This window comes from Triticum aestivum, chromosome 3D (genome assembly GCF_018294505.1).
Source record: "Triticum aestivum cultivar Chinese Spring chromosome 3D, IWGSC CS RefSeq v2.1, whole genome shotgun sequence".
Lineage (NCBI taxonomy): Eukaryota > Viridiplantae > Streptophyta > Magnoliopsida > Poales > Poaceae > Triticum > Triticum aestivum.
Genome location: NC_057802.1, coordinates 520813511 through 520957689, shown reverse-complemented (window position 1 = coordinate 520957689; position 144179 = coordinate 520813511). Strand labels below are relative to the sequence as shown.

Here is a 144179-nt window from a genome sequence, read left to right as displayed (position 1 = left end):
TGGGTGATTCGTAAGGGCTGAAGAGAAGCACTGGAGCCTCCAGCACAGTTCGCAAGCTGTGGGCCAAAAACCCGAGAGTGATGGTCGCTGTATCGCCTACCAAGGCATTGTGTGACTTTTTAGCTTTGTATCTCTCAACATGGCATGATTTGTAAAATTGAATATCAAATTCAATCATTTGCGGGAGACGAAAAATATAAATACCTGCTGAAATAATATTTCCATTATCATTGCTAAGTGTTTGTATTTTCCCCTTATCTGATAATGTGGTTGACTTTGAAGAACACAATATGGTAGTTTGAAGAACACAATAAGACTCCTCACTAGTACAGAACATGCCATCTCTAGCAGCTCAAAAAACCCATTAATGGCGGTTTACCCAACTGCCAGACCTAGGGGTCAGTGATAGGTCAGTCCATCAGAGGCAGTTGACCAAACTGCTTGAAATAGGACAATATGTGAGCACTCCAGTTTATTGTTCTTATTCAGTAAAGCTCATGGTGCTTGTGTTAATGCTAATACTGTACTAGGAGTAGAAATTACAGTAAAAATGTATGTACCGCAAATCCAGTTAGTATCTTATTCAATGCTCAACTGGAAGAGACAACAAAATTTAACCATGTCAAATAATGATTCTGCTGGTCTAAACAAATATCCTCTGTAGTAGTGACAGGTCGTCATTCTTATCCCAATTTGACCCTTTAGCATTTCTACTTGCTGGCCCAAACAGTAGTGACAGATAACAGATTGAGAAGCACATTGACCATATTATTGCCCCCAATAAGCAGCCAAAACAGTCATCCATGCTTGAGCATAGAAAAAAGAAAAGTTGAACTTCCAGTGCAAGCAAACCCAGAGCCCAGAAAATACAACCCAAGCAGGTGAGCATAGAAAAGAGAAGCGTTGAGTGTCAAGTATGGTGTCAGCATTGTCTACCTAATCTGATTTCTGCAGATTCAAGGTATGGAGTTTAGACCTGCTCCAAGCAAAGCCTCTATCTCCAAACAGGTGGTGGATATGAATCAAGGTCCTTGAATATTCAAGGACTCGTCGAAACAATATGCTCACAACTCCGGTTTCCAGGTATATTCTTTTGTTCTCTTGACTAAGTAGGGGTGAAACAGTCTGGATTATTTCTCCAGTGCATTAATTCATTCATATGCTTGGTCTTCAATTTTTTGGCTGCTTGATGTATACTCCCTAAGTCCCAAAATAAGTGTCTCAACCATAGTACAACTTTGTACTAAAGTTAGTACAAAATTGAGACACTTATTTTGGGACGGAGGGAGTATGTATTAGTTCTGCAGTTGCTTGTGAACAATCGCAATTCCAGAAGTTATTTCTCCATACGCACTAACGAAAAACCAAGTGTGCAGTCGGCGTAAATAGAGAACACTAAATATTACTACTACACAACAAAATGCTGCATCGGTGCTGCTCTAGAATGTCTATTTCATTGGATTCCATCTTGGACAATTTAACCAGATAAAAATAACAAGTCTGCTAATTAAAAATTGTTGCCTCTGCTAGTGACAGGCTGCTTGTACTATATGCTGATCAGAATTTGACCCAAGCATGCATGTCTTTCCATGAACGTTTTAAGCTTTTGAAAATCCAACCTTCCAACTCAGGCGGTTTAACTGTTGATTGAACCCATTGCTTTACTAATCTGGTTCTTGCAGATTAAGGACTCTACCTAGCTTTCCTCCAAGAGCAAAGCCATGGCCTCCACGCAGATGGTGCATATGAATCAAGGACAAGGGGAAACAAGCTATGCTCGCAATTCCGGTATTCAGGTACCTTCTCCCATCTCGATTAATTCATCAATCTATGCTAACCTGTTATTCGACACTTGCTTTCTCAATACTATGTCATCAAGACTTTGTTCATAATATAGCCTTTCATTGCTGAGACTGAATAGAATTATTGGTCCTGCTAGTTAAGAAGCATACCATTTAGCTAAAAGATTATTAGACAAGATTTTCTAAAGAGTTGGAACTCTATCGCAGAACGCTCTGCAGAACAGGATGAAGCCCCTGATAGAAGCAGCCATCGCTGAGTTATGCAGCAGCACTAACACCTTGTTCCCCGAAAAAATGCTGATCGCGGACTTGGGCTGCTCCTCTGGACCAAACGCACTAGCACTGGTATCGATTGCCGTCGAGGCCATCCACAGCCACTGCCTTCAGTTACAGCAGCCACCACCGGAAGTGTGTGTGCTCCTAAATGACCTGCCTGACAACGACTTCAACACGGTGGTGAAGAGCCTGGTCACACTCCATCAAAGCAACGAGCCTGCTGTTGTGACGGTTGGGATCATGCCGGGGTCGTTTTATGAGAGGCTCTTCACTAGTGGCTCCATGCATCTTTTCTGCTCGTTGAACAGCCTGAATTGGCTCTCAAAGGTGCGAGTTTGATACTGCTCGATGGATCGATCCATTTCCATTAAGTCGTCATTTCTGTAAGCAAAATCTTATCCTTACAGGCTCCTGAAGATCTAACGAAGAACTGGATTCCGGCGTACGATGTTGATGAGCATGCTAGGCGTGAAAGGTTCCCTGTGGTTCTTGAGGCTTATGCACAACAATTCAGGAAAGATTTCACATTTTTTTAGAGCTGAGAGCCAAAGAACTAGTTCCAGGAGGCCTGTTGGTTGTTTGCCTTGCAGGGAGGCGTTCTGATGACCGTGCTTCGAAATTCTCCCACATGTGGGAAATCTTTGCTCAGATTCTAGGTGTCATGGCCTCAGAGGTACATTTCTTTACTGTTTTTCCTGTAGCTATTATCTCGGTTTCTACTGAACGCGCCTATTTGAAGTCTCGGTCTCGTGCCATGATTGGCAGGGCGTGATTGACAAAGCAAAGTATGATTCGTTCTACGTGCCTGTCTATGGACCTTGTGACGAAGAGCTGCGGGAGATCATCCAAGCAGAGGGCTCCTTTTCGATCACTGAGATGCGGGCGCACGACTTCACACGCGGTCGGGACGCCAGTCTCATCACTGCAGGCTGGTATGCGAACCAGATGAGAGCCGCGTTTGAGCCGATAGTCGTGCATCATTTCGAAGATGTGATGGATGAATTTGTGAGGACCGCGGAGCGGCGCTGGAGCATGGAGGGAAGCTTGCAGGACGAGGTTGCCAGATACCCTCGGGCTCAGCTTGTCGCCTCGCTCACCAAGAAAGCATGATGATCACTTGGCCATATCGCTCGTCGAGGGAGATCATATTTGATGAGACTGAAACATTGCCCTCTCGTTTCTAGGGGAAAATGCATGTCAAATTCACTATGTAATAAAGCACATCCCTTTTGTGTCATGTCCGTTTTCAATAAGATCTGCAATGAGATTGACTAGCAACAGCAGCACCCGCCGGCCAGTTTGGGGCTCTCTGGAGCACGATGCTGGCAGGGCTCGGATCGCCGGCCAAACAGCACGACGCTTCACATCTTCTCCTTGCTGCTATTTGCACAGTATGTATGTTTGTTTCTGGTCGCTTGACACGTTTAGTTGGAGAAGCACGCGCGTACGTGCTCATACGGCAATGAGGAGGAGGAAAAGTCGGTTTTTTTGTGTGTGGAAATGAAGGCGTACCCCGGCCTCTGCATCATAATGATGCATGCAGTTATTTTATTAAAAAATCCGCGAAGTACCACAAAGTCAAAAAAGTATTACAGCTCGCAAGCGGAGCGAATCAAAAGGATAAAAGGAAAATACATGCTGACAATCATAACCGGTACGGCAATATGAAGGATAAGCTTCCTAGACTCCTATCCTGTTATGCGACCGCCACCCGAATCGGTTGAATATAGCCCGTACTACCATCTCCCACTGGTTGCACCCAGTAACCAAAGGCTCCCTCGAGTCCATAGGAGTGAGTAAGGACCATATACGGATCCATGCTGTAGTTCTGAAGATGACATGCAAGAAAGTTAAATTGTATTGTCTGTTAAAAATAAAATCATTCCTACAGTTTCATATAGCCCGTGCACATATTCCAATCCGAATACGAGCCGCAGTAGTATGTTCAACTCCAGCTAACCACGTTCCAAACAACGACTCAATGTCAACTGAAGAGTTAATATTGAAGGCTATATGAATCGTTCTCCAAAGCAATTTGGCGAGTGGACATTCAAGAAATAAATGTTGTATTGTTTCATCATTGTGTTTTCATTGTGTTTTCGTTCTAGAAAGGAGTTCACTACAGGCTGCAACAAAACTTACCATCCACAACGTAATGGCAGTGAAAATGTGCGAAAAAAAATCAAGGGTGAAATGTTCCTTTACGCAATTTCAATTTCATGCTTAGTTGCACAATTTTCTCCCGCAAAGGAAAACTGCACCATAAGTCAAAAATTTCAACAGCAACAAGAAAAACTGCCCGAGAACCTGGAACTTCTAATTTTATCCGGAAGTACTTCACACACGATTTTTTTACTGAACGACACTAGAAGATGGGTTGGGCTTGGATGGTGGGATAGTGGGTGTCGTCTGTCGTGTGTAATTCGTGTGGTAAGTGTCGTGCAGGTAGCAGTGCTCAATTTTATTTTACCGTTTATTTACTTTCTGGGTCTTTTTCTCACCGTTTCTAGTCTTTTCGATGGTCCAAGAGCCAGGAAGATGATAGAAGGATCCCTCTGCTTCACATGCGTTTGTTGCACGCATTTGTCACTTGCCACGAAGAAGCACTGGATGCAACAGTACAACGTACTAAAGGCCATAGTGGCCTAAACGTGCTAAATGACTTGTGTGGATAGCACTTGTAGGCCTTTCCCACTACTAACACGTTTTTAGCATTGTCATGCTAATTCTTCGTTATTGCAGCTATAAAATCTTGGGGTGAGGTTTAGTTCTGCTCCAACAAACAATGGCCTCCAAGCAGATGGTACATATGAATCAGGGACAAGGGGAAACAAGCTATGCTCGCAACTCTAGTATTCAGGTACCTTCTTCTCATATCTTGATTGTCTCGCAAGTTATGGTTATATGGCCTGACGTTGACGACCGACTTCTCGAAACTATCTCATCAACAACTTACATAAATTTAGATTTTTTTTATCGGTTCATAATAATTTGGGTATTGGTATTTGAAAGAACAAACTAGAAAGTTTATATGCACGTTGTTTAGCTAAAATAATAAACTAGATTTTCTTAGTTATGGGTGCTTGCATCAATCGATGTAGTGCTGAGGATGTCCTCCGTTTCGAGGAAAAGGGATTTCCTTAACAAGTGCAAGTACATTGCAGACAGCTGAGCAGAAGAGGATGAAACCCCTAATTGAAGCGGCCATCGCTGAATTATGCAGTAGCACTAGCACCTTGGTGCCCGGTAAGATGGTGATCGCGGACATGGGCTGCTCCACTGGCCCAAACGCGCTCACACTTGTATCAATTGCCATCAAGGCGGTCCAAGATCATTGTTTTCAGGTCTAACGACCACCACCGGAAGTGTGTTTGCTCCTCAATGATCTCCCTAACAACGACTTCAACACGGTGGTCAAGAGCCTAGTCATGCTCCGTCAAAGCAACGAGCATGTCGTCGTGACTGGTATCACACCGGGGTCATTTTACGAGCGCCTCTATACTAGTGACTCTTTGCATCTTGTCTGCTCTTCAAACAGTTTGCATTGGCTCTCAAAGGTTTGAGTGTGATACTGCTTGATCGATCAATCCATTACATTATACTAGTCGACTCTCTAAGCAAAAAATTATCTATGCAGGCTCCTGAAGATCTATTCAGGAATCTCATCCCAGCATACGACATGGACAAGGATGCTAGGCGTCAAAGACACCGTTTAGTGCTTGAGGCTTATGCAAAACAGTTTAGAAAAGATTTCACAAATTTCCTGAAGCTGAGAGCCAAAGAATTGGTCTCAAAAGGCCGAATGGTTGTTTCCCTAGTAGTGAGGCGTTCTGATGTAACCGCCACCAAATTCTCTTACCTTTCAAGGACTATATCTCAGATTCTAAGTGTCATGGTCTCAGAGGTATATTTCTTCATATATTATAATTCATCATTTTATCTTTTGCAATTGAGCGCAAACATTTGACCTCATGTTTTTATGGTATTCTTAATAGGGTGTGATCGACAAAGAAAAGTTCGATTCTTTTTATGTGCCAGTGTATGAACCTTCTAGTAAAGAGGTGAGAGAGACCATTGAAGAAGAGGGCTCCTTTTCAATCAAGGAGATGCAAGTGCATGACCCTACAACCGATATGAACAATGCTCTCAGCACCCCAAGCAAGTTCGTCAACCTCTTGAGAGCTTTATGTGAGCCGATATTAGTCCAACATTTTGGAGATGTCATGTATGAATTTGTGAGCGCCGCGGAGCGTCACTGGAGCCTGGAGGGCAACTTGTTAGGTCCTTATGCTATGTTGGCCATATCCCTTGCAAAGGCATGATGGTCATGTACATCAAGGATATGTCCACATTAAGTTACATCATAGTTGATGAGATTGAACTGTAACTTTATTTGAGGCAACAATGTATGGATACTTCGTAATGCAAACTACATCCTGTGGTGTGTTGTGAAGGTATTCATGGATGCACAAAATGAACTATCATTAATCTCTACTATTAAAGGGGAGTTGATCCTTGTATGCTTGCCTTCGCCGCCATCCGCTCTCCTCCGCCCCACGCCCACGTCATGCATTAACTCAATCAAATGAGATCTTACCAAACCTAACCAAATGAAAACTTTCCTCGCCTTCCTCTATCCATACCCGAATCAAATTAAACCTTACAAAGTCTTACATAAAGCAAATTTTACCTTTGCTTTTCCCTACCCATACTCAAATCAAATAAAATCCTACCAAAATCAGGAATATGGCGAGCGTAAGATTTATGTCGAACATGATTGATGTTGAACCATTAGAATATGTATACTCTCGTTGAAACGCACGTGTAATTATCTAGTATTGATTAGCCGAACACTCTTGTCCATGAACTTGCTCAGCTAGCTAAGCCTACGGAACATTGTATTATGGTGTATGCAAATTTAGTGTGAGGTTTGTGTTATGTATCTATTTTAGTAATATCTGCAATGAGACCGAAATAAATGAAGATCAAAGTATTATCGACATAAGTATTATACATGACAATTACATGAAATCCCAACTTATTGCATTTATTTAGTGAAGTTCTTTACCACATGGTGAGATCTAGAAATTCATAGAATACAGATTAAGCGCAACCGCATGGAGGGTGCACTCCACAAGGGCATGTACAGGTTGTTTCAAGAGCCATGTGTATCGCTCCATGAAGTGTCCCTCCCTATCAGAATTTTAGTGGAAGTTTGGCTTTTCAGCCCTCTTTTTTTGTTCATTTTCTAGAGGTGGTGAATAGGTGATTATCGGTTTGTTATCAATTCACTGATTTTAGGGAAATTGCTGGTGTGTAAAGATTATCCAAAATGAAACTATGTGATTGAACTTATATGGCAAGGCAAGCTAGCAAAAGCAAATTTAACAAGCTAGGTTTATCTCTAAACAAGCAAGTAAACTAGTAAAGGCACACATATAAATAACCAAAGGGAGCATACAGACAATGAGCTTATGCATGGAGTTCAAATCCTTGAGGCGGCAGTGAGGATTCTACTTTCTTCTTGTTGAAAAAACTTAGTCACAAAGACCTATCCTCTCTCCTTCAGCTTTTGACACAATGTCCAAGCTCAACTACCGGCGGTTGATCTTGAGGTGATTTCCAAATCCATACAGTTCCTAGAGCAAATCCAAAACCTTATATGCTCCCAGGTGACTCCAACCATCTCAGAGTTCCCATAACATCATTAATAACAAGCTCAATGAAGATCTCAAACGGGATTTCAATTTTCAAGTTTGCCTCGATTGGATCTTGATTCTCGAATCTCACTTCTCCTCACAAAGATTGAAGCTTTGTGGGCCTGGAAGGGCACTACAATTGTCACGTCCCTAGCCTTGCTATGCACTTGGACTAGCTTGGTTGTTGCATCATGTCTATTTTTATTTGAAACTTGAAATGGGGATGTTCAAACCCTAGCACCAAATGGAATTCAACTAGGTTCAGTCCAAAATCTTTTTCAAAGAACCCAAAATGCCCTTTGAAAATGTTCACGATTTCTGATAAAGGTGAAAACCTCTGCCAAAAATGATGAATATATTTATAGGACATTCTGGATCTTTGAATTAACTCATATCGTATTCGAATTGGAGCATTTAAATCCTATAAATATTTTTAAATGCTCTAATAATTCTGAAACTAGTTGTGGGTTTTTGGAAATAATCCAAACACCGCCCACAATTATTTTCAGGATTTTACAAAATGGATGAGTATTTTTACTAATTCAAAACAGAATAAAAGAAATAGAAAACTGAAACAAAAGGAAAAGAGAGCTTACCTGTAACTTACCTGGACCTACTTGCCTGTGCAGCCCACTTGGCAGCCCAGCCAACTGGCCCAGCCCACCAGGAGCCCCACCGTCTTCAACCTCTGCCAGTAGGCAGAGGCATGACAACGCGCGCGTGCCCGAGCTCCACCTCCTGCTCCCACCTCCTGCTTCCCCCCCGCGCTGTCTTCGCGCCACAGGAACGGCCTCGACCCCCTCTGCCTCTTCCCTCACTCTGGAGCTCTCTCCCTCTCCTCTAGCTCCCTCCCCGCAGTACCACCGAACACGTCGTCGCCGCCATTTGCTGCTGCCGCGGCCACCGCCACTGCCTCGCCTTGCCAACGTGTCCAAGGGGTCTGCCTCGACGTCCTCGACCTAATCGCCAAGTCAAGCATCGTCGGACGCCCTGCATCACCGGCTACCTCGTCGTCTTCTTCCTTCGGCCGCCGAGATCGCCGACGACCTTGCGCCCTCTCCGACGCCTCCCCGAGCCAGCTGAGCATCTCCTCGCATCCGCCGTGAGCTCCTCCCCCTAACCCCCTTCTCGTTTGCCTCGTTTGCATGCCGTAGCCGCCATCTCTCCTATGACCGAACGTGCCGCCGCCTGCGCTCGTCGCCGGTGACGCTCCGGTGACCATTTGGTCTTGGGCGTGCGTCCAACATGCTCACCGCCGTGCGTAGAGCCTCCCTAGCACCTCGTTGCGCTCGTTTGCGCACCGCAGCACCGATCCCGCGAACACCCGAACGCCGGCCGCCGCATCCGTGCTCGCTGCCATCGACTCAGGCCACCCCAGCTCCAGCCGCTACCTCCATTCGATGCGGCACACTCCCAGGAGCACGTAGGAGCAAACCACGCATCAAATGGTGCTCCGTGGATGATTTCCGAAGCCCTCTGCCATCTCGGATCTCACCGGCGGCTTAACGCCGACGGGTTTGACCCCGCTAACAGGATTTGACCGCCCTGGGTCACTGACGCGTGGGGCCAGCCCTGTTAACTAAACCAGTTTAGGTTTAAATTAAATTAGGATTAGCCACAGTCACTGACACATGGGACACACTGGTCAGGTTTGACCTGGACCGCCCCGTTGACCTGCTGATATCACAGTGACGCAGTGCTGATGCAGTTAAGATTAGGATTAGCCACAGTCATTTTCTGGATTAAAAATAATCGAGGAAATTCCAGAAAAAGGCCTAAACTTCAATAAATCATAGAAAATAATCTATAGCTCAGAATGAAAAGATTTATATATGAAAAATGATCAGAAAAATCCAATATATCCATCTGTACCATTTTCATGCATGTTTGAGCAAGCTAAATTCACTGTTTAGGATGAAACACGATTAGGACAAATTTGATAATAGATTTGGAGTTGGAATTTGATCTAGCTTTGAATTTCACTTCAATCAAAATGACTTTTTGTTCCATTAGACCAAATCACAGCATATTGCCATGTCATGATCATGAATCATATTGTAGCATTGCATTGATTGTGTTCTTTCTCTGTTTGCCGATATTTGTCCCCTCTCAGTGGACGTAGTTCCGACGATGAGATCAATGACACCGATGAAGAACTATACTATCTTCAGAAGTGCCAGGCAAGCAAAACCCCCTTGTTCAATCCGATACAATCCCACTCTCTCGCTCTTTCTCTCTTTTGCCGCATTAGGACAACAATGTTTCAACTGTTACATGCTGCGGTAGTTGAACCCCTTTCCTCTGCATGACCTATCATTGCCACAGTAAATAGATGAAACCCACTAGCATGAGTAGGAGTTGTTTGAGCCCTGATGTGCCTACTCATTCATGTGTGTTGTCATGTCTGCTACTACTTAGAGTTGAGTCAGGTCTGATTCATCGAGGATGAATTGGAATGTGGTGAACATGTCCTACTGTTGAGAGCTAAGTGTGTGAACATGATTTGGTAAAGGTAGCGGTGAGAGGCCATGTAGGAGTACATGGTGGGTTGTCTCATTGAAACCGTCCTCAGGAACTGAGTTCTGTGTTTGTGATCCATGAACAACTACTACCACACGTTGGGCCCTAAAATATGACCCCGCTCGACTTATTAACCCCCTGTCCTCTGTCCAGGAGTTGCAAGTAGTTTCTGGTGTTTGTAGTATGCTGGAGGCCGTGCACAGCGCTGACCCGAGGGGTGGGCTGTGATGCGGTAGGCACGTGGCTCGGTGTACCGAGTCGCCCGTTTGGTGCCTCGGGAACCCAGCACACATCGTTCGGGGCCGTAGTGGAAACCTCGGCCGGACTCCCATGCGGATGGAACCTGAATAGGCGATAAACCTGGACTAGGGACTTGGGTGGTTAGTCAGGTCATGGTCCACACCCACGTCGGCTTTCGCTTGAAGTCTGCCGAGCACATGTCGTGTGCAGACGCTAAGTGGTGGAAACATGTGTGAAGAAGTACACCCCTGCAGGGTTATAAATGATCTATTCGAATAGCCGCGTCCGCGATGAAGGACTTCTGGGTTACCTGTACAGTTCATAGACAAGTGAAAAGTGGATACTCTAAAATGCGCAAGATAAGCGTGAGTGCTATGGATGGCGTTCTCGTAGGGAGACGGGAGCGGATCCATAGTGGTGTATTGATTTGGTGAATATGTGGACTTGTGTGCGCCACCTCAAAAGAGTTACTTGCAGTCGTAGTTCAGGATAGCCACCGAGTCAATGCTGGCTTGTTGCAGTCAAACTCCACCACCCCTTTGTTGATACTGATGCATATGTAGCTAGTTCTGATGTAAGTCTTGCTGGGTACATTTGTACTCACGTTTGCTCAATTTATGTTTTTGCAGAGAGACTTCAGTCTCACTAGTAGTTCCGCGTGGACTTCGACGTTTAGCTTGTTACCTAAGCTACAATCTTGTGCCCTTGGCAGGGTCTTGTAGATAGTCAGGCTTCTCAGCCTTTTGCATTTGTAGTTGTCTGTACTCAGACAAGTTAAGCTTCCGCATGTGCTTATTGCTTGTATGACTTTAATGCTGGGTCATGAGACCCATGTTTGTAATGTATGACTCCTCAGAGCCTAATGAATAAATACTTTGAGTTGTAGAGTTTTGTTGTGATGCCATGTTGTATTTGCACATATCAAGAATATTGTGTGTATGATTTGAAATGCTTGGTATGTGTGGGATCCGACAACCTAGTTGTTTATTCTTGGTAGCCTCTCTTACCGGGAAATGTCTCCTAGTGCTTCCACTGAGCCATGTTAGCTTGCTACTGCTCCGGAACACTTAGGCTGGCCGGCATGTGTCCTTGTTCGTTCCTGTGTCTGTCCCTTCGGGGAAATGTCACGCGGTGTCTACCGGAGTCCTGTTAGCCTGCTACAGCCCGGATTCTCCGGAGTCCTGTTAGCCCAACTGCTACAGCCTGGATTCACTCGCTGATGACCGACAAGTTCCTTGCTGGGTCATGTATGCCTGTCCCTGTAAGTTAGTGCCACCTTGGGTTTACGACTAGTCATGTCGGCCTGGGTTCTCTGTCATATGGATGCTATCGACACTGTCATATACGTGAGCTAAAAGGCATAAACGGTCCCGGGCCAGTTAAGGTGGCACCCGTGGGGATACCGTGCGTGAGGCCGCAAAGTGATATGATGTGTTACATGCTAGATCGGTGTGACTTAGGATCAGGGTGCTGACAGCTTTGGTATCAGAGCCTTACTGCGTGTAGGATTACCAAGACAAACTGGTCGAAGTCGAGTCTAGAAATGCTTTAGTTATATAAGGGAATTGATTGTGGAAGGGAACGTAAGGCTCTTTTACTCCTTTACCTTATGCCCTTCTGATCTGAGTCATCCTCTTCTCTTCTACGGGGATTAAGAACTAGGCTTCTCATCTTCTATCAGGATCACGTGTTGCTAATCTGTAGACTTATATGAATGTTGGTTTCAAGCCTCAGTTCAGTTCCTACTACTTCTGTGTGTTGACAGTTGATCTCAGAACCTTGACATTGTGATGTTAAGTGGTTATGCCACCATTTTGCAGGATTTCTTAAATCTTTTTGAGCATTTACAACCATTATGCTGTCCGAGTTATCCCAGGTTTCTAAATAGTCTGATGCATTTGCAAATCCCTTCTTTCCGTTCCCGATGTTTCTTTGGGCCAGTTTAACCACACTAATCGGTGAGTTGAGGTACTCTGTTGCCTCGACATATATGTTGGAGCTATTATTATGACCCTTGGTGTCTTAGAGAACCACTCAGTAATCTAGCAATGCTTTGTATCCCCAGTGTGATGATTCTGGCCATTATTCTCGAAAGCATCCCGTGATGCCATTTAGTTAGTAGGCATTCTATTTCTGGGTTCTTGAGCCCAAGATTCACTCTACTTATCTCGTGTTGGTAGTGTTTGATAGTTCCTTTAGGATATTAGTAACCTTTGTGATAGTCCTCGAGGTCCGTGGTATTTCCTTCTTCCAAATACCATGGACTGCTTATGGCAGAAGTTCTTTTGAACGCAAAAGATCACAATAAGAGTGCTCTTGATGAGTTCTCAATTCTATATTGTGAATCTGCCAGTCCTACCTTTCTGCATGGGTTATCCGGAAGAAATATGTTGAAATATTTTGACATACTAATCTATGCATCCACAACTTAGATAATCATATGTTCTTTGAGTTGTCCCTCTTCAGTTATATTCCGACCTTCACCTATCAATTGATAGTCAGGAGTAGTTGTGCATTCGTGTTATCGATGCCTATTATTCTTATGGTCCGTCGGTCCGTTCTATTCCAGAATGACTAGGAGAAACAAACTCCAGTACCTTATCCTTTTCTAGGATTGGATCAAAGTAGTTGTATTCCGCAGATCAAATGCCAAACCACCTTTTGTTCTGTTCTACCTTGGAGTATTACCCTATTTACGTCAAGAATATCATAAGAATTGCACCATCTCTTACGAATTCTTGATGCAGTGATACTTCTCACCATCATCATTCATTCCTCGGTCCTCATGTTGTTGTAACCGGAATGCCGACAAGTGAATTGTGATGTGTGAAATCAATACTCCGAGCAACTCGTTGCTTGGTAGTAAATGGACAATATTCTCATTCTTAGCATGTTGGTTATTGAATCATCATTCTAAGATAGATTGTGCTACCTAGTCCTTATTTCTGGTGCACTCTTCGATCAATGAGTTAGGATTATTCAATCCCTTGCTTATTTGATCATATCGTCTTGCTTTGAAATGCAAGATTGTTCTCGAGCTTAGTAACATATCGATGGTTCGTGATGTTCCGAATATCTTCTCGGAAGTATTACCAGGTTGTCACCTGACCGCTATGTTGAGTTCGTGATCATGTTGGTTTTCCTCCAAACCACCCATTCTCCAAGATTCTGTGTTGGATACCCTAAACTAGTCGGTTGAGCTAAACAACAACTTGGGGAGTTGGAAGATAAAGCTTTATCTGACTTAGTTCATTCCAAAGGTATATCTTTTTGTGTGTGTGTGTGTGTGTGTGTGTGTTGAAGAAAGATGATATCTCCATCGATTGGTCCTCGTGATCAGTTGTTGGATCTATTGCCTTGTCAAAACTTTGACTTGAGTATGGGCTATCGTCAAGTCAAATCAGAACCAACGATGTTCATAATGTTGTCTTACTCGTGGTTGATCCCTCAAGCATACACCATTACATCTTTTGGTCTGACCAATGCTATCACCCTGTTCACATAATTGTGGAAATTCCAGTTATATAGAAATCCCAATGACTTGTTGTTGAGCCCATCAGCAGCATTTTATCTCGTCCATGATTCATGTTGAACCTTAAATAGTGTTGGAAATGTTTTAAACATTGCCTTCGTGCTCCATTCATGAGGTATATGTTTTGGTGAAAGAAGTGACTTCCTCTAAGTTCACGTGCATTTGCTGCAAGTTGCCGCCGTGAATTCGAGAAAGCTTGTTTTGCTTCCTTTGGAACCATCCCAAGTTGGTCATGCATGTGCGAAGTATTCTTTGGTTTGGTAGATTAATTACCTCCATTCCATATGTATTCCGTAGCACACCAAGCGACTGATTGATTTGTTCAAGGAGAAGAAGTTCCTTCTTAAGAGCTAATCCGGACTTATGTAAGGACTTCTATATCCTCTTTGATGGTTCCCCACCTGAACTCGGTAGAGTTTTATTGTAAGACTACTCTGTGGTCATGCTTGTCTTGGACAACATGTTCACATGTGTGTAGCAGAACCAGCTCATGCTTTGGAGCTTGCTATCGTAGTTCATTCCCCGAGAATCTCGCAATGCCATCTCGTCGATTTGTGTTGCAAACTTTCATTTTTCTTACTAGACTTGATGAGTCTGGAACATCATGTTACCAACCAGATCTGAATCTCAGGCAAATATGATGGTTGGAACTTTTCCAAGATCTATTGTGTAGGTCCCGACAAGGTTGATGTTCTAGCCGACACACCTAGCTGGAAGATCTATCATTGTAGCATCTTGATCGAGCAAGTTGACTGTCTTCTCCATGAGGATTTCGAGTGACTTATTATAGAAGTTGTTCCTTATGGATCCTTTGTATTCCGAAGTCCGACCTTTACTTGATGGCTATGTTGATGCTTTTAAGCATGATCGTGGTAACCAGTACATCAAGGAGAACATTAGAAGCGGAGTGCTAAATGTCTCTCGGTCGATCATCTAGGTTTTGTTCCTTGGCATTGCTAAGGTAAAATCTGAGAAAGTGTTGTCCTCTTTTGTATCTGCATCCTCTATCATGATTCATCAGTGTAGTATGATGTGTTGCCACGATCCTCGGCACGGATGTTGGTAAAACCTTGATGAATATGGAAATGCTCAAGTTCTTGAAAGCACGCTCAGTCACTAGGTTATATCCTTGGTATCAACTGGAATGTGCCTTCCATTTGCCGAGTTGTTCTATAACCATAGTTTCCTTTCCAAATTGAGTATGCCATTCTTTCGAATTCTTTCAAACAATCATTTGTAAATTGCCTTAGGCTGGTATGAAGAGTTTCAATGATCTATGGATCAAAAGTAATTCTTTTTGCCACTTAAGGGAACAGTCCAACGAGTCACCTCTTCTAAGGTGCCCCGTTATGGAATCACGGCAATTATCTCCTCGCTACTTTGAAACCATGCACCATCTTACTCAAGCGTGGAATTGTTGCCTAAAAAATTGAACCCTTGTCATCTGCTTCTTTCCATTGCCCATGATGTGTGTTTTGTGTCTCAGCTCAAGAGATGTTTCAACGTCTCATTCTGTGAGTTGATCGTGAGTTGCTCGATCTTCGAGAAGATTGATTCTTCTAGAGTTTTCCCTTTCTTCTCGTTGTCATGTTGGATGGGTTCTCAGAGCAAGACGTCGAGACAAAGATGATGAACAAATCAACGTTCTTATGAAGTGCAACCTGGCTCGTGAAGGTTGTGTTGGCTTTGTGTCCCCTTTGTCTTCTTACCTCACGTCTTGAATCTCGGGACGAGATTCTTGTTTAGTGGGGGTGAGTTGTCACGTCCCTATCCTTGCTATGCACTTGGACTAGCTTGGTTGTTGCATCATGTCTATTTTTATTTGAAACTTGAAATGGGGATGTTCAAACCCTAGCACCAAATGGAATTCAACTAGGTTCAATCCAAAATCTTTTTCAAAGAACCCAAAATGCCCTTTGAAAATGTTCATGATTTCTGATAAAGGTTAAAACCTCTGCCAAAAATGATGAATATATTTCTAGGACATTCTGGATCTTCGAATTAACTCATATCGTATTCGAATTGGAGCATTTAAATCCTATAAATATTTTTAAATGCTCTAATAATTCTGAAACTAGTTGTGGGTTGTTGGAAATAATCCAAACACTGCCCACAATTACTTTCAGGATTTTACAAAATGGATTAGTATTTTTACTAATTCAGAAAAGAATAAAAGAAATAGAAAACTGAAACAAAAGGAAAAGAGAGCTTACCTGTAACTTACCTGGACCTACCTGCCTGTGCAGCCCACTTGGCAGCCCAGCCTACCAGGAGCCCCACCGTCTTCAACCTCTGCCAGTAGGCAGAGGCGTGTCGACGCGCGCGCGCCCGAGCTCCACCTCCTGCTTCCCCCTCGCGCTGTCTCCGCGCCACAGGAACGGCCTCGACCCCCTCTGCCTCTCCCCTCACTCTGGAGCTCTCTCCCTCTCCTCTAGCTCCCTCCCCGCAGCACCATCGAACACGCCGTCGCCGCCGCTTGCTGCTGCCGCGGCCACCGCCACCGCCACTGTCTCGCCTCGCCGACATGTCCAAGGGGTCCGCCTCGACGTCCTCGACCTACTCGCCAAGTCAAGCATCGTCGGACGCCCTGCATCGCCGGCTACCTCGTCGTCTTCTTCCTTCGGCCGCCGAGATTGCCGACGACCTTGCGCCCTCTCCGACGCATCCCCGAGCCCGCTAAGAATCTCCTCGCATCCACCGTGAGCTCCTCCCCCTAACCCCCTCTCCTTTGCCTCGTTTGCATGCCGTAGCCGCCATCTCGCCTGTGACCGAACGCGCCGCCGCCTGCGCTCGTCGCCGGTGACGCTCCGGTGACCATTTGGTCCCGGGCGTGCGTCCAACATGCTCACCGCCGCGCGTAGAGCCTCCCTAGCGCCTCGCTGCGCTCGTTTGCACACCGCAGCACCGGTCCCGCGAACACTCGAATGCCGGCCGCATTCGTGCTCGCCGCCGTCGACTCAGGCCACCCCAGCTCCAGCCGCTACCTCCATTCGATGCAGCTCACTCCCAGGAGCACGTAGGAGCAAACCACGCATCAAATGGTGCTCTGTGGACGATTTCCGAAGCCCTCTGCCGTCTCAGACCTCGCCGGCGGTTTGACCCCGCTGACCGGATTTGACTGCCCTGGGTCACTGACGCGTGGGGCCAACCCTGTTAACTAAACCAGTTTAGGTTTAAATTAAATTAGGATTAGCCACAGTAACTGACACATGGGACCCACCGGCCAGGTTTGACCTGGACCGCCCCGTTGACCTGCTGACATCACAGTGACGCAGTACTGACGCAGTTAATCATTTTCTGGATTAAAAATAATCCAGGAAATTCCAGAAAAAGGCCTAAACTTTAATAAATCATAGAAAATAATCTATAGCTCAAAATGAAAAGATTTATATATGAAAAATGATCAGAAAAATCCAATCTATCCATCTGTACAATTTTCATGCATGATTGAGCAAGTTAACCTCACTGTTTAGGATGAAACATGATTAGGACAAATTTGACAATGGATTTGGAGTTGGAATTTGATCTAGCTTTGAATTCCACTTCTATCAAAATGACTTTCTGTTGCATTAGCCCAAATCACAGCATATTGCCATGACATGATCATGCATCATATTGTTGCATTGCATTGATTGTGTTCTTTCTTTGTTTGCCGGTATTTGTCCCTTCTCAGTGGACGTAGTTTCGACGATGAGATCGATGACACCGATGAAGAACTATACTATCTTCAGAAGTGCCAGGCAAGAAAAACCCCCTTGTTCATTCCGATACAATCCCACTCTCTCGCTCTTGCTCTCTTTTGCTGCATTAGGAAAACAACGTTTCAACTGTTACATGCTGCGATAGTTGAACCCCTTTCCTGTGCATGACTTGTCATTGCCACAGTAAATAGATGAAACCCACTAGCATGAGTAGGAGTTGTTTGAGCCCTGATGTGCCTACTCATTCATGCTTGTTGTCATGCCTACTACTGTAGGGTAACACAACAGAAAACAAAAAATTTCCGACCTACGCACCAGCCCAGGACCACTATGGAGACTGCATACATGGTTTGATCTTTTTCGTTACCGACTCGTAGCGCAGCGGGAAGTAGAGTCGATGACGATCGGCGGTGCAGATCCCCGCAACTAGGATTTACAACCTCCCAACCGCGAGGATGTATACCCTCATCTGCTCCTCAGACAACCCTCCGGGAGGCGGTCGAACAGCCCCCCCCCCCCGGACGGTGTCGCGGACAGCCCTTCGGGAGGACCTTCGAAACTCGAACGGTCACTCGGACAGCCCTTCGGGAGGACCTTCGAAACTCGGACAGTCACACAGACAGCCCTTCGGGAGGCACTCACGAACTAAGACCGAAACTACGATCTCTCTACAGAGTTGCACACATACGGTGTCATCTATCCGGTAGGGCTTCGCCGTCCAGAAATAGTTCCTGCCGGAACCCAGACAGCCTTACGACTCTACGAAACTCTTTTCGTGGGAGGGAGAGAAGAAGCCAAATAATGCATGGCATGTGTATGAGAGCAAGGGATGAGTGTGGAGGGCTGCCCCTCCACCTCTATTTATAGGAAATCCCAAGGGGGTAGGGTAGTTTCACAAAAAACCCAAAATGCACATGAATGAAGTCCTTCCACAAGGACCTAGGAGTGAAACCAATGAACAAGAGGGTCCCCAATGGGGGATACCCCATGTGGCCGGCCACACCCCCATGAGGGGCCCAAAAAATGGCTCCTATCCATCCATGTCATCCCCAAGATCTTTTGGAGCAAAGCCCCAAAAGGTGGCTTTCCATAAAGTAACCATAAAGCTGATTTTCACTATTCACGATGACATTTTTCAGCGTCTGATCGAACTGAAAATATTTATGTGGGCTAAGAACATTTCCAGTACCCACTAAAATGATTTTCAACGCATTCCTAAACAATTCCGGTTTTAGTGATTTTCATCTGCGAAACGCATCTGAAGTGGCTCCGGCAGCTCCGGAGCATTTCCGGTTTTTATCTCAAAATTTTCCAAAAAGCTTCCAGAATGATTCTGGCATCCTCCAAGAATTATCAGGCATGTTCCGAAACCAATTTTACTTAATGGTGTATCCCGAAACAACTTTTTGGTATCATCGAAACTTATCCGATGACCTCTCTCTGCGGTACGATTTCGCTGTACGAAACTTTTCGGTGTCCGAAACTTTTTCGGTGATTTTCTCTCAGTCCCTGTCTAGTATTCAGCAGATAGATGACCCTTAAGCGTGTGACCCTATAGGTTCGGTGAAGTATAGACATGACCCGGAACCCCTTCCGATCAATGATCAACATCGGAGCCGTGGACACCCATATTGACCCCTATACCCACACGAATAAATATTCGAGTGAACCTCCAGTTGTCGTGTGCTATTCCCGTTGCTTCGCGATATGTTACAAATACCCGAGGTGAGACATGTTGGCATTCCCGTGGATCAACAACTTGTCCACTATGCTAGTTACCTCGTTACCGGTTTTGTTCTCTTTTCTCGTTTCCGTGTTCCGGCATCCCAGTGATCAAATCACACTATGTCTGGCCAGACGATGATGGATACCGTAATACCGAGAGGGCCCGAGAATATCTCTCCATCGTCGGAGGAGCAAATCCCAATCTTGAGCTATCAAGTTACTTGACACACTTTTCCATGAACCCGTAAGCCGGCGTAATAGCCACCCATTTACGGATGACGTTTAACAAACCCCAAAGTTCATGAAGCAAGCATGAAGAAACTCGATACTCTCATGGTCTAAGGAATCATGCAAGCGTTAACCATCTCTGTGTTATGCACCATTAACTTGTGACGAATGAATCTCTTAGCATAACATCAATCCGGGTCGATTCAACACAAATGTTCTCTTAACATTGTGCCCTCAAAATTGCTGGCATAGACATGCCCATGATCAGGAAAACAGAACCATCATGCAACACTTGAGCTAGTCTTAGAGGCCAGACTAGGAATACTTCTTACCGTTTATTATTCCACACGTGCATATGAGTCTTCCTCCGAGCCTCGTGGATATTGCAGACTCGAGAATCATTGCAGTTATAGCATGGAACATAAACATAATTATGAACTCAGAGATAAATAATATCATTTATTATTGCCTCTAGGGCATATATCCTACAGCTACTGCTTAGAGTTGAGTCAGGTCTGATTCATCGGGATGAATTGGAATGTGGTGAGCATGTCCTACTGTTGAGAGCTAAGTGTGTGAACGATTTGGTAAAGGTAGCGGTGAGATGCCATGTAGGAGTACATGGTGGGTTGTCTCATTGAAACCGTCCTTAGGAACTGAGTTCTGTGTTTGTGATCCATGAACAACTACTACCACACGTTGGGCCCTTAAATATGACCCCGCTCGACTTATTAACCCCCCTGTCCTCTGTCCAGGAGTTGCAAGTAGTTTCTTGTGTTTGTAGTATCCTAAGAGGTCGTGCGCAGCGCTGACCCGAGGGGTCGGCTGTGATGTAGTAGGCACGTGGCCCGGTGTACCGAGTCTCCCGTTTGGTGCCTGGGGAACCCTGCACACATCGTTCCGGGCCGTAGTGGAAACCTCGGCCGGACTCCCTGCGGATGGAACCTGAATAGGCGATAAACCTGGACTAGGGACTTGTGAGGTTAGTCAGGTCGTGGTCTACACCCACGTCGACTTTCGCTTGAAGTCCGCCGAGCACATGTCGTGTGCAGACGCTAAGTGGTGGTAACATGTGTGAAGAAGTACACCCCTGCAGGGTTATAAATGATCTATTCAAATAGCCGTGTCCGCGGTGAAGGACTTCTGGGTTGCCTGTACAGTTCATAGACAAGTGAAAGTGGATACTCTAAAATGCGCAAGATAAGCATGAGTGCTATGGATGGTGTTCTCGTAGGGAGACGGGAGCGGATCCATAGTGGTGTATTGATTTGGTGAATATGTGGACAAGTGTGCGCCACCTCAAAAGAGTTACTTGCAGTCGTAGTTCAGGATAGCCACCGAGTTAAAGCTGGCTTGCTGCAGTCAAACTCCACCACCCCTTTGTTGATACTAATGCATATGTAGCTAGTTTTGATGTAAGTCTTGCTGGGTACATTTGTACTCACGTTTGCTCAATTTATGTTTTTGCAGAGAGACTTTAGTCTCACTAGTAGTTCCGCGTGGACTTCGACGTTTAGCTTGTTACCTCAACTACGATCTTGTGCCCTCGACAGGGTCTTGTAGATAGTCAGGCTTCTCAGCCTTTTTCATTTGTAGTTGTCTGTACTCAGACAAGTTAAGCTTCCGCATGTGCTTATTGCTTCTATGACTTGAATGCTGGGTCATGAGACCCATGTTTGTAATGTATGACTCCTCTGAGCCTAATGAATAAATACTTTGAGTTGTAGAGTTTTGTTATGATGCCATGTTGTATTTGCACATATCGAGCATATTGTGTGTATGATTTGAAATGCTTGGTATGTGTGGGATCCGACAACCTAGTTGTTTATTCTTGGTAGCCTCTCTTACCGGGAAATGTTTCCTAGTGCTTCCACTGAGCCATGGTAGCTTGCTAATGCTCCGGAACACTTAGGCTGGCCTGCATGTGTCCTTCTTCGTTCCTGTGTCTGTCCCTTCGGAGAAATGTCACGCGGTGTCTACCGGGGTCCTGTTAGCCTGCTACAGCTCGGATTCTTCAGAGTCCTGTTAGTCCAGCTGCTACAGCCCGGATTCACTCGCTGATGAACGGCACGTTCGTTGCTGGGTCATGTATGCATGTCCCTATAAGTTAGTGCCACCTTGGGTTTACGAATAGTCATGTCGGCCCGGGTTCTCTGTCATATGGATGCTAGCGACACTGTCATATACGTGAGCCAAAAGGCGCAAACGTTCCCGGGCCAGCTAAGGTGGCTGTAACGCCCCGGACACACCCGCCGGTGGTCGTTACTCCTAGCGGGATCTAGACTGGCCCCACAAATCAATACTAGTCTTTTCTGCGCACTTTGTCCTCACTCGTGCGCACCCGAGAGCAACTTCCCGGTCGGTCACCCATCCTGAAATTACTCCAAGCTGAGCACGCTTAACTTTGGAGTTCTGTCTGAATGGGCTCTCGGAAAATAAGGAATTCCTTATTGATATGAGTAGTCTATCATCCCTAATAAGCCAGGCTATCACAGTGGCACCTGTGGGGATACCGTGCGTGAGGCCGCAAAGTGATATGATGTGTTAATGCTAGATCTGTGTGACTTAGGATCGGAGTCCTGACAACAATGTTGATAATGAAAATAGACAATATATTTGTGTGCAGGGCACCATTATTTTCATTTCAATTTTGTGTGCAGGGCACCATTAGTTTCATTTCAATATATTTGTATCCCACATGATGGGCCGAGAAGGCCATTGTTGGCTTGATCTTGATAGTGGTAGGAAGTCTGGCTTGCCACAGCCCACCTGGTTCCGTTTAGCTAACAAGATAGGCTCAAAATAAAAGCTAACCCGGTAATAGACAATATATATCTCTGGATGGAAATGTAGAGAGGGGGCAGATAGATAAATAAAGCTTTATGATCCAACTTCTGGTAAAGATTAAGTAAGATAACTGATTTGCATCACCCAAACAATTAGTAATAGAAAATTTTGCCATATTATCAATCAAAAGTACTTGAAACTAAAATAACAAAAGAAAGTTTGTCTCTTACTCTCTCCCTCGTTTGACGACATTGAACTGTGACTTTATTTGAGGCAACAATTTTCTGGTAGTGTATGGGGAAAATATCTCTTACTCTCTCCCTCGGTTTTAGTAAGGTCACTATGTTTTTTGTCCAACATTGACTTATAATTTTGGTGAATATTAAATGGGTTATATGTCATAAAAAATATGTCATCGAAAAGTTCTTTGAAATGTCGCTCACTCTGGCTACCGCCATGACACCATGGTCAACAACATTTAGCATCAAGTAGCAGCTAGCGCTTATAGTTCAGTAGAGGAGGTACATGTATCTATTAAAGAGCTCAAGGACATATTGGATGGCCTACCGTGTGGAGAAGGCGTACCCGATTAGCGGTGGCCACTCCCCTTTTATAAACTACCATGAAAACCAACAGTCATTTAACTGTGCCACAGGCTTCGTCACTTCCCGATATAATCGCGACGTTATGTGCAAGTGGGGGAATTGAAATCATTGATCATATCCCTTAAAGGACGGGCACGATCTCCACCTCGATGGGATGTGCCAATAGGGGCGCCACCTCAAATCGCGAATCGAGCTTTCTCAACGGTTCGATGTTTATGAACACGTGTGACCCTTCGCCCAAAAATTGTCAGGCAAGGGCACTATTCACACTTGGGCGGTTGGCCTTCGAGGCTAATCGACATCTGCAGTTCGGATTCCGTACATTACCCAGTTAGCACATGGCCGAACTCTAGCTTAGCAGCTCTGGGAACCTGGCTAAAGGAGGTGGTGCCGAACATGAAGAAGGAGAGGAACTCACCCCGCAAGCCGGAGACATCGGGTATATCAAGATCTCAAGACGCGATGAATCACCGGCGTTGGAGGCTAGTTCGGGGGCTACTGAGGGAGTCCTGGATTAGGGGGTCCTCGGCCTGCCGGCCTATCCCTCGTGGGCTGGACAGCTGGGCCGCATTACCAGTGCTAAGAGGCCGAACTATGAGGAGACTCCGTATCCGGACAGGAAGCCTTGGTGTGTCCTCCAAGTCAAGATAAGAAGAATCGGCATGTTTATCCTTTCCTTGTAACTAGCCATGTGTATAACCCTAGTTCCCCTGGTGTCTATATAAACTAGAGGGTTTAGTTCGTAGAAGCTAGAGCAACAACCATCATCCTACTCGCCTAGGGTTTAGTTCATCTGATCTCGTGGTAGATCGACTCTGTAATCCTCATATACACTTCAATATAATCAAGCAGGACATAGGGTTTTACCTCTTAAAGAGGGCCTGAACCTCCATTGATCCAAGATCCACAACTCGGGACCCCCTACCCGAGATTTGCCGGTTTTGACACCGACGGCTAGCTAGCCACACACCTCACCCTGCATGCCTGCACAGGCGGTAAGATTGATGGCATGTTGACCAATAGATGGTTATGATCACCTTCAAAGTGGATTACCTCCCATCGCCCATCCTTCAACTTCACCACCATCTCTCATTTCTGTTTTTTATTTCTTACGATCACTCCCACCTTCATCAAAGATGGGCTCATCATCCATTTCTTTGTCATCACCAACACTTTTGGTATCTCGTATAGGATCTAGCACATGGGCAATCTCTGCTCCCCCATCATCAACTTTTGGCTTCCTAAACTTGTTGCAAACAAACTATTATTTTCCAACTTGCCGGTAAAAGTAGATCGCCTCAAACGTGTTCATCTTGACGGAGAATGCAATTCTTAGGGCATAGGAGTTGTAATGCTCCCAAGCACCTTGCAAACTGTTAAATCCCAAACCCACATACGACTCCCTTGGTTGGGACCAAGCCTCATCATCTTCGTCACCATGTGCACCACCGCCAACATCACCTACTTCGGGTTCAGTCTCGGAAGGTCCAGCAATAGCTCTCGAGGTGTCTATGTCAATTAGAGTATAGCTCTATGGCTGCACGGAAACAATTATAGGAATAGTGATTCGACGGGCCGTAGTAGCGTCCGATGACTGCCCTACAACACCATCATCATCTATAGATATCCCTGCGAGGATCCGGCTGTGTGCAACACACAAGCTGCACATAATATACACCATCGACAAGGAGAGCTTCCGATGTTACATCGTGTGACAGCTCACTTAGGTCGTGAGGAAGCTTGTTGAGATCAATCATTTTTCTCTCTCTCCACCTGCATATACAACAGAGGAAGTGGAACGAACACACCAATCAGTAGTGAATTTGCAACTAATAACACAAAAACAAATTTGGAAAGCACCTTTTATTATCAAGCTAAACCATCAAAGCTAATTTCTGTCAGTTGCACAGATGGACACACAAGTTGCACAATGCAGCACAAGTTGCATAAACTCCAACTTTGGTCAAGCTTTACTATTGTAGATGTTGATAATTTTTTCTACAAAATTTATCAAACTTTACAAAGTTTGACTTCGGTCAAATCTTATATGCAGACTAAAAAAAAACGGATGAAGTACATATGGTCCAATTAGCTCGAAAAGTACAAAAGATACACGTTTATTACAACTACACAAGCACAGTGAAAGTTGTGGCTGGTCCGCCTGAAATTGAAGTGACTGTAATTTTTTAGTTTCCGAAGAAACTGGTGCTTCTGCAACTGGACATGCGGAAGTCGAGCACCTGTTTCTCCAGGTCGAACACCAGCAGGTTGTTCTCCAGCTGCTTCCCGCCGATCACCACCGCCGGCTCGCCGTCCACCGGCATGCCGCCGGGCCCCACCGGCAGGATCGCCAGGCACGTCGCCCCGTCCACCTGCACCATGTAGTTGTCGTTGAACAGCGTCCAGTTCCCCGTGGCGCCGCCGCCCAGCTCCAGGTTGATGCGCGGCACGTCGCGGCTCACCGGCCGCTTCAGCGTCGTCGGGAACCCGCCCTTGTAGCACAGCTCGAACGGCTTCGGCGCCGGCACCACCCGCTTCACCGTGCTCGTCGGATTCTTCCCCCTGCACGTACGCCATTTTCGGCAGCCATCCATCAGCGAGCTTAGTACTCCTACTTGCCAGTGATGGCGACGTGGTTCACGATGAAAGGATGAGTACCTAGTAATGGCGGCGTCGAACGCCTTGGCGAACGCGCGGAACACGTCGGGACGCATGATCATGTACGGCGTGGCGGTGCTCAGCACGACGCCGCCGCGGCCGGTGGCGGCGTCGAGGTCGAGCGCGCCGCGGAGCAGGGCCGCTGGAGCGTCGACCTCGTGCCACGACACGGAGATGCCTTTGACAGGGATGTAGTAGCCGGCAGCGTTCACCGGGTTGGTGAGGAGCGGGGTGAAGTACGGGTCCGGAGGCACGTCGCCGTAGCCCAAGGTCGCGAAGTCGGGGAGGCACAGGGCGAACTTACCTCCGAAGCCGCGCTGGGCGGCGAGCTGCGACGGCAGCGAGAGCGGGCGCCGGGAGAACCCCGCGACGCCGGTGGCGCCCGCGGGGAGCGACCTCAGCAGGCTACGGCGAACGACTCTTCCGGAAGAAGCTCCATGGCGCCGTCGGTGGTCTTGGCCGACATGACGAAGCTCGTGAGGCCGCCGGTGGAGCAGTCGCGGGTGACCGGGTTGCAGGCGCAGGCGCATCCCGACCCCGGCTCCACGTGCGGGCCGCGGCGTGGGCACTGCTGGCTGGCCGCGCCGCCGCACGGACCGGACTGGCATGCCACAGTGGTGTGCGATGACGACGACGGTGGGGGTGGGCACGTCGACCAGACGAGCGGCCGGTGAGGTCGAGGAGGAGCGGCGACTTGTCGGCCTTGATGGTGATGGTGTATAGAGATGTGATGGGGTCCTTGGCGAGCTTGGTGACCAGTGGTTTGTGCGGGGTTTGCTCGCCGCTCGCCAACGTGCATGACAGCAGCAGGACGAGCGACGAGACGATGACACGATGGAACACATGCTTCTTGGGAGTAGTGTCGAAAAGTTCGGCTCGGGCAGACATTTTCTGCACTCGATCTATGATGGATTGGGATTTGGGAAGAGGATGCATACTCTGGCTACACGATCTGAGTGTATTTATACTACTTCTCAAGCTCGTAAAACTACTCGATCTGAATGTCAAATTTGCACGGCTAGTTGTTCTTGTTTTCGGATACCGAGGAGTTGACAGTTCCGTCAAGTAAATATTTTTAAACCTAGGCTAGATCTTAAGATTTTTAAACCTAGGATGTTTAGACTTCACACATTTTCTTGGATTTTTTTTTTTTTGGGATTTTTCGGCAGTATGAGGTCCTTCGAAACTGTTAGATCGAAGGCTTTGCCTTTTTTTTTTCAGGCATACCACCACTATCACGGTGATGATTTATCTAGGATACCAGTGGAAGTTATGCTTCTCTCTGTCTTTCTGGAAATTACTTCGACTCGCAATGGTGAAACCAGATGAGATTGAGACAGCAAGCGTACAACCAAACCGGTGTATGTATGTCTGGAACTGTGCAAAGCATAAGAAACTCATACAACCGGTCGCCGCATGTCAATACCACGCGCGGTTCCGAACCAAATCTAGCGTGGCTTTCTTCCCTGGCGCGTAAGCATAACCACGCCCAATCATGGATGTGTCGTTGCATATTCAGGTTAATTTCCATTCTACACCAACCTGCTGTGCTGTATGAGTTTTGACTTTTGAGTGATCTTTTTATCCAGAGAGTTCAGACTTCATGCATGATCAAGATCCCTACCTCAAGTTGTTGTCGTCGCAAGATGAGGTCGTACGTGGTCCTTCCATTATACATCTCACAAATTAGCATGGGCATATATGCCTACAAAGATTAGACTAAAATGTATAGGAAACTGACACAAGAATAAAATATTATACTTCATGCATCGATGGCACATGCATGCACGCGTGACTAGCCAGCTACTCCTTCTGTCCGGGTTTATTGGGACGTGAGCCTCGTCCTTTTTATTAGGCCCACTAAGAACATCTTCAACAGGTGCTAGGAATAAGCCGCAGGCTGAAAAAACCGCATTATTGCACGCGCGGGGCCGATACGCCCGCTCCATCGGGCGCACAATAATTGCTCGTGTGATAAAATTGATTCAGCGCACGGAGAAAATGGCATCGTGCGTGGTGTATTTGCTGCGCCCGCTGGATAGCGACAACTCGCGCGCAACTTCGCCAACCGCTAGACATGAGAGACCTCCAGGCGCTGGCGCCGTCGCCTGCACCTTCTCCATTCGCTCCGGTGACCCGTCAGCGCTTCCCCGCCTATCCCCGCTCGCCACCGCTGCTTCCTCCACCTCCTCTCCTTATCAGAGAAACATGCATCATGGTTGGCTATTTTTCGCTTCAAATTCCACGCACTTCATGTTATTCCCTAAGAGCAAGTATAATAGGGTGACGTAACATTATTAGAAAATACCTTATAGATAGATGCTTAGAAATAGCGCGATATAGCAAGCATGCACTGTTGCTATTTAGCAGGAGCGCGGGCCCAAAAACGGCGCTACAAGTATACGTTAGTTGCGGCGTGGGCCCGGTAGGCCGCGCTACTACCAGGTGGCCCCCACTATGTCCCCTGGGGCTGGCCACAATAGTAGCACAGGCCACGGAACACGCGCTACCGATAACTATGTAGCAGTAGCGCGGTTTTTAGTACCGACGCCTGGCAGGTGTTCGGTCAAATGCCATTGAGATTATTTTCAAACGCTATGTCGTTTTTTAGAGTACAAAGGATGGCGAGCTACTCATGGAGGATGAGATGTTGTGCGATACCGTAAGCTTTGCTTCCTTTTGCTCAACTTGTTGATTGATTCATTGACTTAATGTGTGGGTTTGGATTGTTGTGATATCCAAAAGACAATGTGCAGTTACACGCTTCTGACGTCAGAAGCCTCACTCGGAGGTCGCAGCGTGCTACCAGTAATTACTAACACTGCTGTAGTACATTCACGTCTTTGAGTTCTCTGTGCTCAATTATCTCTCATTACCAGCGTCATACCATTTGGGCCGGCAATGGCGCGAAGAGGTTGCACCGGCACACCGGGCACGTCGAGTGCTGCTGGAGCCACGGGTCGACGCACTGCTAGTGGAACATGTGCAGGCACACCGGCAGCCGCTTCACTGTGTCCCCCTTCTCCACCTCTCCGAGGCAGACCGCGCACTTCGACCCGCCGGCGCCCTCCGGCTGCTCGTACGCCAGGATGTCATACGCCGGCGCCACCCGCGCGCCACCATGCACCGGCTGCTCCCGGGCCAGCACGGGCATGTGACTCGGTGTCTGGTCCAGCGGCAGAGCGCTGCCGCCGCCGCCGTCGCTTCCGCGCCGTAGCCCGGCGCTAGCACCGGACGGAAGGCAGAGAAGTCGGCCCGCGCCACGGAGTGCCCCGGGGACGGAGGCCAGGCACCGACGCACCGCCGGCAGCGAGACGGTGAAGCAGCACAAGAGCGTGCACGCACCGGCGATGAAGGTGACCCAGATAATGAGTACGAACGAGAACGCGACGATGGAGCCCATGCTGTTGGGCCTGCGCACCTGGTCGATGAAAATGCTGACCATCACGGCCGTGCTGTAGATGCTGGTGATGTAGACCACGGGCAGCGCGAACGCGAGGATGAAGCAATCCATGGACATGGCCTCTCGTGTATTAAACTCTTGATTTGACCGTAGAACTGGCTGCTAGCTAATTAAGCCACTCTGAGGAATTTCGAAGTCATCGCGGGCTTAATAATCGCCTCGTGAAGTCTTCATCGCCCGTGTTCTCCCCCGTCCCGTCCCTCGCGTCGCCCGAGCCGGGCGACTCGGGGGAACTCTGGCCGCCGCCGCCGGCCGACCCCCCACCTCCCGTCCACCCCCGCGTCGCCGCCGCCGGAGGGCCGGCCGGCAAAGCCGCGCCGGGCCCCGGAATGGCGGCGGCGAGGCTGTTTTTCTCTTCCCCATCTCCCCACACCTTCCCCCTCCGCCCCTCCCCCCAGATCCAGCCCCTGGCAGCGCCGGCGGCCTCCACCTGCGGCGGCGACAGCCTCTCCGGTGGTCTCTCTGCCGGCACGATCTCGCGCGCGGGTGGGTAGATCCTTTGGATCGGTGTAGGCTAGTGATTCCGGTGAACCTACCTTCTGCTTGTCCAGACGAGGAACTCCGGGTGCCGGCCATGGTGACGGTGGCCGGTGATGGCAGAGAGTGGATGGCGGCGGTGGTGGAACTTCTCGTGAGCACCACGCTAACCCTAGATCGGTAGGGAATATCGGTGGGGTTTGTGGCAGCGGTGAACCTCATATCGCGTGTCCCGGCCCCCACCTCTGTTAATATAGCGCGGGTCACAGGGGCCCATCAACCATAGTGGGTTGTGCGCCCCCGATCAGGGCGCGGATCTGAGGGCCCGGTGGGCCGTTGGGCCCACGCGGTGGAGATCGACCTAACATTCTCCCCCTTGATCTCAACTTTACTTTTAACCTTATACTTTCTAGTTTATTTGTTTTATCATATATTGGTACATAGAGCATGTTTCATCGTCACAGCTTAATTGCCGATAGAATCATACAGCTACAACATACGTTTTGTTCAGAAACAAATTTTGTTCCTTTTGGGCCTATCCAGGAATCATAAGGCTTTCCCTTAAACCCATGCCGGCTAAGTGTTCCTTGAACACATTGGGTGGTAAGCCTTTCGTCAGCGGATCCGCAAGCATATCCTTTGTCCTTATATGCTCGAGACTTATAGTTTGATCCTGGATTTTATCTTTCACAACATAATACCTTATCTCTATTGTTTTGGCAGCATTACTCGACTTGTTGTTGTGAACGTAAAATACTGCGGGCTGGTTGTCACAGTACATCTTTAGTGTTTTGTGAATACAATCTACCACTTTCAAGTCGGGTACAAATTTCTTTAGCCATATCGCCTGCCCCGTGGCTTCGAAGCATGCTATGAATTCTGCATACATCGTGGATGATGCAACTATCGACTGTTTGGAGCTTTTCCACGAAATAGCTCCCCCAGTGAGGGTGAATACGTATCCAGACGTGGATTTTCTATCATCTTTGTCCCCCGCAAAATCTGCGTCTGAATACCCTTTTATCTCTAGGGAATCGCTTCTCCTGTATATTAGCATGTAGTCCTTCGTGCCTTACGCATAACGCAATGCTTTCTTTACCATCTTCCAGTGCTCTATGCCTGGATTCTCTTGATATTTACAGAGTACCCCGGTGATAAAGGCTAAGTCAGGGCGAGTGCACACTTGTGCATACTGTAAGCTGCCAACTGCCGAAGCATATGGTACTGCTTTCATTTGATCGATCTCGTACTGGTTCTTGGGACAGAATTTCCCAAAACTATCGCCCTTAACTATAGGAGCAGGTGTGGCTTTACTCGCATGCATATTATACTTTTTAAGAACCTTTTCTAAATATGCTTTCTGCGATAGTCCTAAGACTCCATTGTTCCTATCTCAGTGAATTTCTATGCCCAAAACATATGATGCTTCACCAAGATCTGTTATGTCAAAATTTGAGGATAAGAACTTCTTTGTTTCTTGTAGTAGACTAACATCACTGCTAGCAAGCAGGATATCATCCACATACAAGATTAGGAAAATATATTTCCCATTTTTTAAACTTTGCATAAATGCAGTTATCCTCAATATTTTCTTTAAATCCAAAACTTTTAATCGTTTGATTAAACTTTAGATACCACTGTCTAGAGGCTTGCTTTAATCCATAAATGGATTTCTTCAGGCGGCATCCCATATTTTCCTTGCCTTCCATGATAAAATCCTTGGGTTGTTTCATGTAGACATTTTCTTCTAAATCCCCGTTGAGAAATGTCGTCTTTACATCCATTTGATGTAACTCTAAATCAAAATGAGCAACTAATGCCACTATGATTCTGAAGGAATCCTTACATGAGACTGGGGAAAAAGTCTCATTGTAGTCTATCCCTTCTCTTTGAGTAAATCCTTTTGCCACGAGTCGTGCTTTATACTTTTCTACATTCCCTTTTAGAGTCATACTTAATTTTGTAGACCCATTTACAGCCTACATCCACTTCGATTTCATCTCGTCTTCCATTGCCTTCATCCACTTCGATGAATGAGGGCTTCTCATGGCTTCTTCATATGAGGTGGGATCTTTTTCCATATGAACCATTTCTGTGTTATAAACTTTAAAGTCAGTAGAAACAGCTGACTTTCTTGGTCTTGTAGACCTTCTAAGGGCCTCACTTTTTGGCACATTCTGTGCCTCAACTTCTAGCACTTCTTCTAAAATTTGCTGCTACACCTCCCTTTCATGCTCAACAGCGGGTTCAGTCGGCTCCTGACGAACAAGTTCCGGGTCTACTCCCATAGTTGTCATGGGTGGAGTTGCAACTGGTAGTGAGAAAAATGGCTCCTGAATCATCGGATTAGGTGCATGCACCCTCTTCTCCTCAAGATCAATTTTCCGAGCTACCAAGCTCCCCCTCATCATTTCGTCCTCTAAGAAGACTGCATGTCTGTTTCTACAAACTTTGTACATCTGTCTGGGCAGTAGAAACGAAAACCCTTTGATCTGTCTGTATAGCCAATGAAGTGGCAGCTCACTGTTTTGGGATCTAACTTTGCAATGTTTGGAGTAAACATTTTGGCCTCAGCAGGGCACCCCCACACCCTGAAGTGTTATTGGGAGGGCACCCTTCCTGTCCATAGCTCGTACGGTGTTTTGGGCACCGACTTGCTTGGTACTCTATTGAGAATGTGAATGGCGGTTTTAAGCGCCTCGATCCATAATCCCAACGACAAAGTTGGAATAACTCATCATGTTGCACACCATATCCATAAGTGTACGGTTGCGCCTTTCAGCTACTCCATTCTTTTCTCCCAGAGTGGGATACATTAAAAGCACATGAGTTATCATATCTTTCTCTTGTCAGAATTTCTCCCGCCATACGGGATTTTTGACATAATATTATGTCAGCTTTACCCCGTTACGCAGGTATTTTCCCAAACTTTTCCCGCCATGCAGGTTTTATCATAATCATCTTTTCCCGCCATGCGGGTAATTCCCTGTAAGGGAACATAAATGTCAGAATTGGCTCTTTTGACTGCATATTCAATCATCAAATTTAGGAATAAATCCGAATGCTCTTTGACACACATGCTTGATCCGACGTTGGTCAAATTAAGCACACATGTTGTTTGTTTGTTTCATCTCAAATCATGTTGACTGAAAAATCTTCTTCATAGAGAGTACATGAAAGACCTTCATCAATCAAGACTCTCAATGATCTATCTCTTTTCTTTTTATGCCATTCTTTAGAGAGAACATACTCCCTCGCGTTATGACCTTTCTTAGTCATCTTTCGGGTCACAAGTACCCAGCCATTCGCTTTCACGAATGAAAGCATGGAAAACTTTTAGTCTGAGAAAACATAGCCAATAATCAACAATAATGGGCATAAAAATAACCCTACGTTGGTCTGGTTAAAAAATGCACATTAAACTTTTGAAACTTTCTTTTATATTCTAAATCACCGTTGTGGCAGAATTAGAATAAACATCATCCTTCTACATTAATTCCATATCACCGTTGGGCGGAAATGGAAATAATGCATATAACTCATAAACAATGTGATGATAGTATTTCTATTAAATAACTTTGCTAAGAATTAATCATCATCATCAACTTTATTGCAGCGGGAACAAGAAATATACATTTCTCTAGTTCAAGAGCATTTCTTGATCTTTATCCGTTCTCTAAAAATTGATCACTTTGATACAAACTTTATCAGAGATTTAGACTTTGAACATAAGACTCATAGAATTATAGCACTGTTATCACCAACGTTGGTCAGAAAATAACAATACCATATTTTAACTTTAAAACAAATATCTTTCTTCTGTCATAGCGGAAACTATGTGCATCTTATTTCACCCACAGAGAAAAAACATTGCTAAGAACATTTCTTCCAATTAAATTTTCCCGTTGGTTCCAATTTAATTGGAGGATGAAACTTTTACTTTGTAGCGGAAACTTTACTATATTCTATTCAAAAACAATTCTGTACTCTTTTACTCTCTAAGCAATTTTAACTGGTTGGTTAAAAAATGCATTAGAGAAGCAACAATTTAATATTTTAATTTAGTTCTATTCACTTTAAAAAAGAGCACCTTTAAATTTCAATAATAAAACATGATCATGTTATTAACAACGTTGGTCATAAAAATAACATAATCATATTCATTTTAATAATCACTTTAACATGCTCTTAAAATACTTAATTCTATATAAACTTTTTATTTTCTTTGTAAAAGAGCACTATTAATTATTTACACAGCGGAAAAACATGAATTAAAATTCATGAACTTTTTACTCTTTATAAAAACTTTTCTTTGACCAAACAAAAAATCATGAACTTTATTATTTTCTTTATAAAAATTCATGAACATTTCTTTTTCTAAAAATTTTCTATTCTTTAAAAAACAGAAAATAGCAGCAGCACAGTCTAGCGCGTGCGGCCCGCAGCGGAAAAGAACGGCCCACGGCCTATGACGCGCCCGCGCTGGCCTCGTCCTTTCGGCCCGATGGCCCGGTAAAACGCAGCGCAACTGCTGTGGCCTGGACCACTCTCGGCCCAAAGGCCCACCCCGCGCGCCTCAGCCCGTGGCCAGCTCCCGCTAAGCATCCTGGCCGCCCGATGTAATCCGACGGCCACGCGCGCTTTGTGGTCGAACAAAAACGGTGGCTGGCGTGCTCGGGGGGAACCCTAATCCATTTCCCCCCACCCCCGCGCCCCTCTCTGCTCTCTCGCTCCATGATGGCGGAGCCAAGGAGCTTCGCTCCGGCCGCCGGCGTCGGCGTCGACTGCCACCGCGCCGCGTGCGCCTACTCTCCCTTCCCTTTCCCTTCTTTCTTTTCCTCTGTCCTGTCAGGGAAAAAGGGCAGCGCCCTTGTCGGTCGCTCCGGCCGCCGGCGACGGCGGCGAGAGCCACCGCGCCCCGCTGTGCTCTCCTTTTCCCTCCCCCCTTCTCTCACCCCTCCACCACATCCTCCTTCGTGCAGAAAGAGAGAGAGACTCGAGAGGTCCTGCGCCATCAGACGCATCGCCCCTGCTGACCCCTTTGCCGGCGTGCGCGAGCACCACGAGGGTGAACGCGCCGCCGTCAAACGGCTTGGTGGTGGTGCTCTTTGCCCCATGTGGGGTTGGTTCTTCTTCCGGACGGCTCGGCTTGCCGATGCCCGTCCGGATCGAGAGGAACGGCGCGGCCTTGCGGCGGCACTCTTTGCCGGTGTGGCCCGAGGCCCTGCTCCGGTGAACTTTTGGGGTTTTCTTTTGTTTGCTTTTCTCTGCCCTGCTAGGGTTCTTTGGGGAGGGATCTTTTTTTCTTTCTCTGTTTATACTTTGCACCGAAAATCATAGCCTAGCATGGCCAGATACCATTGATAGATCCTTTGGATCGGTGTAGGCTAGTGATTCCGGTGAACCTACCTTCTGCTTGTCCTTGTCCAGACGAGGAACTCCGGGTGCCGGCCATGGTGACGGTGGCCGGTGATGGCAGAGAGTGGATGGCGGCGGTGGTGGAACTTCCCGTGAGCACCGCGCTAACCCTAAATCGGTAGGGAATATCGGTGGGGTTTGTGGCAACGGTGAACCTCATATCGCGTGCCCCGGCCCCCACCTCTGTTAATATAGCGCGGGTCACAGGGGCCCATCAACCATAGTGGGTTGAGCGCCCCCGATCAGGGCACAGATCTAAGGGCCCGGTGGGCCGTTGGGCCCACGCGGTGGAGATCAACCTAACAGCCTCCCCCTTCACATGGGTGGCCTCCTCCGGCCCAGATGGGATCTGGGTCCCCTCTGGCCGGGCATGGTGCTCACCTGCCGGTCTGCCATGGCGGCCAGCGCGCCCTCCTCGTTGCGTCCCTCACCCCTCCCGACCCCCATCGCCCTCACCCCCTGCTCGACTCCAGGTCAGCCTCCCGATGAGGCGGCCGTGGAGGCGTGGGATTGTGCCCTGCCGCGGCTGCTTCCTACAGTGAGCCGGCTGGGGTTTTTGGCTGCGCTGAGCTTCATCCCCCACCCCCTCCCCCAGCAGGGGCGGCTTCGATCCGGCGGCAATGGACCTGTGCTCCTTCCTGTGTCCATGGTCGGTCGGCGCGGCTTCGGATCGGCGCGCCACGGGGGCTGCGCTCTTTCCGGCACCTTTGGCTCGTTGGCTCCTCGCCATCTCCGCATCATCACCCTGCTGGTGTCCTTGGTTGGCCGTCCATCCCGGCGCATCTCTGTTCTCGGCACGCTTCGGGAGCTGCGTCCCCTTCCATCTTCTTGGGCTTGCCTGCGCTCTGCTGCTCCGTTCCCGGCGGCCTTGATCTGTGCTCTTTCCAGATCCGGGCCTGCCCGGGGCTTCGGCCACCGTCACATCCTGCCGACATTCACTCCGCTCAGCCACACAACCTTACCCTCCTCTGGAGTCCGCACGTCCGGCGGCGCCCGGTGCCTCCTTCGGCGTCGGGCGTGGCTCCCCTTCCTTCAGTCGCAGTTTCGGCCTATACTTGACTTCCTCTTCTCCGACTTGTACTCCGATGGCTTGGGATTGCTCGGAATTTGGCCAGGGCAAAATCCTGCATTCTTTGCTGGCAGCGGCGATACTTGCAGGTGTCGTTCCCTTCTTGGAGGCGCTGTCATGGCCGCGATCTATGCCCCTCTTCGAGCTTCAGGGGAAACCCTAGGTCCGGTTCTCCGGATCGGACAGCGACGATGTCATCTTGGTGCCGTTCTCCTTCGTGAAGGCGTTGTCTTGTTTGCTCGCGGCGTCCTCGGTGCCGACTTTGGAGATGTCGGTCGTCTAGTTGTTGGTCGGATTGTTTCTTTGGTCGGCGAGTTTAGCTGTGTTTTTCTTTGCTTGGGTCGAGTTTCTCATGTCTCTCTATTTAGGGTATCATGTTCACGCCTCTTGCTTCCGTGCAATGTGTTGTACCATCTCCTGTATTCATTCTAACTCCTTCTATCAAGCAATGATACGCAAGCTTTGCGTATTCGCGAAGAAAAAAAAAGAATTCCAATGCGTACAATACAGACAAAGCAAGCAACGAGCCAATGAGACCTTATACAATGAGAGGTGCTTAGAGAGATGCTTAGAAAAATAAACCGGGTTTTTTTTTCTGAAGCACCGGTGCCTATTTCTACAGGAGAGACGCTTAGTTAAGCGTCTATCCTATACAAATAAACACCGGTGCTTAAGAAACACCCGGTTATTTCTCTAAACACCTCCCCTAAGCATCTCCCATTGTACAAGGCCTGAGCCAGCCATAGGAGGAACCGAGGAAGAGATAACTAATAACCGAGCGGTTGTTGTTGTATCGTCCGATTAAATTTGCATACTTTAATACGTATGTATGTAAAAATATTCCATGTATACGTACTCGCTTACATGTGTTAGATACTCTGCTCTTCGTTCAGATAGCTTCGTAGGTTACCATGCAAAAAAAAAAAAGATAGCTTCCTAGGTCTGTACTGTGAGTCTGTGAATATACAGTGTGCATAAAACTGATAGCTTCCTAGGTCTATACCCAGGAACTGTGACCTGTGCGTGCAAATCTCGCCAATGCTATTTCTCGCCTATTGCCAGAAATCCTTCGTTCTCGCCATTGGGGGCTCCACTAAATATGCCGGCCCAACACAGTAGATCCTGTAGCAGTTTTAGGATATGCACCAGTTCGGCCCGGTTCTAGAACCTTCCGTGTTTTTACCTTCTTCTTTTCGTTTCTATCGGTTTTCTTCTCCCTTCTTTTCAGTACATGTCTATTTTAGGCAACACAGCTTGTAAAAATTTTGTGTACATCAGAAATATCATTTTAATACAAATTGAATTTTTTTAAATTATATGATTAATATTTTTTAATGCATCCTTTTCAATATTTTTTTGAATATGTGTTGACCATTTTTCAGATACATGGTGATACATTTTTTTTGAATGATAAGGAACTTTTTTAAACTACTCGATCATTCTTTAAATGTTACGGACATCTTTTGAAATGCGGGATTATTTTTAAAATACAACATATCTTCTTTAATGGTATGAAATATTTTTTTAATTACACAGACATATTTTTTACACTATAAAAATATTTCACGTACATCTTTTCGAAACGAACACTTTTTAAATGCCACATACATTTTTTAGTGATATCAACATATTTTATAACTACACTAACATTTTTTTACATTGCATTAACATTTTTCAAGTTCATGGTTTTACATTTTGAAATGTATGTATTTAGAATATTTTCAAAATATGAACACAAGAAAAAAACAAAAAAGAAGAAAAATGAACTAACCCACACGAAGCTACTTGGGCTGGCTCAATAGTAGTGACGGGCGGGCGTCCTTGGCCCTGACAAACTCCATGCTATTTTCTGTAAGTGATTTTGAAACCTTTCTAATCAGACATCGCATGAACGAGGAGCCAGCGCCGCTGTCGCGTCACGGCTAACGCGCCATGGCTGTGAAGGAGTTGTCGAAGGCGCACGAGTGCCTCCTCCACTACCTTGGTGGTTGCGGCGGCGGCCACCGCACCTCGTCGTGGAGCATCATCTCGACATAGGAGAAGGCATCCAAGGAGGTGGCGCGGCGGGAGCTGCACAATGCGGCGTTGACGAAGTCCAACGTCATGGGCCTCGACCTCGTGGCGGCCTGGACCCGTGACCGGTCGATGGCCACCACAACGTCATGTGCATTCCGTGCGACGACTGCACATCGCCTCGATAGGGACACATTCGCCGCCGCTGGCAGGGGCAAGGGCAGGGCTCCCCGGCTAGGGTCGGCGTTAGCCGAGGCGGCCCTCCGCACGGCGAGGGAAGAAGCGGAGCGGCTTCTCGACAAGCACCCGGTGGCGGCCAGGCAGGTCTGCCGGGTCCCCGCGCCCTTCCGTCGATGGAGGTGCCGCCGGCCAACCCGGTCAGGCGTACGAGGTCCCCGTCCACTACAAATTAGTTTAGGTTTTAGTTGAACGGACGAAATATCATTCGGTTTATATAAAATATATTGAAATTATGTCCGTTTCCATGAATTATGTCGTCTTCGCATGAATTGTGTCTGGATCTACTTGTATTACGGACGAACGTTTACAACTTTTCATGGACATGTCCATAGACAAAATATTATATCCGGCATTGGAGATGCCCTAAGAAAATACACACACAATAGAATACAGTGCTTGTATTTGCGAAGAAGGTACACGGTTGACGGTTGTTTATACATATATTACTCAAGTATAAGTAGTGTGAATTATTACGACAAATACATCACGCATCACTAAAAGAACCCTTGACTGGAAGTTCTGAATACTACTACTAAAAGGGAAATGAAATGTTTTTTTTTTTTTGCGACGAGAAAAACAAACGCTTGACCTTGACCTGTATAAAACTGTAGTAGTAACAATCTTCTGAACTACTGTACCAATGATCGACGCAAGTGCCCAATGGCGGGCGGCATGAGTCCGTTGCACATTCGAATTCTTGATCAACGACGTTGCTCGTTTGTGATTGTGATCGACCGTGGAAGAACTAATGCTGCAGTCCCTGGAGCAGGCCTCGGAACCTCTCCACGTTGCCGCCCAACTGCCCTTGCTTCAAAATCCTGAAGGCCAGAAGCGCGCGCACGCCGGCGGCGCCTGCGAGGCGTGGGCTCCCCCACGGCGGATGGATGCGCAGGTTAGCGGCGATGCTGTCCAGCCCCACCGGCATGCCCGGGCAGCCGGCCGCCATCGTCGCAACGTCGTAGACCTGCTGGCCCAGGTAATACCGCATGGCGCCGACGAACCCGGCCACGTCGTGCGGCAGCGGGGCGCCGCCCGTGACGATCTTGAGGAGATACGCCACGTGGTAGGCACCGGCGTGGGTGATCCACGACAGCGGCCGCCCGTGTCCGGCGCCGATGAGGCCGGAGCCCATGAGCAGCGCGCCGAGCATGTAGGCGTCGACGCCGTGGTTACGGAGCGTGTCGAGGTCGAGGCCGCGGCGGGCGAGGTAGTCGAGGGCCTTGTCGTCGTGCGGGTCGGCGAGGCGGGAAAAGTCGCGGAGGCTGAACTCCCAGGCGACCTGCTGGCCTTGGTGGTCGCAGACGGCGATGCCGACCTGGAGCGGCTTGAGGCCGTCCACGTTGGCCTTCATGAGCGCGTAGCGGTGCTCCACCGTCAGGCTGCTGAGGTCCTGTCCGGCGGCGTGGACGAGGCCCGGGTAGTGCACGTGGACAGCGACATAGCGGGCGGGCGCGGCGAAGCTCTGGAGGTACCCCCACTCTTCATTGAAGTTCCCCGCCCACACAGGGCGCACCTGGACCGCCAGCTGCGGCTGTACCGGCGGCAGGGGAACCGCGTGGTAGGCAAACGGCGGGGGCTGCACCACCTGCACGGGAAACATGTGGTTGAACTTGAAGCGCGGCGGCGGCGGTGGAAACATGGCGAACTTGCCGGCGGCCGGGTTCACGCCGACGCGTCCACGCTGCATATCTCGATCTCGATCGCTTGTTGTAATTTGTGTTGCTATAAGCGACGCAGAGGAGTATATAAAAGGAGGGTGCCGAGCTGCGCTCGGACAAGAAAGGGAGCTGCAGTCGGACTCGGACACAGGATTGGTTCCCAGTAAAATACGATATCCTCTGTTTAGGTGCAATATACGCTCATAGTAGAAGGCAACATCCGGGCGTAGTGAACGCGTGTGAACATTTTTCAAATTCATAAACATTTTTATGAATTTACAAAAAAAAATTGAATCATGAACATTTTTTGAATTTATGAGCATTTTATACTATTTGCAAATATTTTTATAAAATGGTGATTTTTTTTTTTTGAATCAGCGATCATTTTTAGAATCGACGGACAATTTTGAAAAATGGAGCAGCCATAGTTGATATCAACTGGAACTGATTGTCTGTGGCAAATCAAAGTGCTGACCTTGTTCATTTTGCAGACAAGAAGCTAGTACTAGCAGGCCGGAGATCAAAGGAGGATTGCAAATCATTTTTGCAGAGGAGAAGAAGGACCACACGGAGCCAAGACCTCCAAGCTTGCAAATGTGTCATGATGATTTTTTTGAAGATTGTTACGGTGAGGTTGATCTAGCTTTTTGTCATATTTTAGGCTTCATTGTTGTACAATCAAGGCTGTTGTGATGTTTTGATAAACCACTCTGGTAGACTCACTCAGAAGCTTTGTTTTGTTTTGTGGCACCTGATCATTTTGCCATGCTATTGAGATGCAATGAAATTTGCAGTTTTTCTGTCGACTGAGATGATTCAGTTCCATACTATGGTTACTCTACTATCAATAGCTTACTAGCTTTTTTGTCCGTGTTTATCAGAAAGTGTATTTCTTTTGTAGTGAAATCCATTTCTTGGAGCCTGTTGGCATTGTACATAAGGCTTCTTTACCTTCAAATTAGCATTTGGAAATTGTAATGTTGCTTTGTTGTACAGTGAAGGCCGTTGTGGTTTTGTCACTGGCCATTTTGGCAAAATCACAACAACTCTGTTTTGTGAAACCTTCGCCTTATGCCATGCTATTGTTGCATTGAAATTTAGTACGATTTTATTGTTCCCTAAGATGCCTCAGTTTCATATTATGACTGCTCTTCTACTGTTAATTGATTTCCAACTTTTATCCGAGCTTATTATATATAGTGAAATCTATTTATTGGAGCCCTGTGGTCCTACAGAGAAGACTTCTTACCTTAAAATTAGCATTAAGAACTATACAATTGTTGTATTGATACAAACGGTGATGAGGAGAAAGAGTTATGTAAAAGAAAATATATTTAACTAAGGTGCTTAATGTTGCATTATTGTCTTGCTACTTATTAAGCAGGAAGAGGTGGTTGGATCAGAAATGGCGATGACACACAACTAGTAGTGGAGCATAAGAAGAAGAAGCACAAGTGATCTAGCTTGCAAATTTTTCATGAGGATTTTCTTGAACATTGGCACGGTGAGGTTGATCTAGCTGTCGTATCCTAGGATTTATTATTTGTGGACTCACTCAACAGCTCTGTTTTGTGACTCCTGATAGTTATGCCATGCTATTGTTGGAGTACAATTTTGTTGTCCCTTGAGATTAATCTGTTTATGCCATACTCCTGATACTTATGCCATGCTTATGATATTCATATTGAAATCTATTTATTGGAGCCTGTTGGTGCCATAGATGAGACTTGCCATCTTGAGATTAGCATTTGGAACTATACTATTGCTGGGTATTGATGCAGCATTGTTGTCCTGCTACTTAGGTGTACCTGGATTATAATAGCTTGAGTAGGTTACAGTCTGAACCATGAGCCAGCTCTTAGCCTGAAAAATAAATACATCAATGTATGATTCAGTGCCTGATGTGTCCAACATTCATTTTTGTGTTTTGACGCAATAGTCACACGATGAAAACTCTTGTAATGCTGTTGTTAGCCAATAAGACCTGCTAGTATTGTTTTAATTTTGGTTGTGATCTTTTGACCATTCTGGTATGGTAGACTCAACGGTTCTGTTTGTAAGATCCGATACTTATGCCATGCTAATGATGTAACGAAATTTACAATTTTATTGTCCCTTGAGATGCCTCGATTTCATGTCATGCTTACTCTATTGTGAATGGCTTGCTATCTTATATCCACTGGTGCTTATGTCAACATCTAGGATCTTTGTGGTGAAAATTATCTATTGGAGCATGTTGGTCCTATAGATAAGACCTCTTGCCTCCACTGTGCCTCGCGCTCGTCATGCCACAACTAGCTAAGTATTCTTGGAGGCATGGATGGCAAGCAAGCTCGTATATATTGGAGTCGGTTCAACTGGCCGTGCTCACATTTGGTTTGGTTTGGTTTGGATCATGAACAAAACTCTGCTAACTTCACGTGCTGAATATTTGTGCCAGTGTCAGTTAGTTAGTTTGCAAGTTTGCAGGGAGAGATGCATATATAGCTGGTTTCCCTATGTGTATTGCTCATGTGCTCGTCTTGTTCTGTTACTGTATGGCTCAGATTGTATGGTCGAGAAGAAGCATGGCGTTGACAAGAGCGTCAGCCTGTAGCTTGGCGTCTTCCTCAACAAGCAGCATGGAACCACCATGGTTGGGTTGCGTCTACGTATTGCTTTGAATCCACATTAAAGAGTTGTTCTTTTGTTTGTCTCTAATCTTGATAAGTCTCCTATGATCATTGATGCAGTCCTGATAGTTGTGAGTAGCCCCGCTGATGTGCCAAACCCTAATTTCTTTGTCACAAACAGTGGATTTGTGGCCCCAGAGAGCAATCCCGAAGTGCAAGGATGGGATGGAGCGAGAGGAAGTTGTACAGGCTTGCCAAGCCGAACAACTGACCGACGGGATCAAGGCAATGTCGATGTCATGGACTCATGGGGTACATACTGTGAGATGGTAGCGGAGATTGAGAACGTGGAGGTGTCTGGGTAAGAAAAGTTTTTCATCCCAAGGAGCAATCACCGCGTGGTCGAGCTCGTCGGCTGATGGAGCTAGCAAGGGTCATTTTTTCTTGTCTGAAACATAAGCTCTCATGTTGCCACATTTTTAAACTGAATGAATATTATGCATAATGTTTTGTGGCCAAGGGGAATTAGTAATGTTTCAGAATAACATGCATATAGTGTATGCTTGTTTTCGCGGCTGGAATGAGTCTAGGCCTATAGCATTGCCTATATGATGATTTCAATGTTTGTTGCTAATGGATATGGCACTATATCAGTGTCATCTGGCCCAAGCAATATCTGCAGTTATCTTGCTATGTTTTGATGTACTAGAGTGCTATCCATGATCAGAATTGTTGTTCTGTCACCTTAAGAGTTGTGTTCAAATTATGTGATGCAATCTGTCTAAATTGTACTTGCAACTCTTTAGATGTATGATAAGATGGTGGCGATAAGACAGTGGCGAGAAGTGCCTCGAGAGGCACAAGTCGGTGAAATGAAATATTCGGAATGACAAGGTGAAATGGAATATTAGGAATGACAAGGTGGAGTTGACGACCCTGCTTAGTGGCGGCAATTAGGTATTTCGACAACAATCAATTTGGTTGTGTGAGTTGTGTGCAATTGATTTATTTGTTTAATCTAATTGATTGATCAGTAAAATAGAAAATGTTGCTCCATTCAAGGATCCAGCAATCTTCCTTCAAACGGAGAGTCTAAGCCCAATGCAAGAGCAAAGTACTGGTCCTACATGTACTCCACACTGCGTGCACATGCATCGGAGTAGTCGAATAGCTGTGAGGAAACCGTGCCACTTAATCATCCCTTTTTCCTGGAAAGTGGAAACAGTTGTGACCCTATTATTATCATCATCATCACTTCATTAAACGACCAAGGGATGCCCACCAGCAAGCCATCAAGGGTTTGGCTTGCGCCACCTCGTTGATCTGTGTCATCATTGTCTTCTCCTTGTCTTCGCCATGACATCTCTATATATAGTAGGAGTAGTCATCCACCCGTGTGCGGGGAGCACGTGCGACTTATGACTTGGTACTTGGGCGAGGAGAGGAGGCGAGGCCGATGGCATGCAGAAGGAGCCCGCGGAGCATGATGGCCGTCACTCTCCTGTTGGCCGCGAGCACGGCATTGACGACGGCAATGGGCTAGCGAGCTCATTGTCGGTGTCAAAACCGGCAGATATCGGGTAGGGGCCGATGGTAACAGGAGACAAGGGACACGATGTTTACCCAGGTTCGGGCCCTCTTGATGAAGGTAATACCCTACGTCCTGCTTGATTGACTTTGATGAGTATAGGGGTTACAAGAGTTGATCTACCACGAGATCGTAATGGATAAACCCTAATTGTCTAGCCTGTATGATTATGATTGCCTCTACGGACTAAGCCCTCCGGTTTATATAGACACCGGAGGGGGCTAGGGTTGTACAGAGTCGGTTTACAGAGAAAGGAATATTCATATCCGCACGCCAAGCTTGCCTTCCACGCAAAGGAAAGTCCCATCCGGACACGGGGGAAAGTCTTCTATCTTGTATCTTCACGGCCCATTAGTCCGGCCCATGTTGCATAGCCCGGACGCCCAAGGGCCCCGTAATCCAGGACTCCCTCAGTAGCCCCTGAACCAGTCTTCAATGACGATGTGTCCGGCGGGCAGATTGTCTTCGGCATTGCAAGGCGGGTTCCTCTTCCGAACACTTCAAAGTAGTTGACCACCAGCACTATATCCGGCTCTGTTGAATAGTTACAATCCTCAAATATAAAGGTAAAATGTAGATAAGTTCCATCTTCTGATGATTTCTCGGACGAGACGTTCCATCCAGTCGTTTCATCACTTCGAACTACTTTTCGGCCTCCCGTTTCGCGTTTCGAGACGCAACCACCGACGACACGTCTTGTCAAAGCAGAGATCGTGCCCCCTTATTACGGGATTCTCATCAATACGAGTTTGGGAAAACCAACCGTGCCGTTTCGCACGACCCCTTGGAAATAGGCGAGCTTTAAGGCTCGTGGGGGACGCGTGGTATTCACTGCCTTTATAAGGAGATAAGATTCCTCCCTTTTTACCCCACGCCTTCCCCTTCCTCATTCCATCCGCCCTCAAGCTCCAGCGGTCAAGCTTCGATCCATTCCGTTCCCAGAAAGTACTCCAGCCATGTCCGGATCTGGAGCGCAGGGCAAGTGGATGGCCTCCTCCGTCACGGAGAAAAACATCAAGGAACTCTGGGAAGTGGGGTATCTGGCCAAAGAAATCGCCCACCGGCTCCCGGACAAAAAACAGGTCATCCCCACTCCAAAGCCCGGCGATAGGGTAGTATTTATCCCTCATTTTCTTCGCGGGCTGGGGTTTCCCCTTCATCCTTTCGTCCGCGGCCTCATGTTTTACTACGGGCTAGATTTCCATGATCTAGCCCCAAATTCTTTCCTCAATATTTCGACGTTCATAGTCGTATGCGAGGCATTCCTCCGTGTTTCCCCCCACTTCGGCCTATGGCTCAAGGTCTTCAATGTGAAGCCGAAATTAGTGGACGGCCAACACGCGGATTGCGGTGACGCTATGGTGAGCAAACTGCCAAATGTCACTTGGCCCAAGGGCACCTTCGTGGAGACCGTGAAGGGATGGCAGCAGGGGTGGTTCTATGTCACAGAGCCCCATGACTCCACATGGGTTGCTCCTGCGGAGTTCAAGTCTGGTCCCCCAATGCGGCTGACATCCTGGCTCAACAAGGGTTTGGATTGGGCGTCGTCTGACGAGGTAACGATGCTGGAGAAGCGCATCAAGAGCATGGTAGATAAGAATATCAGCCTCGCCAGCGTGATTCAAGTGATGCTCTTCCGCCGAATACTCCCCTGTCAAGCGCGTCAAGAGCCCATGTGGAAGTTCGACCTGGCCGGTCCCCGGTCCCTGCATCGGTTCTTCGGCACGAAGCACGAAGACATGTGGAAGCTGCTCCTCAAGAACCAGAAGTCATGGCCGGAGACAACCGAAGACCTTGGCTACGACAGTGCCCACGCTGCGACCCCCGTAAGTTCTTTGATAACATTACTTTGTGAGCCCAAGGATCACACTAAACTCTCCATTTTCTTTTGCAGGGCTGGACAAGGAAAGCGGAACAGATTCACTGTACGGCTCCACTGCCCGAAGACGAAGCTATTCCTTTGTTGACGAGGATGCTAGTCCCGGCGCCGTAAAGGTGCTTCGTACATAGTGTCCGAGGACACCGGAACCCTCACCTCCCCTGACGAAGAGGAAGAGGAGGAGGAAGAAAGCACCTCCCCCCTAAGGGGGAGAAGAAGAAAAGGGCAGCCTCCACCGATCTAGAGGCGGAGGCGTCCAAGAAAGGGAGGACGTCCCTTACGGACGACTCCGAATCGGACGCCGACGAGTGGCGCCCCAGGCCAAAGCCCCTGGCCGGATCGTAAGTACTCAAAGGTATATATATATATATATATATATATATATATATATATATATATATATATATATATATATATATATATATATATATATATATATATATGTCTGACTTTTTCTGGCTTATAGTTGTAACGCATTTAAGTTGTATGCTGTAGTCCGGTTAAGGTCCTCCCCCAGCGATCCTCCTCTTCCGGGAATTCGCTGGGTCCGAACATGATGGAGAGCGAAGCGCCTCCACCAGCTTCCTCCCCCACTACCGTGGATAAGACCGAGGTGTCGTCCCAGAGGACCCTTCCGAAACAGGGAGAGGTGCCGGAGGCTGCCAAGAACATGGGGGAACCGACCCCCATGGAAACTGGAGACGGGGCCCATGCACAGTTTGGCCCCCAACCAAGTGTCATTCCGGAAACCCACACGGTTCCGGAGACAGAGGAGAAACCCTCTTCGCGAGAAGGGGGTGCGCCTATAACACCGGCGTCCTCTACCAATGCGGGGGCACTGGAAACTCTGGTGAGAGCGCTTTAGAGCGCCACCATTGTGGAAGAACATCGTACCCTTATGGGTATGGTGATTGAAAAGGTTCAGTCCGCGAAAAGCGGACTGAGCGAAGCCTACACTAGCCTTTTAAGAGGCTTTGAGGTATGTGCTTTACAGTGTCTTTTAACTATATAAAAAGAATGCCTATGTATAGATAGTAGCCCCTGAGACTCTGTTCGGTGTTCGGAAAGAAAACCGAACAGAGGATCTAATAACTCATGCAGGAGACTAACGTACATATCTGTTTGAACAAGCAGGCTGCAAAATAGGCATCAGCTGCCCATGCCGCCGAGGCATCCGAGCTAAGGCGGAAGCTAGACGAAAAGCAAGGTATGTAATACCGGCCAGCTATGATGTAGTATCTCAATGAGTTTCATAATTATGTTTGCAGCTGACATGTCTGAGGTCGCGGCCCTCAAGAGTGCGCTGGCCGAGGCCAGGAAGGAGGCGGAGGAGGAGCGAGCCTCCCGCCTTAAACATGAATCGCGAGTGGAGGAAGTCCAGCAGGAGCTCAAGGATGCCATAGACAAATGCGAGTCCTTAGAGCGCAAAAGTTCAGAGCAAAATTACGAACTTGCCAAGGCACTCCAAAGTGCACAAGAAGCCCGGGCCAAAGCCCAAAGCGTTTTCCGAGAGATCCAAGAGGCAAGGCAAATTGCACTGGGTAAGGCCTTTAACATGCAGAGAAAATTTGTGAAGAAAAGGTATATCTTTCTAACCCGGATTTGGAGTTCTCCAGGAGTGTTTGCGGACCTGCCCCGTAGTGTTGCTGATGCTACGGAGTTCTTCCGGGCCGAAGAGGGGAGTTCAACGAAGAAGTTGTTCTGGTTGCAGTACCTTGCGCCAGAGCATCCTGTGCCCCTCAACGATCAGCTGAAGCAATGGACAGAACTACACAGGGTGGTTGAATTGGCCATGAGGGATTTGATAATCCGTCTTTGGCCCGCCGAACCCATGCCCAGTAGCTACTTCGGTCTTGTCAAGCGACTGGTCGGCGCTTGCCCTCGGCTTGATGCCGTGAAGCGGTCGGTCTGTATTGAAGGTGCGCGGATGGCCTTCGCCCCCGTCAAGGTGCAATGGGCGAAGATGGACGCTGTCAAGCTTGCAAGCGAGGGACCGCCCGCTGGAAAAGAGCATCGCACGTCGAAGCGGTACTTTGATGATGTCCTGAAAGGACCCGCATTGTAGAGGGCCAATGTTCGAAGGACATCATTTTTGAATGAATGTATTTATGTTGTCCAATCCTGTATCATGAGACAAGGCTTATGTATGATATATTGCTCATTTTATTTTAAAATATCTCTTCCTGTGCGGCTGTTTATGGTATCTAAGAGTTGGCCAGTCGTCGGCTTCAGCCCCCACGTAGGTAGTACGGGGGTGTTCGGGACAAACACTTAAACACACTTGACCCAACGTACTGGTCCGTGAAGGAGGTGTTAGTGCGGCGAACCAGGCAATCGGACTATGCGGCTTTATCGCCCTCACTTAGCCATAGGAGTTTCATAATGGGAGAGCAGGCGCAGCCCCTAGTATTGTTCGATTATCCGAACTTGGGTGCTGTGAATGCCTGACCGGGTGGAGGCCAGCCTATTGCATAATGTGGAAAAATCGCTAAAGATTTATACTTAGTCACCGAATAGCTGACCAGCTCTCGCTGCATCATGACAGTCAGTTTTCGGCTTTCTCTACTGAGGTGTTTGTTCGGGTGAACCAGAAACACAATCGCAGTAGTTCTTCCTTTACTACCCTAGCCGATCAGACGGAACGTAAGGTAGCAAGCACAGGAGCCGGGCAACCCAACTATTGACCAAAGACATGATTCGGAGTCAATGCATATAATGCTAAATTCGGGATGCTGAATTGCACTTGTCTAACGCCCGGATAATCAAGCTACAGTAATCCCACGCTAATGGTGCCACGTCACCACAGTTACTGTTGCTAATCTACCGTTAGGTCAAACCGTTTCAAAATTCAAATTCAAATTAATATCAACAATAAAAGTTTTTCAAAATTGAAACAAAATGTTCGGTGGGTGCCGAATATTACAAGGGTAATTATAGTAAAGAAAACATATTTTTATAAAATGCCTAAATAATTTAAATTGAAATAAAACAGAAAAGCAAATAAATAAAAGAAAGAAAATACAAAAGAGAAAACAAACAAAAAAAAGAAGAAAACCCCTCTGGACCGTGGCCCAACTGGGCCAACCCCCCAGGCCCAGCCGGCCGGCCCACCCCCACTCTTCCCTTATCCACTTCCCCCCGCAAACCCTAACCCACTCCCCCACTCGCGCCCCCACTCTCCCCCTCCCTCCCCCGATCCAGATCGGATCGGGCTCGATGCCGCCGCCTCGCCCTCGTCCGTCACCGCCTCGCCGGAGCGCGTCCTCACCGGCCTGCCTCCTCCTCCTCGCCGGACTGCCTCCTCCACATCGCCGTCGTCCCCGCCTTCCACCCCGAGCCCCGCTGCCCCAGACCCCGCGCCCCCCCGTGAGGACCCCCCTCCTTCTCCTCTTCCCCACGCCCCGCCAGCGCGTGCCCGCACGCGCCTGCCGTGGCTGCGTCCGGCCGCCCTCGCTCCGCCCCGCCGCTGCAGTCCCGTCGCCTGCCCCGCACCCCCTGTCCAACGCGCACTCGCCGCGGTCGCCGCGCCCCGCGCGCGCTCGGCCGCGCTCGTCGCCGCACTGTCCCGCTGCTCCCTCGTCCCGTCCGCGCTCACCGCGCGGTGCCGTCCCTGCGGACGGCGCACCCCCTCCCCCGGCTCCCCCTGCGACCACGCGCGCGCGCCGTGGCCGCGCTCGGCCACTTCCTCCGCCCCGCACGGCGCTCGCCGCCTCGCTCACTGCCCCCACCACCGCGCCCCACGACCCCCTCCGTTCGCCCTCACCACTGCCGCGGCTTGCGCGCCCCGCCCTCGGCCTCGTCGCCGCTTTGACCTGGGGGCCACGCCGTGCCGCCCCCGCGGGCTGGTCGCCGCTCGGGGCTTGACCCCGCCCGCGGCGCTCGTCGCCGGGTCCGCCCGCACCACCGCCCGTCGCCCGCGCCGCACATGCGCGCCGCGCCCGCGCCCGCCTGTGGCCCCTGGGCCACTGCCAGGTGGGGCCTCGCGCCCCTGAGCCACTGCCCCTGGGCCCGAACCCCCTAGGGCCAATGACATGTGGGGCCCAGCCCACAGAATGAATAATAATAATAATAATAATAATAAATTTAATTAATTAATTAATTAACTAAATTAATTAAGTTAATTAATCCTGTTTAAATTAATCTAATTAATTAGTTAATTTAATTAAACAGTAATTAATTAGCTAAACCCGAATTAAACTAAGCAGTGTATGACATGCGGGACCGTAGCTCGGATGTAAAAACTTTGTACATGAAAGTTGCTCAGAACAACGAGACGAATCCGAATACGCAGTCTGTTTGTCAGCCACACGTTCCTAGCATAGCGAACATGGAACTTTCCCCCTCCGGTCTGTCTGTCCGAAAACGCGAAACCTCGGGAATACTTTCCCGGATGTTCCCCCCTTCGCCAGTACCACCTACTGCCGCGTTAGGACACACCTAGCACCGCTCATTCTCATGTCACGCATTGTCATGCTTATGTTTGCATTGTATTTACTGTTTCTTCCCCCCTCTTCTCTCCGGTAGACTACGAGACCGACACTGCTGCTGCCCAGTTCGACTACGGAGTTGACGACCCCTCCTACTTGCCAGAGCAACCAGGCAAGCCCCCCCTGATCACCAGATATCGCCTATTCTTCTCTATACTGCTTGCATTAGAGTAGTGTAGCATGTTACTGCTTTCCGTTAATCCTATACTAATGCATAGCCTGCCCTTGCTTCTACTGTTGTTACCTTTACCTGCAATCCTACATGCTTAGTATAGGGTGCTAGTTTCCCATCAGTGGCCCTACATTCTTGTCCGTCTGCTATGCTATACTATCGGGCCGTGATCACTTGGGCGGTGATCACGGGTATATACTTATATACTATATACATGACACCTGTGGTGACTAAAGTTGGGTCGGTTCGTAGGAGTACCCGCAAGTGGATCTTTGTGGCGGAGCGACAGGGCAGGTTGAGACCGCCTAGGTGAGAGGTGGGCCTGGCCCTGGACGGCGTCCGCGGTTACTTCGACATAACACGCTTAACGAGTTCTTGGTATTTGATCTGAGTCTGGCCATTTGGTCTATACGCACTAACCATCTACGCGGGAGTAGTTATGGGTATCCCGGCGTCGTGGTATCAGCCGAAGCCTTCGTGACGTCAGCGACTGAGTGGCGCGCGCCGGATTGGACTGGAACGCCACTAGGCTAGGTCTGCTTCCGGCCGCGTACGCAACGTGCAGGTGTGCAATGGGCGATGGGCCCAGACCCCTGCGCGCATAGGATTTAGACCGGCGTGCTGACCTCTCTGTTGTGCTTAGGTGGGGCTGCGACGTGTTGATCTTCCGAGGCCGGGCATGACCCAGAAAAGTGTGTCCGGCCAAATGGGATCGAGCGTGTTGGGTTATGTGGTGCACCCCTGCAGGGAAGTTTATCTATTCGAATAGCCGTGTCCCTCGGTAAAAGGACGACCCGGAGTTGTACCTTGACCTTATGACAACTAGAACCGGATACTTAATAAAATACACCCTTCCAAGTGCCAGATACAACCCGGTGATCGCTCTCTAACAGGGCGACGAGGAGGGGATCGCCGGGTAGGATTATGCTATGCGATGCTACTTGGAGGACTTCAATCTACTCTCTTCTACATGCTGCAAGATGGAGGCTGCCAGAAGCGTAGTCTTCGACAGGACTAGCTATCCCCCTCTTATTCTGGCGTTCTGCAGTTCAGTCCACTGATATGGCCCTTTACACATATACCCATGCATATGTAGTGTAGCTCCTTGCTTGCGAGTACTTTGGATGAGTACTCACGGTTGCTTCTCTCCCTCTTTTCCCCCTTTCCTTTCTACCTGGTTGTCGCAACCAGATGCTGGAGTCCAGGAGCCAGACGCCACCGTCGACGACGACTCCTACGACACTGGAGGTGCCTACTACTACGTGCAGCCCGCTGACGACGACCAGGAGTAGTTAGGAGGATCCCAGGCAGGAGGCCTGCGCCTCGTTCGATCTGTATCCCAGTTTGTGCTAGCCTTCTTAAGGCAAACTTGTTTAACTTGTGTCTGTACTCAGATATTGTTGCTTCCGCTGACTCGTCTGTGATCGAGCACTTGTATTCGAGCCCTCGAGGCCCCTGGCTTGTATTATGATGCTTGTATGACTTATTTATGTTTTAGAGTTGTGTTGTGATATCTTCCCGTGAGTCCCTGATCTTGATCGTACACATTTGCGTGCATGATTAGTGTACGGTCAAATCGGGGGCGTCACAAGTTGGTATCAGAGCCGACTGCCTGTAGGAATCCCCCTTTCCACACTCCTTGGTCGAAGTCGAGTCTAGACATTACAAAACTTTTACTAACATGGCTGTGTGTCTTACGGGCCCACGTCGCCATTGGGTGGTACTAGGATCTTTTACTCCTCGACCTTTACTCTGGGACTCTGAACTCTCTTCTACTCGGGTTAAACGAATTTACTAACTCTAACACTAGGATCCCGTGACCGCATTCACCCCAAAGTTGGATAAGCCATAGTTGTTTCTTAGAATAGTATTTTGAACAATTCACACACTGTCATTTGACTCCTTTGAAACGTCTTTGCTTTCAGATGGAACCCACGAGGCAGGTCGTGCGCCACACGACGGCCATTGGTGCCTCGGGATCACCTGCTGTGCTAGCTGAGATGATGACCTATCTGGGTTATCGCTGGCACCCTGAGTACACCGTCTACGAGGAGTACCAGGACTTTAACCAGGAGCAGTACCGTGCCATCGTCCACCTCTACTCACGGGAGTATGACTCCACTACTGTGCTGCACACCGCTCATGGTGTTGGTGTGACCATCGATATGGCTGTCCACGATGCTGCTTATGCTGCTCTAACACGCCTTCGTGGAGAGTATCGGGAGTTGGACACCTCCCCTTTCAGGCACATTGCTATCGCATCTGATGTTGGTGCGGAGGGATACTATACTGCTGCCTACTCCACTGTCACCTGGTTCTGCATGCTGATGGGCTGGATCGAGCTAACCGAGCTCTTCGCCACGATTTGTACACCACCCGTCAGCACCTTTACCGTGCTCTGACGCTGTTACACCCCTTTTTCCGATCTAGGGAGCTGCCCCGTTCTGCGATCTACCCAGCCAGGACTGTGATGCCCCAGGGTGTCGGCTGGCCAGATGTGGGAGGCCACTCTCCCGCACTTGGACCTCTTCTGCCACCTGAGCGTCAGGTTCTGCACCAGAGTATTCGCGGACCCCGGGTTGCTGACGTGGAGTTCCCGATGCGACACTACCAGCTTTCAGGCTACACCTACCTCCACAGTACCTCTTGGGACTGATGTAGGCTTGCTTGTTAGTGTTAGATGCATTCGCCGCGAGCCTGTGTGCCGCCTATGTTGTTTTAGTCTATGTACTGAACTTTGTGTACTGAACTCTATGCATGACCCCTTTTTGTAAGTTATGCCGACTACTATGTAGTAGCTATCGTGCTCCTTTCATTATGCATGTTTCATCATGAATGATTCTTGTCTTTGCAAATTTCTCAATGCTGAACTACCCCTGTTATATATTAGCAGGATGGTTAGACCAGGTGGTCGTGGTAGTGGTGGCAATGCCCCACCACCACCTGAGTACATGGCTGGTATGATCCAACAGTTCGAACTGAACCGCCAATTCATGGAAAATATGATGGCTCAGTTTCCTCGCCCCAATATGGACCAGCAACCAACCCCAGTAACTCTGCAGGATTTCATGCGCCTCAACCAACTGTGTACCGCAGCTCAACTCAGCCTCTGGATGCTGATGACTGGCTCCGTGACATCACCTATGAGATGGAGTCTGCCGATGTAGCCCCTGCCAGCTATGTCACCTTTGCTTCCTTCTTCCTGAAGGGACCCGCAGCTCAATGGTGGGACAGCCACAGGCGTACTCTGCCAGCTAGAACAATCATCACCTGGCCAGACTTCCAAGCTGCTTTCCGTGCCCGCTTCATTCCTCAGGGAGTCATGGACCGGAAGAAGCGTGAGTTCTGCAACCTCACCCAAGGCAACAAAACTGTTGAAGCTTATCAGCGGGAGTTTCTGGACTTGTCTCGCTATGCTGAAGAGGACATTGCAACTGATGCCCGCAGACAGGAGAAGTTCCGTGATGGCCTTCAAGCTGACATCAAGCTCGCACTTCTAGTGCATGACTTTGCTGATTTCGCCACCCTGGTGAACAAGGCCATCAATGTCGAAACTGGTCTGTAGGAATACCAGAGCTCCCACAGGCGCAACCGTGACACGGGCTCATCTTCGGGCCCGCCCTCACAGAAGCGTAAGATATGGATCCCGAACAGCATGTACCGTCCAAATGCATCTGCCCCAAGGCAGACCTATGCTGCACCTCGTCTGCCTCCACCACCATCTAGGCAGTCAAGACTTCCAGCTCCACCACCCCAAGCTCCTGTTCCCACTCCCAATAGTGGTTTGTGCTTCAGGTGTGGTCAACCAGGACACCGTGCTAGAGAATGCAACCAGAACCAGAATCAACTGGCCCTTCCAGCAACTGGCCATGGAAGCAACCAGCCCCGCAGCAACAAGGCCAAGTCTTATGGTCGTGCTCATGCCAACCACGTTGATCTGAACGAAGCTCAAGACCAGCCTGCTACTGTGATGGGTACACTCCTCGTAAATTCAGTACCAGCATCCATTTTATTTGATACAGGTGCATCGCATTCATTCATGTCAGAAGATTTTGCATACAAGCATGATGTTAAATGTGAGGAGATGAACACCTCGGTATTGGTCAAAACCCCCGTGGGACAGTGTCAAACCTCCCTGGTTGGCATCGATGTCCCCGTGGAAATCGAAGGGCTGGAATTCTATGCCTCTCCCATTATCCTGAAGTCGTCTAACATCGACCTCATTTTGGGGATGGATTGGTTGAAAGCGCATACTGCTTCTATAGTTTGCGCCACTAAGACCGTTCATCTACTTCACCCTTCAGATGAAATAGTTGCTTACCAAGCTCATCTGGTGCAAAATGCCGAGGCCAGGCTCTATGCATTGAATGCATTGAACGCCGCACCACTCGAGGGCATTGAAAACATTCCCGTCGTGCGTGAATTCCTCGACGTCTTCCCTGAAGAACTTCCAGGGATTCCCCCTGCTAGAGCTGTCGAATTCATCATCGACTTGAAACCAGGCACCACTCCTATAGCCAAGCGACCCTACAAGATGCCGCCGCATGAACTCCTTGAGCTTAAGGAGGAAATCGACAAATCTCTTCGCAAAGGATTCATTCGCCCAAGTTGCTCTCCTTGGGGAGCACCTTCTCTCTTTGTCAAGAAGAAGGATGGGACAAACCGATTAGTTCAAGACTACCGTCCTATAAACCAAGCTACCATTCAGAATAAATACCCTCTTCCTCGGATCAATGATCTGTATGATCAACTGGCGGGTTCGTCAGTGTTCTCTAAGCTCGACTTGAGGTTGGGTTACCACCAGATCCGTGTTCGCGAAGAGGATATCCCAAAGACCGCCTTCGTGACTCGATATGGTTCATACGAGTACACCGTCATGTCTTTCGGTTTAACCAATGCTCCAGCCACCTTCTCTCGTCTGATGAACTATATATTCATGGATTACCTCGACAAGTTCGTCGTGGTTTATCTGGATGATATCCTGGTATTTTCCAAGAACGAAGAAGAACATGCTGAACATCTTCGACTTGTGCTGGAAAAGCTACGAGAGCATCAACTATATGCCAAGTTCTCCAAATGTGAATTCTGGCTACCGGAAGTAACCTATCTTGGGCATGTCATCTCTAAGGATGGTATTGCCGTCAACCCTGAACGAGTCCAGGCTATCCTTGATTGGACTCCTCCCAAGAACGTTAAGCAAGTCAGAAGTTTTCTCGGTCTCGCCAGCTATTGCCGTCGATTCGTCGAGAACTTCTCCAAGATCGCCAGGCCTCTGACTAACCTGTTGCATAAGGGCGTCAAGTTCCAATGGACAGACAAATGTCAGGAAAGTTTCCAGGCACTCAAAGACAAGTTGACTTCTGCCCCAGTTCTAGCTCCACCTGATACTAAGAAGGACTTCGTCATTTACTGCGACGCTTCCCGTCAAGGATTAGGCTGTGTCCTAATGCAAGACCGCAAAGTGATTGCTTATGCCTCTCGGCAATTGCGCCCTCACGAAGAGAACTACCCAGTTCACGACCTCGAACTTGCTGCTGTCATTCATGCGCTGAAGCAGTGGCGACATTACCTTCTCGGTAATCGTTGCGAGATCTTCACTGACCACCAAAGTCTGAAGTATCTGTTTACTCAGCCAGACCTGAACCTCCGTCAGCAGAGATGGATGGAGCTTGTTGCAGACTTTGACTTGGGTATTTCCTATACGCCAGGCAAGGCTAATGTAATGGCTGATGCCTTGAGCCGCAAGTCTTACTGCAACCACCTCCAGGTTCACAAAGTTCAGCCCTCGCTTGTTGAAGAATTCAGGAAGCTGAACCTCCATATTGTTCCTCCGGGTGCACTCGCTCCCCCTCCTAAGGAGTTTCGCAAGATGAACCTCCGTGTTGTTCCCCAGGGTTCCCTCAATACCCTGGCTGTCGAGCCAGATCTCTTGGACTCCATCAAGAGAATACAGGGATATGACTCTGAAGCCCACAAGATTAAGCGCTACCTCGCAGAAGGAAAGCCCTCATTCTTCACTATCGCTGAAGATGGCACTTTATACTTCAAGGGCCGCCTAGTGGTGCCATGTGCAGAGAAAAACCTGGATATGACACAGGAAGTTATGAAAGAAGCTCATGATACGCCTCTATGTATCCATCCTGGTAGTACAAAGATGTACCAAGACATCCGTCAGAGATTCTGGTGGTCTAATATGAAGCAAGACATTGCTCGTTATGTTGCTGAGTGTGACGTTTGCCGTCGTATCAAAGCAGAACATCAAAGGCCTGCTGGAACTCTGCAACCTATCTCTATTCCTGAATGGAAATGGGACCATGTTGAGATGGACTTCGTCACTGGATTTCCCAAATCACAGAAAGGTAATGATGCTATTCTTGTCGTCATTGACCGGCTTTCCAAAGTTGCACATTTCCTGGCGGTCAAAGAAACGATCACTGCTAGTCAGCTGGCAACGCTCTATATGTCCAGGATTGTTTCACTCCACGGTATTCCATTGGTTATCAGCTCAGACCGTGGCAGCTTATTCACTTCAAGATTCTGGGCAAGTTTCCAAGAAGCTATGGGAACTCATCTGTCATTCAGTACTGCGTTTCATCCTCAGTCGCAAGGGCAAGTTGAACGCGTCAACCAAGTTCTCGAAGACATGCTTCGAGCTTGTGTTATTTCCTTCGGCAAGAAATGGGAGGAATCTCTCCCGTATGCTGAGTTCTCTTATAATAATAGCTATCAAGCTAGTCTGAAGATGGCCCCCTTCGAAGTGTTATATGGACGAAAGTGCCGAACCCCTCTGAACTGGTCAGAAACTGGGGAACGTCCACTCTTCGGTCCGGATATTATCCAACATGCCGAAGAACAAGTCCGCATTATTCGTGAGAATCTCAAGACTGCTCAGTCACGTCAGAAGAGTCAGTATGACCGTCATCATAAAGACATGGTCTATCAACCTGGCGAAAAGGCTTATCTTCGAGTCACACCAATGAAGGGTGCTCACCGCTTCGGAATCAAGGGCAAACTAGCTCCTCGATATATTGGCCCATTCACTATTCTCGAAAGGCGTGGAAAAGTGGCATACCAACTGGAGCTTCCGCCGAACCTTTCTCAGGTTCACGATGTGTTCCATGTGTCACAGCTCCGCCGTTGCTTCAAGGACCCAATCCGAGCAGTGGATCATGAAGTGCTCGAATTGCAGCAGGACCTCTCCTATAAGGAGCATCCGGTCCGCATTCTCGACCAAGCTGAACGCCGCACACGTCAGAAGGCGATCAAGTTCCTCAAAGTCCAGTGGTCGCACCATTCTGAGGATGAAGCCACTTGGGAACGCGAGGATCGCCTGCGTGATGAATACCCCGCACTGTTTCCTTCTACCTCCTAAATCTCGGGACGAGATTTCTTGTAGTGGTGGAGTTTTGTAACGCCCGGATAATCAAGCTACAGTAATCCCACGCTAATGGTGCCACGTCACCACAGTTACTGTTGCTAATCTACCGTTAGGTCAAACCGTTTCAAAATTCAAATTCAAATTAATGTCAACAATAAAAGTTTTTCAAAATTGAAACAAAAATGTTCGGTGGGTGCCGAATATTTACAAGGTAATATAGTGTAAGAAACACATTTTTATAAAATGCCTAAATAATTTAAATTAAAATAAACAGAAAAGCAAATAAATAAAAGAAAGAAAATACAAAAGAGAAAACAAACAAAAAAAGAAGAAAACCCCCTCTGGACCGTGGCCCAACTGGGCCAACCCCCCAGGCCCAGCCGGCCGGCCCACCCCCACTCTCCCCTTATCCACTTCCCCCCGAAAACCCTAACCCACTCCCCCACTCGCGCCCCCACTCTCCCCCTCCCTCCCCCGATCCAGATCGGATCGGGCTCGACGCCGCCGCCTCGCCCTCGTCCGTCACTGCCTCGCCGGAGCGCGTCCTCGCCGGCCTGCCTCCTCCTCCTCGCCGGACTGCCTCCTCCACATCGCCGTCGTCCCCGCCTTCCACCCCGAGCCCCGCTGCCCCAGACCCCGCGCCCCCCCCCGTGAGGACCCCCCTCCTTCTCCTCTTCCCCACGCCCCGCCAGCGCGTGCCCGCACGCGCCCGCCGTGGCTGCGTCCGGCCGCCCTCGCTCCGCCCCGCCGCTGCAGTCCCGTCGCCTGCCCCGCACCCCCTGTCCAGCGCGCACTCGCCGCGGTCGCCGCGCCCCGCGCGCGCTCGGCCGCGCTCGTCGTCGCACCGTCCCGCTGCTCCCTCGTCCCGTCCGCGCTCAGCGCGCGGTGCCGTCCCTGCGGACGGCGCACCCCCTCCCCCGGCTCCCCCTGCGACCACGCGCGCCCACTATGGCCGCGCTCGGCCACTTCCTCCGCCCCGCACGGCGCTCGCCGCCGCGCTCACCGCCTCCACCACCGCGCCCCACGGCCCCCCTCCGTTCGCCCTCACCACCGCCGCGGCTTGCGCGCCCCGCCCTCGGCCTCGTCGCCGCTTCGACCTAGGGGCCACGCCGTGCCGCCCCGGCGTGCTGGTCGCCGCTCGGGCTTGACCCCGCCCGCGGCGCTCGTCGCCGGGTCCGCCCGCACCACCGCTCGTCGCCCGCGCCGCACACGCCCGCCGCGCCCGCGCCCGCCTGTGGCCCCTGGGCCACTGCCAGGTGGGGCCTCGCGCCCCTGAGCCACTGCCCTTGGGCCCGAACCCCCTAGGGCCAATGACATGTCGGGCCCAGCCCATAGAACGAAAAATAATAATAATAATAAATAAATAAAATTTAATTAATTAATTAATTAACTAAATTATTTAAGTTAATTAATCATGTTTAAATTAATCTAATTAATTAGTTAATTTAATTAAATAGTAATTAATTAGCTAAACCCGAATTAAACTAAGCAGTGTATGACATGCGGGACCCGCACGTCAGTTTGACCCAGTCAACGCCCCGTTGACTGCTGACGTCATGATGACGTCAGCATGCACTGTTCTGGATAATGTTGTATTAAATAAATTAAACAAATGCTAAAATTAATTTAAATCTTCTAAAATTCATATAAAATAAACCGTAGCTCGGATGGAAAAACTTTGTACATGAAAGTTGCTCAGAACGACGAGACGAATCCGAATACGCAGTCCGTTTGTCAGCCACACGTTCCTGGCATAGCGAACATGGAACTTTCCCCCTCCGGTCCGTCTGTCCGAAAACGCGAAACATCGGGAATACTTTCCCGGATGTTCCCCCCTTCGCCGGTACCACCTACTGCCGCGTTAGGACACACCTAGCACCGCTCATTGTCATGTCACGCATCGTCATGCTTATGTTTGCATTGTATTTACTGTTTCTTCCCCCCTCTTCTCTCCGGTAGACTCCGAGACCGACACTGCTGCTGCCCAGTTCGACTACGGAGTTGACGACCCCTCCTACTTGCCAGAGCAACTAGGCAAGCCTCCCCCCCCCCTTGATCACCAGATATCGCCTATTCTTCTCTATACTGCTTGCATTAGAGTAGTGTAGCATGTTACTGCTTTCCGTTAATCCTATACCGATGCATAGCCTGCCCTTGCTTCTACTGTTGTTACCTTTACCTGCAATCCTACATGCTTAGTATAGGGTGCTAGTTTCCCATCAGTGGCCCTACATTCTTGTCCGTCTGCTGTGCTATACTATCGGGCCGTGATCACTTGGGCGGTGATCACGGGTATATACTTATATACTATATACATGACACCTGTGGTGACTAAAGTCGGGTCGGCTCGTAGGAGTACCCGCAAGTGGATCTTTGTGGCGGAGCGACAGGGCAGGTTGAGACCGCCTAGGTGAGAGGTGGGCCTGGCCCTGGACGGCGTCCGCGGTTACTTCGACATAACACGCTTAACGAGTTCTTGGTATTTGATCTGAGTCTGGCCATTTGGTCTATACGCACTAACCATCTACGCGGGAGTAGTTATGGGTATCCCGGCGTCGTGGTATCAGCCGAAGCCTTCGTGACGTCAGCGACTGAGTGGCGCGCGCCGGATTGGACTGGAACGCCACTAGGCTAGGTCTGCTTCCGGCCGCGTACGCAACGTGCAGGTGTGCAATGGGCGATGGGCCCAGACCCCTGCGCGCATAGGATTTAGACCGGCGTGCTGACCTCTCTGTTGTGCTTAGGTGGGGCTGCGACGTGTTGATCTTCCGAGGCCGGGCATGACCCAGAAAAGTGTGTCCGGCCAAATGGGATCGAGCGTGTTGGGTTATGTGGTGCACCCCTGCAGGGAAGTTTATCTATTCGAATAGCCGTGTCCCTCGGTAAAAGGACGACCCGGAGTTGTACCTTGACCTTATGACAACTAGAACCGGATACTTAATAAAATACACCCTTCCAAGTGCCAGATACAACCCGGTGATCGCTCTCTAACAGGGCGACGAGGAGGGGATCGCCGGGTAGGATTATGCTATGCGATGCTACTTGGAGGACTTCAATCTACTCTCTTCTACATGCTGCAAGATGGAGGCTGCCAGAAGCGTAGTCTTCGACAGGACTAGCTATCCCCCTCTTATTCAGGCGTTCTGCAGTTCAGTCCACTGATATGGCCCTTTACACATATACCCATGCATATGTAGTGTAGCTCCTTGCTTGCGAGTACTTTGGATGAGTACTCACGGTTGCTTCTCTCCCTCTTTCCCCCCTTTCCTTTCTACCTGGTTGTCGCAACCAGATGCTGGAGTCCAGGAGCCAGACGCCACCGTCAACGACGACTCCTACGACACTGGAGGTGCCTACTACTACGTGCAGCCCGCTGACGACGACCAGGAGTAGTTAGGAGGATCCCAGGCAGGAGGCCTGCGCCTCGTTCGATCTGTATCCCAGTTTGTGCTAGCCTTCTTAAGGCAGACTTGTTTAACTTGTGTCTGTACTCAGATATTGTTGCTTCCGCTGACTCGTCTGTGATCGAGCACTTGTATTCGAGCCCTCGAGGCCCCTGGCTTGTATTATGATGCTTGTATGACTTATTTATGTTTTAGAGTTGTGTTGTGATATCTTTCCGTGAGTCCCTGATCTTGATCGTACACATTTGCGTGCATGATTAGTGTACGGTCAAATCGGGGGCGTCACAACTTGTGAAAGTGTTTGGACTTTGTTTTAATATTGAAAAGATGTACGCGGCTTAATAAAGCCCCTGGCAATTTAGACTATGCTGAGGTGTACATGATAATCAGACAAAAACAGGGAAACATATGTTAAAGAGATAAGCCAACGCCGTGTAGGTTTGGGCTAAAAACTGTTTCCATTGTAGTCTGATTGATACGTCAAAACATATTGAAACAAATAGTGCAATAAGCAACAAGGCTATTTTACATGCCGAACACAAGGGGAAGTCGTGCATGCATCCCGAAAGCGGACGGGGTGATCTTTAAGGATCCTTTAGGTACTCTGGTACGCGTCTATGCTGCTTTTCTCCTTGGTGTATTGTCCTTCGAGAGGATCATTGACCGGTGTTTTCATAATAGGCCACGGAAAGAGGCCTTGGTACCGTCGAAAGGGTGATGTGGTTTGTGGGAACCTGAAAGAAAAATGAAATAGAAAAAGGAAGAAGAGGAATGCGAGTTTCCTGGTAGGGTCTGACCGTGTTGCAGGCGTTGTCCTTATTGTGCCTCCATCCTGTCCCATGGTATTTTTAGTGCATATATATGTACGCGTGGCACATGTGCCACAATTCGGTAGGGGATGAGATGGAGGCCGAATTGCTAATCGAGCTCTTGAGGAGCTGGACTGTCGCATAATGGGGTAGTCCGGACTCGTTTGGCGGTGTCCGAGGACTTGGCCGCCGACGTAATAGTTGGCTTAATGAGGCCGCCATGTACTTCAGCTGCCAGGGCCACGGTGTGCTCCTCGGTGCGAGGGAGCGTTCCATGTTTCCATTCACTGTTATGACTCCGCGTGGTCCGGGCATCTTGAGTTTGAGATAGGCGTAGTGCGGGACTTCTTTGAAGCGAGCGAACGCGGTTCATCCGAGCAGTGCGTGGTAGCTGTTGCGGAAGGGGATGATATCGAGGATCAAGTCTTCACCGCAGAAGTTGTCCGGCGAGCCGAAGACCACTTCCAATGTGATTGAGCGCGTGCAGCGGGCCTCTACACCAGGTATCACTCCTTTATAGGTATTTTTAGTGGGCTTGATTCTTGACGGATCAATACCCATCTTGCGGACTGTGTCCTGATAGAGCAGGTTAAGGCTGCTGCCGCCGTCCATGAGGACTCACGTAAGGTGGAATCCATCGATGATTGGATCGAGGACTAATGCGGCTGAACCGCCGTGACGGATACTGGTCGGATGGTCCCTGTAATCGAAAGTGATCGGGCAGGCCGACCATGGGTTGAATTTTGGGACGACTGGCTCTATCGCATAGACGTCCCTTAGCGTGCGCTTGCGCTCCCTCTTGGGAATATGGGTGACGTATATCATGTTCACCGTTTTGACTTCGGGGGGAAATTTCTTCTGACCCCCTGTTTTTGGTGCGCGAGGTTCCTCGTCGTCATCCTCACCGGGCGACCCTTTCTCCTTATGTTCGGCATTTAACTTACCGGCATGTTTGAAGACCCAACAACTTCTGTTGGTATTGTTGGCAGGCTTATCAGGAGTGCCATGGATCTGGCAGGGTCGATCAAGTATTCGGTCCAGGTTTGATGAACCGTCTTTGTTTCGTTTGAATGGCTTCTTCCGTTAACCGGATTTGGAGCCACTGAATCCGGCGTTAACTGTCGTATTCTCTGTATCATCATTGTTGCTCCGACGGTTATGTTTGTTGCATCGGGGCCTTCCGTTGCTGTTTTGGGCTCCGGAAGTGCCGGGTCGCTGGTATTGTTACCGCTACGTGCTAGCCAGCTATCCTCGCCCACGCAGAAGCGGGTCATTAGTGCTGTAAGGGCTGCCATGGACTTCGGCTTTTCTTGGCCGAGGTGTCGGGCGAGCCATTCGTCGCGGATGCTGTGTTTGAAGGCCGCTAGGGCTTCGGCGTCCGGACAATCGACAATCTGGTTCTTTTTAATTAGGAACATGGTACATAATTTCTTGGCCGACTCTCCGGGCTGTTGGACTATATGACTGAGGTCATCGGCATCCGGAGGCTGGACATAAGTGCCTTGGAAGTTGTCTCTAAAGGCATCTTCCAAGTCTTCCCAGCTTCCAATAGAGTTTTCTGGGAGCCAGTGCCTAGCTGGCCCCTTAAGTTTTAGGGGAAGGTATTTGATGGCGTGTAGATCATCACCGCGCGCCATGTGAATGTGGAGAAGAAAATCTTCAATCCATACTGCGGGATCTGTTGTGTCGTCGTATGATTCGATGTTCACGGGTTTAAACCCTTCAGGGAACTCGTGCTTCATTACCTCATCGGTGAAGCATAGGCGGTGTGCAGCGCCTCTATGTCTGGCCATGTCACGACGTAGTTCGGATGGAGTCCGTATGCGGTTTTCGGCCTGAGGTTGGTTGTGTTTATCGCACCAGGCTTGATAGCCCGCCTCTCGCGCCGGAGCACGCCCCCGCGATCCGTAGATTGACCTGGTCTGACCTGCCCTATTTTCCAGGTCCTGTTGTAGGTCGTATGTGTATCCCCGAGCTGTTGTTTCTGTGCTTTTACTGTGAGGTGGTGCGGGCTGGTGTTCGGCTTGAGTTGTCGCTCTATCCCGGCCACGTGGTGGTCTATCGGGTCCGTCAGCCGCATTACGCACGGGTGGTATGGGCTCCAACGCCTCATCGTCGAATTGGGGTAGCAGCTTATGCTTTGGGTAACTCTTTGCTAGGCGTTCAAGGCCGTATTCTTCGGCTGCCAGGACGTTAGTCCATCTGTCGTTGAGAAGGTCTTGGTCAGCTTGAAGCTTCTGATGTTTCTTTTTTAGGCTCCTAGCCGGCGTTTGAAGCGCTCTTGTTCGAGGGGTTCCTCTAGCATGATAAAATCTTCATCGCCGAGGCTTACATCGTCTTCGGAGAGTGGCAAATAGTTGCTGTCCTCCGAGTCGTTGTTCCTTGTTTGTTCATCAGGGTCAACTTGCCCGTGCTCCCGTCATCTTGTTAGGATGTTGGTTCGATGGGGTCTTCTTGGTCTTCGGCGTTCTCTGGAGTATCATTGTCTTCGGTGCCGGTATTGTTGTTCTTGCCGCGACGCGATTTAGAGCGGCGCCGCTGACGTTGACGTTTCGGCGGTATCTCAGGAGGTTCGTCCTCGACTGGGTTTTTCTCATCATCGCCGTCGCCGTTTTTAGGTGTATCCACCATGTATACGTCATACGAGGAGGTGACTGATACGTCTCCAATGTATCTATAATTTTTGATTGCTCCATGCTATATTATCTTCTGTTTTGGACATTATTGGGCTTTATTATTCACTTTTATATTATTTTTGGGACTAACCTATTAACCGGAGGCCCAGCCCAGAATTGTTGTTTTTTGCCTATTTCAGAGTTTCACAGAAAAAGAATATCAAACGGAGTCCAAACGAAATGAAACCTTCGGGAACGTGATTTTCGGAACGAACATGAACCAGGAGACTTGGACCCTACGTAAGAGAAGCTTCCAGGAGGCCACGAGGTAGGGGGGCGCGCCTACCCCCCAGGGCGCGCCCTCCACCCTCGTGGGCCCCCTGTTGCAACACCGACGTACTTCTTCCTCCTATATATACCTACGTACCCCCAAACGATCAGGGACGGAGCCAAAAACCTAATTCCACCGCCGCAACCTTCTGTACCCACGAGATCCCATCTTGGGGCATGTTCCGGAGCTCCGCCGGAGGGGGCATCCATCACGGAGGGCTTCTACATCAACACCATAGCCTCTCCGATGAAGTGTGAGTAGTTTACCTCAGACCTTCGGGTCCATAGTTATTAGCTAGATGGCTTCTTCTCTCTTTTTGGATCTCAATACAATGTTCTCCCCCTCTCTCATGGAGATCTATTCGATGTAATCTTCTTTTGCGGTGTGTTTGTTGAGACCGATGAATTGTGGGTTTATGATCAAGTTTATCTATGAACAATATTTGAATCTTCTGAATTCTTTTATGTATGATTGGTTATCTTTGCAAGTCTCTTCGAATTATCAGTTTGGTTTGGCCTACTAGATTGATCTTTCTTGCAATGGGAGAAGTGCTTAGCTTTGGGTTCAATCTTGCGGTGTCCTTTCCCAGTGACAGTAGGGGCAGCAAGGCACGTATAGTATTGTTGCCATCGAGGATAACAAGATGGGGTTTTTATCATATTGCATGAATTTATCCCTCTACATCATGTCATGTTGCTTAAGGCGTTACTCTGTTTTTATGAACATAATACTCTAGATGCATGCTGGATAGCGGTCGATGAGTGGAGTAATAGTAGTAGATGCAGGCAGGAGTCGGTCTACTTGTCTCGGACGTGATGCCTATATACATGATCATACCTAGATATTCTCATAACTATGCTCAATTCTGTCAATTGCTCAACAGTAATTTGTTCACCCACCGTAAAATACTTATGCTCATGAGAGAAGCCACTAGTGAAACCTATGGCCCCCGGGTCTATCTTCATCATATTAATCTTCCAACACTTAGTTATTTCCTTTGCTTTTTACTTTACTTTTATTTTACTTTGCATCTTTATCATAAAAAATACCAAAAATATTATCCTATCATATCTATCAGATCTCACTCTCGTAAGTGACCGTGAAGGGATTGACAACCTCTTATCGCGTTGTTTGCGAGGATTTATTTGTTTTGTGTAGGTGCGAGGGACTCGCGCGTAGCCTCCTACTGGATTGATACCTTGGTTCTCAAAAACTGAGGGAAATACTTACGCTACTTTGCTGCATCACACTTTCCTCTTCAAGGGAAAACCAACGCAGTGCTCAAGAGGTAGCAAGAAGGATTTCTGGCGCCGTTGCCAGGGAGGTCTACGCAAAAGTCAACATACCAAGTACCCATCACAAACCCTTATCTCCCGCATTACATTATTTGCCATTTGCCTCTCCTTTTCCTGTCCCCCACTTCACCCTTGCCGTTTTATTCGCCATCTCTTTTTCGTTCGCCTCTTTTCCGTTTGCTTGTCGTTATGGCTAGTCCCTTATCTACTCCGTTGTCCCCTGAGTTTGAAGTCTTTCACTTCAAACAAAGACAAGGAGAAAACTTAAAAGACGCCTGGTTGAGAATAATGGAATCTTACCATAATTGTACCTTTGAAATGAACCTGAGAATTTTGCTTCGCAATTTTTATGTTGGATTAAATATGTCTCATAGACAACTCTTGGATTGCGTTGCCAAAGGTAATTTTATTGAAATTGATCCACATATTGCGCATGAAGCTATAGAAGGTATAGTGGGAATACTACCTCAACAAAAGGGGCCTCATCCTACCAAGGAAGAGACACAAGTTTTTGAAAAAATTTGCGAAGTTACTAAGATTTTACAGAAGTCTCTTGAACCTCTTAAGAACGTTAGCGGAAATATCCACCGCATGAATATGTTGATTACTCTTTGCAATAAGCGGTTGGATTCTTTAGATCTAAAAATTTCAGAATATGAAGGGAAAGGTAAAGAACCTCCCGGATTCGAGCTTGATTCCGCTAAAAAGTTGAAAACCAAAGATGGCAATACCTAGATCTATCCTTGCTATTATGCCTAGCTAGGGGCGTTAAACGATAGCGCTTGTTGGGAAGCAACCCAATTTTTTTTTTGCTTTTTGCTTCTGTTTAGGAATAAATATTTGTTCTAGCCTCTGGTTAGATATGTTTTTATGTTTTAATTAGTGTTTGTGCCAAGTTAAACCTATAGGATCTTCTTGGATGATAGTTATTTGATCTTGCAGAAAATTCCAGAAACTTTCTGTTCACGAAAACAATTGTTAAAAATCACCAGAACGTAATAAAATACTGATTCCAATTGCTGCTGATCAATAAACAAATTGCCTAGGTCTTCCTATTTTTGCTGATTTTTTGGAGTTCTGGAAGTTTGCGTTAGTTACAGATTACTACAGACTGTTCTGTTTTTGACAGATTCTGTTTTTCGTATGTTGTTTGCTTATTTTGATGAATCTATGGCTAGTAAAATAGTTTATAAACCATAGAGAAGTTGGAATACAGTAGGTTTAACACCAATATAAATAAAGAATGAGTTCATTACAGTACGTTGAAGTGGTCTTTTGTTTTCTTTCGTTAACGGAGCTCACGAGATTTTCTGTTAAGTTTTGTGTTGTGAAGTTTTCAAGTTTTGGATGAAAGATTTGATGGATTATGGAACAAGGAGTGGCAAGAACCTAAGCTTGGGGATGCCCATGTCACCCCCAATATAATCTAAGGACACCAAAAAGCCAAAGCTTGGGGATGCCCCGGAAGGCATCACCTCTTTCGTCTACTTCCATCGGTAACTTTACTTGGAGCTATATTTTTATTCACCACATGATATGTGTTTTGCTTGGAGCGTCTTGTATGATTTGAGTCTTTGCTTGTTAGTTTGCCACAATCATCCTTTCTGTACACACCTTTTGAGAGAGACACACATGATTCGGAAATTATTAGAATACTCTATGTGCTTCACTTATATCTTTTGAGTTATATAGTTTTGCTCTAGTACTTCACTTATATCTTTTAGAGCACAGTGGTGGATTCGTTTTATAGAAAATATTGATCTCTCATGCTTCACTTAGATTATTTTGAGAGTCTTAAATAGCATGGTAATTTGCTTAATATAATCCTAATAGGCTAGGTATTCAAGATAGTAAAAACTTTCTTATGAGTGTGCTGAATACTAAGAGAAGTTTGATGCTTGATGATTGTTTTGAGATATGGAGGTAATAATATCAAAGTCGTGCTAGTTGAGTAGTTGTGAATTTGAGAAATACTTGTGTTGAAGTTTGCAAGTCCCGTAGCATGCACGTATGGTAAACGTTATGTAACAAATTTGAAACATGAGGTGTTCTTTGATTGTCCTCCTTATGAGTGGCGGTCGGGGACGAGCGATGGTCTTTTCCTACCAATCTATCCCCCTAGGAGCATGCGCGTAGTGCTTGGTTTTTGATGACTTGTAGATTTTTGCAATAAGTATGTGAGTTCTTTATGACTAATGTTGAGTCCATGGATTATACGCACTCTCACCCTTCCATCATTGCTAGCCTCTTCGGTACCGTGCATTGCCCTTTCTCACATTGAGAGTTGGTGCAAACTTCGCCGGTACATCCAAACCCCGTGATATGATACGCTCTTTCACACATAAACCTCCTTATATCTTCCTCAAAACAGCCACCATACCTACCTATTATGGCATTTCCATAGCCATTCCGAGATATATTGCCATGCAACTTTCCACCATTCCGTTTATCATGACACATTCATCATTGTCATATTGCTTAGCATGATCATGTAGTTGACAGAGTATTTGTGGCAAAGCCACCGTTCATAATTCTTTCATACATGTCACTCTTGGTTCATTGCATATCCCGGTACACCGCCGGATGCATTCATATAGAGTCATACTTTGTTCTAGTATCGAGTTGTAAGAGTTGTAAATAAATAGAAGTGTGATGATCATCATTTTCTAGAGCATTGTCCCAAGTGAGGAATAAAAAAAGAGAAAGGCCATCAAAAAAGAGAAGGCCCAAAAAAATGAGAGAAAAAGAGAGAAGGGACAATGTTACTATCCTTTTACCACACTTGTGCTTCAAAGTAGCACCATAATCTTCATGATAGAGAGTGTCTTGTTTTGTCATTTTCATATACTAGTGGGATTTTTTCATTATAGAACTTGGCTTGTATATTCCAACAATGGGCCTCCTCAAGTGCCCTAGGTCTTCGTGAGCAAGCAAGTTGGATGCACACCCACTTAGTTTCTTTTGTTGAGCTTTCATACATTTGTAGCTCTAGTGCATCCGTTGCATGGCAATCCCTACTCCTTGCATTAACATCAATCGATGGGCATCTCCATAGCTCATTGATTAGCCTCGTTGATGTGAGACTTTCTCCTTTTTTGTCTTCTCCACATAACCCCCATCATCATATTCTATTCCATCCATAGTGCTATGTCCATGGCTCGCGCTCATGTATTGCGTGAAGGTTTATAAGTTTGAGATTACTAAAGTATGGAACAATTGCTTGGCTTGTTATCGGGGTTGTGCATGATGAGAGCATTCTTCTGTGACAAAAATGGAGCATTACTAAACTATATGATTTTGTAGGGATGAACTTTCGTTGGCCATGTTATTTTGAGAGAACATAATTGCTTAGTTAGTATGCTTGAAGTATTATTATTTTTATGTCAATATGAACTTTTTATCTTGAATCTTTCGGATCTGAATATTCATACCACAATTAAGAAGAATTACATTGAAATTATGCCAAGTAGCACTCCGCATCAAAAATTCTGTTTTTATCATTTACCTACTCGAGGACGAGCAGGAATTAAGCTTGGGGATGCTTGATACGTCTCCAACGTATCTATAATTTTTGATTGCTCCATGCTATATTATCTTCTATTTTGGACATTATTGGGCTTTATTATTCACTTTTATATTATTTTTGGGACTAACCTATTAACCGGAGGCCCAGCCCAGAATTGTTGTTTTTTGCCTATTTTAGAGTTTCACAGAAAAAGAATATCAAACGGAGTCCAAACGAAATGAAACCTTCGGGAACGTGATTTTCGGAACGAACATGAACCAGGAGACTTGGACCCTACGTAAGAGAAGCTTCCAGGAGGCCACGAGGTAGGGGGGCGCGCCTACCCCCCAGGGCGCGCCCTCCACCCTCGTGGGCCCCCTGTTGCAACACCGACGTACTTCTTCCTCCTATATATACCTACGTACCCCCAAACGATCAGGGACGGAGCCAAAAACCTAATTCCATCGCCGCAACCTTCTGTACCCACGAGATCCCATCTTGGGGCCTGTTCCGGAGCTCCGCCGGAGGGGGCATCCATCACGGAGGGCTTCTACATCAACACCATAGCCTCTCCGATGAAGTGTGAGTAGTTTACCTCAGACCTTCGGGTCCGTAGTTATTAGCTAGATGGCTTCTTCTCTCTTTTTGGATCTCAATACAATGTTCTCCCCCTCTCTCATGGAGATCTATTCGATGTAATCTTCTTTTGCGGTGTGTTTGTTGAGACCGATGAATTGTGGGTTTATGATCAAGTTTATCTATGAACAATATTTGAATCTTCTGAATTCTTTTATGTATGATTGGTTATCTTTGCAAGTCTCTTCGAATTATCAGTTTGGTTTGGCCTACTAGATTGATCTTTCTTGCAATGGGAGAAGTGCTTAGCTTTGGGTTCAATCTTGCGGTGTCCTTTCCCAGTGACAGTAGGGGCAGCAAGGCACGTATAGTATTGTTGCCATCGAGGATAACAAGATGGGGTTTTTATCATATTGCATGAATTTATCCCTCTACATCATGTCATGTTGCTTAAGGCGTTACTCTGTTTTTATGAACATAATACTCTAGATGCATGCTGGATAGCGGTCGATGAGTGGAGTAATAGTAGTAGATGCAGGCAGGAGTCGGTCTAATTGTCTCGGACGTGATGCCTATATACATGATCATACCTAGATATTCTCATAACTATGCTCAATTCTGTCAATTGCTCAACAGTAATTTGTTCACCCACCGTAAAATACTTATGCTCATGAGAGAAGCCACTAGTGAAACCTATGGCCCCCGGGTCTCTCTTCATCATATTAATCTTCCAACACTTAGTTATTTCCTTTGCTTTTTACTTTACTTTTATTTTACTTTGCATCTTTATCATAAAAATACCAAAAATATTATCCTATCATATCTATCAGATCTCACTCTCGTAAGTGACCGTGAAGGGATTGACAACCCCTTATCGCGTTGTTTGCGAGGATTTATTTGTTTTGTGTAGGTGCGAGGGACTCGCGCGTAGCCTCCTACTGGATTGATACCTTGGTTCTCAAAAACTGAGGGAAATACTTACGCTACTTTGCTGCATCACCCTTTCCTCTTCAAGGGAAAACCAACGCAGTGCTCAAGAGGTAGCAAGAAGGATTTCTGGTGCCGTTGCCGGGGAGGTCTACGCAAAAGTCAACATACCAAGTACCCATCACAAACCCTTATCTCCCGCATTACATTATTTGCCATTTGCCTCTCGTTTTTCCTCTCTCCCACTTCACCCTTGCCGTTTTATTCGCCCTCTCTTTTTCGTTCGCCTCTTTTCCGTTTGCTTGTCGTTATGGCTAGTACCTTATCTACTCCGTTGTCCCCTGAGTTTGAAGTCTTTCACTTCAAACAAAGACAAGGAGAAAACTTAAAAGATGCCTGGTTGAGAATAATGGAATCTTACCATAATTGTCCACTGTGCGTCTAAGGATCGATGGTAACAGGAGACAAGGGACACGATGTTTACCAAGGTTCGGGCCCTCTTGATGGAGGTAATGCCCTACGTCCTGCTTGATTGACTTTGATGAGTATAGGGGTTACAAGAGTTGATCTACCACGAGATCGTAATGGCTAAACCCTAATTGTCTAGCATGTATGATTATGATTGCCTCTACGGACTAAACCCTCCGGTTTATATAGACACCGGAGGAGGCTAGGGTTGTACAGAGTCGGTTTACAGAGAAAGGAATATTCATATCCGCACGCCAAGCTTGCCTTCCACGCAAAGGAGAGTCCCATCCGGACACGAGGGAAAGTCTTCTATCTTGTATCTTCACGGTCCATTAGTCCGGCCCATGTTGCATAGCCCGGACGCCCGAGGACCCCGTAATCCAGGACTCCCTCACTCATCACTAAGCATCATCTCGACATAGGAGAAGGCATCCAGGGAGGCGGGCGCGGCAGGAGCGGCGCAGAAGGCGACGTTCACGAAGTCCAACACTGCGGGCCCCAACCTCGTGGAGGCCTAGACCCGTGACCAGTCGATGACCACCACAGAGACGTCCACATAGCGACTGCGTTGCCTTGACAGGGAACTCGTCACGAATTGCAGGTGACAAGGGAGGGCAGGGCTCCCCGGCTAGAGTCGGCGTTGGCCGAGGCGTCCCTCCGCACGATGTAGGAGGATGCGGAGCGACATCCCGACGAGCACCAGGTGGCGGCTAGGCAGAGCTGCCAGGTCCTCGTGCCCTTTGGTGCCGCCGGCCAACCCGAACAGGCGTACGAGGTCATCGTCAGTTACAAATTAGTTTAGGTTTTAGCTGAACGGATGAAATATCATTCAGTTTATATATAATATATCAAATTTATGTCCGTTTGCATGAAATATATCTGAATCTATTTTATTACGGACGAAGGTTTACGGTAAGCGTTGTATTACCGGTTTTTTGTATCACTGTTCGCGGACACATCCACGGACAAATAATATATCCGAAGTTGGAGATGCCATAAGAAAATGCATCATTCAGATGCAGCGTCCGAGGGTGATCCTCCTTTTAAATAAAAAATAAAAAATTGCGTAGAAGATACATGGTTGACAAAAACATCACTCATCAAATTACGACAAATACATACTACTAAAACCTTGACTGGAAGTTTATACATACTACTCAAGTAATTATTGCGACAAATACATCACTCATCACTAAAACCTTGACCGGAAGTTTTGATTACTACTACCATGCAAAAAAAAATATGATTACTAAAGGAAAATCAAATGTTTTTTTTTCGATGAGAAAAACAAACGCTTGACCGTTGCACATTCGAATTCTTGACCAACGACGTTGCTCGTGTCTGATCGACCGTCGAACAACTAATGCTGCAGGCCCTGAAGCAGGCCTCGGAACCTCTCCACGCTGCCACCGAACTGCCCTTGCTTCAAAATCCTGAAGGCCAAAAGCGCGCGCACGGCGGCGGCGCCTGCTAGGCGAGGGCTCCCCCACGGCGGATGGATGCGCAGGTTAGCGGCGATGCAGTCCAGCCCCACCGGCATGCCCGAGCAGCCGGCCGCCATCGTCGCAACGTCGTAGACCTGCTGGCCGAGGTAATACTGCATGGCGCCGAGGAACCCGGCCACGTCGTGCGGCAGCGGGGCGCCGCCCGTGACGATCTTCAGGAGGTACGCCACGTGGTAGGCGCCGGCGTAGGTGATCCACGACAGCGGCCGCCCGTGTCCGGCGCCGATGAGGCCGGAACCCATGAGCAGCGCGCCGAGCATGTAGGCGTCGACGCCGTGGTTACGGAGCGTGTCGAGGTCGAGGCCGCGGCGGGCGAGGTAGTCGAGGGCCTTGTCGTCGTGCGGGTCGGCGAGGCGGCAGAAGTCGCGGAGGTTGAACTCCCAGGCGACCTGCTGGCCCTGGTGGTCGCAGACGGCGATGCCGACCTGGAGCGGCTTGAGGCCGTCGACGTTTGCCTTCATGAGCGCGTAGCAGTGCTCCACCGTCAGGCTGCTGAGGTCCTGGCCGGCGGCGTGCACGAGTCCAGGGTAGTGCACGTCGACAGCGACGTAGCGGGCGAACGCGGCGAAGCTCTGGAGGTAGCCCCACTCTTCGTTGAAGTTCCCCGCCCACACAGGGCGCACCTGGACCGCCAGCTGCGGCTGTACCGGCGGCAGGGGAGCAGCGTGGTAGACAAACGGCGGGGCCTGCACCTGCACGGGAAACATGTGATTGAACTTGAAGCGCGGCGGCGGCGGCGGAAACCTGGCGAACGTGCCGGCGGCCGGGTTCACGGCGATGCGTCCACGGTGCATATCTCGATCTCGATCTCGATCGCTTGTTGTTGTTGTTAGATTAGAGATCTCTTGTTGTTATTGTGTTGCTATAAGCGGTGCAGAGGCGTATATAAAAGGAGGGTGCCAGCTGCGGTCGGACAAGAAAGGGAGCTGTAGTCGGACTCGGACACAGGATTGATTTTCGAGTCAAATACGGTATCATCAGTTCAGGTGCAATTATACGCTCATACTAGAAGGCAACATCCGGCCGTTGTGAACGCGCGGGACAACACCCAACATGCTCTTTTTTTTGCGGGAAAGTTGAAGAGCTTTATTTCATGAAAGCACACTCGGTGCAGTCAGCCAGAAGGCTAGTCACCAAGAAGCTAGGGGTTTCATCGAGCCGGCTTTCCGTCACATTCAATGTGCAAGCACGCTTCACACACAGATGCGCCGGAACGTTTGCCGCTCGATTTACATGAAGAATATCAAAAGAAGAAGAAAGGTACAAAGCTCTCCTATTTCTAAAAGTAAAGGAGCCACAATTAAACGAGAATTGTGGCGAGATTGCCAGTACTTCACCAGCTCCAAACAGTCGACTTCCATGATCACATGCTGGAATCCTCGAAGACAAGCAAAGCGGACTCCATCTCGCAGTGACAAGCACTCCATCATCAAGGGATTCGAGGCTCCCGTGTATGGTTTACACCATGAACCCAGAAGTGCTGAGGAAGATCGGGCCACTCCTCCAGCACTGCCCCGGCCTTCATCAAACTTCAAAGCGCCGTCTGTATTGATCTTGACCGACCCCTCCTCAGGGGGCCGCCAACCATAACCCGGTAGAACCAGGGTTTCCTTACGTGGTAGTTGAAGGAGGGAGATAGCCTCCTTAATATTTCTGATAGTTGTTGTGGGATCTCTCCCCTCATCACCATGTTTGATTCGGTTCCTGGAATGCCAAATTGACCACATAGTAGTGGTGATCTTTGCACATTCATCGGAAGTGAACTGAGGATCACATGTGATGTCTCGAGCCCACGTAACCGAGTGAAGAGGTGGAAGACGGAGACCAAGCCATGTCCACGCCTCTTCCCAGAAGCTCTGTGCATGTATACAGTGTATTAGTGCATGCTTCAAATCCTCCTCCATAGAGCGGCAAACATTGCACTGGCGAACGTCTGCAATGTGACGATAGTTAAGAGTAGTTTCATCTGGAAGAATGCCACGTAACACTCTCCACCAGAACACCCTCACTTTTGGGATAACATTCAACTCGCACAAGGCTTTCCACAACTGTTGATCGTCCGATGAGGTTTCGGTAGCCGTCCCTTCCTCTAGATCCAAACGCTCGTTCTGATTCATGAGAGCATGGTATGCCGTTTTAACTGTGTAGTTACCTGATTTGTCAAATGCCCATGCAAGAAAATCATCGCCCCCGCCTTGCCTGATGGGAATATTAAGTATGGCCGCGGCATCCTGAGCGGTAAAATTGTCCCTGATCACATCAATCTTCCAAGACCAACTCCTTGTGTCTATAAGATCTGACACCCGCTCAATGTTAGTATCTGTAGGTCTCTGAGTTGGAATCATTGCAACCGTACCTGGGATCCACTTATCCTCCCAAACCGAGATAGTAGATCCATCTCCCACTCTGGAGATTAAGCCTGTCTTCAGGGCGTCCCTTCCCGCCACAATTGCTTTCCAAGTTGCCGAAGCTGACTTGGGGACCAGTGCATGCATGAAATCGGTATCCGGGAAATAACGGCCCTTGAGAACTCGCGCGCAGAGCGAGTTTGGGTTGGTGATGAAGCGCCACCCATGCTTGCCTAGCATAGCGAGGTTGAAGAGATTCGGGTCTCGAAACCCCATCCCCCCCTTGCACTTGGGTTTAGATAACTACTTCCAGGAAACCCAATGCATTGCTTTTTTATCAAGAGAGCTACTCCAAAAATATTTTGCCATGGGAGAAGTGAGACTCTTGCAAACTTTTTTGGTGAGAAGGAAAGTGCTCATGGGATAAGTAGGGATAGATTGAATGACAGACTTGAGCAATGTTTCCCGTCCAGCACATGCAAGCAGTTTTTCCGACCACCCTTGCATCTTTCCACGAGCTCTCTCACTAATGTGATCGAAGGTACCACTGGTGATACGTCCAACCGCAGTGGGAAGCCCCAGATATCTTTCGCTGAATGCCTCGACCTGGATGTTCATGGTCGTCTTCAAGGCTTGCATGACGGTGTCCGGGGTATTGGTGCTGAAATAGATAGAACTTTTGTCCCGGTTCACACACTGACCAGAGGCATCACCATAGACCCTCAGAATTTCATTCAAACGCAAAGCACTTGCAGCGCTTGCATTAATGAAGATTAGACTGTCGTCTGCAAATAGCAAATGAGAGACCCAAGGTGATCTATAGCTCACTCTTAGGACCCTGTCAATAGATCCACCATTGTAAAACTTCAGTAATGAAGAAAAACCTTCTGCACAGAGCAGGAAGAGGTATGGAGAGACTGGATCACCTTGTCGGAAACCCCGAGTTGGTGTGAAGAAAGGGAGAAGCTCTCCATTAACCCGAACCGAGAAACGAACCGAGGTGACACACTTCATAATCAGGCGTATGAATACAATGTTGAAGCCCAGGCGAGACAGAATTGCCTCGAGGTAGTGCCATTCCACCCGATCGTAAGCCTTCATCATATCTAGCTTGACTGCACAAGAATAGTTATTTCCTTTCTTCCTTCTTCTCATCGTATGTATACTTTCATAAGCCACAAGTACATTATCTGCGATAAGACGACCAGGAACGAAAGCGCTCTGCTTTTCACTAATAATATCGTCCATGATGTATCGCAAGCGATTAGTAATAACTTTGGCCGCAATCTTGTACAGAACCGGACACAAAGCAATCGGACGATATTGTGAAACTGACTGCGGGTGGCGCACCTTAGGGATTAGTGTGATGGAGGTATCTGATACGTCTCCAACGTATCTATAATTTTTGATTGCTCCATGCTATATTATCTTCTGTTTTGGACATTATTGGGCTTTATTATTCACTTTTATATTTTTTTGGGACTAACCTATTAACCAAAGGCCCAGCCCAGAATTGCTGTTTTTTGCCTATTTCAGAGTTTCGCAGAAAAGGAATATCAAACGGAGTCCAAAGGGAATGAAACCTTCGGGAACGTGATTTTTAGGAAGATTATGATCCGACAGACTTGGACCCTACGTCAAGAAACAAAAGAGGAAGCCACGGGGTAGGGGGGCGCGCCCTCCACCCTCGTGGGCCCCCTGTTGCTCCACCGACGTACTCCTTCCTCCTATATATACCTACGTACCCCCAAACGATCAGATACGGAGCCAAAAACCTAATTCCACCGCCGCAACCTTCTGTACCCATGAGATCCCATCTTGGGGCCTGTTCCGGAGCTCCGTCGGAGGGGGCATCCATCACGGAGGGCTTCTACATCAACACCATAGCCTCTCCGATGAAGTGTGAGTAGTTTACCTCAGACCTTTGGTGCAGCATGAAGGAAATATGCCCTAGAGGCAATAATAAAGTTATTATTTATTTCCTTATATCATGATAAATGTTTATTATTCATGCTAGAATTGTATTAACCGGAAACATAATACATGTGTGAATACATAGACAAACAGAGTGTCACTAGTATGCCTCTACTTGACTAGCTCGTTGATCAAAAATGGTTATGTTTCCTAGCCATTGACATGAGTTGTCATTTGATTAACGGGATCACATCATTAGGAGAATGATGTGATTGACTTGACCCATTCCGTTAGCTTAGCACTCGATCGTTTAGTATGTTGCTATTGCTTTCTTCATGACTTATACATGTTCCTATGACTATGAGATTATGCAACTCCAGTTTACCGGAGGAACACTTTGTGTGCTACCAAACGTCACAATGTAACTGGGTGATTATAAAGGTGCTCTACAGGTGTCTCCGAAGGTACTTGTTGGGTTGGCGTATTTCGAGATTAGGATTTGTCACTCCGATTGTCGGAGAGGTATCTCTGGGCCCTCTCGGTAATACACATCACTTAAGCCTTGCAAGCATTGCAACTAATGAGTTTGTTGCGAGATGATGTATTACAGAACGAGTAAAGAGACTTGCCGGTAACGAGATTGAACTAGGTATTGAGATACCGACGATCGAATCTCGGGCAAGTAACATACCGATGACAAAGGGAACAACGTATGTTGTTATGCGGTCTGACCGATAAAGATCTTCGTAGAATATGTGGGAGCCAATATGAGCATCCAGGTTCCGCTATTGGTTATTGACCGGAGACATGTCTCGGTCATGTCTACATAGTTCTCGAACCCGTAGGGTCCGCACACTTAACGTTTCGATGACAGTTATATTATGAGTTTATATGTTTGATGTACCGAAGGTTGTTCGGAGTCCCGGATGTGATCACGGACATGACGAGGAGTCTCGAAATGGTCGAGACATGAAGATTGATATATTGGAAGCCTATGTTTGGATATCGGAAGTGTTCCGGGTGAAATCGGGATTTTACCGGAGTACCGGGAGGTTACCGGAACCCCCCGGCAACATAATGGGCCTTAATGGGCCTAGGTGGAAGAGAGGAGAGGCGGCTAGGGCTGGGCCGCGCGCCCCTCCCCCTAGTCCGAATAGGACAAGGAGAAGTGGGCGGCGCCCCCCTTCCTTCTTCTCCCTCTCCTCTTTCCCCCCTCCCAAGTCCTAATCCAACTAGGAAAAGGGGGGGAGTCCTACTCCCGATGGGAGTAGGACTCCTCCTGGCGCGCCCCAAGGCTGGCCGCACCTCCCCCCTTTGATCCTTTATATACGGGGGCAGGGGGCACCCCATAGACACAACAATTGATCTCTTAGCCGTGTGCGGTGCCCCTTCCACCATAATCCACCTCGATAACATCGTAGCGGTGCTTAGGCGAAGCCCTGCGTCGGTAGAACATCATCACCGTCACCACGCCGTCGTGCTGACGGAACTCTCCCTCAAAGCTCGGCTGGATCGGAGTTCGAGGGACGTCATCGAGCTGAATGTGTGCTGAACTCGGAGGTGCCGTACGTTCGGTACTTGGATCGGTCGGATCGTGAAGACGTACGACTACATCAACCGCGTTGTGCTAACTCTTCCGCTTTCGGTCTACGAGGGTACGTGGACAACACTCTCCCCTCTCGTTGCTATGCATCACCATGATCTTGCATGTGCGTAGAATTTTTTTGAAATTACTACGTTCCCCAACAGTGGCATACGAGCCTGGTTTTATGCGCAGATGTCATATGCACGAGTAGAACACAAGTGAGTTGTGGGCGATATAAGTCATACTGCTTACCAGCATGTCATACTTTGGTTCGGCGGTATTGTTGGATGAAGCGGCCCGGACCGACATTACGCGTACGCTTACGCGAGACTGGTTCTTCCGACGTGCTTTGCACAGAGGTGGCTGGCGGGTGTCAGTTTCTCCAACTTTAGTTGAACCGAGTGTGGCTACGCCCGGTCCTTGCGAAGGTTAAAACAGCACCAACTTGACAAACTATCGTTGTGGTTTTGATGCGTAGGTAAGAACGGTTCTTGCTAAGCCCGTAGCAGCCACGTAAAACTTGCAACAACAAAGTAGAGGACGTCTAACTTGTTGTTGCAGGGCATGTTGTGATGTGATATGGTCAAGACATGGTGCTAAATTTTATTGTATGAGATGATCATGTTTTGTAACCGAGTTATAGGCAACTGGCAGGAGCCATATGGTTGTCGCTTTATTGTATGCAATGCAATCGCCCTGTAATGCTTTACTTTATCACTAAGCGGTAGCGATAGGGCATAAGATTGGCGAGACGACAACGATGCTACGATGGAGATCAAGGTGTCGCGCCGGTGACGATGATGATCATGACGGTGCTTCGGAGATGGAGATCACAAGCACAAGATGATGATGGCCATATCATATCACTTATATTGATTGCATGTGATGTTTATCTTTTTATGCATCTTATCTTGCTTTGATTGACGGTAGCTTTATAAGATGATCTCTCACTAATTATCAAGGTACAAGTGTTCTCCCTGAGTATGCACCGTTGCGAAAGTTCTTCGTGCTGAGACACCACGTGATGATCGGGTGTGATAGGCTCTACGTTCAAATACAACGGGTGCAAAACAGTTGCACATGCGGAATACTCAGGTTAAACTTGACGAGCCTAGCATATAACAGATATGGCCTCGGAACACTGAGACCGAAAGGTCGAGCGTGAATCATATAGTAGATATGATCAACATAGTGATGTTCACCATTGAAACTACTCCATCTCACGTGATGATCGGACATGGTTTAGTTGATATGGATCACGTGATCACTTAGAGGATTAGAGGGATGTCTATCTAAGTGGGAGTTCTTAAGTAATATGATTAATTGAACTTAAATTTATCATGAACTTAGTCCTGGTAGTATTAGCATATCTATGTTGTAGATCAATAGCTCGCGTTTAGCTCCCCTATTTTATTTTTGATATGTTCCTAGAGAAAACTAAGTTGAAAGATGTTAGTAGCAATGATGCGGATTGGATCCGTGATCTGAGGTTTACCCTCATTGCTGCACAGAAGAATTATGTCCTTGATGCACCGCTAGGTGACAAACCTATTGCAGGAGCAGATACAGATGTTATGAACGTTTGGCTAGCTCAATATGATGACTACTTGATAGTTTAGTGCACCATGCTTAAACGGCTTAGAATCGGGACTTCAAAGACGTTGGGAACGTCATGGACCATATGAGATGTTCCAGGAGTTGAAGTTAATATTTCAAGCAAATACCCGAGTTGAGAGATATGAAGTCTCCAACAAGTTCTATAGCTAAAAGATGGAGGAGAATAGCTCAAGCAGTGAGCATGTGCTCAGATTGTCTGGGTACTACAATCGCTTGAATCAAGTGGGAGTTAATCTTCCAGATAAAATAGTGATTGACAGAATTCTCTAGTCACCATCACCAAGTTAGTAGAACTTCGTGATGAACTATAATATGCAAGGGATAACAGAAGTAATTCCCGAGCTCTTCGCGATGCTGAAATCGACGAAGGTAGAAATCAAAGAAAGAGCATCAAGTGTTGATGGTTAACAAGACCACTAGTTTCAAGAAAAGGGCAAAGGGATGGAAGGGGAACTTCAAGAAGAATGGCAAGCAAGTTGCTGCTCAAGTGAAGAAGCCCAAGTCTGGACCTAAGCCTGAGACTGAGTGCTTCTACTGCAAAGGAACTGGTCACTGGAAGCGGAACTGCCCCAAGTATTTGGTGGATAAGAAGGATGGCAAAGTGAACAAAGGTATATTTGATATACATATTATTGATGTGTATTTTACTAGTGTTCGTAGCAACCCCTCGGTATTTGATACTGGTTCAGTTGCTAAAGAGTAGTAACTCGAAACGGGAGTTGCATAATGAACAGAAACTAGTTAAGGATGAAGTGGCGATGTGTATTGGAAGTGGTTCCAAGATTGATATGATCATCATCGCACACTCCCTATACTTTCGGGATTAGTGTTAACCTAAATAAGTGTTATTTGGTGTTTGCGTTGAGCATGAGCATGAATATGATTTGATCATGTTTATTGCAATACGGTTATTCATTTAAGTTAGAGAATAATTGTTGTTCTGTTTACATGAATAAAACCTTATATGGTTACACACCCAATGAAAATGGTTCGTTGGATCTCGATCGTAGTAATACACATATTCATAATATTGAAGCCAAAAGATGCAAAGTTAATAATGATAGTGCAACTTATTTGTGGCACTACCGTTTAGGTCATATTGGTGTAAAGCGCATGAAGAAACTCCATGCTGATGGGATTTTGGAATCACTTGATGCTTGCGAACCACGCCTTATGGGCAAGATGACTAAAACTCCGTTCTCCGGAACAATGGAGCAAGCAACTGACTTTTTGGAAATAATACATACTGATGTATGCGATCCGATGAGTGTTGAGACTCGCGGCGAGTATCATTATTTTTGACCTTCACAGATGATTTGAGCAGATATGGGTATATCTACTTGATGAAACATAAGTCTGAAACATTTGAAAAGTTCATATAATTTCAGAGTGAAGTGGAAAATCATCGTAACAAGAAAATAAAGTTTCTACAATCTAATCGTGGAAGAGAATATTTGAGTTACGAGTTTGGTCTTCATTTGAAACAATGCGGAATAGTTTCGCAACTCACGCCACCTGGAACACCACAGCATAATGGTGTGTCCGAACGTCATAACCGTACTTTATTGGATATAGTGCAATCTATGATGTTTCTTACCGATTTACCACTATAGTTTTGTGGTTATGCATTAGAGACAGCTGCATTCACGTAAAAAGGGCACCATCTAAATTCGTTTGAGACGACACCGTATGAACTATGGTTTGGCAAGAAACCAAAGTTGTCATTTCTTAAAGTTTGGGGTTGCGATGCTTATAAGAAAAGTTTCATCCTGAGAAGCTCAAACCCAAATCGGAGAAATGTTTCTTCATAGGATACCCAAAGGAGACAGTTGGGTACACCTTCTATCACAGATCCGAAGGCAAGATATTTGTTGCTAAGAATGGATCCTTTCTAGAGAAGGAGTTTCACTCGAAAGAAGTGAGTGGGAGGAAAGTAGAACTTGATGAGGTAACTGTACCTGCTCCCTTATTGGAAAGTAGTTCATCACAGAAACCGGTTCCTGTGACATCTACACCAATTAGTGAGGAAGTTAACGATGATGATCATAAAACTTCAGATTAAGTTGTTACTGAACCTCGTAGGTCAACCAGAGTAAGATCCGCACCAGAGTGGTACGGTAATCATGTTTTGGAGGTTATGTTACTAGACCATGACGAACCTACGAACTATGAAGAAGCGATGGTGAGCCCAGATTCCGCGAAATGGCTTGAGGCCATGAAATCTGAGATGGGATCCATGTATGAGAACAAAGTATGGACTTTGGTTGACTTGCCCGTGTTGGGGAACGTAGCAATAATTCAAAATTTTCCTACGTGTCACCAAGACCAATCTAGGAGATGCTAGCAGTGAGAGAGAGGGAGTGCATCTTCATACCCTTGAAGATCGCTAAGCGGAAGCGTTACAAGAACGCGGTTGATGGAGTCGTACTCGCAGCGATTCAAATCGTGGAAGATCCGATCTAGCGCCGAACGGACGGCGCCTTCGCGTTCAACACACGTACAGCCCTGGGACGTCTCCTCCTTCTTGATCCAGCAAGGGGAGAGGAGAAGTTGAGGGAGAACTCTAGCAGCACGACGGCGTGGTGGCAATGGAGCTCGTGGTTCTCCGGCAGAGCTTCGCTAAGCACTACGGAGGAGGATGAGGAGGTGTATGAGGAGGGAGGGCTGCGCTAGGGAAGAGGTGCGGCTGCCCTCCCACCCCTCCACTATATATAGGGGCAAGGGGAGAGGGGGAGGCGCCCTAGGGTTTCCCCTGGGGGCGGCGGCCAAGCAGATTGGTTCTCCCTAGGGAAAATCCTAGGGAGACTTGCCCCCCAAGCCAAGCAGGTGGAGGCTTGCCTCCCAAGCCAGGTGGAGGCGCCCCACCTCCCCAAGTAACGTGGGAAAGGGTGTGGGGGGCGCACCTCCCCTTAGTGGGCTGGTTTGCCCCTTCCCCTTTGGCCCATGAGGCCCTCCAACACTTGCCGGGGCTCCCGAAACACCTTTCGGTCATGCTGGCCATAGCCTGGTACCCCCGGAACACTTCCGGACTCCAATACCCTTCGTCCAATATATCGATCTTCACCGCCGGACCATTCCGAAACTCCTCGTGATGTCCGGGATCTCATCCGGGACTCCGAACAACCTTCGGTAACCACATACTATTTCCCATAACAACTCTAGCGTCACCGAACCTTAAGTGTGTAGACCCTACGGGTTCGGGAACCATGCAGACATGACCGAGACACCTCTCCGGCCAATAACCAATAGCGGGATCTGGATACCCATATTGGCTCCGACATGTTCCACGATGATCTCATCGGATGAACCACGATGTCGGGGATTCAATCAATCCCGTATTCAATTCCCTTTGTCAATCGGTATGTTACTTGCCCGAGATTCGATCGTCGGTATCCCAATACCTCGTTCAATCTCGTTACCGGCAAGTCACTTTACTCGTTCCGTAACGCATGATCCCGTGGCTAACTCATTAGTCACATTGAGCTCATTATGATGATGCATTACCGAGTGGGCCCAGAGATACCTCTCCGTCATACGGAGTGACAAATCCCAGTCTCGATTCGTGCCAGCCCAACAGACACTTTTGGAGATACCTGTAGTGCACCTTTATAGCCACCCAGTTACGTTGTGACGTTTGGTACACCCAAAGCATTCCTATGGTATCCAGGAGTTGCACAATCTCATGGTCTAAGGAAACGATACTTGACATTAGAAAAGCTCTTAGCAAACGAACTACACGATCTTGTGCTATGCTTAGGATTGGGTCTTGTCCATCACATCATTCTCCTAATGATGTGATCCCGTTATCAATGACATCCAATGTCCATGGTCAGGAAACCATAACCATCTATTGATCAACGAGCTAGTCAGCTAGAGGCTTACTAGGGACATGTTGTGGTCTATGTATTCACACATGTATTACGGTTTTGAGTTAATACAATTATAGCATGAACAATAGAAAATTATCATGAACAAGGAAATACAATAATAACCATTTTATTATTGCCTCTAGGGCATATTTCCAACAGTCTCCCACTTGCACTAGAGTCAATAATCTAGTTCACATCACTATGTGATTGTAATGAATCCAACACCCATGGGGTTTGTTCATATCTCGCTTGTGAGAGAGGTTACTAGTCAACGGGTCTGAACCTTTCAGATCCGTGTGTGCTTTACAAATCTCTATGTCATCTTGTAGATGCAGCTACCACGCGCTACTTGGAGCTATTCCAAATAACTGCTCTACTATACGAATCCGGTTTACTACTCAGAGTCATCCGGATAGTGTCAAAGTTTGCATCGACGCAACCCTTTACGACGAACTCTTTCACCACCTCCATAATCGAGAAAATTCCTTAGTCCACTAGTTACTAAGGATAAGTTCGACCGCTATCATGTGATCCATTCTTGGATCACTCTTGTACCCCTTGACTGACTCATGGCAAGGTACACTTCAGGTGCGGTACACAGCATAGCATACTGTAGAACCTACGTCTAAAGCATAGGGGACGACCTTCGTCCTTTCTCTCTCTTCTGCCGTGGTCAGGTCTTGAGTCTTACTCAATACTCACACCTTGTAACACAGCCAAGAACTCCTTCTTTGCTGATCTATTTTGAACTCCTTCAAAATCCTGTCACGGTATGCATTCATTTGAAAGTACTATTAAGCGTTTTCGATCTATCCTTATAGATCTTGATTCTCAATGTTCAAGTAGCTTAATCCAGGTTTTGCATTGAAAAACACTTTTCAAATAACCCTGTATGTTTTCCAGAAATTCTACATCATTTCTGATCAACAATATGTCAACAACATATACTCATCAGAATTCTATAGTGCTCCCACTCACTTCTTTGGAAATACAAGTTTCTCATAAACTTTGTATAAACCCAAAATCTTTGATCATCTCATCAAAGCGTACATTCCAACTCCAAGATGCTTACTCCAATCCTTAGAAGGATTGCTGGAGCTTTGCATACTTGTTAGCATCTTTCAGGATTGACAAAACCTTCTGGTCCAGATGACTCTAAGTCTCAATCTGGATACATATTGAAAGTGGGAGCTATTAGCTAGAGTAGCTCCGCGCAGAGCATTGTAGACATAGAATTTGCAAAATACTTTCGGATCTGAATGTGACAGACCCGTTGACTAAAATTATCTCACAAGCAAAACATGATCACAACTTAGTACTCTTTGGGTGTTAATCACATAGCAATGTGAACTAGATTACTGACTCTAGTAAACCCTTTGGGTGTTGGTCACATGACGATGTGAACTATGAGTGTTAATCACATGGTGATGTGAACTATTGGTATTAAATCACATGGTGATGTGAACTAGATTATTGACTCTAGTGCAAGTGGGAGACTGAAGGAAATATGCCCTAGAGGCAATAATAAAGTTATTATTTATTTCCTTATATCATGATAAATGTTTATTATTCATGCTAGAATTGTATTAACCGGAAACATAATACATGTGTGAATACATAGACAAACAGAGTGTCACTAGTATGCCTCTACTTGACTAGCTCGTTGATCAAAGATGGTTATGTTTCCTAGCCATTGACATGAGTTGTCATTTGATTAACGGGATCACATCATTAGGAGAATGATGTGATTGACTTGACCCATTCCGTCAGCTTAGCCCTCGATCGTTTAGTATGTTGCTATTGCTTTCTTCATGACTTATACATGTTCCTATGATTATGAGATTATGCAACTCCCGTGTACCGGAGGAACACTTTGTGTACTACCAAACATCACAACGTAACTAGGTGATTATAAAGGTGCTCTACAGGTGTCTCCGAAGGTACTTGTTGGGTTGGCGTATTTCGAGAGATTTGTCACTCCGATTGTCGGAGAGGTATCTCTGGGCCCTCTCGGTAATACACATCACTTAATCCTTGCAAGCATTGCAACTAATGAGTTTGTTGCGAGATGATGTATTACAGAACGAGTAAAGAGACTTGCCGATAATGAGATTGAACTAGGTATTGAGATACCGACGATCGAATCTCGGGCAAGTAACATACCGATGACAAAGGGAACAACGTATGTTGTTATGCGGTCTGACCGATAAAGATCTTCGTAGAATATGTGGGAGCCAATATGAGCATCCAGGTTCCGCTATTGGTTATTGACCGGAGACATGTCTCGGTCATGTCTACATAGTTCTCGAACCCGTAGGGTCCGCACGCTTAACGTTTCGATGACAGTTATATTATGAGTTTATATGTTTTGATGTACCGAAGGTTGTTCGGAGTCCCGGATGTGATCACGGACATGACGAGGAGTCTCGAAATGGTCGAGACATGAAGATTGATATATTGGAAGCCTATGTTTGGATATCGGAAGTGTTCCGGGTGAAATCGGGATTTTACCGGAGTACCGGGAGGTTACCGGAACCCCCCGGCAACATAATGGGCCTTAATGGGCCTAGGTGGAAGAGAGGAGAGGCGGCTAGGGCTGGGCCGCGCGCCCCTCCCCCTAGTCCGAATAGGACAAGGAGAAGGGGCGGCGCCCCCTTCCTTCTTCTCCCTCTCCTCTTTCCCCCTCCCAAGTCCTAATCCAACTAGGAAAACGGGGGAGTCCTACTCCCGATGGGAGTAGGACTCCTCCTGGCGCGCCCCAAGGCTGGCCGCACCTCCCCCCTTTGATCCTTTATATACGGGGGCAGGGGGCACCCCATAGACACAACAATTGATCTCTTAGCCGTGTGCGGTGCCCCCCTCCACCATAATCCACCTCGATAATATCGTAGCGGTGCTTAGGTGAAGCCCTGCGTCGGTAGAACATCTTCATCGTCACCACGCCGTCGTGCTGACGGAACTCTCCCTCAAAGCTTGGCTGGATCGGAGTTCGAGTGACGTCATCGAGCTGAACGTGTGCTGAACTCGGAGGTGCCGTACGTTCGGTACTTGGATCGGTCGGATCGTGAAGACGTACGACTACATCAACCGCGTTGTGCTAACTCTTCCGCTTTCGGTCTATGAGGGTACGTGGACAACACTCTCCCCTCTCGTTGATGTGCATCACCATGATCTTGCGTGAGCGTAGAATTTTTTTGAAATTACTACGTTCCCCAACATAGCACCTGATGCTGTCCAATCTTTTTTGAAGTTTCCTGACCATGCGTGCCAGACAGCCAAAGCAGTGAAGGGACCCCAAAGCCGATGCAATCCCCTGGAGCCCTGACTTGTGTTGGATTCCCCGCCAGGTATCACGTACTAGACGATCATAATCCGAATGCGTCTGCCATACGTTCTCATAACGAAACTGTTTCTTGGCCCGTGCCCCGTATGACAGTGTATCCTTGACTTCAGCTACGACAAAACAGTGATCAGACTCAACAGAGGGGAGGTGTCTGATCCGTATATGTTGGAAAAGTTGCTGAAAATCCTCGTTCGTGAAAGCTCGGTCTAGGTGTGCCTTTACATTTGCTTCTCCTCCTTGCTGATTGTCCCAAGTGTAAGGCGTACCTGACCAGCCTAAATCTTGCACGGAAACCTCGTCCATAACAGTCCGAAACGCTCTCATATGTGGTTCCGACCTCGCTCTTCTGCTAAAGTGCTCGGATGCATACAGAGTTTCGTTGAAATCCCCCATACACAACCAAGCTGCATGGGGTATAGCAAAGAGAGTGTGCAGGAGCAGCCAGCTTTCACCACGATCTGATGCTCTCGGCGCCCCGTAAAAACCAGTGAACCTCCAAACCGATAAATTCTGATTATTGCTATGAATCACCACATCAATGTGACATTTGCTAAAAAATTTCAACTCAACATTCACATCACGTGACCAGAAAAGACCAATGCCGCCGCTAAGGCCGACACTGTCGACTGCAAAAGAACCTCCAAAACCGAGAGAATACTTCAATGCCTCAACTCTTTTTGCTTGAATTTTCGCTTCCATTACAAAGAGGAGGGTGGGTCCTTCCAGCTTCACTATACTGCGAAGCTCACGAACTGCCTCGGGGTTCCCAAGCCCCCGGCAGTTCCAGCTCAAGCATGTCATTGTGTCGGGCAGGACCGCGGCGCGGTCTCTGCCGAATTTTCAGGAGTGGGCTTCTTTTTCTTGGGATCCCGTATGAATTCATCACCTTCCACTTCATTACTAGCAGAAGTCTCACCATCCTTGCCAACAGTTTCAACTCCATTGGCTGTACTCGGTCCCCCATCTGTGAGCAGCAAGGTTTTCGTCACCGGTCTGTAGACTTGATTCGGAGCATCTTTCCTCTTTGATGGTTGCCTGTGCTTGATCGGGGAAACAACTTCTTCTCCCGGCTCCTTGTTGGTGCTTGAGTTTCTATTCATTGGCTTGCTGTTGGCACCCGTCTTTGGATCCTTAGAAGAATTTTCACTACTCGGTGGCTTCCGACACTCGTCAGGAGCTCGTAGTTTTGGACCAAACGGGAGCTCACCGTTCTCATCCCTGGAACCAGGAGTTGGGCAATACAGCTCCGAGTGCCCTAGTCTACCACAGGAGAAGCAGAAGTAGGGTATATTTTCATACTGGATATCATACATACACTACAGGAATCAGCTATTTTGCCGTCTGCCACGGCGGACGGCAAAGGCATGAACGGCGGACAGCAAAGGCCTTTGCCGTCAGCTGCGGACGGCAAAAGGCTCCGGCAAAGTAGGCTACGGTAAAGAGCTACTTTGCCGTCCGCTTCCTGGCGGCTGACGGCAAATGGCCTTTGCCGTCTGCAGCGGACGGCAAAGAGAGCAGACGGCAATAATTGCGCTGTCAGTTTGTTAAGTGGCTAACGGCAGGCCTTTGCCGTCCGCCGCTGACGGCAAACTTTCTAGTGTCTTTGCCGTCTGCCACTGTAGGCAAACTTTCTACTGTCTTTGCCGTCTGCTACTGTAGGCAAACTTTCTAGTGTCTTTGCCGTCTGCCACTGTAGGCAAACTGACCAAATGGGTCAGCTCCCAGGAAGCACAGTAGGCTGCCACGTGGCTTCTTTGCCGTCTGCGGCTGACGGCAAAGAGCCCGTTGCCGTCGGTGGCAGACGGCAAAGAGCCTGCGTATTGACTCTTTTTTCTGTTTTTTATTAAATCCAACAATTTTCACAGCAAATATATATGACATATATAGATATATTTCACAGGCCTATTTAACAGCAAACATATCACATATATCCAGCACATAAGTTCCATACATTCATACATAAGCAAGTTCCATCCATTCATACATAAGCAAGTTCCATCCATACATATTACATAAGCAAGTTCCATCCATCCATTCATACATAAGCAAGTTCCATCCATACATAAACAAGCACTCCATAGCAAGCTAGCTTCCATGAAGTGAATGAAATCTGCAAAATGGCAAAATAAGAAAGTTAGAAATAGGTGACTAGAATAAGAAGACTAGAACAAGAAGAGTAGAACAAGAAGAAGACTAGAACAAGAAGAGTAGAACAAGAAGAAGAGTGGAACAAGAAGAGTATGTCATTTATGAGCTAACTTACGTGAAATGGATCATATATGAGCTAACTAAGTAGAAATGGGTCGTTTATGAGCTAGCTAAGGTGAAATGGATCATTTATGAGCTAACTTAGTTGAAATGGGTCGTTTATGAGCTAACTAAGGTCAAATGGATCGTTTTTGAGGTAACTAAGGTGAAATGGATCGTTTTTTAGCTAACTTAGGTGAAATGGATCATTTATGAGCTAACTAAGTACATCCACGCACGATCACTCATCTTGACTTTCAGAGCTACTAGACACACAACAAATATATATATATAATTCAGCATGTATATATTCATCAGTTGATCTACTTTGTCAATTTTATTACATCCATGCAACCTACACTCTAATAGGTAATGATAGGTCCTAATCCCACCCGAGTATGTTTAGATTGGGTTCATTTTCCCATGCTATGCTCCGGATCCTACGCAAAATTTCGGCAGCACCTCCCCGCTGTTCTCCTGATACACGTCTCTGCAATAAACAGAGAGGATGTGTACCCGGAGAACAACAGGGGAGGCACTGACGAAACTTATGCGTCAGATCCGGAGCAAAGCATATGGGAAAACGAACCCAATCTAAACATACTCGGGCTGTCCATGGATAGCGTTGGACAATTCGAAAGAATCAAGGTTATAAATATGCAAATGCATGCATATTTATAACTATGACGCTTTTGAACGGGAGACACATATTGGTTACGCATACTGATGATTCAAGACACATATATAGCTAGCTATCAAGTTTCATCGGCACGAACACCGGAACAGAGCAAATAATTAACGGGGGAGGAGGACATGTCATTTGTGCTCACCCACGAACGAAGGGGCAGAGCTCGTCAAACGCACGACGAGGTCGTCGACCACCAAACCTCGCAGCGATGAAACAACTGCACATTTAAATCTACCCGATCAACACAATTATATATGATGTTTTCATAACAAAATCAAAAAATATATGACCTAACTAATAATTCACAAATATATGACCCCATCGGCCTCTGCAAGGCCAAAGAACACCTTTTCGGGAGGTGTCGGGGGTCGGGGTGTCGTGTCGGTGTCGGGGTACCGTGTCGGGGTGCTGTTTCGGGGTCGGGGGGTCGAGGTGTCGTGTCGGGGTCAGGGGGTTAGGGGGTCGGGTGTCGGGGTGGAGTCGGGGTCGGGTGTCGGGGTGTGGTGTCGGGGTTGGGGGGTCAGGGGGTCGGGGTGTCGGGGTGTCGTGTCAGGGGGTCAGGGGGTCGGGGGGTCGGGGGTCGGGGTGTCGTGTCGGGGTCGGGGTGTCGGGGTGTGGTGTCGGAGTCGGGGTGTCGGGGTCAGGGGGTCAGGGTGTCGTGTCGGGGTCGGGGTGTGGTGTCGGGGTCGGGGTGTCGGCGGGTGGGGTGGGGGCAGAGGGGTCTTCTTCTTTCTTTCAATTCTTCTTCTTCTTCTTTCCTTTCTTCTTCTTCTTCTTTCATCTTTTTTCTACCTTTTTACTTCTTTTCGTTTCTTCCTTTCTTCTTCTTCTACTTCTTCTACTTCTTTTCTTCTTCTTCTTTTTACATCTTTTTTGTACTTCTTTTCTTTTCTTCCTTTCTTCTTCTTCTTCTACTTCTTTTCTTCTTTTTCTTTTTTCATCTTTTTTCTACTTCTTCTCTTTTCTTCTTCTTCTACTTCTTCTACTACTTCTACTTCTTCTCATTCTTTTCTAACACTAACACTAACACAATCTAGCACTAACAATTAAACAGAAAAAATGAAAAAACAGAAGAAAAAAAAAGCACTAGTCCCTCACCGGAGCAATGGGACGGTCGGCGGGGGCGGTGGCGGGGGGGCGCCGCCGGGCGGCGGGGGAGGCGCCGGGCGGCGGGTGGCGGGGCGACGGGGCGTCGGGGGCGGCGCCGGGCGGCGGGTGGGGTGGGGGCGGAGGGGTGGGGGCGACGGGGCGGAGGGGGCGACGGGGCGGCGGGTGGCGGGGCGACGGGGCGGCGGCGGGCGGCGGGGGGCGGGGGCGGCGGCGGCGGCGGTGGGGTGGGATGTGGTGGCGGGGCGCGTCGGGGAGGAGAGAGGGAGAGAAGAGAGAGTAACGGGCGGGGGGGTAGGGGCCGTTAGTTAGTCTCCTCTTTGCCGTCCGCCTTTATGTCTCTTTGCCGTCTGCTAGGTGGGGCGTTAAGTTTTTCTAAACGGGCGGGGGGGTGGGGGCCACCTCTCTCTTTGCCGTCAGCCAGCGGACGGCAAAGATTCTTTGCTGTCTGCTGGCTGACGGCAAAGAGCTGGCAGATGGCAAAGACCTGTTTTGTCGTCTGCCATTTCTTTGTCGTCTGCTTTTGGGTAGCTGAGGGCAAAGAGCTTCTTTGTCATCAGCTAGCAGACGACAAAGAGCTGGCAGATGGCAAATTAGCTGATTCCATTAGTGATATCCACCTTCTTCCTCCTAGCAGAATCTATCAGGATCCAGCGCCTAATCGGCTTAGCAACATCGATGGAAATTCTCGCTCGCAGAAACCCACCATTGTGGTCAAATTTTACCGAAAGAGCGTTCTTGTCAAACTGCTGAGCTATTGGCTTCCACCATGCATCATCACGCAAATTGTATGGCAGGTTAACAACCCATAGCCCATACTTGCAACTTATCGAACTTCACCTCATCCGGCCTCATGCAGTCATCGAATTCCGCTAACACTACTGCGTTCTTGTTGATATGCCAGGGGGATCCGCCCCAAACACGATCCCTATCTCTCTGATTCTCAAACTCTGCCACAAAGATGTTAAATCCAGCAGATCTGAATTGAAGACCCCGTGGATTTCCCCATGCCGACCGCAAGGCGTTGGTGATAGTCTGGATATGGAGTTGATTACGGTGTAGTACCTTACCAGCCAACAACCACTTCACCGGACCTTCCTCGATGTGATCATCAAGTATCAAAGGAGTCGCCTCTTCCTCGGAGATGTCAAGTTTTCCTAGGGCTTCCTCCAGTTGTTTCCTGGCCGCGCGACCCGCGAGTGGATCGTTCTTCGGCACCTCCCCCTCCGCAGAGTTGGATCCTGCCATGCGCAAGGTCTCCCCCCGACGGATCTCTCGCACCGACGATAGATCACCGGACGAAGTCTTGTTTTCACGTCCAAACCCTAATCGCCGCCAGCGTCGCCGGAGGGTTTTAGGGTTAGGGGAAAAAACTTCACTCACTTATCGGGATTTTAACATCCAACATGCTCGAGGCGGACGCGCTCCCTCGTCGCTGGCGTCTTCGGTAGGTACAGGTACTGCATGTTACTACTATCTTCGTCCTAGTTTCTTTGAGTCATATAAATCGATTAATCTTTTTATTCCATATACTCATAACAATTACAGATACACTTATTTGAACCTAAAATCCAAGAAAATAGGAAGTAACTCCTATGACTAAGAGTTACAATGAAATCTTTGACACCTTCGCGGCATCAATCTCTACTTGAAGAAATACTTGAAAGATTTTGGTAAAGAGACTGCAATTACACTGGACAATGATGTTGTCACTCTTTCACCTGCACGAACATTACTACTAATGGTTTTTGAAGGCGCCTGAGTCGCCCATCTAAAAAGATGGGAAACCTTGATTGATGAACGTCTTGGGCCGAGGATGATCCCCTAGAAGTGCAGGCCGTTGAATCACTATATTTTCATCATGGTGTCGATGAAAGATTTCACCTCCACAAAGAATCAGATCAATAAGAAAGCTTAACACAACAACCTAAACTCAACAGATCCGAATAATTGGATCTGTGAGGATAGAAACTCTCTAACCTCATGGCACCGCCAAAAGAACGAGAGAAAATTTATTTTCACAAAACTATGATGATCACTAGATGTTGACGAAGAACACATAGCTCTTGTAGATCCAAGCCCCCCCCCCCCCCCTTCTCAGTGCCAAGATGGCAGCCGGAGGCGAGGGGACCTAATAATCTCAGGCGGCAGCGGCGGAGACTACAGTACAACACGATCGAGATAAATAAAGGTTAAATCGATTAATCGAGGAGGATTGTGTGCAGTCGGTACAGTGATCGGCAACAAGCCCGACCTCCTGTGAGGCCGAGGGGCTGTTTGGATTTGGCTTGTGCTGGCCCTGCCAATATTGGCGACCAATTTCGACACCCACTGTTGGCTAAATGGTTGGCATCGAATAGAACTAGGAGAGCTGAGGAGGGCAGGGTGCACCTAAGCCAAAAAGTTGGCAAGGCGTCCCATGGATTCCATCCAAACAACCCCTGAGTCAACGAGGACAAGACATGTTAGTCGGAGCGGTCAGCGATGCACTTTGAACCTGCTAGTAACTAAAATTCTCACTAGAAATACATGGAAGTACCAACACCTACATATAGTTAACTAAACACAAGAGATCATCAAGCATCAATCCCTGATGATCTAAAAGAGACCATGAAGTCAATTTTGGAGTAGAGAGAAATAAGCCACGGATTAAAATTAAAAAAAGGCTGAAGAGAGAAATAAGCCATGGACTAAAATGAAAAAAACTAAAGAGAGATAAGCCACGGACGAAAATGAGAAGAACTTGAAAATTTTGCGCCCATGAAGTCAATTTTGGAGTAGAGAGAAATAAGCCACGGACGAAAAAAAGCTGAAGAGAGAAATAATCCACAGACTAAAATGAAAAGAAAACTGAAGAGAGATAAGCCACGGTCGAAAGTGGAAAAAAACTTGAAAATTTTGCGACGCCTAGGAGATTCGAACTCTCGCACTTTGAAACCGAGTCAACGAGGACAAGACGTGTTATTCGAAGCGGTCACCAGCGCACTTTGAACCTGCTAGTAAAAATATAACTAAAATTCTCACTAGAAATACATGGAAGTACCAACACCTACATATAGTCAATTAAACACAAGAGATCATCAAGCATCAATCCCTGATGATCTGAAAAGAGACCATAAAGTCAATTTTGGAGTAGAGAGAAAAAAGCCACAGATTAACAAGAAAAAAAAGATGAAGACAGAAATAAGACACAGACTAAAAAAAAGAGCTGAAGACAGAAATAGGCCACGGTCTAAAATGAAAAAAAAAAATATAGAGAGATAAGCCACGGACGAAAATGAGAAGAACTTGAAAAATTTATGCCCATGAAGTCAATTTTGGAGTCAATTTTGGAGTAGAGAGAAATAAGCCACTGACTAAAATAAAAAAACTAAAGAGAGAAATAATGCACGGACTAAAATGAAAAGAAAACCGAAGAGAGATAAGCCACGGACGAAAATGAAAAAAAAACTTGAAAATAAGCCACGGATTAACATGAAAAAAAAAGATGAAAAGAGAAATAAGCCACAGACTAAAAAGAAAAAAAATACTGAAGAGAGAAATAAGCCACGGTCTAAAATGAAAAAGAAAACTAAAGAGAGATAAGCCACAGACGAAAATGAGAAGACCTTGAAAATTTTACGCCCATGAAGTCAATTTTGGAGTAGAGAGAAATAAGCCACGGACTGAAAAAAAAAACTGAAGAGAGAAATAATCTACGGACTAAAATGAAAAGAAAACTGAAGATAGATAAGCCATGGACGAAAATGAAAAAAAAATCAAAAATATTGCGACGCCTGAGAGATTCGAACTCTCGCGGGGAACCCCCATGTACTTAGCAGGCACACGCCTTAACCACTCGGCCAAAGCGTCGCTTGTTATCCTAGAACCTACTTTTCCTCTGAAAAAGGGATGTGATACCTAAACCGGACCCGCTCCCTGAAATCCCACCACCAGCCGAGGTCCCAAGAAACAGCAGTCAGACCATGGACGGCGGCGGAGGCGTGAGGCCAACGCTCCCGTCCGCGGCGGCGGGAGGAGCCTCCGGCCCGGACGAGCCTCGCGACGCGCGCGTGGTGCGGGAGCTCCTCCGCTCGATAGGGCTGGGCGAGGGCGAGTACGAGCCGCGCGTCGTGCACCAGTTCCTGGACCTGGCGTACCGCTACGTCGGCGACGTGCTCGGCGACGCCCAGGTCTACGCCGACCACGCGGCCAAGCCCCAGCTCGACGCCGACGACGTCCGCCTCGCCATCCAGGCCAAGGTCAACTTCTCCTTCTCCCAGCCGCCGCCACGCGAGGTACGTTTTTTTTCCTTTTATTGTAGGAATTTTGGAGTACCATCAATCTCACCAAAATCCCTAGAGTATATCTTCGTTAGATTCGGACAAATTACTAGGTTTCGTAGCCTCATTTAGTTGGTGAATGACGAGGATAAGGGGCCACTTTAAATTCTAGATCGGGGACCGGCTTTCCTGTGAACCTATCAGATTCGGAGGGAGTAATGTTGTGGACTCCAATTGGGAAAAGTACAAGCACAGTAGAGGATGCGCCGATGTGTCGCAGAAGAAACAATCTCAATACAACAAATGATGTGTGCTGTTCAGATTTCAGTTCATATATGGTTCTTGGCTGAGAGATTATTTTGGGGAAATGTAAATTTCAAATAAGGGCCAGCTTATCGATTAAATGAATGCATTCCACAATAAGAACACATCAATCAAAGTTTCAGACATGGTGGTTAGAAGCAGCCATCTGCAACCAAGGAATTGCGGTTTTGAGTCCTTCAGCTCACGAAATGTCATTTTGTCTACACTCGTAGCCATCCAGGGTACCAGCATATCAGTCAGTGTTATACTGAAATTTCAGGAAAATATATGAGGGAATGTGGGATTCGAACCCAGAACGTCTCGAGTAGAACTCTCAAGTCTCAACCCTACCGCTAGGGCCAAGATGAGTCCTGTATCCTTCAGGAAGTTGGAACCGACCAAACTTTTGCCAATTTGGTGGGCAACCGGGGAGTGCCGAGATTTAAATCCCTGGGTGAAGCTCGTAGCAAATGATGCAAGGATAGTTAAGTTGGGGCAGAAGATCGACCTCCAATTTAGTCCATGTCTTGTTAGGAATGTTCAGCTGAGCCCATATCTTGTTTGGAAAGTTGGATGCTTATCTGCTTAAGGGTCCAAAATCTTAGAATCATGTGCAACTATTTCCATACACACAATGCAACCTTAATGCAGAGATGCTGCTGGTAATGTAGCAGCCTCCTGACTGTTGGAACTGGAAACAAGACTACTCAGTTTCTTGATGAGGCTTTACTTATACTATGTACATTATCCATAACTTTCGCTATATTTGGACACTCTTCATGGGATGGGTTATGCCGAATAATCACATAGAAGGGAGATCATCTGTTAGAGCCTCTTCGCTGAAGGGTATGCCTGAGGCCAGGAGGCGCTAGAGGGCTGACGAGGATGCACTGTAGCCAGCGCAGATCAGAAAGGTAACTGGGTAGTTGGGAATAGAAATCAGGGGAAGACTTCTCGATTAAATGAATGCATTCCTACATCAACCAAAGCTTCAGACATGGTGGTTAGAAGCTACTATCCGCAACGGCAGAGATTGCGGTTTTGAGTAACTGAGCTTACAAAATGTTGTTTTATGTACACTTGTAGCCATTCGAGGGACCAGCATATTAGTCAGTGTTATACTGAAATTATAAGGAAAATTTATGAGGGGAATGTGGGATTCAAACCCAGAGTCATCTCAAGTAGTACTCTACCACTCTACCACCGGGACTAAGATGACTCCTTTATCCTTTAGGAAGTTCGAACCGACCGAACTTCTGCCAGTTTGGTGGGTAACCAGGGAGTGGCGGCATTTAAAGGTGCAGATAGTAGCAGATGATGCAAGGACAGTCCAGTTGGGGCAGAAGACTGACATTCAGTTTAGTCCATGCCTTTTTAGGAATCTTCAGCTGAGCCCATGTCTTGTTAGGAATGTTTAGCTGAGCCCATGTCTTGTTAGGAATGTTCAGCTGAGTCCATGTCTTGTTTGGAAAGTTGAACGCTTATCTGCTTAAGGGTCCAAAATCTTAGAATCATGTGCAACTAGTTCCATATACACAATCTAACCTTTGAAAACCAAGGAAGAAGTAAATAACCTCTGCTGTTAGCGCAGATACCCTGCTGGTACTGTAAGCAGCCGCATTTACTGTTGGACTTGGAAATAAGAATACTCGTTGTCTTTATTAGTTGGCTTTACTCTTTAGATATATTATGTGTACAAACATCGTATGATTCTTAATGTGTATGAGGCTGGCACGTGAAGATATACCTAATGTTATGAATCATATTAGATACTCCCTCCGATCCATATTAATTGTCACAGCTTTAGAACAACTTTAGTATAAAATTGTACTAAAGCTGCGACAATTAATTTGGATCGGAAGGAGTAGTACAAAGATCTTAGGGTCATGCACAAGTGCACTCACTTGCATGTTAGCTGCTAAGTGCAACTAAAGAATATCTTGCGTAGATAAAGGCTATGAACAACTTTGTGGTTATGCTTTGAAGTTAAGTGCTTGTTTAATGTTGTTTAATGTTTTATCAGAATCCTCGAAATTTAAAGCTGACACAAAGTAGTCTATAATTATATGCCTAGGTGGATGATAAGTCATTCCCCACATAACATTCCGTAATGACGCTTAGCTGCCAATTCACTGATACACTGGTGCCCCCACTCCCACCCCTCCAATTCTTTGGGAACAGGCTACGTATGGTAGAAAACAATGTTTTGAAATACATAGCTAGACTTTTATGGAAACACGAAACAAACAGGGTATGATTCTTATTTGTGTATGAGGCTGGCATCTGAAGATATAGGTAAAATGTTGATGAATCATATTAGTAGTACAAAGATATTGGAGATTGAGGGTCATGCACAAGTATACTCCCTTGCATGTTAGCTGCCAGTGCCTTCAACTAAAGAAGATGTTGCGTTGATAAAGGCTATGAGCAACTCATGTGGTTATGCTTTGAAGTCAAATGCTTGTTTTATGTTTAATCAGATCCCTGGAAATTCAAGTTGACACGAAATACTATGCATAGGTTGATGACAAGTCATTTTTCTGATGTCACACAGGTTCTACTCGAGTTGGCACGCAGCCGGAACAAGATCCCGCTGCCCAAGTCTACAGCTCCACCCGGCTCGATTCCCTTGCCACCCGAACAGGACACATTGTTGAGTGAAAACTACCAACTACTACCTGCATTGAAGCCGCCAACTCAGACTGAGGAAGCAGAAGATGACAATGAGGGAGCCGGCGCAAGCCCTACCAATCCTAACCCAAACTATCCTCAGGATCAGAGGGGCAGCGAGCAACACCAGCCTCAGAGCCAGAGGGGGGTTTCTTTCCAGCTGAACGCCGCAGCTGCAAAACGTTCTCTAGTGACAATTGATCAGTTGAACATGGGCTAACTAACTGTAGATCGTTGGCTGGTTCCTAGTGCTTGCTCCCGCAAGCCTGCTTGCTCACGCTTGTGTAGCTGCTGGGATGACCCTCCTATTTCACCATGAAAAAAATGCTGATTGTTGAGGAAAGGGAGCAGCCTTGCATGTAGTGTAAGTTGTAGCCGTGCACCTCTCTGGTTAATTCATTCCTGTCCATTATTTGTCAACTTATGGATTTTGTTGAACTTATCTGTCCCGTCGTTGTTTCTGACTGCGAAATCGGTGTTCGTACTGCGACTGTTCATGCTTTTGATGGCATGTAGCACATACGTATTTGGTTGGTTAAAATGAGGACCTAAACATGTAGAGATAAATATCTTTTGTGCGTTCAGTATGGAACACTTGATAAATAAATTAAAAATACAACAAAGCCTGTCTAGCTCAGTTGGTAGAGCGCAAGGCTCTTAACCTTGTGGTCGTGGGTTCGAGCCCCACGGTGGGCGCTTTATTTTTCTTTCTACTCTTGAGGAATCCAGTTTTCATAGGCAGTGCATGAATGAATGATGATGGATGGCCATTGCATTGCAAATAGCCCATGGTTGCTTTGAGATTCATTTTATTTTGCTTGTTGTCCAAATTTATCTCGTTCCAAAATGCTTTGCTCGGTTTTTGTCTTGTTTCAACTTGTATCACCATGCTACGTCGTGGTTGCTTTGAGATTCATTTTACTTTGCTGGTTGTTGCCCAAATTTATCTCGTTCCAAAATGCTTTGCTGGGTTTTTGTCTTGTTTTTCACCGTAGCACCATGCTACGTCGTGTAACAATAAAAAGAATACATTTTTTGTGGATCAGATTTTTTTTTTTTTGAGAATCTGTGGATCAGATTTGTTGATATACGATGATACACAATGAAACATTAAAGGACACTTTGGAACAAGAAGAAAAACCTAATGTAACACTTAGAAACAAGACACAATCTAAAAACAATCACACAATTAACGTTAGTCTAGAAGTAAAAATGGATGGTGGATCCATGCATGGAATATACCGTACACAGTAGAATTGTTTTTCTCTAAACATACCTTTTCAATGAAATAATTCAGGTGATGAAACTCATCTTTCTCTTCCTCTTGTTAGAGCATCTCTAGACTCCAGTCGACACCCCCCTCCCGGTTGCCCAAATTATATGTGAGACATGAATTTTTTATTTTTAAAAACTTTATCGAAAAATGAATTTTCTTTTTAAAGAATGAACACCCATCTGTGAGATCTCACATTTTCTTTAGTCCCTCAAAAAGTAACTTTTCACTACACAAAACTTTCCCCTCTCACTCATTTTTCTCTAAGAAGAGCACTTCTCAATAAAAAAGGGGGAGATCGCTCCCTCCCGCATTCATGGCCTGGCAACCGTCGCGCTAACCGATTGGCCTAGCTCTGACTATAACCACCCCCAACCATAATCCACACCGCCACTCATCCATTTTCGTCGTCGACGCTTGGCCACTACCGCCTCCCGAGGCCCGCGCCATTGCCTCCCTATGCGGCTCACCGCCTTCACCTTCAGCTCCCGCTATTGTCTCATCTTGTCGCCTCCTTCACCGAGCACCCGCACCGCCGATCATGTCTCGCCGCTGCCGAAGTACAGCGACGTGAGGCTCCGGTCGTGGGGCAAGTGGGCGATGATCCGTAACCCAGATGTGCGGCACAAGTGTGCCTCGGCATGCTCGCCGTCATGGAGGAGGTCGCGTGCGCCTGCGTCGACGTCGCCAAGCTTTGCTTCTTCGAGAGATGGGCGAAGGTAAAAATCCTCTCCGACGCCGCCACCGTGATCGCACCTCCCAGGCCAAAGGAGGAGTATAGCTCGACCAAGCGTGCCAATCAGGAGCTGCCTTCAGGGCCGCGCTCCCCGCCGAGAATTGCACGTTCTTCCTTCTTTGAGTTCATGGACAATGCGCACGATCGAGAGCGCCGCAAAATCGCCCACCTCGAGGCCGAGCCTGAGGAGATGTACAAGGAGCTTGTCGATTGCAAGGAGAAGGACAACTCGATGTCATAGCGTCGGCTCACCACCAACGACTAGGAGGACGGCCCCTCTGGCGGAGGGTGATCCACATCTCCTCCTCCGACGAGGAGTACAACTCCTCTTTTTTTTAGAAATGGAGGATGACCCCCGGCCTCTGCATCTGGGAGATGCATACGGCCACTTTATTAATTATTCTCGAGGACCTTACAAAGTATTACAGACAATATTCCTGAATCCACCATCTCGGCACACATATGCCGCTACTCTTATCCATATGATGAAGGGATGCTAGTTGGGCCACTACCCAAACCACTCACCTAAACCTAACATCAAAAGCCGGCAGCCCCAGCCGAGCCACATACCGGGTCTGGGGCACAATCCGGTCAGACACACTCTTGTATCGTCGCAGCCATCTTCCACAGGTCCGTCTTCAGAATATATTGAGTCTTCTACCTTGTGAAGGCCACTCCGCCATCGACGTCACCATGACGCCAGACAGCTACCTCCTCCTGCGCGAATCCATCTCCGCGCATCGGGCGCCAAGTCTCCACTGCACCACGCCGCCGAGACCTGCTGCCATCAATGTTTAAGATGAAGCACCGCTCCACCAAAGAAGCCGCCCACTGGTCCCTCGATCCCGTGGGCACCTCCAAGACTGGCGCCCCCGAGAGGAAACGACACAAAATAGCGCCGCCGTCATCCGATCTACTGATCTAGGGTTTCCCCCGGAGATACCAAAGCACCAGCCCTGCCGCCAGCCCTCCCGCCAGCCCTGCCGCCAAAGCACCAGCAGCCGCGCCGCCAGGATGCAGCCACCGCGGCACTGCCAGCCATCCCCGCCGCCGCATCCAGGAAAGGACGCGGTGCTCAGATCTGGCCGCCTGCCCCGGCCGACCGCGACCCCCCACCATGCGCCGGGGCCAGCCCGACGACACCGCCGAGGACAGCCGCTGCACCCGGCCGCCGGACCTCGTAGATCGGCGCGCGCAGCCGCCACATCCAGCGAGGAGGGAAGGATAAGAAAGGAGGGCGCCCAGGAAGAAGCCCCGCCGCCGCCCTCACTGGAGCCCGCCCGGCTTCGCCGGCGGAGCGCCTCCGGCAGCGGCGAGACGGGAAGGGGTGAGGGGAAGGCCCGGCGGCGTGCGAGGGGAGTCGCCCCCCGAGTCGCCAGAAGAGGGCGACGCGGGGGTGGGCTAGAGTGAAAGGTTGGAACAAAAAAAAAATTAAGTTAGATGTCTGTGTAGTGTTAGCAGGTGGTGGACTGTTTAATTAAGTTATGGATGATGTTAATATGCTAATGTTGTTTAATTATGCAATAAAGTAGTTTAAACTTGTGTTTGAAATGAACTCGTGTGCAAAAAATTGTGTTTTTTTAGGGGTCAAGTTTTGACGGATCTGCTAACAAAAGTTTAATCAAACGTAAGCAACTAAAGGCTGAGTGATAGACTGATGGATTCAAGTTTTGATGGATTCGGCTCTTAGAAGTCTTCGACTCCATGGCGTACACGCAGCAAAAAACAGATTAGGATGCTTAAACTCCGCATAATTAGTGCATATACTCCTACTTGTGTACTAACAGTAACAGATACGGATGTTTCCTTCTCCGTACCCGTTTCCAAATTAGAAATGAGCCTTGTGTGCATGAAAACATATTGACAAATGAAATGTAAAACAGCAGAGCCCGTCTAGCTCAGTTGGTAGAGCGCAAGGCTCTTAACCTTAACCTTGTGGTCGTGGGTTCGAGCCCCACGGTGGGCGACCTATTTTTTTTCTTCCTCCGCGTCACTGTTGGTGCGTGCCATGATACTGCGTGTCAACCACTGTTGTACGAGAGCCAGTGTGCAAGTCAGCATGTGCGACCTCTCATCGCACATCCAATGTCCATCTCCGTCGACTGCACGGCGACCCAGTTTGCTGCTTGCTCATAGTTAAACTGGTATGGCGTGTCAACCCACCCGCAGGTTAGGGAAACCATGCATGCTACTATCTGATTAAGGTTAGAGAAACCAATAGCCATGCTCTATCTGCTGAAGGTTGGCTTCGATGAACGAGTACTACGCATTGACCTGCTGACACATCGCGCCGGCTAGGAGCCTTCCCTGCAAAAGCCACCACCAAGCATCTCGAGAACATGGACTAACTATCTTGTTGCAGCGCAGTGAGTTGTGGTTGTATATTGGAGCCCACAGATTACCCTTACCCATCTTAGGTTTCCTCAGTTTTGCCTTCTTGCTTTGGTGTTTTTTTTTGAAGGAAAGGCCATCATGCTTTACTGATTTAAAAAGAGAATTACGTCGTTCACAAGTTTAGAAACCAGACAGCTCGGGCGCTCCTCCGTCCAGCTAAGAGAAATCTTATTACAATAATTGTAATTCGCTAGCACATGCGTATCTTTTTTTTTTCTTCTCAAATACGCTATGGTCAGCGTATCATTGCATTGATAGAAAGGGGAACATACAAGTTAGGCATCGGGGGCACGTACACTACAAGGCGTGCCCGAGATGCACAATGAGCATGGAGTGGGTTGCTCAGCTCAGGTATCAGTCTATGTTACATGGATGATACTACTCAATCCTTTGGCTCCTGCGCAGGCCCAATAAATACATGCGCAGCTTGGTTACAAGAACGTGAGTAATGCCGAAATTTGACCTTCCCGATCAACGAAGAAATATCTACGCATTCGGCGAAAATTACTGCTGCTTCATCCCACCATTTTGCTTGGCCATCGCGTGATTCTATCACAATCGAGGAATCACACTCCGATTCAATCCCAGGGAAGCTAAGTGAGTTTGCAAATGTCAGCCCATCCCCCATCGCAAAGGCCTCGGTGGTGAGCACATTAGCAGCATAGCGTACAAATTTACACTGCGACGCTAGGAACGAGACCTTCTCATCCCTAATTGCAGTTGTCGTAGCACCCACACCTTCACCAATATAAAAAGTGGCATCAAGGAAAATACACAGGAGCTCTTGGGTGCTCCACACCCCTATACGAAAATTAATCGTAAAAAATACATTAAAAAAATCTGAATTTTGGGATACCAAACTTGGGTCACCGATCTACTCCGCGTGAAAATTCGTGAAAAAATACCAAAAAATATATCCGTGGCGAAGGAAATAGTGTTTTTCTACACATTGGAATTTTTTGTCTTTTTTGCCACGAATACGTTTCCTGGTATTTTTTCACGAAATTTCACACGGGGTAGATTGGGAACCCAGGTTTGATATCCCAAAATTCCAGCTTTTTAAAAAAAAATTCTCGGTATTTTTTCGAACGAAATGTTCGTATAAGGGTGCGGAGCACCTGAGAGCTCCAAATCCTCATCCGTGGCATCAACATTTAACTTGGCAAACCTGGGTCCGGCGTCCTCCATCTTTCTTCAGTATTACCCATCATCTTCTCATTAGCCTGGTGAAAATTGTTTGCAATAGCCAGAACCGACATCGGCTATTTAAAAGTAGGAGGTGGCGATCCATCATGTGTGAACTGCCGACGAATCCACCACAGATACCAGCTTCCTACCGCTATGATTTACTTGACATCTAAATTAGGTTTCAGAGGGCCCTGGGCCGTGACCGTCCCGGAGACAATTTTAAGGCAAAATTGCCCCTCCTTACAAGTGGGCCCACTGACCAAAAACCGCCGACATCTTTTCTTGTGTAAGGCCTATGCCATATATTTAGTATCACAAGACCTTACAAATATATACCCTTATAGTCCTCGCAAAAAATATTACGCTTATATTTTATTTTTGTTTACATTTAAGCCGTTAGTGGTATGAAAATCTTATTCCTCTTGCATCCATCAGTAATGCTCCGTGAGCGAAGGCCAATGACACCTCTAAGCATCGGCCTCAATGGATTGAACTTATTTAAATCCAAGAGTTAGAAGCAGTGGTCGGAAAGGCTTTGATGTAGACCAGAAGTGTGACGCCCCCGATTCAATCGTACACTAATCATACACGCAAACGTGTACGATCGAGATCAGGGACTCACGGGAAGATATCACAACACAACTCTAAAATAAAATAAGTCATACAAGCATCATAATACAAGCCAGGGGCCTCGAGGGCTCGAATATAAGTGCTCGATCATAGACGAGTCAGCGGAAGCAACAATATCTGAGTACAGACATAAGTTAAACAAGTTTGCCTTAAGAAGGCTAGCACAAACTGGGATACAGATCGAAAGAGGCGCAGGCCTCCCGCCTGGGATCCTCCTAAACTACTCCTGGTCGTTGTCAGCGGCCTGCACGTAGTAGTAGACACCTCCGGTGTAATAGGAGTCGTCGTCGACGGTGGTGTCTGGCTCCTGGGCTCCAGCATCTGGTTGCGACAACCAGATAGAATGGCAAGGGGGAAAAGAGGGAGGAAAGCAACTGTGAGTACTCATCCAAAGTACTCGCAAGCAAGGATCTACACTACATATGCATGGGTATCTGTGTAAAGGGGCAATATCGGTGGACTGAACTGCAGAATGCCAGAATAAGAGGGGGATAGCTAGTCCTGTCGAAGAATACGCTTCTGGCAGCCTCCATCTTGCAGCATGTAGAAGAGAGTAGATGGTAAGTTCACCAAGTATCATATTATAGCATACTCCTACCCGGCGATCCTCCCCTCGTCGCCCTGTGAGAGAGTGACCACCGGGTTGTATCTGGCACTTGGAAGGGTGTGTTTTATTAAGTATCTGGTTCTAGTTGTCATAAGGTCAAGGTACAACTCCAAGTCGTCCTGTTACCGAATATCACGGCTATTCGAATAGATAAACTTCCCTGCAGGGGTGCACCACATAACCCAACACGCTCGATCCCATTTGGCCGGACACACTTTCCTGGGTCATGCCCGGCCTCGGAAGATCAATACGTCGCAGCCCTACCTAGGCACAACAGAGAGGTCAGCACGCCGGTCTAAATCCTATGGCGCAGGGGTCTGGGCCCATCGCCCATTGCACACCTGCACGTTGCGAGGGCGGACGGAAGCAGAACTAGCCCCCTTAATACAAGAGCAGGCATACGTTCCAATCCGGCGCGCGCCGCTCAGTCGCTGACGTCACGAAGGCTTCGGCTGATACCACGATGCCGAGTGCCCATAACTGTTCCCGCGTAGTTGGTTAGTGCGTATAGGCCAGTGGCCAAACTCAGATCAAATACCAAGAACTCGTTAAACGTGTTATTTTAAAGTAACCGCGAACGCCGACCAGGGCCAGACCCACCTCTCTCCTAGGTGGTCTCAACCTGCCCTGTCGCTCCGCCACAAAGTAACAGTCGGGGGCCGTCGGGAACCCAGGACCACCTCTACCGGGATGGAGCCACCTGCCCCTTCAGCCCCCACATCGGAATCACATGCGGGTACTCAACGAGTCGACCCGACTTTAGTCACCTGTATAGTATGTATGTATATATGTATATACCCGTGATCACCTCCCGAGTGATCACGGCCCGATAGTATAGCATGGCAGACGGACAAGAATGTAGGGCCACTGATGGAACACTAGCATCCTATACTAAGCATTAGGATAGCAGGTAAAGGTATCAACAATTGTAGCAACAATGACAGGCTATGCAGCAGAATAGGATTAACCGAAAGCAGTAACATGCTACACTACTCTAATGCAAGTAGTAGAGAGAAGGAATAGGCGATATCTGGTGATCAAGGGGGGGGGGCTTGCCTGGTTGCTCTGGCAAGAAGGGGTCGTCAACACCGAAGTCGTACTGGGTAGCAGCGGCGTCGGTCTCGGTGTCTAACGACGGAAGAGGAGGAAGAAACAATAAATATAATGCAAACATAAGCATGACGATGGAAGACATGACAATGCGCGGTGCTAGGCGTGCCCTAACGCGGTAGGAGGTGGTACCGGCGAAGGGGGGAAACATCCGGGAAAGTATTCCCGGTGTTTCGCGTTTTCAGATGGATGAACCGGAGGCGGAAAGTTGCGTGTTTGCTATGCTAGGGATGTGTGGCGGGCGAACGGGTCGCGTATTCGGATTCGCCTCGTCGTTCTGAGCAACTTTCATGTAGAAAACATTTTCATCCGAGTTACGCATTATTTTATATTAATTTCTAACGTTTTAATACATTTTCTGGAATTAATATTATTTCGGAATTTAAATAGTTAAATGCTATGGGTACACATAAGTGTACCTAGAGGTGTACACATGGGGCTGACTGGTGGGGACAGGGGGCTGAGTCAGCAGCCCAGTCAGCAGTCAAAGTTTGACTGTTGACTGGTCAAACTGAGCAGTGGGTCCCCCCTGTCATAGTCACCGGAGATAGCTAAGGCAATTAGTTCTAACTTAACAGATTAATTAGAATTAAGTTAATTAAGCAAACTTAATTAATTAATTAATTATTATTATTATTGTCTTTTCATTTTATCTTCTTTTTTGTTTTCGTCCAAAAGAGAGGGGAAAAAGGCGTGGCCCCCGACTGTCATTGGCCTGGGGCCAACCGGGCGATCAAACAGGCGCTGGGCACTGGGCGTCGGATGCCGCCCGTTTGGCGAAGCCGTGTGGGGCTGGCTGGCGGCAAGCAGCGGTGGAGGTGGGGCGGTGCGGTGAGCGACGTGGCCGGGCGGAGCCGGGCGCTGGCTGACCGGAGCGACGGCGGCCAGTGGCGGCTGCGAGTGGCCGCGATGGGAGCGGGAGGCGGCGACGCAGCGGGCGCGACAAGCAGCCGGCGAGCATGACGAGTTGGACAAGCGAGAGGGGCGGCAGGCCGGAGCGGGCAACGGGGCGCCGGAGCGCGCGAGCAGGGGCGGACGACGGACGATGGCCAGGTGAGCGAGCGCGAGCGGGGCGGCAAGCCGCGGCGCGCTGGGCTGCGGGCGCGCACGGCTGTGTGGCGGTTGCGGGCGCGCACGGGGCGCGGGCACGACGTGGTGAGCGCGGGCGAGCGGCGATGACCGCAGCCAAGATAGAGAGAGGGGGAGGGCGTGGCCCTCACCGGCGTTGCAGGGGTACGGGGGGGGGGGCGGCGAGGCTCGGTGGAGGCCGTTGAGGAGGAAGACGGGGACGGTCTGGCGACGGGGTCGGGGAGGCGACGGGAGGCGCGGGGCGTCGGGGGCGTCGGCTGCCCCGACCAGATCCACGCGGGGCGGAGGGTTGAGAAGGCGGGCGTCGGCGATGGTCGTAGGTGACGGTTCCTCGGGCGCGGGCACGCCGGCGAGGTGGGACTCCGGCGCGGCAAGGGGTCGGGCGCGGGGTGCTTGGCGACGCTGGAGAACGAGAGCGGGTGGGGGTCTCGGTCAGGAGGAGTGGGGGGTTCGTGTGGGAGGAGTGGGCGGTCGTGCGAGGCGACGGGGATGATCCCGATCCAGATCTGGATCGGTGGGGGAAGTGTGGGGGTGATTGCCCTAGGGTTCGATCGGGGTGGGGGATATGGGCGCGGCTGGTGGGCCGGCCTGGTGGCCTGCTGGGCCGTGGCCCAGTGGGGGGGCTTTTCTCTTTTCCTTTTCTTTTCTTTACTATTTTTATTTTAGTTTTTGTTAGTTTAGTTTTTTTAAAATACCAAGTTAGCACCTAAATTAGTAACATCAAAATAGGCCACTGCCAAACCTAGTTTGGACAAAAATAATTTAGTTTAATATTTTTATATTTTCGAAAGCAATTAAATTATTATTTTAGCCACTGTTTTTAATTAGTTTAGGGCATTTAAACACTTTGTAAAAGGTTGGTTCCACCACCAAAACTAGTTAGGGATTATTTGCCACATGATGAACATTTTAGTTTTAATGTTTCAAAACTTTTATTGTTGGCCCCTATTTCAAATTTGAATTTGGATCGGTTATGAACTAATGTGAGATTAGCAATAGTGATCGTGGTGATGTGGCATCATTAGCAGGGCATTACTGTAGCGTAAATATCCGGGCGTCACAATTCTCCTCCACTACAAGAAATCTCGTCCCGAGATTTAAGAGGCGTAAGGGGGGGGGGGAGGTTCTGGTTACGAAATTCTAGCGAGTGTTCTCGGTCTTAGTTGATCTTCTCGAAGAACTTGTTCCCTTCCGTTGACATATGCATTCCTCTGTTCCAGGTCATCATGATGAAGTCGTAATCCTTCCTTCGGGAGTTCCATCGTACTTACGAAAGAATAAAAGGGGGTATTCCGGGAGAACGGACCTCGGCAAGGTTGACTATCTGGTCGATAACATCGGGGAGGGTGGCGGAAAGTAACTCTCGAATTGAAACTTAAGAAAGTATCGAGAGCAAAGTAAGGAGGTACCATGGGAAGTTTCAAGCGGGTAGGCAATCATTCGATGCCTGAAATAGGGCGTGAAAGGGGCTCAAGGCAACGGAAATAAGTATTGTGCACGATACCAGAATTGATCACTAGGAAGGTGACCCGTGAATTACATACGAAATCAAGTGCGAGGAACAACTTTGGCAACAGGGGTGTACAGGAGAGTCAGGTTTCGATCATGTGGAACTGTGGTTATGGGCCCACCATGTGGGTTAAAAGTAGGAAGGGCGGTGACGTCTTGCACGATCATGTAAGCAAGGCATGTCAGAGGATAGCCTGTCAGTTATGTCGGCATCAACGCCGGTACCAAGGGCGAGGGACGAGGAGAACCATTTTCCTGCTCGTTGAACGAGGCGGACCAATAGGCAAGGTTCTCGTCCATCGGTGGCTACCGGAGTGTCATCAACAATAGTACCAGGGTCTTGCTAACAGAATTGTACACCGAGGTGTTTACATAAGCAGGAGAATATTACTGCTTAGATCATATAGATCACAAGAAACGTTAAACCAACCAATGGAAAGAAAAATGTGATCATTAGATTAATCAGAACAACGGAAAGGAAAATGTGTTTAAACACACATTTCAGAGGTATATCCTTCCCAAGGACAAGCAGAGCATGATATCCATGACAGGATAGAAAGTAGAAAACCATTTAGGTAAGGGGAGAGGAATTTCATGACATTACCCAAACAACGTTGTTTGAATAATTGATAAAGAAAAATTATCATTGTGCTTCAAATGTTCTTATTGATGATCGGAGTACCACAAACATGCTTTGAGATAGCATTGACATGGTCTTCAAGCAAAGGTCGGACTTTGGATACACAAAGGATTCATCCGGAACAACTTGTAGAATAAGTTTTACAATTTCATCATGTAAGAATGGATAACCTTGCCAAAAAGGAAACTATAACAATAGGTCCTCCGGCCAGGTGTGCTAGGCATGACATCACCTTACCGGGTCATATAAAGACCAATGTTATAACTCTTGGAAATATGTTCCAACCATCATATCTGACCGAGATTCAGATCTGATCGGTGTCAGGATACCTCGGACTCAGGATGCCTGAGAAGGAAAGGTGCAACACAAATTGACGTGAAGACATTGTAAGATTCTCGGGAAATGAACTATGGAAGCGAGTTCCGAACAAGGGTTCATCATTAAGCCAAGGAGAGGACGAGGAGGTGGCTGATGGACTCAGCGACAATTCATCGAGGTTTCCAAAAAGATGGATTTCCACAATTATGTGAACAAGGAGATAACATTTGTCAGATCAAATGATATAATGAGGTATGTTCGAGGAAAACATACACAATTAAACATTGGTTGAAGGTGCACCCAAAATACAGTCTTAGGTAGCATAACCAATGTTAGAATGGTGATTCGATAACCAATGGTCTGAGAATGAAATGTCGACCATTAACTTCAGAGCAATAAGGTTGCTAGAAGTTTTAAAATTACCATTCCATTTGTCGGTATTCCGGTTAGGAACAACACGGGGACCAAGAAAAGAATGGTGATGGTGATAAGTATCACTTATATCAAGAATTTTCAAGAGGTGGTGAAATTCCCACGACATCCTTGACATAAAAGATGGTAATACTCCAAGGTAGAACATAACATAAGCTGGATAGCAAGGAGCTCCATAACATGAACAAGTTTGTGTTGGAGGGAAGGCAATAATGTTGTTGATGATAACACAAATCCTTGAGAGGCAAGGATGGTGTTTCTCAACACGAATTCAATCGATATCCTTGAAGAGCTCAGAATGTTGATGATGATCACGACACATTTGTCGAGGGGTTTCATGAGAATATAATCAATCATCAACGACATCAAGCAAAAGGAAGGGTGAAGCGAAAGTTATCAGAACCACGGTTACGACAAAAACTCAAAATCAAGCTTGTAGTTCAAGGTGAAATGATATGACGAGGAAGATCGACGTAAGCTTAGCTCACTGTCGAAAGTGGTGCTCCGAGAAGAAGGACTAGGTGGCACAGTTAAATTTTTGCACGATAATGATATATCCGATCAGGCTTGGGATGACTTGAAGGGTTATTAAACTCGTGAGCAACAAAAAATACTTAGAGTTATTGAATCGGAGTGCGAACTCGATTCACTATTCGGTGTTCTCGGTTGACGACAACCCAGAACCCAGGAAAATTGGAATCGGTGAGAAATAACAGTTGATGAAGAACCCATAAGAAGTTATGTAGTTCCATGATATTCTCGAGATACCAGAGTGTAATACTCGACGATAGATCAAAGTAAAGGTTGGACTGGGGTATTGATTCGTAGAAGACAAATATTTAAACTTGCCCGATAAATGGAATCAAAGAAGAACAATATGGTCGTAACCATAACTGCAAGGGATCCAATTTAATGACACCGGAAGAATTACCCAAATGATTAAATATTTTGCAAGAAGCTTCCATGATAAGTTCCACATCGGATCCATGGGCATGAACACAAAGTTCAAGGTCGACTCCCACTTCTTTAATGCATAACCTTTCATTCACTGCTCTATAAAAAAATGAGTTGAGTGCGAAGACCTACCTGGTGAATTACGAGAGGAGTATGAACCTTGATAAGCTTTTGGGTTCACACAGATTAAGGAAGGCATAGGTTCAACCCATCGGGGCATCATAGAAACATACATCACAAGCTTCAATGGTAATTATCACCAGCTCGAAAGCAGAGCATGGTTGGCCAAATCAGAGAATAGGATTTACCAATGGCATTATGTATCAGGGAAAGAACTTCTCAAGGTTTTTGTATACGAAGGACACGGTCGGATGATATTTCAACAAAGGATCCGACGATCCATAACGGAGCTGATGCAAGCATCGACACACAACCAGAGGAAGAAACAAGGCAAATGCATTGGATATAGAAGCAACTGACCAATTCAGAGCTCAAATGCAAAGGAATTATGATTTTCAAATCAAGGGATCAGAAGCAACACTCTGATTAGGGCTTGATAAGTTGAATAGCCTTAGGGGTACAATTGACGACGATTTGATTGGTTGAGAACCAGCTCCAGTTCAAAATGACGTTTGAGCTGGAAGGATGAATCATAGGATCTGATTGAGGATTGCGAGCATTTGCAACTTATTGAATCAATGGACTCAAAATGATAGTGACAAAGGATACTAAATGAATATTGTTGGTCTTAAGGAACGCAACCAAAATGCAAGCACACAATTGTAGAGCAATAGCGAGCAGAGGATTACCGGAAGATCAGATAACCTCTCAATGTATCTTGTGAATCATATGAACAACGAGGGAAGAACGGATACCCGGTAATAGTGAGGAATTATCCGTAAGGGGTATTCATGTGGCAAAGAACTGCAAGGCAGTAAGCTCAAGGATTCTTAAAAGTTTGGAGAATAATTCGATGCATCTTGTAATAACAAGAGCAACTGGGAATGAAAGTAAGACGACATGTGCATGTAATTCTCCATAGGGATAACGGTGGTAGGGAATTGCAAAAGCAACGGGAACAAGGTCTCGAGTGAACACTGGAGAGTATCTTCCGAATCTTCTCGTGTAGTTGGCGATCATCTGGACTGAAGGGGCTCTCCGGGAGAAAATATTATCGAGAACCTAGAGTCAGAGTTAGTAAAATTGTTTAACCTGAATAGAAGAGATGTCAGAGTCCCAGAATATAGGTCGAGGAATAAAAGATCCTACTACCACCCAATGGCGACGTGGGCCCATAAGCCACAGTGCCATGTTAGTAAAAGTTTTAGCAATGACTAGACTCAACTTCGGCCAAGGAGTTGGAAGGGGATTACTGCAAGCAGTCGGCTCTAATACCAACTGGTGACGCCCCCGATTCAATCGTACACTAATCATACACGCAAACGTGTACGATCAAGATCAGGGACTCACGGGAAGATATCACAACACAACTCTAAAATAAAATAAGTCATACAAGCATCATAATACAAGCCAGGGGCCTCGAGGGCTCGAATACAAGTGCTCGATCATAGACGAGTCAGCGGAAGCAACAATATCTGAGTACAAACATAAGTTAAACAAGTTTGCCTTAAGAAGGCTAGCACAAACTGGGATACAGATCGAAAGAGGCGCAGGCCTCCTACCTGGGATCCTCCTAAACTACTCCTGGTCGTCGTCAGCGGCCTGCACGTAGTAGTAGGCACCTTGCTACCTCTTGAGCACTGCGTTGGTTTTCCCTTGAAGAGGAAAGGGTGATGCAGCAAAGTAGCGTAAGTATTTCCCTCAGTTTTTGAGAACCAAGGTATCAATCCAGTAGGAGGCTACGCGCGAGTCCCTCGTACCTGCACAATACAAATAAATCCTCGCAACAAACGCGATAAGGGGTTGTCAATCCCTTCACGGTCACTTACGAGAGTGAGATCTGATAGATATGATAGGATAATATTTTTGGTATTTTTGTGATAAAGATGCAAAGTAAAATAAAAGGAAAGTAAAAAGAAAAAGAAATAACTAAGTGTTGGAAGATTAATACGATGAAGATAGACCCGGGGGCCATAGGTTTCACTAGTGGCTTCTCTCAAGAGCATAAGTATTTTACGGTGGGTGAACGAATTACTGTTGAGCAATTGACAAAATTGAGCATAGTTATGAGAATATCTAGGTATGATCATGTATATAGGCATCACGTCCGAGACAACTAGACCGACTCCTGCCTGCATCTACTACTATTACTCCATTCATCGACCGCTATCCAGCATGCATCTAGAGTATTAAGTTCATGAAAACAGAGTAACGCCTTAAGCAAGATGACATGATGTAGAGGGATAAATTCATGCAATATGATAAAAACCCCATCTTGTTATCCTCGATGGCAACAATACAATACGTGCCTTGCTGCCCCTAATGTCACTGGGAAAAGACACCGCAAGATTGAACCCAAAGCTAAGCACTTCTCCCATTGCAAGAAAGATAAATCTAGTAGGCCAAACCAAACTGATAATTCGAAGAGACTTGCAAAGATAACCAATCATACGTAAAAGAATTCAGAGAACATTCAAATATTGTTCATAGATAATCTTGATCATAAACCCACAATTCATCGGTCTCAACAAACACACCGCAAAAGAAGATTACATCGAATAGATCTCCACGAGAGAGGGGGAGAACATTGTATTGAGATCCAAAAAGAGAGAAGAAGCCATCTAGCTACTAACTATGGACCCGAAGGTCTGAGGTAAACTACTCACACTTCATCGGAGAGGCTATGGTGTTGATGTAGAAGCCCTCCGTGATGGATGCCCTCTCCGGCGGAGCTCCGGAACAGGCCCCAAGATGGGATCTCGTGGGTACAGAAGGTTGCGGCGGTGGAATTAGGTTTTTGGCTCCGTATCTGATCGTTTGGGGGTACGTAGGTATATATAGGAGGAAGGAGTACGTCGGTGGAGCAACAGGGGGCCCACGAGGGTGGAGGGCGCGCCCTGGGGGGTGGGCGCGCCCCCTACCTCGTGGCTTCCTCTTTTGTTTCTTGACGTAGGGTCCAAGTCTCCCGAATCATAATCTTCCTAAAAATCACGTTCCCGAAGGTTTCATTCCGTTTGCACTCCGTTTGATATTCCTTTTCTACGAAACTCTGAAATAGGCAAAAAAACAGCAATTCTGGGCTGGGCCTCCGGTTAATAGGTTAGTCCCAAAAATAATATAAAAGTGGATAATAAAGCCCAATAATGTCCAAAACAGTAGATAATATAGCATGGAGCAATCAAAAATTATAGATACGTTGGAGACGTATCAAGCATCCCCAAGCTTAATTCCTGCTCGTCCTCGAGTAGGTAAATGATAAAAAGATAATTTTTGATGTGGAGTGCTACTTGGAATAATTTCAATGTAATTCTTCTTAATTGTGGTATGAATATTCAGATCCGAAAGATTCAAGATAAAAGTTCATATTGACATAAAAATAATAATACTTCAAGCATACTAACTAAGCAATTATGTCTTCTCAAAATAACATGGCCAAAGAAAGTTCATCCCTACAAAATCATATAGTTTAGTCATGCTCCATTTTCGTCACACAAGAATGCTCTCATCATGCAAAACCCTGATGACAAGCCAAGCAATTGTTTCATACATTAGAAATCTCAAACCTATAAACTTTCACGCAATATACGAGCGTGAGCCATGGACATAGCACTATGGGTGGAATAGAATATGATGATGGGGGTTATGTGGAGAAGACAAAAAAGGAGAAAGTCTCACATCAATGAGGCTAATCAATGAGCTATGGAGATGCCCATCGATTGATGTTAATGCAAGGAGTAGGGATTGCCATGCAACGGGTGCACTAGAGCTATAAATGTATGAAAGCTCAACAAAAGAAACTAAGTGGGTGTGCATCCAACTTGCTTGCTCACGAAGACCTAGGGCACTTGGGGAGGCCCATTGTTGGAATATACAAGCCAAGTTCTATAATGAAAAATTCCCACTAGTATATGAAAGTGACAAAACAAGAGACTCCCTATCATGAAGATTATGGTGCTACTTTGAAGCATAAGTGTGGCAAAAGATAGTAGCATTGTCCCTTCTCTCTTTTTCTCTCATTTTTTTGGGCCTTCTCTTTTTTATGGCCTTTCTCTCTTTTTTTTATTCCTCACTTGGGACAATGCTCTAGAAAATGATGATCATCACACTTCTATTTATTTACAACTCAATGATTACAACTCGATACTAGAACAAAGTATGACTCTATATGAATGCCTCCGGCGGTATACCGGGATATGCAATGAACCAAGAGTGACACGTATGAAAGAATTATGAACGGTGGCTTTGCCACAAATACTATGTCAACTACATGATCATGGTAGCATTATGACAATGATGAATGTGTCATGATAAACGGAATGGTGGAAAGTTGCATGGCAACATATCTCGGAATGGCTATGGAAATGCCATAATAGGTAGGTATGGTGGATGTTTTGAGGAAGATATAAGGAGGTTTATGTGTGAAAGAGCGTATCATATCACGGGGTTTGGATGCACCGGCGAAGTTTGCACCAACTCTCAATGTGAGAAAGGGCAATGCACGGTACCGAAGAGGCTAGCAATGATGGAAGGGTGAGAGTGCGTATAATCCATGGACTCAGCATTAGTCATAAAGAACTCACATACTTATTGCAAAAATCTACAAGTCATCAAAAACCAAGCACTATGCGCATGCTCCTAGGGGGATAGATTGGTAGGAAAAGACCATCGCTCGTCCCCGACCGCCACTCATAAGGAGGACAATCAAAGAACACCTCATGTTTCAAATTTGTTACATAACGTTTACCATACGTGCATGCTATGGGACTTGCAAACTTCAACACAAGCATTTCTCAAATTCACAGCTACTCAACTAGCACGACTTTGATATTATTACCTCAATATCTCAAAACAATCATCAAGCATCAAACTTCTCTTAGTATTCAACACACTCATAAGAAAGTTTTTACTATTCTTGAATACCTAGCATATTAGGATTATTTAAGCAAATTACCACGCTATTTAAGACTCTCAAAATAATCTAAGTGAAGCATGAGAGATCAATAGTTTCTATAAAAAAATCCACCACCGTGCTCTAAAAGATATAAGTGAAGTACTAGAGCAAAACTATATAACTCAAAAGATATAAGTGAAGCACAAAGAGTATTCTAATAATTTCCAAATCATGTATGGCCCTCTCAAAAGGTGTGTAAACCAAGGATGATTGTCGTAAACTAAAAAGCAAAGACTCAGATCATACAAGACGCTCCAAGCAAAACACATATCATGTGGTGAATAAAAATATAGCTCCAGGTAAAGTTACCGATGGAAGTAGACGAAAGAGGGGATGCCTTCCGGGGAAACCCCAAGCTTTGGCTTTTTGGTGTACTTAGATTATCTTGGGGGTGCCATGGGTATCCCCAAGCTTAGGCTCTTGCCACTCCTTGTTCCATAATCCATCAAAATCTTTCACCTAAAACTTGAAAACTTCACAACACAAAACTCAACAGAAATCTCGTGAGCTCCGTTAGCGAAAGAAAACAAAAGACCACTTCAAGGTACTGTAATGAACTCATTCTTTATTTATATTGGTGTTAAACCTACTGTATTCCAACTTCTCTATGGTTTATAAACTATTTTATTAGCCATAGATTCATCAAAATAAGCAAACAACACACGAAAAACAGAATCTGTCAAAAACAGAACAGTCTGTAGTAATCTGTAACTAACGCAAACTTCTGGAACTCCAAAACATCAGCCAAAATAGGACGACCTAGGCAATTTGTTTATTGATCATCAGCAATTGGAATCAGTATTTTATCACGTTCTGGTGATTTTTAACAATTGTTTTCGTGAACAGAAAGTTTCTGGAAATTACAGCAAGATCAAATAACTATCATCCAAGAAGATCCTATAGGTTTAACTTGGCACAAACACTAATTAAAACATAAAAACAAATCTAACCAGAGGCTAGAACAAATATTTATTCCTAAACAGAAGCAAAAAGCAAAAAAACTAAAAATAAAATTGGGTTGCCTCCCAACAAGCGCTATCGTTTAACGCCCCTAGCTAGGCATAAAAGCAAGGATAGATCTTAGGTATTGCCATCTTTGGTAGGCAATCCATAAGTGGCTCTCATGATAGATTCATATGGTATTTTTATTTTCTTCCTAGGGAAGTGTTCCATGCCTTTCTTTAATGGAAATTGGAATCTAATATTCCCTTCCTTCATGTCAATAATTGCAATCTATATCAAGAACGATAAAATCTACGGGCACATAATTCCTATTTGCAACAATAAGAACATCATTAATTCTTCCCATAGGTTTCTTAATAGTGGAATCCGCAAGGTGCAAGTTTAGAGAGCAATCATCAAAATCACGGAAATCTAGCAAATCGCACAAAGTTTTGAGAATAGTGGAAACACTAGCACCCAAATCACATAAAGCATAAAACTCATGATCCTTAATCTTAATTTTAATAGTTGGTTCCCACTCATCATAAAGTTTTCTAGGGATAGAAACTTCCAACTCAAGCTTTTCTGCATAAGATTGCATCAAGGCATCAACGATATGTTTAGTAAACGCTTTATTTTGACTATAAGCATGAGGAGAATTTAGCACGGATTGCAACAAGGAAATACAATCAATCAAAGAGCAATTTTCATAATTAAATTCCTTGAAATCCAAAATAGTGGGTTTAGCAACATCTAGGGTTTTATCTCTTCAATCCCACTTTTATCAATTTTAGCATCAAGATCTAGAACGCCTTCTAGGTAAAGGTGGATCATATTCAGTCCCATCATTATCAAGATTCATATTGCAAAACAAAGATTTAATAGGGGACACATCAATAACTTTTAGATCTTCATCTTTATTTTCATAGAAATTTGAAGAACACGCTTTTATAAAGCAATCTTTCTTAGCACGCATCCTAGCGGTTCTTTCTTTGCACTCATCAATGGAAATTCTCATGGCTTTGAGAGACTCATTGATATCATGATTAGGAGGAATAGATCTAAGCTTTAAAGAATCAACATCAAGAGAAATTATATCAACGTTCCTAGCCAATTCATCAACTTTAAGCAATTTCTCTTCAAGCAAAGCATTGAAATTCTTTTGCGAATTCACAAACTCTTTAACACTAGTCTCAAATTCAGAGGGCATCTTGTTAAAATTTCCATAAGAATTGTTGTAGGAATTACCATAATTATTAGAGGAATTACTAGGATAAGGCCTAGGATTAAAGTTTCCTCTATTCACATCCATAGATTCATTATTATTCTCAATCAAAGTAGACAAGGGCATATCATTAGGACCAAAAGAAACACTCTTACTAGCAAATAATTTCATAAGTTCATCAATCTTTCCACTCAAAACATTAATTTCTTCTATCGCATGCACTTTTTTATTAGTAGATCTTTCAGTGTGCCATTGAGAATAATTAACCATAATATTATCTAGGAGCTTAGTAGCTTCTCCTAATGTGATTTCCATAAAAGTGCCTCCCGCGGCCGAATCTAAAAGATTTCTAGAAGCAAAATTCAATTCGGCATAAATTTTTTGTATAATCATCGACAAATTCAAACCATGAGTAGGGCAATTACGTATCATTAATTTCATCCTCTCCCAAGCTTGTGCAACATGTTCGTGATCAAGTTGCTTAAATTTATAATATCGTTTCTAAGAGAGATGATCTTAGCGGGAGGAAAATACTTAGAGATAAAAGCATCTTTGCACTTGTTCCAAGAATCAATACTATTTTTAGGCAAAGATGAAAACCAAGCTTTAGCACGATCTCTAAGCCAAAAAGGAAATAGCTTCAATTTAACAATATCATTATCAACATCTTTCTTCTTTTGCATATCACACAAATCAACGAAGCTATTTAGATGAGTAGCGGCATCATCACTAGGAAGGCCGGCAAATTGATCTTTCATGACAAGATTCAACAAAGCAGCATTGATTTCGCAAGATTCAGTATTGGTAAGAGGAGCAATCGGAGTGCTAAGGAAATCATTATTGTTGGTATTGGTAAAGTCACATAATTTGGTATTATCTTGAGCCATCGTGACAAGCAAGCAATCCAACACACGAGCAAACAAAAAGCAAGCGAAAAAGAGGCGAACGGGAAAAGAGAGGGCGAATAAAACGACAAGGGTGAAGTGGGGGAGAGGAAAACGAGAGGCAAATGGCAAATAATGTAATGCGGGAGATAAGGGTTTGTGATGGGTTCTTGGTATGTTGACTTTTGCGTAGACCTCCCCGGCAACGGCGCCAGAAATCCTTCTTGCTAACTCTTGAGCACTGCGTTGGTTTTCCCTTGAAGAGGAAAGGGTGATGCAGCAAAGTAGCGTAAGTATTTCCCTTAGTTTTTGAGAACCAAGGTATCAATCCAGTAGGAGGCTACGCGCGAGTCCCTCGTACCTACACAATACAAATAAATCCTCGCAACCAACGCGATAAGGGGTTGTCAATCCCTTCACAGTCACTTACGAGAGTGAGATCTGATAGATATGATAGGATAATATTTTTGGTATTTTTGTGATAGAGATGCAAAGTAAAATAAAAGCAAAGTAAAAAGCAAAAGAAATAACTAAGTGTTGGAAGATTAATATGATAAAGATAGACCCGGGGGCCATAGGTTTCACTAGTGGCTTCTCTCAAGAGCATAAGTATTTTTACGGTGGGTGAACGAATTACTGTTGAGCAATTGACAGAATTGAGCATAGTTATGAGAATATCTAGGTATGATCATGTATATAGGCATCACGTCCGAGACAAGTAGACCGACTCCTGCCTGCATCTACTACTATTACTCCACTCATCGACCGCTATCCAGCATGCATCTAGAGTATTAAGTTCATGAAAACAGAGTAACGCCTTAAGCAAGATGACATGATGTAGAGGGATAAATTCATGCAATATGATAAAAACCCCATCTTGTTATCCTCGATGGCAACAATACAATACGTGCCTTGCTGCCCCTACTGTCACTGGGAAAGGACACCGCAAGATTGAACCCAAAGCTAAGCACTTCTCCCATTGCAAGAAAGATCAATCTAGTAGGCCAAACCAAACTGATAATTTGAAGAGACTTGCAAAGATAACCAATCATACGTAAAGGAATTCAGAGAAGATTCAAATATTGTTCATAGATAATCTTGATCATAAACCCACAATTCATCGGTCTCAACAAACACACCGCAAAAAGAAGATTGCATCGAATAGATCTCCACGAGAGAGGGGGAGAACATTGTATTGAGATCCAAAAAGAGAGAAGAAGCCATCTAGCTACTAACTATGGACCCGAAGGTCTGAGGTAAACTACTCACACTTCATCGGAGAGGCTATGGTGTTGATGTAGAAGCCCTCCGTGATGAATGCCCTCTCCGGCGGAGCTCCGGAACAGGCCCCAAGATGGGATCTCGTGGGTACAGAAGGTTGCGGCGGTGGAATTAGGTTTTTGGCTCCGTATCTGATCGTTTGGGGGTACGTAGGTATATATAGGAGGAAGGAGTACGTCGGTGGAGCAACAGGGGGCCCACGAGGGTGGAGGGCGCGCGCCCCTACCTCGTGGCTTCCTCTTTTGTTTCTTGACGTAGGGTCCAAGTCTCCCGGATCATAATCTTCCTAAAAATCACGTTCCCGAAGGTTTCATTCCGTTTGGACTCCGTTTGATATTCCTTTTCTGCGGAACTCTCAAATAGGCAAAAAAACAGCAATTCTGGGTTGGGCCTCCGGTTAATAGGTTAGTCCCAAAAAAATATAAAAGTGAATAATAAAGCCCAACAATGTCCAAAACAGTAGATAATATAGCATGGAGCAATATAGATACGTTGGAGACGTATCACACCTCCGGTGTAATAGGAGTCGTCGTCGACGGTGGCGTCTGGCTCCTGGGCTCCAACATCTGGTTGCGATAACCAGATAGAATGGAAAGGGGGAAAAGGGGGAGGAAAGCAGCCGTGAGTACTCATCCAAAGTACTCGCAAGCAAGGATCTACACTACATATGCATGGGTATCTGTGTAAAGGGGCAATATTGGTGGACTGAACTGCAGAATGCCAGAATAAGAGGGAGATAGCTAGTCCTGTCGAAGACTACGCTTCTGGCAGCCTCCATCTTGCAGCATGTAGAAGAGAGTAGATGGTAAGTTCACCAAGTATTATCGTATAGCATACTCCTACCCGGCGATCCTCCCCTCGTCGCCCTGTGGGAGAGTGACCACCGGGTTGTATCCGGCACTTGGAAGGGTGTGTTTTATTAAGTATCCGGTTCTAGTTGTCATAAGGTCAAGGTACAACTCCAAGTCGTCCTGTTACCGAAGATCACGGCTATTCGAATAGATAAACTTCCCTGCAGGGGTGCACCACATAACCCAACACGCTCGATCCCATTTGGCCGGACACACTTTCCTGGGTCATGCCCGGCCTCGAAAGATCAACACGTCGCAGCCCTACCTAGGCACAACAGAGAGGTCAGCACGCCGGTCTAAATCCTATGGCGCAGGGGTCTGGGCCCATCGCCCATTGCACACCTGCACGTTGCGAGGGTGGCCGGAAGCAGAACTAGCCCCCTTAATACAAGAGCAGACTTACGTTCCAATCCGGCGCGCGCCGCTCAGTCGCTGACGTCACGAAGGCTTCGGGTGATACCACGACGCCGAGTGCCCATAACTGTTCCCGCGTAGTTGGTTAGTGCGTATAGGCCAGTGGCCAGACTCAGATCAAATACCAAGAACTCGTCAAACGTGTTATTTTAAAGTAACCGCGAATGCCGACCAGGGCCAGGCCCACCTCTCTCCTAGGTGGTCTCAACCTGCCCTGTCGCTCCGCCACAAAGTAACAGTCGGGGGCCGTCGGGAACCCAGGCCCACCTCTACCGGGATGGAGCCACCTGCCCCTTCAGCCCCCACATCGGAATCACATGCGGGTACTCAACGAGTCGACCCGACTTTAGTCACCACCTGTATAGTATGTATGTATATATGTATATACCCGTGATCACCTCCCGAGTGATCACGGCCCGATAGTATAGCATGGCAGACGGACAAGAGTGTAGGGCCACTGATGGAACACTAGCATCCTATACTAAGCATTAGGATAGCAGGTAAAGGTATCAACAATTGTAGCAACAATGACAGGCTATGCAGCAGAATAGGATTAACCGAAAGCAGTAACATGCTACACTACTCTAATGCAAGCAGTAGAGAGAAGGAATAGGCGATATCTGGTGATCAAGGGGGGGGGCTTGCCTGGTTGCTCTGGCAAGAAGGGGTCGTCAACACCGAAGTCGTACTGGGTAGCAGCGGCGTCGGTTCAGTGTCTAACGACAGAAGAGGGGGAAGAAACAATAAATATAATGCAAACATAAGCATGACGATGGAAGACATGACAATGCGCGGTTCTAGGTGTGCCCTAACGCGGTAGGAGGTGGTACCGGCGAAGGGGGGAACATCCGGGAAAGTATTCCCGGTGTTTTGCGTTTTCGGACAAATGAACCGGAGGGGGAAAGTTGCGTGTTTGCTATGCTAGGGATGTGTGGCGGGTGAACGGACCGCGTATTCGGATTCGCCTCGTCGTTCTGAGCAACTTTCATGTATAAAACATTTTCATCCAAGTTACGGATTATTTTATATTAATTTCTAAAGTTTTAATACATTTTTTGGAATTAATATTATTTTGGAATTTAAATAGTTAAATGCTATGGGTACACATAAGTGTACCTAGAGGTGTACACATGGGGCTGACTGGTGGGGACAGGGGGTTGAGTCAGCATCCCAGTCAGCAGTCAAAGTTTGACTGTTGACTCGTCAAACTGAGCAGTGGGTCCCCCCTGTCATAGTCACCGGAGATAGCTAAGGCAATTAGTTCTAACTTAACAGATTAATTAGCATTAAGTTAATTAAGCAAACTTAATTAATTAATTAATTATTGTTATTTTCTTTTCATTTTATCTTTTTTGTTTTCGTCCAAAAGAGAGAGAAAAAAGGCGTGGGCCCCGACTGTCATTGGCCTGCGGCCAACCGGGCGATTAAACGGGCGCTCGGCACTGGGCGTCGGATGTCGCCCGTTTGGCGAAGCCGTGCGGGGCTGGCCGGCGGCAAGCAGCGGTGGAGGCGGGGCGGTGCGGTGAACGACGGGGCCGGGCGGAGCCGGGCGCTGGCTGGCCGGAGCGACGGCGGCCAGTGGCGGCTGCAAGTGGCCGCGATGGGAGCGGGAGGCGGCGACACAGCGGGCGCGATAAGCAGCCGACGAGCATGACGAATTGGACAAGCGAGAGGGGCGGCAGGCCGGAGCGGGCAACAGGGCGCCGGAGCGCGCGAGCAGGGGCGGACGGCGGACGACGGCCAGGTGAGCGAGCGCGAGCGGGTGGCAAGCCGTGGCGCGCTGGGCTGCGGGCGCGCACGACTGTGTGGCGGTTGCGGGCGCGCACGGGGCGCGGGCACGACGCGGTGAGCGCGGGCGAGCGGCGATGACCGTAGCCAAGATAGAGAGAGGGGGAGGGCGTGGCCCTCACCAGCGTTGCAGGGGTACGGGGGGGGGGGGGGGGGCGAGGCTCGGTGGAGGCCGTTGAGGAGGAAGACGGGGACGGTCTGGCGACGGGGTCGGGGAGGCGATGGGAGGCGCGGGGCGTCGGGGGCGTCGGCTGCCCCGACCAGATCCACGCGGGGCGGAGGGTTGAGAAGGCGGGCGTCGGCGATGGCCGTTGGTGACGGTTCCTCGGGCGCGGGCACGCCGGCGAGGTGGGACTCCGGCGCGGCAAGGGGTCGGGCGCGGGGTGCTTGGCGACGCTGGAGAACGAGAGCGGGTGGGGGTCTCGGTCAGGAGGAGTGGGGGGTTCGTGCGGGAGGAGTGGGTGGTCGTGCGGGGCGACGGGGATGATCCCGATCCAGATCTGGATCGATGGGAGAAGTGAAGGGGTGATTGCCCTAGGGTTCGATCGGTGGGCCGGCCTGGTGGCCTGCTGGGCCGTGGCCCAGTGGGAGGGGGCTTTTCTCTTTTCCTTTTCTTTTCTTTACTATTTTTATTTTCGTTTTTGTTAGTTTAGTTTCTTTAAAATACCAAGTTAGCACCTAAATTAGTAACATCAAAATAGGCCACTGCCAAACCTAGTTTGGACACAAAATAAGTTAGTTTAATATTTTTATATTTTCAAAAGCAATTAAATTATTATTTTAGCCACTGTTTTTAATTAGTTTTGGGTATTTAAGCACTTTGTAAAAGGTTGGTTCCACCACCAAAACTAGTTAGGGATTATTTGCCACATGATGAACATTTTAGTTTTAATGTTTCAACACTTTTGTTGTTGGCCCCTATTTCAAATTTGAATTTGGATCGGTTATGAACTAATGTGAGATTAGCAATAGTGATCGTGGTGACGTGGCATCATTAGCGGGGCATTACTGTAGCGTAGATATCCGGGCGTCACAAGAAGACACCAACTACCGCTATTTGCATAACAAATCAATACCCCGAAAAATAAGTCCCAAAAAGAGCATGTAGATGTTCCAAAGGCCACGAACGATGATCAAGTCTAGACAACACCGAAGACCAAAGCCAACCGAAACGAGGAAGATTTATCAGACACACACTTACACACGCCCTCCAGCGATACTGGGTGCATCTACGGAATGCGGATAAGACATGGAGGCCATTATTCCTAAACCAGGGAACGTTGCCACCTCGCCAACCCAACCAAGACACGAGACTCCCTAAAATCGGCCTAAACCAAGCTACCCACGTCATTATACACTCACCCCTATGAACGAACTTACACACATCCTACCCCCAATGAGCACCTCAGAGATATCGAGCCGACACAATATCTTGAGATTAACGAAGTAACCACAGCCGTTTCTTGGTCGATGGGAATGTCTCGTCCCACTGAATAAGTATCACCGGATTCACGAAAGTGCAAGCAGTAGAGTCAAATCTATGACTTGAACCTTGGTGGACCGGTTCCATCACAATGAACCCACACATCTGAGCTACATCCAGCTCGCAAAAAATGGCATGAAATTTCATAAGTTGCCAATCAAGGTATGAAACATTTCCACCCATGCATCAATCCGGTTTACGGCCAACTGAAAACCAGGAGCAGCTCACTACTCGGCAGCTCCTCCTATACCGCAAACAAAATCGTTAGTCCCGATTCTGTAGACGCTGCTTGATTGACGATGGCGTGCACGGGAGAACTCTTCGTCGGCGCGATCTGTGAGAAGGTCAATGCATCTCATGGAAGCACCTTCCCCACAGGAGGGAATGGACAGATAGATAGAACATGGGTTTCTCCCCATCAGATCGATCACGCCCATGCATACCTTCCCCAGTACGCCACAGCACGATCCGACTCTGCCGCAGGCCAAAACGATTTAACTAGTCCTCACCGTCGACGGAAACCCGCCATTAATTCCGGTGTCCAGAGATCTCACCTCCAGGCTCCAGTAGTATATAAACAAGGGCGCACCCACCGACTGAATGCCACGCTCCACTCGGCAAGTCGTCTAACACTTCAACACCATACTTCTCTGGCCACTGCCGCGCGGAAGCTAGAACCTACTGCAGTAGCTAGAAAGAAAGATGGCACAGCTCCTCCCCCTCCTCGTCCTGGCCGTCTCGCTGGCGTGGCCGGCGTCGTGCAAGCCTCTTCCGGTGCTCGTTCCGGTCACCAAGGACCCCGCCACCCTCCTCTACACCATCCCCTTCCACTACGGCGCCGACCTCGTCGTCGACACCGCCGGCCCGCTCGTCTGGTCCACGTGCCAGCGCGGCCACCTGCCGGCCGAGTTCCCGTGCAACAGCCCCACCTGCCGGCTCGCCAACGCCTTCCACGCCCCAAGCTGCCGCGCGCGCGGCTGCGGCCGCGACACGCGCAAGGACAGGACGTGCACCGCGTACCCGTACAACCCCGTCACCGGCGCGTGCGCGGCCGGGGACCTGGTGCACACGAGGTTCGTCGCCAACACCACCGACGGCATCCACCCGGTGAGCCAGGTGAGCGTGCGGGCCCTGGCGGCGTGCGCGCCGAGCAGGCTCCTCAAGTCGCTGCCGCGGGGCGCCTCGGGCGTCGCCGGGCTCGCGGGCTCCGGCCTCGCGCTGCCGGCGCAGGTGGCGTCCGCGCAGAGCGTCCCCAACAAGTTCCTCCTCTGCCTCCCCCGCGGCGGGTCCTCCGGCAGCACCGGCGTGGCCATCTTCGGCGGCGGCCCGTTCCAGGTCTCCGCGCAGCCGGGGAGGGACTTCACGCAGGAGCTCGTCTACACGCCGCTCGTCGCCGCCAAGAAGGGCATGCCGCCCGCGCACTACGTCTCGCTCGAGTCCATCGCCATGGAGAACACCCGCGTGCCCGGCGCCGGCGCCGCGGTGGTCTGCACGAAGGTGCCTTTCACCCTGCTCCGCCCCGACGTGTACCGCCCGTTCGTGGAGGCGTTCGCCAGGGCCCTGAAGGCGCAGGGCGCGCAGGGCGGCCCCGTGGCGCGGCCGGTGAAGCCCGTGCCGCCCTTCGAGCTGTGCTACGACACGCAGTCGCTGGCCAACACGCGGATCGGGTACCTGGTGCCCGGCGTGACGCTGACGCTGGGCGGCGGCACGAACTGGACCATGAACGGGCTGAGCTCGATGGTGGACCTGAGGCCGGGGACGGCGTGCCTGGCGTTCGCGCGGATGGAGGGGGTCAAGGCCGGGGACCGCAGCGCGCCGGCGGTGCTCGTGGGGGGGTTCCAGATGGAGAACACCGTGCTGGAGTTCGACGTGGCCAAGAAGCGGCTCGGGTTCGTCAGGCTGCCCTTCTTCACGCAGTGCGGCCACTTCAATTTCACCAAGACCGGCTACTAGGCCTTTTCCTGCCTTTTCTTTCGATAATAAATAAATAAATATGTACCTCCTCTACTGAACTAAAGTGCTACTGGATGCTAAGAATGTTGTTGATCATGGCGGTAGCCAGCGGCATTTGCAAAGTTGCTCTTCTTTCGTGTGTGATATGGATTCAGAGTTTCAGATTCAGAGCAAAACCATTCACTCTACAAGACAAGAAGTACAAGGGTTGGCACGTTTTAGCTCGTGTATATACCCAAGTTCCATGGACGCGGAGTATGTGATGGCGAGCACACAGGAGCTCGGTATCAGGTGCGTCGAGAATTGCTATGAGATTCGATGCATTTAATTACTGAGCCTGTTGGCGGTTCCATCGGGAGCACGGGAAGTGAATATATACTGAACTATACACATCCGACAGATGGGCCAGGGATGAACGCCGTCGACGGTCCATGGATGAGCCGTGGCTCGACGTTGTCGCCGGGGTCCTGATCTGTGGATCAGGTACAGTGGCTGCCGGAAGCGCCGGCAGTGCACGCAGTTAATGCAGTGGTTGGGCGAGTCGGTGGATAAGAAAGAGAAGTTGGATTTGTATCTTTTCCCTGTGGGGGGTGAGGCTGAGAGAGTGGGGAATAATTGACTCCGGCGACGGCGAGTGGGCAGCCCGGCGATCTCGCAGGGGTTCCGCCGACCATGGAATTCTTGCTGCAGCCAATAAACAGGTACGGATCTGCCACGTGAGCTATTTTTTACCATGGTTCTGCGCTGATTTTTTGGCTGACTGATCTATACTCTGCGCGTGATGAATTTGTGTGGAATGATTAGAACTCTGCTTGAGGAGGTCAATGAAAATAACGGGACAATGGAGCCCGTGCGGTTCCCAGTGGCCGCGCCGGCGGAGATTCCTGCTCCAGCCCCGGCCGGTTCAAGTGCGGACGCCCAGATCTATCGGCCGGAAGCATCCTGCGGGGATAAGGCTCAGGGGTCCGAGCACTCAATAGAGCAGTTGGACCCGAAGACACCAGGATGGACGCAAAGGTAGTGAACCCCCTACCCTATAAATTTCATGAGGATTTAGTAGTACCAATATGCAATTGTTTGAATGAGTTCTGCAAGTAGTTACCGATGAAAGGACGTTGGAAAAAATTTATATAAGAATTTCCGTTTTGGGTATGGTAAATACATGATAGAATGGTTGATTTACAATATATGATTGAATCAGATTGTCTGTTTACAGAACATAAGATTTTAATCTGCGCCGGTGAGCACTCTGAAGATGATCGATTATGAAAATTCAAGTGAATTGGCTGTAACTGCCCACCATCTGGCTCAGCGGTGTTGATATTCTCTAACTGATTGAATTGACTGTAACTGTCGACCATTTGGCTCAGAGGTGCTGATATTCTCTTGGTGACCCGCGCCTTATTATGTGCGTGATATGAATGGGCAGGGTGCGTGTAGGTGCTGCTGCTCCAGGAAGGCCTCCTTGTGCGGACAGGATCACGGCGCTAGAGAAAACCGTGAGGGAGTTCGCGGATCATCCAAGAGACATAGTTATGGTGCCAAAGATTGGAACAAGTTTCGACACCCTCGGAGAAGCATACGACTTTTACAATTTATACTCATGGGAGAAAGGGTTTGGTATTCGCTACGGAAAGAGTAGGCTGAACGTGAACAGGAGCAAGTGTATGCAAGAGATCGTGTGTGGATGCGCGGTAAGAGGAAAGATAGACCAAACATATATTAACAATAATTAATGCTAGGACACATATATGGTGTGGAAATTAAATAAGATATTATTTTCCATTTCGTACTACTGAATTGTTTCCTATTTCAAGGTGACCATGTATGCGTAATTATTATCTGTTAAACCAGTTACATCATATTGAAATGTCTTCTGTAAATTTTCTCAATATGTACCGTACATGTTCATCATGTATCTCGTTTGGGTGCCCTATAGAGTGTAAGCTCATCTGCGGTCCACAGTTTAAATTCGTGTTACTTGAATATGAATTTTTGCAGACTTAAAATACTGTATATTTGCTGCTTATGCCCGGTATCTTAGTGAGTGGATTTATATGTGCCATCAAATAAGTTACATATTACCTGAAGCGCACGTGACAGAGGCTGACTAGTTTAATTGTTTCGTCAGGGGAAGCCAATTGTTGAGAATACTCGTTCGTGCCGGTGTGAATGCCCATCCCTCATCAGACTACTGAGAACAAAGGACAATGGATGGTACATAGCAGAGCATCGAGATGGACACAACCATGCATTGTCACAAACATATGGCCAGACAATACACTGGCCGTCACACAAGCATATTGACGTTTACAGCAAGGATTTAGTGAAGCAGTTGAGGCAGAACCATGTCAATTTGTCAAAAGTCTACAGCATTATTGGCAGCTTTTTTGGAAAGATAGAGAATGTGCCATTTACCAAAAGAGCTCTGCGGAATTTGTGTGGCAAGATAAGCCGGGAGCAAGCAGAAGATGATGTTAGGAAAACAATGGAAGTGTTTCATGATCTGTGCTCAAAGGATCCTCAATTCACGTATCGAGTTCAGGCGGACAAAGAGGGCAGGATCAGCAACTTGATGTGGGCTACAGGGAACAGTAGGCTCCAGTACAACTTCTTTGGGGATGTCATTACATTTGACACAACCTATAGGACCAACCTGTATGACATGCCATTTGGGTTATTTGTTGGAGTGAACAACCATTTCCAGAGTATCATACTAGCTGGTGTGCTAGTTCGGCATGAGACAGAGGAAACATTTGAGTGGGTCTTCTCAGAGTTTGTTAGGATAATGGGGGGGGGGGGGGGGGGGGGAGGGCGCCACAAACAATACTTACCGGTAAGATTGGATGCAATTGTATAAGTGTAATTTAGAACTAATCCGTCTAACAGTTAGCCGAAATAAGACTAATGAGTTTAGTATGAATGAACTGCAGATCAAAACAGGGCGATGGAGGATGCCATAAGTAATGTCATGCCAAACACGGCTCACCGGTGGTGCAAGTGGCATGTGCTAAAGAAGGCAAAAGAGTCGCTTGGCCCATTGTACACAAAGAAGAGTGATTTTCGACCAGAGTTTCACAAGGTTGTCAACCACATGCTAACCATAGATGAGTTTGAGGATGGCTGGAAGTACTTAATAGAGAAATACAACTTGAAAAGTCATGACTACATGACTAATTTGTTTGAAATACGGCACAAATGGGCAAAGCCCTACTTCAAGGGGGTGTTCTGTGCAAAAATGACTAGTACACAACGGAGTGAAAGTGCAAATCACATGCTAAAGAACTACGTGCCGCCTGGTTGCCCTATACATGTTTTTGTGAGGAAGTATATGAGTTTAATTTTTGACCGTGAGTCAGAAGAAAATTATGAGGAAAAGCGGACAGCAATTGTAAGTGCAAAACTAAATACTAAATTGCCACATTAGGGGCGGTGATATTGAGCTGATCAAATGAGATATTACTTATAGATGTCTTGTTTTGCAGGGGAGGCCACTTATGCGAGAAAATATGGCAACTGAGAGACACGCTGGGAAGATTTACACAAGAGCTATGTTCGAGCAGTTTGGCCATATACTGTATGAGTGTGGTGCATATCAGGTAGAAGAAAATGAAAAAGGGAAAGAGTATATTGCAATACATACAGATGCTGCACGGCGGGAGAAGTGGTGCAGAACCTCATACAAGGTGACGGTGATTGAAGGTGGAGATGAATTTGATTGCGAGTGCGGACAGTTTGCCCACATGGGGCTGTTGTGCAGCCATATACTGAAGGTGATTCAAAACAGCATGACTACATATAGGATTCCTCTGTTTTTGTAAAACTGACCTGTTCAGCTACATGATGTAGTTCTGACTAAAAATATGTTCCCGTTTGCAGGTAATGGACTTCATTCGTGTGACAGAAATCCCAAAGAAGCACATTGTGAAAAGGTGGACACGAGATGCGAGAGATGTGCTTCCAGCCCACCTGATGCAGTACCAGAGAGACAACGCTCAGGAAAAACCATTTAGTTTCCGGCATTTCAATATGTACAAGCAAGCCATGGAGCTTGTACGCATGGGAGACTCAAGTGTGGCAGCTTACGACCGCTTGACATCACTATTCAATCACTGTGCAGCCGAGATGAAGCCGTACACGGATGTCCGAGATGGCCTAGGTTTGGAGGACAGGTTAGTCGGCAATGGTACTGTTCATAAAATGATACAATCAGGAGGCGACGTATGCAATCCGTTCGAAGCTACACAAGTCAACGACGGAAACGATGACAACAACTCGTCTAATGAGTCTGCAAATAGGATGGAGAACCTACTGGCACTTGCCAGACGGAAGCAAGTTGGGAGGCCGACAATGAGTAGGGAGAATGCGCCATATGAAGGTTTAAGTAAGAGAACTAGGTTCTGCGGGATATGTAGGCAGCAGGGACACAAGCGGACAACCTGTCCCGAACGAGGAGATGTACCAAAGCAGCCACGTAAACCAGCAAGATGCAAGAATTGTGGAGTTGAAGGACACCGGAGGAACAATTGCCATAAGGCCGCGCAACTAAGGCTGGTTTAATGCTCGAAAGAGCTATATGGTGTCCAACTTAATAAGATAAATTTCAATTTCATCCTACTGACGTATTTTTGATTTCTGAGGACTAGACGTAAACCAGGTTACCATGTATGTTTAGCTGTTATCTGTTAAACCAGTTTCATCCTATTGAAATGTTTTCTCTGAATTTTCTGAATATGTACTGCTCATGTTGACCATGTATACGGTTGTTAAATTTCAGAGTTAATACCACAATTGGTACATAAACTTGTAGGGGTGGGAACAGATTCATACAAAAACTAAAAAACCGCACATAACTAGTCCTCCAACTTGACTGTTGTAACAAATTCATACAACACAGTTCTGGAGGCGACACCGCGCTCCTGCAACACCTCCTGCTCGTTCCTCATTTACAAATTCCTAGCCCCGAGCTCCTCTCCGCCACCGCCCCTGGCTGTCCACTCCGCCGCCGCCCCTCTCTGTCCACGCTGCCGTCGCTCCAGCCACGCCACCCCCGTCCTCTTGCTTCCACCGCCGGCTCGTGCGACATGAAGGGGTCGACATCTTCAGGATGGAGGGAGCAGGTAGGACGCCGTGGGGCAGCGCCGTCGTCTGGCCAGTGTCGCCCGCTCCATGGATGCGACCTCGCGGGCGCCGAGAAGACGAAGGGCGGCGAGCCCTGGGCGAAGATGACCGGCGAGGTGCGCTACATGGATGTTGATTCTTGGAAGGTGTGTACCCTCTCCTCAATTTGAAGATGGACAGTGAAAATTTGTAGTGAATGGATATGATTGTAGATGTTGATTTTTGCAGACTTGCAAGATGTAGTGAATTTTTTTTCAATTTTGTACTCAATGTGGTAACTTTCTGAAGATGTTTTGGTTGGATATGATTGTAGGGGACTGCAATACTTCCATACTTTGATTGGAGAGGTATACCATCCTCCCCTGATGTTGTTTTCAATGGCATTGACACTAGTGACCAATGTTGTCACTTTCTGAACCCAGCAAGAAGAGTTTGCTGTGAGGGCTATGACTATGGTCGTAGATTTCTTGTCTGTCCTGTTGAGGTTAGTTTATAATTCAGCAAACATATGTGACCAAAATGCTTGTTTAGAATGGATGCTAATTTACTAAATGTGTGTTCAAAATGCTTGTTTCATGTTTTCAGGGTTATGGTACATGTGCTTATCTGAAGTGGGTGGACAAAGAATGGCAGGGGAGGCCTAGGCAGGTGATTGGCAAACTTGCTGAAGAGAATGTGGCTCTTCAGAAATTTGTCTTTGACAAGGATGCTGAAATTATGAGGCTAAAGGAAGAGAGGAAGGCCATGATCATGAAGCACAAGAAGGAGAGCAGAACTAGGGATAGGAGGGAAATTTGGTTAGCCTGTTTGGTCTGCTGCTCTGCACTGTTGTTTGGTGTTGTAGCTCTAGTGATAAGAGGTTTTGTGTAAGTTAGGTAATTTAGTATTTGGCATGATGTGAGAGGTGAAACTATTTGTTATCAGTTGCTACTTCTACTGATTATATGAAATCAGTGGCTACCTATTATATATGTTGAGTGTTGTAAACATTCCAAACTGTTTGATGTGAGAGGTGAAATCATTTGCTTGTTCTTGTAATGATTCTCTTATTTGACATGAAAATAAACTCATTTTGACATGATTGACATTACAAGCTTTAGCACAAGCACACAATTTGGAATGTTGGCATATAAGGCAGAAAGTGAGCACATGGGCACATGGGCACAACATGGGCAGACAACATAGATAACAACAGTACGTAGGCAACATGCAGACAACATCAGTTCAACAGCAACTGCTCAAAATAGATAACCCCAGTTGAACATCATCTCCAGTTCCACATACCTAACTACTATGGTTGCAGAGAATGATCACTTCTTCTTCTTCACTTCTTCAGCCGTTGCAGGCGGATGGAGCGGTGCACCTTCTTCAGCTCCTTCTTCACTGCCCCCTTCTTCTTTTGCTCTAGCTCCTTCACCTCTTCTTCTTCTTCGACCTTCACCTCTTCTGGCAGGAGCTCGACGTTCGGCAGGAGCTCGGCGTCGATGGGCATGTTTCTGCCACCCTCAACGGCGGCCGGCGCAACGAGCACAACCTCATTAGTGTCGTCATCACTGATGACAACCATCTCTGTCAGGTCGTTGTTAGAGGCGTACTCCGCAGGGTCGACTGGAGCAGGCATCACGACAACGACGCCGACGGCGTCCGCAGGGTCGCCGTCGAGGGGGACCGGGGCCAGAGAGGTGGTGGAGCGGTACATCCACCACCTAGCTCACTGGTATGGATCCACGCTGAGCGTGGCCTCCCGCATTGCCCAGACGAGGAACGACGGCGGCGGCACCTGAGCGTGGCCTCTGGGGAAGGCACGCGCCTTCTCGCCGTCCGTCAGCTGCTTGGCCAAGCCGCGCGCGTGACTGAGCAGGAGCTTTGCGCTCGGGAACCAGCTGCAGACCTCTCTGATCTGCGCGCGGAACGACTGGTCGTCGCCGGCCAGATCCTCCAGTGCGAGCTTCCAGGGCTCGATGTTCGCCATGGCGGCGGTGGCCGGCGGCGGTGAGTTGGGAGTGGAGGCGACGCGGTCGGCGGGTGGGGAGTGGTGAGTGGGGAGTGGTGGGCGGTGCGGTGGGTGGGTGAGTTATATTGATGCGGTGGGTGGGAACGCGAACCGTCCAGAGTGGAGTGGGCGACTGGGAGTGGGCGTCTCTGTGAGCAGTACAAGTAGATTACTGCATGTAGCACTAACAAGCTCCTACTCTTACCGCACTAGCATTGTACCCTACTTCTCGAACCACAGGTCCTGGGTTCGAGACACAGGCCAAACATTTTTTTTGTTTTTATTTTTATTTTTTAATTTTGGGCGTCTCCAGCACACACAATAAATGGAGTTCACCCATATTCAGTTATTTCAGTAAAATGTAGTAAATGTGCTTCATCAGCATATTCAATTACTTCAGACATTCAGCAAATGCACAAAATTCAGTACATTCAATAAAGTGGAGGTGAAAACATTCAGGAGGGAACATGGGAAGCAGAGGAGGAGGAGGCAGAGGAGTGCTTAATGTATTCAGGAGGGAACTTGCCGGGTTCCCTATGCCGCTGCTCCATGGCGCCTTGTGTCGCCGCCGATGAGGCCGACGGCGGCGTCGCGTCGCAAAGAGCAGGAGCAGATGAGGAGGACAGGACGGGCGAAAGAAGGAAATGTTTTGGAAGGGGTTTGCATCGGGGCCGACGACCAGGGGGTTTTCTATCGGGGGTATGGACTTGTTTGCGAAATTGATAAAGCGCGAGGTTTTTTTGTAAAAACATGCTTCGGGCCCGACAGAGCCTACCCGGCGTGCCACGTGTGCAGTTCGGGGTGTTTTTGTATGAATTTGTTACAACAGTCAAGTTGGAGGACTAGTTTTGTGGGGTTTTTTAGTTTTTGTATGAATCTGTTCCCACCCCTACAAGTTTATGTACCAATTGTGGTATTAAGTCTAAATTTTAAGATGCTATGTGATGCGGAATTAAATTTGGTGTTGCGCGAATATGAATATGGGGAAACTGCAACTCTTGGATAAGTGTTGCTTATGGCTGAATAGTAAAATTGCGCTCCTACATGGTAACCTGTGGCATGTCACCATGGGGCGTGGCGCATGTGTAAGCCAACAAACCAGTCACTGGAAAATTAATGAGGTGCAGGGTTAGATGGGGCTGGAAAACTGTTGTGGCCGGCATTCAAACCAGGTGAGCGGGCTTTTGTTTCAAATTCAAACGATATGGGCGGGATGAGGAGGACGAATCAGTACAAATGGGGAGGTGGTGCTGGCTCGTCGACCGGCTCAACCATTTTCATTGTAGAGGTGCCTCATGGGAGCCTCAGTAGTCTCCCACCCTGCATCGTCGTTGACCAATTCTAAAGACTGCACAAGGGTTTGCAACGATCCGATCCATGTACATCCCGCTTGCTTTATTCTGTCTTGAGGTGCCAGTGTTGTTGATGTTAATAACTGAACGAATGGTGGTCCAATGAAGGCAGAGGAGGTGTCTGAAGCATCGGTTAACCAGGGGGATGAGCCTGCGATTCGTGAGAACTCAGGCATCTCCACGGTGTCTCTGCAGGTGTGCATGGTAAGCCAGGGATTGTTAGTGAAGAATCTAGTGTGCATGCATGCTTACTGTACAAGCATTTCAGCAGGTGAGTGGGCCTGGCGACCAGCGGGAGGAGCAAAAGCCTGCCGAGCATATGATGGATCAAGGGATTCATGGGTGTCCAGATGCAGAGGAAGGTTTCGGAGAGCATGATCCAGCTTCTAATCAACTGGAGTTGGAGCAAGATGAATCCCTTAAGCTGATGATAACAGCGGATGGCGATGTGGAGGAAAGCAATCGCCACATCGCCAAACGTGCTAGAAAGAATATCTGATTACCCCTTGTTGCTAGTACACTCAGTTTAGGCAAAGATGCCTTTGCCTTGTTGCTGTCATGTGTACCAATAATCAGTTTGAGTCTGCTACATAGGTCTCTATGTTTGTAAGTGGATCATGGGTGTAGTAGTGAACTCTGTAATGTAAAGCATGCCTGCTGTTGTCAACCAGTATAAAACAACCGTTGTAACCGAGGCTTATTTGTGTGACGTGCATTTCCATTTCAAAAAAATGCAATGATTCACTGAGCGAACTGAGATATCTGTGTTTTTAGTATTTTTGTAGTCATGGGGATCAGTTCGTACGTACGGTCTATCTTTAAGCGAACGCATGCCCGGTGGCAACTCGTAAGCACTGCATGCATTCTTTAGTGCATCCGACCGGGAATAGTGGTCCCATAATATACATGCAGAAGCTGATTAGAACTCTCCATGCATTGGTTAAGCGCTCACGACTCGTACTGTGCAACTAGAATAATGCATTGGACACCAGTCCATGCATGTGCATGTCTTTGTCCTTACATGCTGTTAGCTTGAGGGAAAAGGTCAACAGGAGTGAGGGGGAGCGATTGGAAAACATCCTCTGTCTTTGTCAAGTAGCATATTTCGAGATGGACCCCCCAATTATGAACTTTCTATATAAAGGGGTACCGGCAGTGTGGGTGCTGGTCCCAAAATATACATGGGTGTATCAATATAGTACTTGCAAAAAGTACGGACCACAATGCATGAGTGCTGCATGCAAGCGCACGTCCATGTAGAAAATTCACCGGGGGGGGGGGGCGATTTGATCGACCGCTCGGTGGTAAAAACTTGTTCGAACAGAACATATACAAGGAACGCTCCTGTTCTGCGGCGCAAGCAGCGTCGCGTGGGGGTAATTCCCGCCCATGAAGTCCAAAATGTGTGGCTGTGAGAGGTTTCCAGGCGTCTACGTAATAAAAAAATTTGCATAGACAAGCAGTAAATTCGGAGGGGGGAGTAGATGGAACAGTGGTGACGGCGGACGCTGGCTTTAACCGCACCCCACGAGCTCTCCCCTGCTCATTCCCCCCTCCTGGAGCACTATACGTCTCTGTTCTAGCTTTGGAGCTTAGCAGTGAAGAAAGGGGAAAAATCCAGATCTGGTCTGACCTCCGGCGGACAGAGGAAGCAAGCCTTGCCTATCTGGTAAGCATGCTCCGGCCTGACTCTTTCTTCCTCATACTCTTCCGACGGCCGTGCTCCGGCCAGTAGTTATCTTTTGGCATCGGTTCTAACTCCACCGTACATTCTGTTCTGCTCCGGCCTTCCTTTCTGGCAGCTAATCTAGCTCGCTTTCTTACTCCGGCTAAGATTTTCCCGCCATCGATGAAGTAGATTACCAAGGGTTCGTTCCATACGGGCTGTTTACAGCTTGTGAATGTATGAACTAACCCAGATGCATGTGCGTTTGCTTTGTGCAGATCGGTCGAGGGCAATGGCTAGGCCTCCGGGGACGCTGAAACGGCCAAGATCCGGCAGCCGCACCCGGGGGCGCGCGAAGAAGAGGAGCAGGCAACACGGAAGTGATGAGATGTTCTGCACAAGGCCAAGGGAGCCGTCTTACAGATCCATGTTCTCCACGGGGCCTTTCCTAGGGTTAGGTACCTTGTTTTATGATGCAATGGAGCCGACGGGCATGGCCGGCTTGCTGACCAACAGATATGTCGGGCCGATAGATAGGGTTTACGTCGTTGACCTACTAGGTAGGGTTGACACTAGAACTAGGACGTTGCGAATGCCCGATGGACAAGTGAGAACAATCACTGATGATGATGCTGTTAGGATCTTGGGCGTACGTGGTCATGGTAGGATCGTTCAATTTGGAACACCTGTGGATAGATGTAGGCTTGTTAAGAAAGTTAGGGGTTTGCTTGGACTGCGAGGAAGAGGAGGCTTGAAGGTATCAGACCTTGAGTATGTCATAAGCACACTAAACCCTTGTTGCATGGATGAGAATGAGACCATAGCATTCGCGGTTGCATCCACTCTGCTAGCTGTATCCATGTTGTTGGGCCCAAGACAGTCAGTTGCTACAATACCAGAAGAGATGTTACCCATTGTGCAAGATCCATGGGCTATAGGCGAGTACAACATTGCACGATACTCGGTCGATCTCATAATGATTACTGCCGACCGATATCAAAGAAACGTAGCAAATGGAGACGAGCTGGCTATCCTAGGTGGACATTTGCTTTTCTTGTAGGCAAGTAACGTACCTAGAAAGTTGGTTACAGTAATTTAGTTAGTTTGGATATTTTGAGTAACTGATTAATAAATCCCACTTGTGTTTGCAGTATTGTCAGCTGGACTGGGTGGATTATAGACCAGCAAGCCTGAGGTCAAATCTGCTGCCAAGAATTTGTGCTTACTCAACTCCGATTGTGAGGAAATTGATACAATTGGAGAGGGAAAACCCAGGATATTACCCGGTAATGACAGTACTAGTCTCATGACGTGTACGATCTTAAATAATTGTATGTAAAAGGTACTAACATTTGTTGTAAAATTAAATAATGTAATGCAGACGAGGCCTGAATCGTATATGGTACAACAAATATGGATGTGGCACCCCCTCATGGTTGCAACAGCTGATTCGGTAAGATGTCCCAATGAAATTGTTTTTGACCAAACATGGTATCGTTCGAGCTACATAATAAACCGCAATTTGCGGGTCCTTTCAGTTGTTTGCAGCACACAATGAACTTGCAGCAGTTGAACCGCAATATGGCGATGCAAACCCCGGCTTCCACATTATGGACGAAGAAGTTGCAGACGACGGAGAACCACATGGAGAGGGCGACTTGAGTGCACGGGGCCGATGCGTGGGCACTACAACTGAGGTGGTGGACAATGCGACTGACGATCATATATCAAGCAGTTGGCAGGTTGCTCTTCTGAATCAGGGTTTTGTCGTCGAAGAGTGTGACAGCGACTGCAGCGAGCCAACAGGTTAGCAAAAATGAACTGCAAAACATGAGCAAAATTATACTGGACATGTAGAGATGTGTCTAACATTTTAAAGTTTGGTTTTCTGAAAACGCACTTCCAGTATATTACACGTACGACGAGGTGGACGAAATTCCATATGACAGGATTGCACAAGAGCATCCCTTGGCAATTGTTAACACAGTGGGAGATATGCGGGATCACAGTAATGATTCAAGAAAGCACCTGGAAGACAATACAAAATTCTCACAGTCGAGGTCCCGGAGCCAAGAATATGGTAAACAACATCATCTTGGATTTCATTCCTGTTTGCTGCATCACCTCGAGCATATAATGTTCATTGAATTAGAATTAACAGTTGGTCGTTGCGTTGTACTCTTAGATGGTGATGACTCCAGTTCAGGATCTGGAAGTGATGAAGAGGTTAATCAGGCAGTGGTCAATTTGACAGGTGTGTTGGTCAGACAAAACGTGATAACCATGAATATGTATATATAAAATGTGTAATAAAATTAATGTGAAAAATGCTGGTTTGCAGATGCTCCACTACATGCTGTAAGGGAGAGAGAGCTGCCAATTGTAATCAATGAAGGAGGTTATGAGGCCAGAAGGCAGAGCCGCATGTTGCAAATCGATGCAAACGATAAAGGAAAAAAACATTAGAAGAAGAGAGTGAGTTGGAGTCCTCAGATAGCGACGACGATGTGAAGACACAGTATGAACACATAGGAAGGAACGCTGCAAGGATCTTGCAGCAGCAAGGTAAGCTTAGACATGTATGATCGGAGTGAACACCTTGTGCTTTCCGAGAATAGTAGATGACAGGTCATAGTTGTTCAACAAATTTCAGAGAGACGAGGAGCAACTTGGGGGCGGCAGCGGCCACCAGTGGTGAGCATACAAGGTAACAAAGATCGTCTAATTATTAAACCCATTCATTGAAGATCCATTGATAGAAAAATGACTGTTGCCGTTGAAAAATATTGACAGCGCCAGCAGGAATTGCCCCAATACTGATGAACACTGGAGGAGGGCGGGAAGCGCATCCGGAAGAGATCTCTGTCCCACTGCTTGAGGGTGCAGGTTGTGAATCTGATTGCACTTCAATTTACTTTAAAAAGATGGTTACCCCTTGTACCTGATGCAACTATGTTGAGTAACCATATTAAAAAGGATGGATGTTTTCTGCAGATGGACCTGTAGATGGTACGGGTGATTCAACCAAGGATCAATGCGAGACCCCGATAACTCCTACAGATGCAGTGATCAGGAGTGGAGTTCCAGGGTCCGAGCCCCCGATAACTCCTGCAAGTGCAGTGCTTAGAGATGGAGTTCCAGATTCTGCTGAGTATGTAGTCCATCCAGAACAGAGGGGGGACGACAGCATACACAGTGGCCTCATAAGAAGGTTTCTGCAAGCATCAGCAGATATTGAAGGTTAGCCACTTCTGATGGTCACATATTGTATTTTTTTAAGGTTAAACTATAATCGAAGAGGTATGGTGTGCTCACACTTAAAAAATTGCTTTCTTCTAGCGGAAGGTGTACTGATGAGCATGGGGGTTCGCGATATGATGAATGCGGTGCTTGAAGAAGCTAGACCAGTTGTGGATCCAATGAGATCTGTACTCACAGAGCCATCAACTCTGGATGCTGATAGTATGGAAGGATACGATGAGATGCTGGAAAGACATCATGATAGTATTATAGAAGATGAGCCTATGCAAAGGGTGGAACTGAGCGCTGATGGCCTCTTTGCATCATCAGTACAGAATTTGTACGATGCGAATGGTTAGTTACATCGCCTTGACAGAGTTGCATATTCACTATGATATATAGAAGTGCAGTTGTAATGCATGTTGTTGATGCAGAATTGGAAGTTCCATTCATCGACTTGGTCACAAGTGTTGCTGAAGCGAATAATGAGGTCATTGTCATGGCACCAGGTACGTGCGACCGACAGATAATGTAAAACTATGTGAAAAATATTTTAGAAATTGACATTTGAAAATTGTATTTGTTTTAGTGCCATTGATTGACTTGACCGTGAGCACTCCAGAAACAGATGTTGACACAGGGCCATCTAGAACAGGTATGCATTTCCTTGAGATGGTCAGAAAATAATTATAAGAAAAATATGGCATGCATCAAGTAAATGTATGAAGTTGTCTTTTCAGATGTAAATCGAGCAATGGGTTACATTAAGACAGAAGAAATGACGGAGGACCTTCTTTGCGAAGGGCCAGAGCCGGAAGCGGATGCAGAGCTCCCACCAGCAGTAAGGACAATAGGTGAGGACCTCGATTGTACTTAGTATAGATAATGAGATAAGGTTGGCAATGATTTAAGGCTGATGTCGTATAAATGATGCTTACTGTTTATTATTCACAGGGGATGAAGTTGGATCAGAGCTGCAAGCAATTGTGAGAAATATGGATGGCAATGAAAACAACACAGACACTTGCCTGAAGTTTCATACAATTATAGATGGTAAGTGTTGTGTCTGACTTAGTTCAATACGTGCAGTAGTTAGTCGACTAATATATTTTTACCAAACTGAAGGGATGGCATGTGTTGGTTCATCACCACCGGAAGGATACCGTAGTATGGCATCAGCATTGGTGACTGCATCTGTGCGGGGTGTGACCAATGAAATAGGTGCTGCTGTTGTTGATGTACATAATTGACCAGTGGCAATGGGCAAACTCTCTCATTATAATTTCTGTATGCACGCCCAGGAAGAGGAGCACAAGGGATCAGGAGGGGACAGAAGATGAGCGCAAACAGAGTAAGCCAGTGCCACCAGCAGAGGAGACGGCTGGGAATATCGAGCAGGGAGTCGGCATCAAACCCAAGTTTGGATGATGGCGGTGATGATGGAAATGGAACAGTGCAGGATGACGTTGATTCTATGGACACTTCCAGAGGTGCTGGCCATAGGCTACTACAACATCCTATAATTGATGGAGGTTTGTGCGCTTAAAGCTGACTTTGTTAAATGTAAACTCACTAGCATAATAATAACAATTTATATTGAATTGATTTGCAGCACCGGAACAAACTGGAGTAGTGGTTACAGGAAGAGGTGTTCTCGGTAGCATCACAGGATACACCTTCCCAGGGATCACAAGTGAGTGGAAAAAAATGATTGTGCTGAGAAGCTTTTTTAGTGTTGGCCTGACCCATGCACTGTTTTGTTTTTGTACCAACCAGTCAGGAAAATCGGAGAAGGTTCGGGAGTAGGGGCTAATTCTGGAGGTGGTGGGCATGGGGTACACACAATGGCTGGTAATGGAGACAATCATGAAGGTATGCAAAAGATGCTAAAACTGACTTAAATGATTGGGAAAAAATGATGCAGTACCATAACAAATGTTAGTGGTTGAACTTGTATGACCAGGACAAGCAGGACCGATGCCGATAGGGAATGTTTCAAGAATTGGTGAACTTGGTACACACGAACAGCCCACCGGCAATCAAGGTTGGTTAGCGGGAAAAGATAGAATGCAAAACTACATGTGTCGCTAAAATGGGAAAAGAGTAACTTTGTCTAATTTTGTAGACACAATGGCTCGGGAAGGGAATGCTGACGTACATAGGGGAGTAGGACGAATGAACAGAAACTTGAGGTTGCGTGTTGGCATGGTGAGAACCATAGTGAAAGTGGAAATGAGTGAGAAGGGGGACGTATTCCCAGGAAAAGCTGGTCTGAAGCATGAAGAGCCCCTTGCAAGAGATGTTGTGGAATTCTGGGACAGAATGTGTACCAGCAGCTCTAGGAATCGAAACAGGTGCGTCAAGTTTGTAATCATGTCGACATCAAGAAATGCATTTGTTATGGTGACTAACAGTGCTGG

General features: G+C 47.3%; 6 protein-coding genes, 3 non-coding genes and 4 pseudogenes across 11 annotated transcripts; 8 read left to right on the top strand and 5 right to left on the bottom strand.

The window, feature by feature from the left end:
- The window catches only part of LOC123080171 (probable methyltransferase TCM_000336), a 3798-nt pseudogene extending 3561 nt beyond the window's left edge, over positions 1–237 (top strand).
- A 152-nt stretch (positions 238–389) lies between these two features.
- On the top strand, positions 390–3258 carry LOC123080173 (probable jasmonic acid carboxyl methyltransferase 2; annotated as a pseudogene).
- A 1602-nt stretch (positions 3259–4860) lies between these two features.
- On the top strand, positions 4861–6400 carry LOC123080174 (probable jasmonic acid carboxyl methyltransferase 1; annotated as a pseudogene).
- Positions 6401–25057: 18657 nt separating this feature from the next.
- LOC123076439 (chitinase CLP-like) lies at positions 25058–26661 on the bottom strand (annotated as a pseudogene).
- A 2083-nt stretch (positions 26662–28744) lies between these two features.
- LOC123075184 (uncharacterized) lies at positions 28745–29293 on the bottom strand. Its single transcript, XM_044497849.1, has one exon. It carries the CDS (start codon positions 29291–29293, stop codon positions 28745–28747), a length of 549 nt encoding a protein of 182 aa, XP_044353784.1.
- A 9628-nt stretch (positions 29294–38921) lies between these two features.
- On the bottom strand, positions 38922–40147 carry LOC123075183 (probable CCR4-associated factor 1 homolog 11). Its single transcript, XM_044497848.1, has one exon. The coding sequence runs from the start codon at positions 40138–40140 to the stop codon at positions 39199–39201; it is 942 nt and encodes a 313-aa protein (XP_044353783.1). The 5' UTR covers positions 40141–40147; the 3' UTR covers positions 38922–39198.
- A 33084-nt stretch (positions 40148–73231) lies between these two features.
- Positions 73232–74499, bottom strand: LOC123075182 (probable CCR4-associated factor 1 homolog 11). Its single transcript, XM_044497847.1, has one exon. The coding sequence runs from the start codon at positions 74454–74456 to the stop codon at positions 73518–73520; it is 939 nt and encodes a 312-aa protein (XP_044353782.1). The 5' UTR covers positions 74457–74499; the 3' UTR covers positions 73232–73517.
- A 21651-nt stretch (positions 74500–96150) lies between these two features.
- Positions 96151–96232, bottom strand: TRNAS-GCU (transfer RNA serine (anticodon GCU)). Its single transcript has one exon. It is a non-coding gene; the product is annotated as a tRNA-Ser (tRNA).
- Positions 96233–96280: 48 nt separating this feature from the next.
- LOC123080170 (transcription initiation factor TFIID subunit 9) lies at positions 96281–100057 on the top strand. Its single transcript, XM_044503068.1, has 2 exons — positions 96281–96657; positions 99500–100057. Exons 1-2 carry the CDS (start codon positions 96346–96348, stop codon positions 99833–99835), a joined length of 648 nt encoding a protein of 215 aa, XP_044359003.1. The 5' UTR covers positions 96281–96345; the 3' UTR covers positions 99836–100057.
- Positions 100058–100238: 181 nt separating this feature from the next.
- Positions 100239–100311, top strand: TRNAK-CUU (transfer RNA lysine (anticodon CUU)). The gene has a single exon. It is a non-coding gene; the product is annotated as a tRNA-Lys (tRNA).
- Positions 100312–103511: 3200 nt separating this feature from the next.
- On the top strand, positions 103512–103590 carry TRNAK-CUU (transfer RNA lysine (anticodon CUU)). Its single transcript is given in 2 exon segments — positions 103512–103548; positions 103555–103590. It is a non-coding gene; the product is annotated as a tRNA-Lys (tRNA).
- A 23256-nt stretch (positions 103591–126846) lies between these two features.
- Positions 126847–128483, top strand: LOC123080169 (chitinase CLP). The gene has a single exon (XM_044503067.1). It carries the CDS (start codon positions 127137–127139, stop codon positions 128385–128387), a length of 1251 nt encoding a protein of 416 aa, XP_044359002.1. The 5' UTR covers positions 126847–127136; the 3' UTR covers positions 128388–128483.
- A 7-nt stretch (positions 128484–128490) lies between these two features.
- LOC123080168 (protein FAR1-RELATED SEQUENCE 5) lies at positions 128491–133110 on the top strand. Of its 3 annotated transcripts, none has more exons than XM_044503064.1 (8): positions 128491–128678; positions 128788–129088; positions 129192–129404; positions 129817–130081; positions 130519–131223; positions 131321–131778; positions 131873–132160; positions 132267–133110. In XM_044503064.1, exons 6-8 carry the CDS (start codon positions 131335–131337, stop codon positions 132945–132947), a joined length of 1413 nt encoding a protein of 470 aa, XP_044358999.1. In that variant the 5' UTR covers positions 128491–128678; positions 128788–129088; positions 129192–129404; positions 129817–130081; positions 130519–131223; positions 131321–131334; the 3' UTR covers positions 132948–133110. The 3 variants fall into 3 exon arrangements, with proteins under 3 accessions (XP_044358999.1, XP_044359000.1, XP_044359001.1); XM_044503065.1 differs by having other exon boundaries at positions 129604–130081; XM_044503066.1 differs by lacking the exon at positions 129817–130081.
- Positions 133111–144179: the final 11069 nt, after the last annotated feature.

Bases quoted from the DNA above. Each gene is read 5' to 3' on its own strand.
- LOC123075182 (XM_044497847.1), bottom strand. From the start codon at position 74,456: ATGCACCGTGGACGCATCGCCGTGAACCCGGCCGCCGGCACGTTCGCC.
- LOC123080168 (XM_044503066.1), top strand. From the start codon at position 131,335: ATGGAGGATGCCATAAGTAATGTCATGCCAAACACGGCTCACCGGTGG. The intron at 131,779-131,872 runs GTAAGTGCAAAA...CTTGTTTTGCAG, and splicing joins AGGAAAAGCGGACAGCAATT to GGGAGGCCACTTATGCGAGA. The intron at 132,161-132,266 runs GTGATTCAAAAC...TCCCGTTTGCAG, and splicing joins TGTGCAGCCATATACTGAAG to GTAATGGACTTCATTCGTGT.
- LOC123075184 (XM_044497849.1), bottom strand. From the start codon at position 29,293: ATGTCCATGGATTGCTTCATCCTCGCGTTCGCGCTGCCCGTGGTCTAC.
- LOC123075183 (XM_044497848.1), bottom strand. From the start codon at position 40,140: ATGCAGCGTGGACGCGTCGGCGTGAACCCGGCCGCCGGCAAGTTCGCC.
- LOC123080170 (XM_044503068.1), top strand. From the start codon at position 96,346: ATGGACGGCGGCGGAGGCGTGAGGCCAACGCTCCCGTCCGCGGCGGCG. The intron at 96,658-99,499 runs GTACGTTTTTTT...GATGTCACACAG, and splicing joins CCCAGCCGCCGCCACGCGAG to GTTCTACTCGAGTTGGCACG.
- LOC123080169 (XM_044503067.1), top strand. From the start codon at position 127,137: ATGGCACAGCTCCTCCCCCTCCTCGTCCTGGCCGTCTCGCTGGCGTGG.